The sequence below is a fragment of the Argopecten irradians genome, chromosome 10 (assembly GCF_041381155.1).
Source record: "Argopecten irradians isolate NY chromosome 10, Ai_NY, whole genome shotgun sequence".
Lineage (NCBI taxonomy): Eukaryota > Metazoa > Mollusca > Bivalvia > Pectinida > Pectinidae > Argopecten > Argopecten irradians.
The window spans coordinates 31,178,068-31,322,246 of record NC_091143.1 but is presented as its reverse complement, the minus strand read 5'-3'; the positions used below and the strand labels follow the sequence as shown (position 1 = coordinate 31,322,246).

General features: G+C 35.4%; 3 protein-coding genes and 1 pseudogene across 4 annotated transcripts; all 4 read right to left on the bottom strand.

The window, feature by feature from the left end:
- LOC138332655 (myb/SANT-like DNA-binding domain-containing protein 4) overlaps positions 1-2,838 on the bottom strand; it is a 7,133-nt pseudogene extending 4,295 nt beyond the window's left edge.
- A 19,756-nt stretch (positions 2,839-22,594) lies between these two features.
- LOC138332654 (dmX-like protein 2) lies at positions 22,595-112,546 on the bottom strand. The gene is made up of 51 exons (XM_069280650.1): positions 112,365-112,546; positions 94,055-94,180; positions 92,342-92,413; positions 91,780-91,806; positions 86,423-86,501; positions 83,079-83,316; positions 82,415-82,481; positions 82,093-82,132; positions 81,532-81,667; positions 80,898-81,083; positions 76,370-76,447; positions 73,473-73,657; positions 72,778-73,017; positions 68,211-68,386; positions 67,664-67,776; positions 66,440-67,168; positions 65,973-66,102; positions 65,303-65,458; positions 64,514-64,733; positions 63,839-63,978; positions 63,008-63,368; positions 62,473-62,610; positions 60,610-62,232; positions 60,085-60,281; positions 59,424-59,543; positions 58,982-59,079; positions 58,566-58,731; positions 52,390-53,442; positions 51,554-51,725; positions 50,212-50,492; positions 49,543-49,871; positions 48,852-49,216; positions 46,864-47,000; positions 46,253-46,365; positions 45,739-45,869; positions 45,125-45,320; positions 44,347-44,464; positions 43,929-44,036; positions 43,435-43,446; positions 41,486-41,500; positions 37,074-37,198; positions 36,367-36,535; positions 35,650-35,673; positions 31,358-31,441; positions 28,283-28,343; positions 27,893-28,023; positions 27,504-27,581; positions 26,045-26,189; positions 25,434-25,523; positions 24,721-24,848; positions 22,595-22,717 (listed from the first exon to the last, which is right to left on the bottom strand). Exons 1-51 carry the CDS (start codon positions 112,449-112,451, stop codon positions 22,595-22,597), a joined length of 10,116 nt encoding a protein of 3,371 aa, XP_069136751.1. The 5' UTR covers positions 112,452-112,546.
- Positions 112,547-114,328: 1,782 nt separating this feature from the next.
- Positions 114,329-115,453, bottom strand: LOC138332800 (uncharacterized). Its single transcript, XM_069280758.1, has 2 exons — positions 114,868-115,453; positions 114,329-114,750 (listed from the first exon to the last, which is right to left on the bottom strand). Exons 1-2 carry the CDS (start codon positions 115,303-115,305, stop codon positions 114,679-114,681), a joined length of 510 nt encoding a protein of 169 aa, XP_069136859.1. The 5' UTR covers positions 115,306-115,453; the 3' UTR covers positions 114,329-114,678.
- A 2,969-nt stretch (positions 115,454-118,422) lies between these two features.
- Positions 118,423-142,142, bottom strand: LOC138333656 (KH homology domain-containing protein 4-like). 2 transcript variants are annotated; one of them, XM_069282159.1, is made up of 18 exons: positions 141,847-142,142; positions 140,692-140,842; positions 140,131-140,229; positions 139,822-139,898; positions 139,582-139,634; positions 136,872-137,023; positions 136,440-136,526; positions 136,126-136,250; positions 133,832-133,892; positions 130,607-130,706; positions 127,939-128,022; positions 127,281-127,394; positions 125,877-126,118; positions 125,388-125,555; positions 124,725-124,915; positions 124,349-124,488; positions 123,100-123,183; positions 118,423-122,862 (listed from the first exon to the last, which is right to left on the bottom strand). In XM_069282159.1, coding segments are annotated over exons 1-18 (2,817 nt in total). In that variant the 5' UTR covers positions 141,849-142,142; the 3' UTR covers positions 118,423-121,975. The 2 variants fall into 2 exon arrangements, with proteins under 2 accessions (XP_069138260.1, XP_069138261.1); XM_069282160.1 differs by having other exon boundaries at positions 127,939-128,019.
- Between the last annotated feature and the right edge of the window lie 2,037 nt (positions 142,143-144,179).

Below are 144,179 nucleotides of genomic sequence, written 5' to 3'. Positions count from 1 at the left end.
TAAACGGTACCCATCATTTGAACAATAACTGGCGTTTAATCGTGTATATAAACACACACATACATGTATATAAAAAACCATTTATTTTGCTTGTGTACTTGATCTTGGGCCTTAACGTTCATCTGACTATTGGCACAATACAACACCTCTAAGAATATAGTAGTGGCAAACAATGAAGGCAATACAAAATAACTCTTTTAGTTTAGGTTCTGATTTATTTGATGAATTGGGCCATGAATGAAGGTCCCTTGATCCCCATCATGCTAGAATTCCAATATCTAGTCTCTAGGCCTCTTAGTTATTGACTAGAAATTGTTTAAAGATTTTAGCCTATTTGACCCCTATGACCTTCAATAAAGTTGAATGTAATTCAGTTGAACAACCTTGGCAGCCCTTTATCCCAGCATGTCACATGTTCAATATCTTATCTCTAGGCGTCTTAGTTATAGACTATTTGACCCCTGTGACCTTGAATGAACTTGGTAGCCCTTCATCCCAGAAAACCTTCCATGCGACCCTTGTAATTTGATAATTCCATATTTCAGGTAATACAGTTATTATCCCCCGCCCAACGAAGTTGGCGGGGATATACAAATGGGTTCCGTCCGTCTGTCCGTACGAATGGTTTCCGGAGCATTACTCTAAAAGAGATATTTCCACGAAACTTCAAACACACATTGGTCTTATGGTCTAGTAGTGCCTTTTGCTATTTTTAGGTTTTAATTTTTTGCACTTTTTCCGTTACCATGGAAACATTGCTGAAAATATCATGGTAAATGGTAAATGTTACTTTGCAAAACTCCACCTATCTTTGTGTATATAGTCTAATATAAATGTCAAGGCTGATACCTGATTCAACAATTGCAGCCCCGCTCTACTTGAATTATACTCCGTCTTTCTTTAGCTCAATTTCCTTTTTCCTGTTTTTTTAGCCCACCATCATCAGATGGTGGGCTATTCAAATTGCTTTTCGTCCGTGGTCCGTCCTTCCGTCCGTTAACAATTCTTGTTACGCTATTTCTCAGAAAGTACTGAAGGGATCTTTCTCAAATTTCATATGTAGGTTTCCCTAGGGGTCTAGTTTTGTATATTGCATTTTGGGACCAATCGGTCAACAAGATGGCCGACAGGCCGCCATCTTGGATTTTGATAGTTGAAGTTTGTTACCGCTATTTCGCAGAAAGTACTGAAGGGATCTCTCAAATTTCACATGTAGGTTCCCCTAGGGGTCTAGTTCTGTATATTGCATTTTGGGACCAATCGGTCAACAAGATGGACGACATGCCGCCATCTTGGATTTTGATAGTTGAAGTTTGTTACCTCTATTTCTCAAAAAGTACTGAAGGGATTCTTTTCAAATTTCACGTGTAGGTTTCCCTAGGGCCCTAGTTGTGCATATTGCATTTTGGGACCGATCGATAAACAAGATGGCCGACAGGCCGCAATGAACAAATGAACAAGATGGCCGACAGGCCTCCATCTTGAATTTGGTTAGTTGAAGCTTGTTACCACTATTTCTCAAAAAACACTGAAGGGATCTGTCTCCAATTTTTTTGCAGGTTCCGCTACTGGTCTAGTTGTGCATGTTGAATATTAGGACCAATCGGCCAACAAGATGGCCGACAGGCCACCATCTTGGAATTTGATAATTGATATTTGTTACCGTTATATATCTAAAATAGTTCTCAAAGGATCTTTCTCAAATTTCATATGTAGTAATATGTTGTAAAAGTTTGAATAGCAGAGAAAAGATCCCTCTTTCGTTTGTCAGACATAGATCATTCTTTGGTGGGATCTGGGATCTCTTGTTTTATACATAAGTCTCCACAATCAAACTTACTTCAGCTTTGATATCTCAATTGGCGGGGGATCTGAATGACATGTCCTTGTTATTTTATACAAAGGCTAATTGTAGATTAGCGTTCGAAAAAATGACATGCCACTAAGAAAGACCAGATGATTTTTGAAACTTTTTCTTAGATGGAGAAATAGTCATAGATCAGTCATGGCCGGATAAAATATAAAAGTAAAGTACTTAAATTTGTTGCTATAAGGTTATTATCAATTTCATTGGCGAAGTAATATTTTTATGTTTAAACTTATTTTTTGGTGTTAAAAGTTGTCTGCAGCATTATTAGTTTTACAACAAGTCAACAGAATTGAGTCAATGACACCACCCACTTTTAATCATGTTAATCCAGAATCAAATCCAATCACTATCATTTCAACAATTTTCATGGATTCATAAATCAATGTCCTTAATCATTCGCCCGAAGTGCACAACAGAGCTAATTGTATATGTATACTGGGGGCGAAAAGACATTTTCAATTGATGTTGTAAGGTGTAGAAACTGCATTTGCTAGGAAGTACACGTGGTATAAAGGTCATCTGGACGTGACCCCTTTTGGGATATTGTCAGATCCTCTATTGAACGGAGTGGTTATAAGGATCTGTGTTTTAATCAGATTGTTAATCGTTATACTTATCCTGGTCCAAGCTATTTTGGTACTTTGTAACAGAAAAAGAAACGGAAATTTATTTTTTGAAATCACAAATAGTTCAGATTGTCAACTGATTCCAATTATTCATGTGCCTTTATGTCCATCCTATTGGGATATTCAACATTCTGAAGGTATTGTTGACCTAAGTTTAGACTTATTTGCATCAAAACTTCATATTGACTGGCCAGGTTTCAAAATTAACCAATCACAGTATAATGGTCAGAAACACTGTAAAAAAAATACCATTTTAGCAATGGTTTGCTGTTAAGAAATTACTACAGCAACCATTTTGTGTCCATGTGTAAGTGTCTCATCAAAGAATCCACCAGCCTCCATTTTCTCAAATGTTAACTGAGAATGAAGACAAAGTTAAGAGAACAGTTTTTAATGCGTCATTTTAATATATTATAGTTCTCGCAAAGTTAGTTATCAAGTTTTTGTAGATAATTTAAAGGGAAATACATAAAGTAGGAACAACCATTGGAGAGTAAGAATGGTGATTACCTAACAGAAGATATGTAACAAAAAAGGATTTTATAAGCTTAAGCTATATTAGCGAGCCATTTTTAGATGTCAGGCTAGATAAATGCATGTTGTTTTTAATTCCAATTTTGACCATGACAAATTTACATAGAACCTAACCTCTGCCGTTTGTTTACTCTGCAGTCTTAAGCATATCTTCTACAAAAAGGGAATCTGAAAGAGAAATGCCAAATGCCGAGAATAAAATAACGGCGGCATCCCATGTATGCAGTATGTTTTGTGAGACTGCAGTATATTCGTGTTGTGTCTTCTTGTAGTAGAAAAGGTCCTCGTATAAAATAACAACCGGCAGCGAGATAATGTCATTTCAAGTATCATTGTGGTAAAATGATTTGAGGAAGACATGTGCTTTTCATCTGAATTTCAAAACTTCAAAATATAAAAGATGATTGATATAGCACTATAAAAAGGGCAACAGTTCCCCTATACAAGAAGACACAACATGAATATACCGAAGTCTCCCAAAACATGCACCTCGCACAACATACACGCAACACACAACATACATGGGATGCCGTCCTTACATGACCAAAGCTGTTAATAGGACGTTAATTAGCTGTATTTAGCATGTTAATTAATAAAAAAAACTTAAAATCTCATGTTATGCAGTTTATCTTTCCAACTGCCCGTCTTTAGAATAACCTGTACGTTTTGGTTATCGATGTTTATTTCCACCGTCTTACATGTCAATGCTGGTAAATTCCGCTTCTAGTTCTCTCCGAGTGGAGCTTGCGTACTTCTCTGCAAGGTCCCATGTCCCAAACATAACCCGGTTGTCAAAATGACAACCATCATCGTAAACTAAATAGCCACCGTAACCTTCAAATGAAGCATCTATGAACAACATCAAAACTGATGTTGTGGTAGTCGAATTACTTGTGTTTGAACCCTCTTCGTACATTGCTTGAACAATTTCCCGCCAAAACCCGATCTCTCTTTCAGCCTCTGTAGTCACTACTACTGCTGAGTTCCACGATAATCTTTCCATAACACACCAGTACATACTAGCGTACACTATCTACTAACACTGCATGTGTTGAAATCAACAGTCCGACAAAGGACGCCAAGAATCTGACACTAACAACACGCCTACCTGAATTCAGCTGAAACTCTAAATTATTTACGCATTGAATGACCTTTTGTATACGTTCTGGTGATACCTGTTCTCCTTTTATCCCATACAAATCCCAGCCACTGCATTTGTTGTACAGGTTCTCGAGTACATTTCTCTTCAGTTCATAATTGGCCTATTTGCTGATTTCTAGTGATGTCCCGACTGACTTACCTCCACCTATTCCGTCGTCCAAATACATAGGATGTTAACTTCTTTTGTACGGCAGTGTTTTACCACTTCTTTATTCACTTTAGTGAAAATGTGTCCTGCTGTACTGATAACAAATGGTAGTACATTAAATACATAAAACTTACCTGCCATGAAAATCCAAAAAAAAATTGCGATGTCAGGGATATTTCATGATATGATGATACGCAGAGTTAAGGTCGAAACTAAATAGAAAATCACCTTTACTAAATGTGTTTCTTGCCACATTAACGTCCTCGTACTTAAAACGAAATTGATATAAATGTGGATTGATGTGTCTACAATCTAGGACTAATCTTAGCTTGTCCTTTTTAATACAAGCTACTCTTATTTGATTACCCACCTCGGGCTTCTCTGTTACCATAGAAACACCCCCTTTTTTAACAAAATTTTGTATATATTGTGTAACAAAATCAACGTTATCTTTGGCAGATTTACTATTGTCCAAAACAGTACTTACCTGAGTAACTTTTTATCGCAATCTTATATCATTCTCTTATAACAGCTAAAATATGATCATTTTGTGCGATTTTCTCCCACTGATGTACATAGGAAAACAACCTACCGACCGGCGTTGTCACAGCAACGCTCCCGGCAATAGCGATGCCATTTGAATTACTCTGAATATTCAAATGAATAATAAAAGTGTACTTATCTTATCATTTGTAGGTCTTGGTCCTTGGGGCATTCTGATTTCCAATGGCCCTGATCTCCACAATTATAACATCTCCTAGGTCTCTTAAATGACGGCAAGGCCCTGGCGCACGTGCTGTGGTTGTTTTCTCCGTTTCCAGTCCTATGATGGTTATGTCGAAATGTCCGTTTGTATGGTTTTCTGTCGTTCTGCCGCTTTTGTCGTTCCGCCTTTATTTTCCTCTCTGCTCAAGACTGTGCCTTTATGATACGTTTTTCGTCGGCTAGAGGGTTAATCTTGTATTCGCAAACAGCGAGCCAGCCAGACGGCCTCAGACGAGTTTGATAAGTTTTTGGCGATGAGAAATCAACTGCATACCTTGTTTAATTTTGTCTGGTAGATTTCGTGAAAGTTAGTCGCTGTCCTTGTTTAATTCTTTCATCACTTTGACTTTGCGCTTGTGTTGTTCCTCATTTCCACTTTTTTTTTAAATTTGAAATTCCCACCAATAGTGTCGGTCAAAAGTGCGTTCTGCGTCGACATGCTGCTGAATAAAGTTTTCATTTCACTCATGATGGCGTTTTGCGACTTGGATATTGCTTCTGTGATTTGCGCCTGTATGCGCATGCAAGTATGTGGCTTCATTTTAAGTTGTTGCATTTACGAGTGGCAGCTAGATAATGATTACTCTACCCGATACTATACCCGACTCTACGTTTATCACGTGATCCGACTCACTTACGAAGAGAGTAGCATGAGCCATTTATACAACATTTTCCCAGCTTATACTAACGAAACGCGGGAAAATTCAATTATCGTGACCGTTAGTCTGTTTATCAATCCTCTATCAGTCTGTTTATCAATCTTTTGTGAGTAAATGTCCAAGTTACAGAAAAATAACTGACAACTGAAACTATCTATAGTCTGGCGTGCTGTCTAATCCATATCGAGGTATATTTTTTTAATTTAATGATAGTTTTTTTAAGATAAGAAAAAAACCGTTAACAAACAAATTATTATTTGCTATTCATAAGAAACTAAGGAATATACTTGCTTCCTGTTGATCTTAAAATGAAAATGTTTGGTTCACTTGTAATGCCAGTTGTATTATACCCACCAGAAGTATTTGAAAATAGAAATGTTATAGAAAAAGTCATTTGCAATTTCGAAAAAATATCCTTAAGTTCAAGATGCTCCACCGCCGACAGAGCATAAAATGATGTTAATCATTTGAACAATAATTGGTCTTTAATCCTGTTTTTTATAGTGAAAAAATACCATTTGTCAACGGTAGAGCATATTTAAGAATATGTACGAACAATTTTATGATCTATGGCGATTAAGGACGATACCCAATTGATATTGAAATGAAATATAAAATGATTAGTTTTTGGCACAACCTTATAACAACAATTATGGGTCCTGTTGCAGAACCGCCGACAGCAATTTCTTGAAATCGACGATATTTTCCAATAAAGCTATGAAAATGCACTTGACCAATTAGCGCGCCAAAAGATATTTCTTGAAATCGACTATATTTTTCAGTACAGATATGATAAATATATATGAAACAAGATGTTATTTTTTACCTGATCCATTAGTCCTATACTTCACTTTTTCGTTTACCAGCATACCTGTATTTTTCACTGACCCATAATTGGTATTTCTTCTTGTCACCGAGAGGATGTTTTATAGTTTAAAATATTATTTGACTTTCCCTCTATATATTGCATTTGAAATAGACAAAATGCTGTGTAAACGTGCTTTCAACTTTGAGAAAAATAATTTTTTATGTTTGATGTCAAATTTCAAAATATCTAACGAAAGGATTCGTACAATCGATATCCGATTGCGTTGCCAATCTGATTAAAATACATATCCTTATTATCACTACGATTATGTCATGGTGCGGCGTCCGTCATCCGTCCGTCAACATTTCCTTTAAATCGCTACTAGTCATAGAGTTCTGCATGGATTGTAACCAAATTTGGTCACAAACATCCTTGGGGGAAGGGAAACAGAACGTGTATAAATTTTGGCTCTGACACCTAGGGGGTAGGAGGGGCGGGGCTCAATAGGGAAAATAAAGGTAAATCCTATAAATCGCTACTTTTTCTAGACTTCTGAATGGATTGTAACCAAATTTGGCCATAAAGATCCTTGGGGAAGGGGAACAGAACTTGTATAAATTTTGGCTCTGACATCTAGGGGGCAGGGCCCAATAGGGGAAATAGAGGTAAATCCAATAAATTGCTACTTGTCCTAGAGTTCTGAATGGATTGTAACCAAATTTGGCAATAAAGATCCTTGGGGGAAGGGGAACAGAAATTGTATAAATTTTGGCTCTAACCCCTAGGGGGCAGGAGGGGCGGGGCCCAATAGGGGAAATAAAAGGAAATCCTATAAATCGCTACTTGTCCTGTAGTTCTGCATGGATTGTAACCACATATGGCCACAAACATCCTTTGGGTAAGGGGAACAGAAATTTTATAAATTTTGGCTCTAACCCCCAGGGGGCAGGAGGGGCGGGGCCCAATAGGGGAAATAGAGGTAAATCCTATAAATCGCTACTTGTCCAAGAATTCTGCATGTATTGTAACCAAATTTGGCCAGAACCATCCTTGGGGGAAGGGGAACAGAACTTGTATAAATTTTGGCTCTGGCCCCCGGGGGGGCAGGACGGGTGGGGCCCAATAGGGGAAATAGAGTTAAATCCTTTAAATCGCTACTACTCATAGAGTTCTACATGGATTGTAACCAAATTTGGCCAGAAACATCCTTGGGGGAAGGGGAACAGAACTTGTATAAATTTTGGCTCTGGTAAATATTCAAATTCCTTCAGAAAAGAAACCTGTATTCAGAACATTCCTAGGCATTACAAACCAGGTGAGCGATACAGGCCCTCTGGGCCTCTTGTTTAATGTGAAAATACTCCGCTACAGAACAGGCTAGATAATGATGCTGACTTTGTAAGATTTAGACAGATTCACGGGAAATGTATTGCTCTCTCTCTGTTTAGCCTACCAATTAATGTGTAACAGGCTAGAGATTTTGTCATTGTCTGCGAACTTTTACCATCAGTTCCGAGTAATACTCCGTCAAGTTGTCACCGATGCTTGCAGGAAAAGGGCGATACCATTTTACTCTTCATTACAATTTCTGTGTTTAGTTTTCAATCAATTTGAATCAGATGACTGTTAAGTCCTAAGGGTCTCTTGTTTATTTTTTTTAAACTTGTTGTAATACCTAATCTCTATAAGGGGGAATTAAAGAATTATGATAACTTTCGCCCAACCAAATATATATATTTATAATATATATAATCCGATAAACGGGGAAAAATGTCAAAAAACGTATCAAAAATACCTCAATTTAATTTCTTAATGCGTATGAGATTGATCAAATGCGTCTTGAATACAAATTTGAAGGAAATCCTTGATTTATTACGTTGTCAGGCTGACAGGATAGTATGAAAATGAAGTGTGATGGATTTTGTTGTCGATGTTTCAAGCATGCGCATTGTTACGCACTAAGAGTAAACAAAATGGCTGAACAAAAGCGTGTGAGGAAAAATATGCATCTGAATCGGCAACAAAGAGGAGAAAATTAGAATATAATCGGTACCACTCTAAACAGCCTAACCTGAAATTGACCAGAATTTCTGGTTAAAATTTTGACCTATAATTGACCTGAAAGGCGCAGAAAAGTCAAATTTCAGGTTAAAACAAACCTAATCAGAATTTTGCATGAAATTTTACCCGAATTTCTGGTCAAGAAATCTTCATCTGAAATTGACCAGAATTTCTCTTGAAATTCGACCTGAAATTCAGGTCAAAAAATCTAAACCTGAAATTGACCAGAATTTCAGGTCAAGAAATCTTAACCTGAATTTCACCTGAAATTAATCAAACTTTCTGGTCAATTTCAGGTGATTTTCAGGTCAAGATTTCTTGACCTAAATCTTGACCTGAAATTCAGGTTAGGAAATACTGGCTGTGTAGGATAATTGTTTGTTTGTTTGTTTGAGTTTTACGGCCCATCGACAACTAAGGTCATTTAGGGCCAAACTACAAGTCATGCATTATTATCAGGATAAAAGATCAGGGTAAGAAAAGGCAGGTAAGGACTAAAACACAGATTGTAAACGTTTATTTGATAAAAAAGAAAGGTTTGCATGGGATAAAATACATGAGAAAACTCTTGCACAAAGTTGATGAAACGATGAAATGTTGAGATGATACGATGATATGATATGATGAGAAAACGTTCATATTTTGTTTAAAATACCGATTTCTTTGAGATAATTAAAAATACGATTATGTCTCACGGCATGAAACAAAGTGTACATGTCGGAGACATCGTAGTACTTTATCTCGTATGTGCTTAAAATCAATACAGTGCACTAAAATATGTTCCACTGTGAGAGGAGAATCACATGCGTGGCATGTGGGAGGATCCTCCCCTCTCAATAGATAGGAATGTGTAAAATATGTGTGTCCAGTTCGGAGCCGAGAGAGAACAACTTCCTCTCTGCGGTATCTCCGACTGGACAGTTTAGGATTAAGTGTAGGTTGAATTTTAAACAGTTTATTGTTTGTTTCGGTAGACCACCTTTGTTGCCAATGGTGTTTGATGGCCGACTGAATTGAAGGTTTGATGTCGGTGTATGGTAGTTTCAAATCTGTTTGTGCTAGGCGAAGAGCAGTCTTAGCTGCTTTATCAGCCTGTTCATTCCCCTTTATACCCACATGACTGGGAATCCAGAGATAAGTAATTTGAGTTTTAGAAGATAATCGAAAGGTTCGGATTAAAAGATTTTGAATTAGAGTATTTCTTGGGTTTCTTGATTTCAAAGCCTGAAGAACCGAAAGAGAGTCTGAACAGATGATTGCCTTTTCAATGCGGTGTTCGTCGATGTGGTCAAGAGCCAGACCGATAGCACAAGCTTCCGCAGAGAAAATGGAGGCAGCATCTGGAAGTCGGATAGAGGAACAGTGATTAGATGTACAGCATGCTGCCGCAACTTTATTACCATCTTTTGAGCCGTCAGTGTAGATCTTGACATGATCAGGGAAAGTCCTGATGCACTCCCGAAATGAGGATTTATGTTCTTCGGGTAATGCACTGGACTTTGTCCTCTCATGCAAAGATAAATTGATATCAGGTGTTTGAATGAGCCATGGTGGTACATCCGATATGGTGTACTCGTCAATGGTGTCGAAATTTTATATTTAGTTCCTGCAAAAACTTTGAAATTCTGATGCCAAATGTTGGTATGAGCTTTTGATTTTGTCTGAATATGTCTTGGTGTTGTGGATTAAATACAAGATCGAATGCGGGGTTTTTGGGATTGGATTTCAGTTGAGCAGCATACTGTAAGGATAATTTCTTTCGTCGATCGTCTAGAGATGGCTCATTAGCTTCCACATGGAGACTCTTCACAGGTGTTGTTCGAAAAGCTCCAAGTGCCAGACGCAGTCCCTGATTCTGGATAGGGTCAAGCATCTGTAGATAGGAGCTGCGAGCCGATCCATAGACAATCGAGCCGTAGTCAAGTTTTGATCTAATAAGTGCATGGTAGATACGCAGAAGCATTTCACGGTCTGCACCCCAATCAGAATGGGACAGAACACGTAGAATGTTCAGCGCCTTCCAGCACTTATCCTTAAGGTGTTTTATGTGTGGAACGAAGGACAGTTTCGAATCAAATATTAATCCAAGAAATTTAGTTTGTTCAACTACTGGAATTTTAATTCCATTGAGTGTGAGGTCTGGATCGTTGTGTGGTTTTCGTTTTTGACAGAAATGCATGCAGACAGTTTTTGATCTTGAAAATCTAAAGCCATTTTCGTCAGCCCAATTTTGTAATTTGCCTAAACATTGTTGTAGTTGTCGTTCTATAGTGTGCATGTTCTTTGATATGCAACAGATCAAAAAAATCATCCACAAATAGAGACCCTTCCGTAGATTGGCCAAGACATTTAGTTATGCTGTTAATTTTTAATCCAAAAAGGTTGAGCGTTCGCCCCTGTGAGGAAGGCTCTGGGTTCTGTCCCCTGGCCGAGACACACCAAAGTCTATAAAAGTGGTAGTTTCTGCTCCTGCTTAGCGTTCAGCATACAGGGAGTGGGACGACTGGTTCGCCCGTTGTCAGTATAATGTGACCGGGTGGGGTGTGTTGCTTGGTGTCTCCGGCGGCATGCTTCAGTGATATAGCACTATAAAAAGGGCAACAGTTCCACTATACAAGAAGTCACAACACAAACATACCGCAGTCTCCCAGTACACTCACCTCGCACAACATACATGCAATACACCGCATACATGGGAGGCCGTCCTTACATGACCATAGCTGTTAATAGGACGTTAATAAATCAAACAAACAAAGTGACGGATAGGATACCACCCTGGGGGACGCCCATCTCCTGTGTTTCTGTTTCTGAATAAGTTGAACTCGTTCGAACTTTGAAATGCCTGTCAGATATGAAATTTGAAATAAATTTTGGCAAATTACCACGTATACCGATATCATGGAGATCGTTCATGATTCCATATTGCCAAGTTGTGTCGTATGCCTTTTCAAGATCAAAGAATACGGCCACAAGATGTTCTTTATTGGCAAATGCTTCTCGTATAAATGTTTCTAGTCTAACTAAGTGATATACCGTTCCCCTGCGGTTTCTAAAGCCGCTTTGCAAAGGACTTAAAATATTGTTTGATTCCAGGAACCAAACTAATCTAGTATTTATCATACGTTCTAGAGTTTTACAAATACAACTCGTCAATGAAATAGGACGATAGTTATTGGCATTAGTAGCATCTTTCCCGGCCTTCGGAAGGGGTATAATGGTAGATTCCTTCCAAGACTCGGGAATTTTGCCAGAAGAGTAAACTTGGTTAAATATAGTTAAAAGACATTTTAGTGAAGAGTCTGGTAATTGTTTTAAAAACATGTATGGAATTTCGTCTGGTCCAGCTGCCGAGTCCTTTGATTTCTCAAGGGACTCGAGCAATTCTGGTATCTCGAAAGGCCTATTGTAACTTTCACTATTGGAGGATTTAAAATTAAGACGTCTCTTTTCCTTTTCCTTTTTAAATTTTTGAATTTTTTTGAATGATTTTTGACGGATGAATTGTTAGCAAAATTTTTGGCAAAGGCGTCAGCTATTTCGGATTTTGAAGAAAATACTTTATTTTTGTTAATAAGGTGGGATGATTGTGTTGCTTTTCTTTTCCCGCTGATTTTACCAATCATTTCCCAAACTTTCTTAGAAGATGTATTGGAGTTAATTTTTGAGACGTACTCTTTCCAAGTACTTTTCTTGTCGGATTTGATAGACCTTCGAGCTTTTGCTCTCCAAATTTTAAAATTGTTATAGTTTGAGACGGTTGGCGAAGCCAAGTACCGCCTCAAAGCTGAATTTCTACCAGATCTATTGATAAATGAATCATTTGAGAGAAGAAACTTTGTAGGTTTTGGCACGGATTTTGGTATGGTTTTCGTAGCGATAGAAGTGAGCGCTTCTGTGAAAATTTTAATGGGGTCATCAAGGTTCAAAAATTTATCCTCGATGAGCTCCTCTGCGCACAAGGTTTTAAATTGAACCCAGTCCGCCTTATGTAAATTCCAACGAGGAATAGGCTCCTCAAGTTTTGGTGACCCTATGTTCTTTAGTATAATTGGAAAGTGATCGCTCCCACAAAGATCATCGTTGACCATCCAATCATAATCCAGAAGAATTGATGGATGGCACAACGATAGATCAATGTGGGTAAGCGAGCCAGAGGCAGGGTGTAAATACATAAGCTGTTTTATTAATAAACTCTTCGATACGTCTACCTCTATCGTCAGTGCCTGGGGAGCCCCAGATGCTATTATGACCGTTAAAGTCACCCATGATAATATATGGCACTGGTAGTTGTGATACGATATTACTCAGTTTATCACAACTAAATGGAGTATTTGGAGGTACATATATAGAACAGACTGTTATTTTACGGTGAAGAGTTGCGCTTATAGCAACAGCTTGTAAGGTGGTATTTAGCTGAATGTGTCTGTGAGGGACGTTTTTATGCACCGCCACCGCCACACCACCTGATGCGCGGCCACCTGTTGTTGGAGTTTTTGTGTAGAGTGTAAATTGTCTGAGATTGATGGTGTCTTTCAGCATTATTTCTTGAAGGCAGAATATGGATGGGTTTTTTGTGTGTATAAGATGTTTTAATTCTTCTATGTTCGCTTTAAATCCGCGTATGTTCCATTGTATGATAGTGTTTGTCTCTATGTTGGTCCCTGAGGATAGTTTGTCGGACCGACAGGACTACTTGAAGTAGGTTGTTTGGTGGCGATAAATGTGTTGTCACCAAACTCGCTGTCGTCCGATAGAACATCATAGATGTTCCGTCCAAGGATAGGGTCATCTGGTCCCTTACTGTGTTTGTTGTTTAGTGCAAGGAACCTCGCCAGCTTTACCTTGGTGGTTTTGGTCTGGCGTTGCTCCTGCGGTGGTGCATTAGCTGGTCGCTTGGCTTTATTAGGGAGATTTTAACGTCAATAGACGGTGAAGATAAAGCACGTCTATGACGAGCGGCAGTAACTTGTTTTCTAATGTTCTGTGTTTGAATTAGGTGTTGTGTAAGTCCTGGAGACGCCGGTGGAATTGGCGTTTTAGCTCCAGGTGGCCCAGCAGGTGGGTTTTGTTGTGGTTTAGATGGCCCTGACTTGAACCTGTTCGGGTCCCCCATGATTACTTTGCAGGCCTTAGCATCAGCCATATCTGGGACATCATTGTCCCAGTTAGGCTTGTCAACCAAGGCCTGGACCGACGCATGTTTGATGGTGACACTGTCAACAGGCGTCTTTGCGCGGGTGATCTGGGCATAGGTTGCCACATTCAGGTCTGAACACTCGACTATCCTCCTAGCTTCAGGGAAGGAGACACCTCGGGTATATTCGACCCGTAATATCTCCCTCTCCCGAGTCCAGGCAGGACAGGTGCGAGCAGACGCAGCATGGTCACCCCCGCAATTGACGCAGTGACGGTTGACAATGTCACATTCGTCTTTTTCGTCGTGACCTTCACGGCCACAGTACTGACATACCATTTTCCGTCTACAATTGCTCTCATGATGGCCGTACCTCTGGCAGTTACGGCACCTCAATGGATTAGGGATGTAGACAGTGACATTGTAACGTTGGTATCCAACAGTTACGCTCTGTGGTAATGTTGGTGTAGCGAATGTTAAGATAAAAGTGTGTGTTGGGACCAAGCTCCCACTTTTTCTCGTCATGATGCGTTTAACATGAGAGACCGGAATGTTCTCCTCTTGGAAGTATGACAGTATGTCAGCCTCATTGTCATTGCGCAAGGCTGGGCACCTGATTACCCCCTTGCTGCAATTCAATGATGAGTGTGGTTTTACACACACACTGAGGCCGGCAAAACTGTTGGTTCCAAGGAGGTTCTCCGCTTGTTGCTTGCGGAAAACCTCTATTAGGAGATCACCCGATCCCAAAGGCTTGACAGATTTGACATCTCCAGCAATGCCTTTGATGCCCTTTCGCAATATTAAGGGTGATAAACCTGCAGTGGTCTTGCCACTCTGTGTAGAGGACATGACCAGAAACTGTGGGAATGTGTTTGTTGTACCGCTTTTTGTTTGTTGATTTGTGGTTGATTCCTTTTGGGGAGATTTTGGTTGTAGTTCATTTTGTTTGTTTTTGGAAGCCATCTGTTAGAGTTAATTACAATTCGCTAGCTGTGCCCCCACCCACCTCGGAGCCCAACAGGGGGACACTCATGATGACATGGATATCCAATGTCAAAGTGTCAGGGTTACACAGATAGTATACTCGGAAGAATATTTCGAACAAACATAAATCAAATCAAGCTTGCGACAGCACGCTCGCAAGATTGTACACCCGCAAGATCGATCAGAATCAAGACAATCCAAATTAAACTCACGATTGACCCTAAGCCACCGCCTTCTTGGAGATCTACGAACCAAGGGCTTGGCATGACCAGCCGATTGATAGTACAGGGCCCATATTACCTCTCGTCTAACCGGAGTCTGAAGCCAAAGTAGTGTGTAGCAGTAAAAAAAGGAAGAAAAAAGAGCAAAACCTATTCAACCACCAGGACCTTCTTCCCCCGGATACGAGATGCAACCCACGGCAAACAGGTTGGTTCAAATTGGAGCTACTGTGAAAGCCTTCAGCTACACTGATATCACGCGGACGCACATCACACCCCCTAAAGTGGTGTGCATCCGCATGAGAGCAGTGCATCCAGTCTCGGGACGTGGACCCAGCTTTCATGGAGACCTTGTGTGGGATAATTCAGAGATGGCCTTTAGCAATAGAAGAAAAAGAACCCACATCTCAAGCAGAACTTGCCCGGATTCAGTTGGGACTCGTGTTGCACGTGGTGAGTTTAATTTCAACACATATGCCAGCGCACACACAGCGGCAGACTAACTACATATGTGTTTGATGTACAAAGTTAGCGAGCGTATTGTTTGCTGATACGGGTCGTCGCTCCTGATAATGTTGACCTAGCAGCCAATCTGATTAAAATACAGATCCTTATAACCACTCCGTTCAATAGAGGATCTGACAATATCCCATAAGGGGTCACGTCCAGATGACCTTTATACCACGTGTACTTCAGAGCAAATGCAGTTTCTACACCTAACAACATCAATTGAAAATGTCTTTTCGCCCCAGTATACATATACAATTAGCTTTGTTGTGCACTTCGGGCGAGATGGCTACATACACGAAAATAATTTGGACAGCTTTTTCAAACTATTTCGTCCCCAGTCAAGATTCTGGCAGTGCCAATTTGATTGGCCATTTCAAAAGGTCATCTTGACGTGACCCCTAATGGGATGTTCTCAGATTCTCTTATCTAACGTAGTGATAATAAGGATCTGTATTTTAATCAGATTGCCTAGCAGCTAAGTGGCGCTTTGAAAGTGAAACTTAAGTTAACTAATCAAAAAATTAATCTGGGATCTAATGATTTTACAGTACCAGCATTAAAAGCCATTCTTCACATGCGAGTAAAATAAACATCGTGGTCTCAGGCGTTTCATTATCATTGTAAAATTAAAACTGGTAAGAAAATCGCCGTATTCATGTTTTGACAAAACTCACAAAGTTACCTCTATTTTTTACTTACAAACACGATAACTTTCAAACGTTTGTATGTAATATTTTCGCCTGTTTAAAATTCATATGCAATTTGAATCAAGATGAGTACACCACGGAAATGAAACGACCTGCCACAGAAAAAGAAAGTTGAACTCGTTAACTGTAGCAATGACCATAGTCAACGTCATTTCGCCGAAAAGTTTGGCATCAGAAAACACAAATGCAGTCAATATTGAAGAGAAAGGCGGAAATTTTAGGATTCAGTGAAAACAAGGGAAATGACAGAAAAGATCTCCTTTAGATGACATTCGCGGTCAACAAATCCCAGTCTCTGTACCAATGATACAGGAAAGAGCCTAAGTGTACGCTAAGGAACTGAGTATTCCTGAAAGTGGCTTTAAGGCATCTAACGGTTGGCGTCAGAGATTTAGGGAGATGCACAACATTTCGTTCTCCTACAACTCCATCGGACCCTTCTAATAACAAACAACACAAACAAATCACTAAAGTGCAATCGGGGCGACCGACCCGTTACTGAAGACTGGAAGGAGAAGTTAAGATATGTTTATATGTGGATATGAGCCTCGTGATGTGTACAACATTGATGAAATTGTTTTTTGCAGTTTACCAGATAAATCGTTGCGTTCCCAGTGAGGATTGTAAGGATGGAAAGGAATCCAAGGACCGTATTATACTTGTTCTTTGTTGTAACATGGAAGGCCATTTTGAGAAACCGCTTGTGATCGGGAAGGCAGCCATGCCTAGGTGTTTTCGGAACATTAAAGTAGAACAACTTCCAGCGGTTTGGAGATCAAACAAGAAGGCACGGATAACAGGACAGCTATTCACAGACTTAGATTTAGACCGCCGGGCCAGACTGTCGAAACATTCTACTCTTCTCAGACAATGCACCATCCCATCCCAGTCTGAAGCTTGCCAATATGAAGCTTGCCTTCTTCCATGTAAACACGACACTTGTCCTTCATCCACTTGACCAGGGGATTATTCGGTCAGTAAACATAGCCTTAATTTGAATATTGATAAGACAAAAATAGTTGTGTTTAGGAATGGGGGCATTATTAGAAACAATGCAAAGTGGTTTTATAATGGAAGCGAATTACAAATTGTTGACCGATTCAGTTATCTTGGAATGCTTTTCAATTATAACGGAAAATTTTATGTAACTCAAAAACATGTTGCTGAACAAGGCAATAAGGCTTATTATGCAATCAATAATAAGTTCAAAAATCATCAATTTAATGTAAGTACACAATGTTCTGTATTTGACACATATGTAAATAGTATATTGAGTTATAGTGCGGAAGTTTTGGGTTTTCATAAAGCCTTAGATATAGAAAAGGTTCATTTAAATTTTTGTAAAAAAATACTAGGGGTAAAAAAGAGCACTTGTAATAATTTAGTATATTGTGAACTCGGAAGATTGCCATTGTCAACATTAAGAAAATTACGTATAATTAAACACTGGCTTAAAATTCGTAACTCAAATAACTGTGTATTAAGAGCTTGCTACGAAGACAGAATACGCTCTGATGACAGTTGGATTTTAAATATACGAGGGGAATTAAATAAATTAGGATTAACATATCTCTGGAATAATACGACAGTAGATGATAAAGTTATTTATAAAATTATTGAGAATAGATTTTACGATGTTTATAGACAAGAACTAATTTCAAATGTACAAACGATATCAAAGGGGTTTCTTTATAGACATATTGTAGATAAATTCACTCTTCAATTTTACTTAACAAAATCAATTAATAATTCACATATGAAGAATATAGCACGTATAAGACTTAGTTCACATAATTTAAATATTGAACAAGGGAGGTATAGGAATCGTCAGAGAATTCAAAGATTGTGTGAGGTATGTAATGCTAATGACATTGAAGATGAATTTCACTTTATACTTCTATGTAATTGTTACTCTGAATTAAGAAAAAAATTATATTAAATCATATTATTATAAACGTCCTAGTGTGTTTAAGTTGGTACTCTTATTATCAACCCAGAATATAGGGGAATTAAACAGGTTAGGAAAATATATAGATTTGGCTTTAAAGCTACGAGATAATTTAATTTCTAATTTAAGTTAATTAACATTTCAAGGTTTTGAAATGTGCATTATAAATCATTGATCTTATGTTTTATGAAATAGTATATATACATAACCAATCATACAATGTACATGTTTTGCCATGCAAAATGTAGTTATATGTTTGTCCAGCACTGTCTGCATTGTTATATTGTATATGTTTATGTCAACTCTCCGATGTTGTAAAAACAAGGAAATAAAAGAATCTGAATCTGAATCTGAAGATGGTGTACAGGAAGTGACTGCTTCGTGCTTCAATCGCTCGGCTAGGTGATGGGGATGTGCAGGCTGATGACGTTTACAAAGGAGTGACAGTTTTGGACGATATTCGATTTCTTAGTGGTGGTATGAGGGAAGTGCGCTGCAATGGTGTATTCCAGGATAGTGTAATTGGAAAGACCTCTGACGACTTTAAAATTAGCTTGATTTGATTGTATCTTATGGTTTCATTGCCCTTTTCTATTTTAATTATTTAATCTTGTGAACATGATAACTTATGTAAATATGATCCGAGCTTAATAAAACTTTGAAAATATACTAACATTGGAAATATATTGAACAAGTTTGAAAATAAGCTTGATTTGACTCTTAACTTATTAGCGGAGTTATTGCCCTATTATCGAAACATGTGGACACGGTAACGCGAGTAAATATGCATCAAGCTTAATGAAACTTTGTATGTAGGCCTATTAGATGTACATGTAGTTGTATGTTCCTATTTCGTGAACAAGACATCCGTTGGCCAGTAAATTACTAACTAATTTGTATCAAATATCAGGTGACCTTTAATGCCAATGTGCCCCTTGTAATACACAAATTACAACAAGTTTCATTACAATCACCCATATACAAAAATAAAATAAAACAAACTTTTATAGAGAAGTTAACTGATGTAGATTATTCCATGCTTGGAATTACCATTGGTACATATTTATCTTTAGCGTAAATAAATTACATTTAGTTTATGTACAGTAAATACATTCCGTTGTAATCATTAGAGAATAGACACAAACGTAATGATGTAGAAGTCTATAAAATACTAAACGATCTGACAAACTATATCAAACCAGCTATTTACACAGTCAGTCCCTAGAACCAATGGACAGAAAAGAGTGGGACTAAATACCACAGGGAATCTTTAGTTGTCGAGCGGTGGATTTGTGATAAATTCAAAAGTTGAAGCTTCAATTTGTAATATTAAGTAATGGTGCAAATTACCTTTTAAGTTTTACTCAATTTTTATTTGCACAACAGCGAGTGATAAACACAAAACGCAGTAGAATTTGGCGACATCAGGTAACCATTAACATCTTAGAAAAGGTATCGGGTAGGCTTTACGATGAATACCAGACTAATAAGTGCATGTACATGTAGATTAATGATGGACTTTACTGCATACCTCCAACCTCTCCCAAAGGAAAAGTGTGTCAGTTATTGAAGGATTTCTCGTTACTCGGGACTTGCTTCGCTCGGTGTTATAAATGCCCTATTACTCCAAAGTTATGTAATAAATTTTACTTACCGTATTCTGTAATAGCACTTGCTGTTGAGGGAATTTGCTTAATTCCAAATAAAGAGGGATATCAGAGTTAACTTACTTGTTTAACATGCTAATTAGAATAATATAAAGTAGTCAAATATTGCACCTTACGGGAAAAGCAGTGTATACACGTATATTAAAATGTTCGAACCTTTCTTAAAGGCGTCACATTTAATTGATTAACGGGTTTCTACAGGAAAAATTTTAAAATTTTGAATTTCTTTTTTGTTTGTTTGTTTGATTAATTAACGTCCTATGGTCATGTAAGGACGGCCTCCCATGTACGCGATGTGTTGCGTGTATGTTGTGCGAGGTGCGTGTTTCGGGAGACTGCGGTATATTCATGTTGTGTCTTCTTGTATAGTGGAACTTTAGCCCTTTTTGTAGTGCTATATCACTGGAACATGCCGCCGAAGACACCAAGCAACACACCCCACCCGGTCACATTATACTGACAACGGGCGAACCAGTCGTCCCACTCCCTTTTTGCTGAGCGCTAAGCATGAGCAGAGACTATCACTTTTATAGACTTTGATGCGTCTCGGCCAGGGGACATAACCCAGAGACTTCCTCACAGGGGCGAACGCTAAACTCAAGGCCAAAAGTGAGGCGGTGCCAAGGGAGGCATTAGGAAGGATAAAGTCAGTTAGGAAGAATAGAAAAGATAAGATCCTAAATTTAGTCGCCTTTTACGATCATGCAATAGAGGCAGCAAGTACAATTCTAACGCCCTACATGCAGGGCAGGAAAATATTTTAACACCATATATTTTGTTGATAGAAAGCCTACGAAGAGCACGCCAAGGTCTACAGTTTTCTGAGCGAGTTTTAGGCTCTCCACTTCCTGCCCAGGGAGCACATCTTCGAAGCTTTTGATACCCTCTGAGTGAGAGTGTCCTTTGGACCGCTTCTGAACTTGATGAAATACATTGTATATTGAGAGGACATGGATGCTGAAGTTACATATAATAAAAACAATAGTTGGAACGGGTCTTGATACTACAGCAAAATATGTGTAATATCAAATTTATAGTGACCTATGATAATAAGCAAAAATACTTAATTAAAACAAATACAATACAATTAATTATTTTATTATTGATTCATTTATTTTCATGTTTACTTTAAATAAATTGTTTTATTTTAACTTTCCCATCGCTGATTGGAGCGTATTTCAAACGGGAATTCAAACAAACAAGATGTCGAAGGTGTGCACCATCACCTCAACACCAGGGTCAACATTACAGGACCAGTGTCATTTTTTTATGTTAATCCAGGAGCTCTACCGCTACCGTGGGGCATCAGCGATCCCAGTTCAGCTCAGAATGATCACCGAAGGGAAACTACGCCGATACCAGAGGAAGCGTGCAGAGAAGACTCAGAATCTTCAAGCCGTGGAAGGAGTAGAAACGAAAGAACATTACAATTTGAAAGCTTCTAAGAAAGACGGAATGATGCTGACTTTGTAAGTTTTAGACAGATTTACGGGAAAGTATATTGCTCCTTCTCTTTTTAGCCTACCAATTAATGTGTAACAGACTAGTGATGTTGTCAATGTCTGCAAACTTTTAACATTAGTTCCTAGTTATTCTCCGTCACATTATCACCGATACTGTCAGGAAATGGGCGATATCATTTTATATAATTAGATAGCATTGCTCATGGGAGCGTCCTGTCCGTGTAAAATAGATTTTTCTGCGTTTTGTTCTCAATCAATTTGTTTCAGAATGTTTCCTTTTGATGCAGAGTTTGAAGGATGATTCTTTTCTGAGAGTCGATCCCGATGGGAAGATGATCACCATATGTTTGTTTGATTGATTATTTAACTCCTATCAACAGCTAGGGTCATGTAATAACGGCCTCCATTGTATGAAGTGTGTAGCGTATGACGGAACCAATCTAAACCTACTGTGCTGACTACATCAGAAATGCGTTGAGTGTTTGTTTTAACTAATGAAACGCATCTATTGGACTCATTTCTATGAGCTTGGAGCTAAATGTGAATAATATTGTATACCTATTTACCTTTTTTTCTATACAATGACAATTTTTTAAATGACAATTTTTTTTTATCTAAGATGAGGTTTGTTTTTTTCTAATCTATAATACCTTATCTCTGCAAGGGGGGGGCATAAAGAATGATGGTCAAAGTTGAAATTATGTTTACATTTTACTGTATAGCGAATTTTGTATTTGGTGATGTCATTCTCCGCTGTCTAAACTGCATTGTAAATGTTCACATTTTTGTACCTATAAGCCTATGGGTTTGATAAAATATTACTTAAATTAAAGGGTATGAGATCACTGGGAAAGTACTGGTTCAGGAGTGTATTAAAAACTTTCTGAGATTCAGGCAATTTGTAGTCAAACAGGGCGACATATTTAGTCTAGTGAATTTATAACTAATGGTGAGCCCCAGGATAGTGTACTTGGTCCTGGCCCGTTCTATTCTTCATATTGAACGATTACCTAGATAGATATTGTCAATCATAGCGTTGTGAAAATCTTTGCTGATGACTCTAAACTTTTCAGAAACAACAGCGATACAACAGCAGAGATGTCAACAGCTCCGATTTGGGCGGAGCCGCTCCGAATTTAACACTCAAAATCCGCTCTCCGATTTTGTCTTTAAAATCCCCGATTTATTAAGTCAACAACCAAAAATTTTATTTTATCGTATTTTCACAGCTGTCCAGTTATCAAATCGGAAGTCAATGATCGTAATCACTTACGCGCTCTTCCGAAGTGATGTAATTTAAGCGTCTCCAACAAGCGGACCTGTGATCATGACATTGCGCTTCGGCATCTACCTCGTGTTCCATTAAATAGGAGCTTGAGTTCCGATGTGTTCTTGCTGTGCTCTCCAGGGAAATTTACAACCATCTGGTGGACGTCCAGGCCCCAGACCTAACATATAAAAAATGTTCATTACACCCAAATACAGTAACAGCTAGCATATACATGATGTATAGTTTAATGTCATAATGTCGTATTTGACCCAATAACACCCACCCCCATCCCTATTAGCGCCCCTCCCATTTTATAAGGCTTCAATTTCACTTACTTTGACTGGTTTTGGTTTTACCAATTTCTTTAGGAAATTGATTTATGGCTTACTTTGTAGAATAATTTTATGAAAGGTAAGTCCAAATTTGTTTATATTTAGCGCCCCCTGAGTTGCGTCAATTTTTCAAGCGCCCTAGGCGCTTATTGGGTCAAATACGGTGAGTGAAAGGAACAATTTTTCTAAAAACATTTAAACAGTTGAACAATGACAACAGTTTTTGCCAAGGAAAATTTAAAATGAATTTTATTACTTTAGGCTTAAATAGAAAATCAACGTCTTACTGTAAACATATTTATTTTATCTGAATAGGGCAATAAAGATTTAAAGATGCTTCACCACCGACAGAGCATAAATGATATTAATCATTTGAACAATAATTGGTGTTTAATCGTGTATATATATGCCTAATTAACACAAAAAAAAATTATATAAAGATAATTTATCACACTTTTGTCTTTGATAATGAACGTTTTGCCCATGCGATACTAGTGCTGTCCGTGCCGTCATATCAGCGCCCGGGCTGATATCACATTATGACGTCATAATTTGATATCAGCCCGGGCTGATATCAGTTGATATCAGTTATCGGCCCGGGCTGATATCAGTTATCGGCCCGGGCTGATATCACGTCATCCGGGGTTTTCACTCCGGATTTTAGAGTTGCCGCTTCGATTCTGTTTCCTATAAGTTGAATAACGGATACAATTTTTAATTTCAAAATAGTTCTCGGATAAGCGTATTGAGAAAGATATCAGAAATCAGAAATAGTCTGTTTCATGATGATTTTACTGGAGATAAATGTCTTAACTAAGATCAAGTTAAAATGAGTTATGTCCACAGTGCCGAAAACAAAGCATCGCAATTCACATAATTATAACACAAAAAGAATGTATTCGGTATAAATAAAATCAACGACATGCGTTTGTCAACAAGAAGAGACACAGGAATAAATTTGACAGCTTAATACGCGTAGTTTAATTTTCCCGTCGAATTCATAATTCCTGTCCATTGTAAAACTGATCATTCTGAAACGAACCCGCTTGGCCGGGATTTGTTGAACATTATCATTTTTTAAGTGATAGTTAACATTCACTAGGATCTTGTTAATTTTGCTTAAAATTTATGTTTCAACTCGTTCATTGAACCGGGGATTATGTATTTGTAAAAAACCAAAAAACCTATACAATGTACATGTACATATAATGAAGTTTTTCCACTGTTTCAACATTAAATTGGCCTACAATATGACCAGTGGAATATCGGTCATTGATCAATACGTTTTAATACATGTTTTTAAATTGTTGAAATTTCTTTCTCCTTTTTTTCAAAATGTGTGATAAAAAGGTTATGATATGTCAATTTTGATATCGCACCCTTTATCAGCCCTTGACCTGATATCAGCCCTCGGGCCTGCGGCCCTTGGGCTGATATGGCGGTCTTGGGCTGATAAAGGGTGCGATATCAAAATTGTCATATAATAACCTCTAATTATTTCACCTTTGGTGCATGCGCAATCAGTACTTTTTTCCATATAGGATATAGTGCCATAGAATTTTTTCAGGATTCAATTAATTATTTTTCATATGTTTAACTTTAAGTAAAATTACCCTCAAACTTTTCAATGGTGGTAATGGTGTAAAGTAAGTAACTTTTATAACTGAAGAAAAATACTAAATCGTCTGCTCCTGTTTTTATAGTGAAAAAATACAATTTGTCAACGGTGGACCATCTTTAAGTTCAAAGTTTCTAGTGAGAAATGTGTTAAAAATGTGATTACTGTTAAAATAATGAGCATAAATAGCCCAGTGAAGGGTCTAGATCAGACAGTGAATATGATTCTTACCTTGATATCTCCCTCAGATGATCCCGTTACAAAGTACTCCTCCTCTGGGTCCATGGCCAGACAACGGATTGCTGAGTCATGTGCCTGGAAGGTGTGGCGAATCTGTCGCTGTCTAATGTCAAATATACCTATCCTTCAGTCAAGGATTACATAGTGCAAGAACTTTGCTTTGACATTTCTGGTTTCGTAGATCACATTAATTTCATGAACATTTTAGTTTTATATTTATTCCCTCATCAACATAATTTCTAGATTTTTTTTTGCAAAATAATGTCTTTGATAAGCAGCATAACCATATGAATCCCTGTACTTGTCACATATGGTATGCTATAAAGAGAATCTTAACAGAAACAGCTGTGATGGCTGAAATGTCTCAATATTTTACCGTAAGCCCTCCAAATGTCTCTACATTTTGCCATAAGCCCTCCAACTCTAGGTTGCGAGTTCAAATCCAATGTGGGGCAGCTAACTGCTAGATAATAACTACTAGTCAGTGTTTTTTATCTGGTTACTACATCTTTCCTCCAAAAACAAACCTAGCATATCTTTAAATGGCCTTAACAGCACATTACAATAACCAAATCAAATTAAAAAGTATGGCTAGCACAATGTTTTTTATTGCTGCCTTGATTAAAGAGTTTAATATTTCCATCTAGACCAAATGACCCTGAAAATCAAGAAATTATATGAAGTTATAAAATTTCAAAGGATACATATTTCGCCCTTGCGTCCCCCACTGATCAGGAGTTGGTGATGTGGAGCATACACTACAGCTGGACAGCCATGCTCATGGCAGGTAAAGGCTGCAAGGAAAAGTGAATAAAAGAAACTATAGAAACATTGGTGAAACACAGATACCCCTGCATCCATATGGAATTAGGTGACGCAACAGGATGGGACTGGATGGACAGTATATATACAAAGGATCCTTAATAATCTAGTCACTTACATCCCAAGCCTAAATATTGTTTATTCTATGTACGAAGTCAATAATCATTCCCAGAGCAAGTTTTCCAGACTAGTGGTGTCCAGCTTATCGTGGGCCCACTGTACTCCCATCATTTCAGGTAGACAAGGGCATAAAAGAACTTTACCATGCACCCAAATTTATTGATTAAATCTGTATGTTATATTTAATAGATTTTAATTTTTTGGCTTTTCGTATCCTCAATCAAAATGAAACAATGTTATAAGAACATGGGCAGATATACCTGTACAATAAATCAAAGAAACTTGTCATATTGAGGAATATGGCTAGTTATATGTCAGAAACCTTAATCCTAGAAGGAATTTACCAAATGATGAGACAGAGAGAAGTACTTACCATGTACACATGCACTACGCTGGGGAAGTAGCGTATCCCACAAACACACGTTACGACTTTCCGAGGAGTGACCCGCTGTAGCGATCAGACTAGACGATCCAACAAACGCAAAGTCACTGGTCGTCTTGTTATGACATTTTAGTTTCTGTAAGTTAAAAGAGAAGGTATAGTGAAAACAGAAGCATGATTCAAAAACTTTGTAATCTACATTACAGTTGAAAACTTATGGATATATCATCATTCTGTGTTTTTATGGATGCCTAACAACATTGTCTCCGAGATTAAATTTTCCAGTTTAAATTTTAAACTTGCCTCGGTCTTTATTAGCCTCACAATAATATATGCTGTTACCACAGTTACTATAAAACACTTTATTTTTGTAAAATATAAATTTTCACGTAATTTCACAAGTAACCTCCAATGCACATTCAAATATTTTAAACTATTGTATGCACGAAAATGATTTAAAGTGGTTTGTAATACCATCGCAGAATATGCCATTTTTGTGCCAATTGTGAAGACATGACAATTGTAAAGCGTTTGTGTCCATTGTGAAGCCTCTGTGTCAATTGTGAAGGCTTTATGTCCATTGTGAAGCTTCTGTGTCAATTGTGAAGGCTTTATGTCCATTGTGAAGCCTCTGTGTCCATAAATGTGAAGCCTCTGTGTCAATTGTGAAGGCTTTATGTCCATTGTGAAGCCTCTGAGTCAATTGTGAAGCATCTCTGTCAATTGTGAAGCCTTTGTGTCAATTGTAAAGCCTCTTTCTCAATTGTGAAGTCTCTATGTCTATTGTAAAGCCTTTATGTCAATTGTGAAGCCTCTTTGTCAATTGTGAAGCCTCTGTCAATTGTGGAGCCTGTATGTCAATTGTGAAGCCTCTGTGTCAATTGTGAAGCCTCTATGTCATTTATGAAGCCTCTATGTCAATTGTGAAGCCACTGTGTCATTTGTGAAGCATCTGTGTCAATTGTGAAACCTCAGTGACAAGTGTGAAAAATGTAGGTCGATTGTGAAGCCTATATGTCAATTGTGAAGCATTTGTTTCAATTGTGAAACTGTGAAGCCTCTTTGTCAATACGTCGGTTTCAAGATCCCAAAATGACGTGGGTAAAGTACTATTTACTGTCAATCAGTCCAACCATCCGGTAATTATGACATAATCATATGACGTGAGTTTTGTGACGTCATAATCACCGGAAGGTGGGACTAATCGACGGTAAACTGTACTTTACCCACGGCGTTGTCTGATCTCGAAACTCCCGTATTGTGAAGCCTCTGTGTCAATTTTGAAGCCTATGTGTCAATTGTGAAACTATGAAGCCTCTGTGTCAATTGTGAAACTGTGAAGCCTCTGTGTCAATTGTGAAGCCTCTTTATCAATTATTAAGCCTCTGTGTCAAAATGCAGTAAACAGAAATATTTCCATATAACCAGGTATGCAGTAAACTATTCTTACCATGATGGGTTTGTTGAAGTTGCTACCCAGTCCAACTTGCCACAGACAGATATCACCCTCTGTATCACTGACACAGCACTGCAACATAAACCATATAACCATAGGCTCACAACAAGTCGGAGTAAGTGTAAGAATTATCAACCTTGCTCAATGATCTCTCGGACAAGGTAGTTATTTTTGCTATCTATTACATTTACTTTTTTTTTAAATATTCTAAACTAAATCTCAATACTTGAATTATTTCAGGTCCTTTCATGTAATGTACTTTAACCAATTCATGATCATCCATTAGTGTCAATTTAATCTAACATTATACTAGTATAACACTAGTTACACCTCACATAAAACTTTGCATTTGCTGAGCATCATCTGAATTTACATTTTTTTACCTTGTTTCCTTGGGAGCTGAACAGAACTTTGGTGACTTTAGGAAACACCCCTGGTTGTCGGAGCATCGCCAGCGGCTGGATATGACCCCATTCATACAGTCTCACACTTCCATCGGAACCTCCTGTCAGGTCTGACAAATCAAAAGCAAGCAAGTCAACAGTTAGGCAACAATGATGGATGGCAAGACAAACATTCAACAGGTAGGCATACAGCTAATGTATGGTAGGCAAAAAAACTTACAGAATGGTACAAAACTTTACACATTAATATTTTAAAGTATTGAAACTCATATCAGTCAATATTCTAAGTAAAAAGTCAATAGTTCATGACTAATTATGCAATACTTAAATGACATTTAGTGAAGTAATACCTGTATGATTAAGACTTACAGTGGGGAAGATTTGGATGGGATCCTATTCGCCTAACTCCGGATACCGGTCGTCGTAGCAACTGTAAGTAGAGCAAACCATACTTCAAATGTATTGACATTTTTGGGAGAAGAGAACAGGCATATTTATGAAGAAAATTGTTATTTACAACAAATTTAATTGTTATTTACAAAAAATTCAATAAATACCCATAAAGTGTCAAAAAATATGGATTGAGACAAGAGAATAACTTAAAATATTTTGTCTGATTGTATATTAGAATTATCTCTGAAACATTTCTTTACAATCACACCATTTATCAACAAAAGAAAATAAAACATGTACATTTATTTAGTAAAATTCCATTTCGTTGAATAGCAGATCCTAATGTTATTTTGATTTAGTTATAGAAAGGGTAACCAGAATCTGTTGTTATTTTGATTAAGTTATAGACAGAGTAACCAAAAAATGCTATGGTACGTATACACTAATACAAGAACAAAGATATCTATTTAATCAGAATGTGACAAAGGAACAGGTCCCGATTTCTCAACACAAAAGTGCAGATGTTAAAACTCAAACTTTTTTTCTTATGTATCTGATATGATTTTTTTTAACTTCAGTCAGTTTTGACTTAAGTTTGTTTCGAAAAATCGGGGCCAGAATTTTTTAATCCAAATCATCCAAAAATTGATAGCAAAAATAAGATGGGCACATTCACTGTACTGTACTGTAACTAAAACAATAGCAATCATCAAAGATTATTAGCTGGTGAGTGTATATATATACGACAATTTAAAATACTGAACAGTACAGATAAACACATATGTAATTTTATATAGTTTATCATCAGGTATGAGTATACTTTTCCAAATTAAACATTTATCAGAAAAGAATTATATTCAGAAGCAAATCAGACAAAATGTCTACAGGTAATTCCATCAGTGGGACAAAATATTGTGAATTTTCAAGATCTGCTCTCAATTGAGACACAAAAAGAACAAACAAAATAACATATGAAGGATGTTCACAAAAACAATACACACATATGGAACATATAAATAAACTATAGGGACAAGATCAATGTGTATTATTTAAACGATCCCTTCAGTACTTTTTACAAGTGTATGTACCCAGTGGTTTACTTGCTATAATCATGTCACTTAACTACAGTTCTGGAAAAAAGCAGTAAAAATAAAATTGACAGCCAGTAAATAAAATTAAAGTACCATGCATCATCACAAAATCAGCATAAATCTTCAAACTTTCAAAATAAATCTATCAAAAGTATTCCAATAGCACAAAGATACATGTTCCAATGAAAGGAATATGCCTATAAATTATGTAATGTCGCAAAAGGAGTAAAAAGTGTACACACAATCATATTTCTGTCACACAATCTCAGACAATAGAATTACCAAATAATCATCAAATCATCAAATAATGATGATTTAAACAAAAAATTGATTTAAACAAAAGGTTTTTTTTTTTTTTTTTAGAAAAATCACTATATTGGTAAATGCTCATCGTTGAAACAAAAATGTAGTGTAAAGCTACCATGATGGATATTCATAAAAACTAAAAATCATAAAATATACAGCCATTTGTACACAAAATATAGCGCCAGCAAATTCATCAAATATAAAAAGAAATAAAATCAGTACACAATAACAATAGTTTGTCTAAGGTGACAGAATATAGGGAACAGTCGGGATCCTCACTTATAATACGGTACTACTACAAGTTGATAGTTCTTCTTTTGTTATTTGAGAAAGCTATTCTAAGATATGGTGCCATATCAAGTGCCTACCTGGAAGTATTGTCAAATTGATCCTGAAATATTGAACTATCATATTTGTGCATTCTTCTGCAATTTATACTTTTGGTCAGGATAATTATTGAATAGTTATGACCTGAATCATAAGTCAGAACTTTGATAATATAAAGTGACTTATTTAATGAATTTTCTTGAAACATTAAATAAAAACAACATAGTGAGCAAGGAATTGATAATACCATATATGACCCTATATGCACCCCTCCCCCTTTTGCAGCCATAATTTCACTACTTAAACGCAGACTGAAACTACGAAAACTGTGTATGTTTATATGTTTGATTTCTGTTGTAAATTGAGTATTGACTTACCCTATGCAATATATTTTGTGAAATGTTAGCCAAAATTTGGTCCTGTTAAGCCCCATTCTTATTTGCAGCTGCCTTGGGTGTTTATTGGGTGGACTACAGTATTTGCTTGAATTGATTAATCTTATTAATAATCTATTCTGTCACCTCAAACATGCCGACAAAAATCATAATATTGCATTCTAAAATCATGAAAAGATATACAAGCACAATAACAACATACATTTATGCATAAAACATAAACAAAAAGACAATAGCTAGGTCATAAACAATAAGATACTGAGGAAGGTCATTCACAATAAAGTAACTGAGGAAGGTCATTCACAATAAAGTAACTGAGGAAGGTACTTCACAGTGATAAAGGTCTACACAAGTCTATAACAACATACAACATTTAGCCCTGGTCATCCACACAACTGTATGTCTAATATCACACCTGATCTTCAAACTCCTAAATATTACAATCATTACATAGACATTGATGAAGCAGTTCTATCTCTGTTAAGCTAGACAGAAGAACTTTTGTTGATTTCTTTTTTAAACTTTTAATCCTTTAATAATTGGTCTCACAAAAAAATCTCTTGTTTCATTACACTTTGTAAATAATGAGGATCAACTTATCAGGAAATCTTTTAAAATTTACCAGGTACTTGTTCTTGAGGCTTGTTTGTTCAACTAATCAAAATTTTATTGAAGTTGACCTCTAACCAGTAAGGTAATTCCCATTGATTCAAATCTTAAGTTATCTAATGAGATCACATCATCTTACTATGAATTTCTGGTAAATTTTCTTAATTTGTTTCTTCCTTCAATTCGCAAAGGTGATTGAAAATAATTAAAAGTTAAATTTCTTCTACCTAAAATGTGTGTAATCATATGGAAAAAAATCCTATCAAACAGCATGTGTAGATGTGTTGTTGCATGACCAGGGCCGATCTTTTGGATAAACATACCAATCTGAGAAGACGCCGACTCCGGTCCAGAACGTGCTGAGAAAATTGGGGATTTGTGATACCAGGGATATGTATCCCCTTACCCTGACACACACCAGAGAAAAATAAACACATCAGTATAGGCAGTTAACAATCAGCATAGGATCAGCATAGGATCAGCATAGTCAGGGACAGTAAACAATCAATCAATAATCAGCATAGGATCAGCGTAGTCAGGGACAGTAAACAATCAGCATAGGATTGGCTTAGTCAGGGACAGTAAACAATCAGCATAGGATCAGCGTAGTCAGGGACAGTAAACAATCAGCATAGGATCAGCGTAGTCAGGGACAGTAAACAATCAGCATAGGATCAGCTTAGTCAGGGACAGTAAACAATCAGCATAGGATCATTGTAGTCAGAAGTCACAGTAGTACAACAATGACCAAAGTCAGCTCTGCCAGAGGCAATTAGAATAATCAGCATTATGTCAAAGGCAGTGTAACAATCGTCATAGGATCAGCATAGTCAGGGATAGTTAAAAATAATCAGCATTGTCCACCTAGTCATACACCAACAATCAGCTCCATGTCAGAAGAGCCATAGCATTTCATCTAGGCATAATGCAATTATTCAGAATAGCTGTACTACATGCAGTATACAATCAGCATTGAATCAGGTCAATTTAATGGGCAGTATGCTGTCATAATTGTCAACTTAGTCAGATGCAGCATGCAATCAGCATAGGATCAATGTAGTTGGAGACAGTACACAATCAGCATTTTTGAATCCGTGTATTCAGAGGAAATATATAATAAGCATAAAGTCAGCATAATCAGACATAATATACAATCAACATTGGGGCTTTATTGTTATCACAATACAGGCAGTAAATGTCAATATAGAGGTGTGATTTCATATGGAAACAGTGTCTGTATAGGTATAGTAAATACAGCATAGTCAGTACAGAATCAGTATAATATCAGTTGTTAGACAACTACAGTCCAGCATAGTCAGTACAGAATCAATATAATATCAGTTGTCTGATAACTACAATCCAGAATATAGTCCAGTATAAGCAGTATAAGAATCAGTATAATATCAGTTGTCTGATAACTACAATCCAGAATATAGTCCAGTATAAGCAGTATAAGAATCAGTATAATATCAGTTGTCAAAAAACTACAGTGCAGTACAGAATCAGTATGATATCATTTGTCAGATAACTACAGTCCAGTATATATAGGGAGTAAAGAATCAGCGTAATATCATTTGCAAGATAACTATACACAGTCCAGTATATATACAAGCAGTACAAAAACAGTATACAGAGGATTCCACTAATTTGAATAAGTCATTTTCCATAAGAAAATATTCGAATAACTGGAGTATTCAAAAAGACGGAGTTGTCAGATAAATATAGTCCAGAATAGAATCAGTAGCTGCAAGTTTACTATTTCCCAGTATAGAAGTATAGAATCAGCACATCATCCATGCAGCAGTCAGCCAAACATAATATCATATATAAGATAGTGAGAAAACTAAACCAGTGCATCAGTCAGTCAAACATAATATCATAGATAAGATAGTGAGAAAACCTAAACCAGTGCATCAGTCAGTCAAACCAAAAGCACAGGTTGGCGCAAGCCGGACATTTTCATGGTTGATATAGAAATAACAGAGACCAAAAATCAAAAAAGAAAATTCTATTCTTTCAAAGCATGAAAATCAAATAACCTTGATTCATACACTTAATGTAAGCTTCACTTTAGCCCACATCACTTTGAATTTCAAATCTCCCTAGAAAAGAAGGGATTTCTAGGGTTGGTTCTTAAAGACCCATGCTTAATCATACAAGTCATAAATTATCACTCCAAAAAAACAATTCCAGTAATATAGTATCTTCTTCTAGAGATTGGTCAACATGTCAAAGCCTAATGAGGTAGTAATACTTGCTGTTTAAAGTATATCATCCATCCTTTAAAAATCCACAGTATCTTAATTTATTAAAGTTGATGAAAAAGTCAGTTTTTATGCACACGATATGAATAATCACAGCGCTCATGCTCTTGTAGCAATACTGAACTGTTACATGTCTAATGGTACAGTGTTCATTTTTTCAAACATACAAAATCACCATTCAGAAAAAATTCTCAGTTCAATATAAAATGCAATTAATTATGTAAGATATTGTCCTAGAAATCATATAAAGGTAAATTTCATATGGGATATTCAAGATACAAAAACAATATGAACAAAGCATGATTATTGTCGATTACAATCATGGTAAAATACAAAGGTGGGACAAATTGATGGTGGTTGTACCTCACCCATGTTTTATTTTATATCTGAAACTGACATATTAAAATGCTTCATCGAGCAAATAAAAACAAACAACAGAAAAATTAGAGAGAAAATTAGTTTTTAAAAAGATTTCAGTCTACAAAGTAGCAACAATTATATTGAATAAATGAAATTTTATCATAAGACAGTCAGAAACATGTACATCGTAAGAATAAAGAAATAAAATAAATAAAAAGAAAAGGATAATACCAACAAACAAAACAAAGAAAATGAAAAATGATAATCACAAAAATGGAGATTTTTTTTTATTAATTTACTAATTAATTTAACTTATTTATAAATTTATTTATATATATTTTCTTATTTTATTGGTTTATTTCTAATTTTATCTTTATTTTTTTTACTTTTGGCTTTTGTTTCTAGATATTAATTACAAAGTATGGTTACCAGGTAGGTTTAGCTTCAAGTTGATACAAGTGAAGCAGCACAGCACACCAAACTGTGAAACCATTACTAATTATCAGAGTTAATATACCAGTGAACCTGCAATCATCAGTTATATCCTGAACACCATGGTGTCAATAATAATATAACCCAAGAGGCAACCATGGTCAGATTAGAAAGATTGACTATCATCAACATCATGACTGATGCCTGATCTCTTTGATCAATGATGCATTCAATTTTCTTCTACATAGATGCTAATGGTTGATTAATCTGTATTTAAATATATTACAGATTTATCTGCCCTTGCAGGTAGGTATTTAATGTGACATCATGTGTTTACAAGCATGCTGTTTTTTACCCAGAGAAAACAACACAAATTTTCCTCACAAAATAATGACGTCACAATTTATACCTGTCCACAAGGGCAGATAACTATGTAATATGTAAAGATATAGAATAAGATTTCTAAATACCTGAAAGAGTACTAAAAGTGATTGAATAAGTATGTAGAGAAAATTCTGTTATATATATTGTTAAAATATTACACACTAATTGTAGTCACTCTATGTGTTGACTTACCTCTTTTGTTATAATGTTTTGGAGTTTCTAGAAAACGCATCCCAAAATCACATATACAGTTTAAACAAAATCGCAAAAGAGAAAATATCACAAATCTAAATAACTTGAATTGTTTTTCGTTTTATGACTTTAAAGATGTAAAGAAAAAAAACATATCAAAAAGATTTGAAAATTCCATGCCTACTTTTTTATGTCATTTACTACATGTAGTTTCAGATTCAATAAACAAAAGAAAATAACAGAAAACACAAAAAAAACTTTCAATAAAAAAAAAGAGAGGATACATATCTGAAGTTTTTCAGAGGAGCGAGAAATTGAGATTAAAGATTTATGTCAATTCTAACAGTAAAAAGTCCTTTATCTTCTTAGAATAGAATGTGAAAATCTCCCAACAAAACTTGGAAAAGTCAATGTCGCTCCCTAAGGTCCTAATGCCATATGCACAAAACATTAAAAGATAGAATGAGTTTTTATGCTTTTTAAATTATTACTTCCAAAAATAGACGACAAACCAGCATATGATATGTGAATATGGTAAGATGGTCATCATTAGAATTTTGGTATTTGAATAAAACATTATCAAAAGTGGCCTCTATGACCTTAAACAATATTTATCATAATTTAATTTCACTAATATTACTGACTTTTTTCCTAAAATCTTCTGAAATATCATAGCCAGACCATGAGCATAAGTCATGTATTTCTTCTTTTTGCACTTTTGAAAGAGATTGAATACACCTAATGTGAGGCCGTTATCCTATCTATAATATAACATCTGTCCTAGTGACCTCGACATACTGCAGGTTATGATGACCTTGAAAGGTCAAGGTCAAGAAAAAGTTTTTCCATGATACTAATACCAGGTATCTAAACAGAAATATGAAATATTTTAGAAACATATAATACAGAGATAACAAAGTTACAAAGTTTGATAATACAGTACCACACTGAAAATCACACTAAAATACTGTGCTGTCATTTACCTCAAGTTTAAGATGACGTTTCATCTAGAAAAACAGATTTACACGACGGGTATGATTTAAGAATTAATAGCCATGGCTTTAAGAATTTAATTATATATTAATTACAGTTTTTTGAGAATATTTCTTATTTGTTGTTAGTTTTGTTTTGTCATCATTGTAATTGATATTGTTCTTTTCTAAATTTTTCTTTTTTTTTTCAGTGTTCAACCATTTAGAAACATGGGCATATTTTGATATTTATTATACTTAAGCATTTAGATAGCAAGGGAATCTAAAACCTATTTACAGCAAGAATACATGAAAGTTTAATTAAGTCTTTTAGTGGGTATTAAAGGATAATCACTGATTCACCATCAATTTAATAAATTGTGTAGGTTGTAAAATTGAGCAAAACATTCAAACAGAAAGTAAATATATACACCATGTACAACCATATCAAATGTTATTTCATAAAACACATATACATCTCAAAGTAAAATGACAACAAACCATCAGTAATCAAAAATACAAATAATAAATGATTATTCTTAAAATGAAAAACTAAGGAACATCATTGCACAAATTATCTCCCTTGAATTATAATCATTTGCTACCCTAACCCTTATAGCTAATAACAAAGTCACATAGGCTACAGTGGAATATCCTTTACAATGAAACAAGTATAAAGTAGTTAGTAAATTTTAGTCCATAAAAAGTTTTCTATGTCGTCAGACTTACCACGTTTGTGCCCCTGCCAGTCTGTGAGTAGACCCCAGATCCAGGGTGTGTCGGGGTAGAGGCACCCGTCTGTGGACTTGACATTCCTGATGTTAACCCACTCTGTTGATTGTCTGACGGGGCCTGTACCACAAAGAAGTCCGTGGTGCTTCCCTCGGTGGGGTTGGGACTGAAACCAGGTTATAACTAAGGTAACTTTACCCAGCTTACAATGCTGTCATATTACAGAAATCAACATTCTAATTAATTGATTATAAACTACTGATCAGAAGTGTATGTGGTTTGAAAAATATTGAAGCCTGGAGATAGCATATAGTTACAACCAATTACAACATATTTTCATATCAAACTATGATGTTTTCTGTTATGGATTCAACTACTATAAAAAAGTTTATACACTCACTAATATAAGATGCTCATTTTTACACAGTTGTACATAGTTAACACTATTAATATGTAACGAGTGACTGAATTATTCAGAGCATAATCATTATTTTGACAAGCAAAATATTCTTTGAAACAATAACCTGTTTTTGAGATATATCAAGCAGTATCCTAACTATCTGATAAACTTGGTGTCCTACTTTCTGATTACCTTATTAACAACAACCTACTTTCTAACATATTTACTTATCAGAATGACCTAGTTTCATATATACTTGGCACTGATGACCTACTTTCTGATAAATTTGGCAACAGTGACCTACTTTCTTATATACTCTATGTCCATCTCGTTATCATCCTCCATCCAGGACGGTGGGTTCAACAGATGACCGATGTCCAGTTCTATAACATCTTTTTGTGTGGACAGCACCAAGAAGCTGGAATTGGCCTGAAAATATAGTAAATTTATGGGCCGAGGTCATCTATAAATAAATCTGACTACAACCATGACATAGCCACCTAATAGTGAAGAGGTCCTGAAGAAAAGATCTGTCAAATTAGAAATAAACAATATATTAATTACTTTTTAGTATAAGAGACTTTTCAAAAGAGGATAGACTATTAGGTCAAGAAATCCTAGTAATGAGATCAAAGTGAGTATAAAGGTTACAGCTAGACATTTGAGGTCAGTAAAGGTCAAACCAATGTTTAGTAGTAAAGGTCATCACAGGTCAATACCAAAATCGTCATGTATGCTGACCCAAATCAAGCCACTTTCATTGTTATGGTAATATTTTGTGTCATTATAATTAATTAGGCTCAAATGAGGTCAAACAACACTATACAGAGGTCAGAGGTCATCAAATTACAAGTTACCACTTCCAGAATGGTATAAAGTCACAGGCTAAAACCATAACAATCATTATGATGAATTAAAATGAATACAAGACTTCCTTACTAATTGTGTTACATTAAAACAAATGAATCAATGAATGAAAATATGAAATTATTCAGATAAAAGAAAAAATATATTCAAACTCAAACCGTTAATTTTACATAATAATTTATATATAATCAAAATTAAAATCATTGAATTTAAATTGTCTCATACAAATCCTAATTAGTAATTCCATTAATTAATGATCTTCTAACTAAAGGATAAAATCTGTTTAAACAAATCACCATAGAAATCCAGACATGGTGCATTAGGATCTTTGATACCTTGCTACATTACAAGTGATATGATGATGGCCAATCAACAGATATATCACCTCTGTCAAGTATTATATGTGATTCTGTATTTTGAAATGTTCATATACCCAAACATTTTATTGATATTGATGTGTACTTGTGCCTGTGTGGACAGATTCAACTAAACATTTGGATGTATAATGTGTACCGATTGGTTAAGATGTCTAAACATATTACCAAAAGCCTTCCACCTATGGTTTGAAGTTTTAATCTCATGTGGGGCCATTGTCAGGTACTGACTGCTGGTCGGTGGGTTTTTTTCTGAGTACTCCAGCTTTCCTTCACCAGCAAACCTGGCATATCCTTAAATGACCTTGGCTGTACAGGACATAACTAATAAAAGTGTAAGACCATCTCCCCTACACTATTGTATCATACTGGTTAAAGTGCTAAAAGGATTTACAGATGAAATATGAAACATAAAGAAACAAAAAAAATATATGCAAAAAAAAATATCAATTGTTGAATTCCTGTAAGGTCATGAATTAAAGAATGCATCGTTGAATGAATGAATAAATAAATAAATAAATAAATAAGAATGTATTTAGAAATGAATAAATGGATAGAAACTATGTGAAAAATGTGCATAATTATATAAAATAATTCATGCAAGCATGCAGAAAAGAAACCAAATATGAATGAGTTCTAAAAAAGTCCAGCAAATTAAAACATTCACTGTATTGGGACGTTCGTTAAAGCCACAAATGACTCAAGTTGCCTGTTGAAGTAGAAAGTGAAATGAACACACAGTCAGAGAGTTAGGATAGACTGTCTCACATCCATAACATGCATGCTGGAATAAACATGTTAAGTAAACAATAAAAAGAAATATCAAGATTATAAATCTCGAATTCAAACCACCTCCAGGAACACCAACATCAAAATATTTTTAAGGGCTTTAAGCACTTTCAGTTGATATTTTGTTTGGATCACTAGATGGTACATACACCTCTAGATCCTGTATCTCAGAGATATACTGAAATGGAGTACTAAAACACAAAGATATTAAAACTCCCAATACTGTGAGTGGAGAAATCCACCTACCAAGTGTAACCTTGACCTTCAACCAAATCCACCTACCAAATGTAACCTTGACCTTCAAACAAATCCACCTTCAGTGTTTCTCACCCTCAGTCAGGTACTCAAATCACATCACTCATTTTTATTTTTAAAATGAGCTGTGTTAAGTAAATGTACTTAAGAAAATATTTGCATGAATTTTAAAATTTAAGTATTAGATCTTAAAATGTATTTTTATTGACCAAAACTGACAACAAAAGAATACATTTTTGAAACACCACAGCTTAAACTTTTTCATTTCATTCTTACTAATTAAAAGAAATCTTTTCGCTATTTTTATTTTTTCTTTCAACAAATTTTTGTAAAAATGTTATTATCAGACTTTAATTGCCAAACAAATAGACAAGAAATGATGTGATTTTGTACAATAACCTTCCATTTGGTATGATAACATAGTCAAGGATAAGAAAAAGAATATTATAATAGTAAAAAAAAATCTCCTTTGAAATTGCAGTCACTTACATCTATAACAGGATATATATTCTGTAAAATGAAAGTCTGTGATCATTAGTAATTGTCATTGCTGGATAGCAGTATTCCAAATCTTCTCATCATGTAAATGCACCATTACAACACTCACTGTAATCTTAAAATAATTCACATATGATGCAAGGGGGGTGTTTGGTTTAAACTTCTTTTGTAATACATGTGTATGATTTAAAAAGAAAAGAAATAACATGGAAGTATGTGACTGTTCTGATTTTGTTTTTTTGTTGTTTTTTTTCGAATTTTTGGTCTCATCCAGTGATTGTTTGTACAAACTTCATTAATTATGGGTATTTATGTACAAATTTGAAAATATGTTACTTTAATGGGGAGACAACTCTGTTAATGCTACTTTAATGTGGAGACAACTCTGTCTAGATGATAATGTACCCCCGAAAAGCTGATCATGATCGATATCGTTTTCATTATAACAGGACTTTAAATGCTTTCTGGATCTGATATCTCAAGACAAATCCATTTTCCTGTCATGCATTAAAACAATTTTCAATAAGACTGGAACAATTTTCAATAAGACTGGAGACAACATCCCACATGACCCTCCACATATCTGATATCACCATGGCAATGCCATGACCTTCAGGCACATATATGTTACACAGTGAGATGTTTAGACACTCGGACTTACAGTACATGTCTAATAAATACTCATATAATACCTGATTAGAAGACAATAATATTGATATAAAGATTAAGCTTTGTTTAGAATTAAAATGTGATTGTAAAATTATGCATTATTTTTTGGTTAATTATACATTTAACTAAGTCATTAATTTGTTAGGATAATTCTTATTATTTTTTTTTTCTTCAATTAAGGGTATAATGAAGATATCTATTGCCTAAATTAAGTTCTCTAATAGCACTATATGTATTAAATATAACTTACTCTATATGGTATGCTAAGTATAATAACAGCTCGAATGAATGTCTTGTTAAATAAATAAAACAACTCTAAATGAGATAAAATGCATGTACATGTACACCCCAATAACATTTTTTTCTCTGATATAGAGAACCACAGACCACTGGTGAAACAAGCTATCATTTCTCTCTCATCATGGTAAAAGAGAGGGCACAGTAGAGTTTTGATCCTCAGAGTCAATAGAAAAACAAATGAAAATTATAATATATGTATTACAAAAATTTAAATCTCAGTATCATTTTAATCAGAGAGATATGTAGTCTAACAGTTTCACCTGTGGACAGATATTGCGTTACAGTCTGTAAATATATACTTAGTATTTATACCATATTACTTAAGTCATGAGATTTGTACTTCAATATTATCCTCTCTGTTAATTAACTAAAGGGAGACCATCCATGCGTTCCTTTTCCGGCTTCATGCCAGTTGTACACAAAGAGGTACAACCGACACGACCCCTACACATGGAACACATGATAAGGCTTCCCAGAGACAATCTTTTTTTTTATTTCCAGTGACAAATCCAAATATGAATCAATGTTTCATTTTCATAAAATACAACTTTGTATCAAATTTGGTCCCGCCTTGTCTTCAATCAATCACATTTCACAACAAATAAATCAATTTGGCATATATTATGATAATATTTGAGAAGATATTTGTAGTGGTATTAATTTCAGAATGAAAACTTTAACAATTAGTTGAACAGTAGCAGTGAAAATTCAAACCACAAACATTTCAAGTGAAATAGTGTAACATAAAAATGTGGATTTTTATTCAAAGCTTCAAGCACACATGGATTTGCATCACAACTGGCAACAGTACGACAATGGTTTGGGTAATTAGTAGTGTAAAGATCTGAACAGACCAAAATAGATTTGGCAGAGGAAATAAGCAGACATTTACTATAAGTACAACTCTCATGAAGTATATATGTAGACCACACGTTAAGAGTACAGAGTTGTGAATCAAACTCACCTCCAAATAGTCGACCTAGTTAGAACATCATAACACATGCAATCAGGCATAAGTAATGGTGTAATTTTATCTTCATACATACTTTCAAAGTTATGTGCAAATATGGGGGTTTCGAGATTCCAAAACGACGTGGGCAAAGTACAATTTACCGTCGATTAGTCCCACCTTCTGGCGTCAGAGATTATGACGTCACGAAACTCACGTTAAATGGTCATAATCACTGGATGGTGGGACTAATCGTCGGTAAATTGTACTTTGCCCACGTCGTTTTGGGATCTCGAAACCCCTGCGTATTCAAACAGAATGTGTTTCTTAGAATCAACTACTTTTCATGCTTAATTAATCACAATTAAGTTTTTATCACTATATTAATGAAATTACATTGTAAGTGTTGTGTAAGTTAAAATTGTAATTAATATCAATTAGAACTTTATAAAATTATGTTTAATCACTTTTTTAGCATCAAATATCAATATGAATTGTTTTGAAAAATTTCCAAGAATCAAGTTGTTTCATTATGATGGTACTGATGGCATATCAATATGAATATCAAATTATCATAATTATTCGAAAATAAAAGGCCAAAACAAATTCAAAGTAAAATCAAAGATTATTTATGGGATATATATTCAGCCACTATAGGACCTTCTTCAGTTTTAATATTTGATTATATGTAAAAAGGTTTTTTTTGTGTTATCTTTATATAATATATGAATATTAGTATTATAAATGCATATTTTACATTACTTGAAAATACCAATACATGTACATATTTTTGTTACTTGCCTGTTACATGTTATGTATATTTACATGTCTGTTGCGTTTTTAGTGGTAAGTTTTTCACAAAATACAAAATATATATAAACAAATTTATAAATTATGAATTCAGATATCAGAAATATTTTGTTAATTTGCTATTACTGATTTAAACAATCACAATGCCAAATATCAAAATTTAGTTAAAAATAAGAACTATAATATTAAATCAAAATGTTGAAGATGGGTAAGTTAATTTAACAGATCTTTGACACAACTAAATTCCTGAAATAAATTCTGGAAAAACTACAAAATGTTTGTCTAATATATGAAAGGATGTATCAACTGAAGGTACAGGATGACAAAACTTATCAATGAAAAAATAAACCTCAGAAAACTAAACACCCTAGATGGAAACCATGGTTACAGATGACAGTCCTATCTGAAAGTGTAAGACAATTGGACAAACTTCCTAACAGCAAGATTTAGTGTTTAGTACTCTTCACTTGAAATATATCAACATTCAAATACAAAGCAAAGAAAAACAAAATTTCTGCATGTGGAGAAATTACAGCTATTAAGTATGAATGTTCCCACGAACGTGATAGTATAATGATGATATGCTTAAAACAAGTTATTGAATCTCAGGCTGATACTTAGAGACGCAAGACAAAGCATTAATACTGTATGTTGCTGTAATATCACTATCAAAAGGGAATTGATAATGCTCAGGAGAGAAACCATTCAAATTCTGGTAAAACGAGAAGGCTATGATAGGTAAGAAAGATGACTCAATTGAGTACTTCAGTGATATAAGGGTAGTTTTCCTGTAAGAAATTAGCAATTCAAGTTCAATATAACATCAGTTATAGGATAGAAACACACACTGACAGCAACAAGACCAAACCAAAGGTTATTTTAGAGAACAGTACAGTCTAAAATTCATCTCAGGGTAGAAGGTTTTAATCCATGTAAAACAAACTGTTGATAAAGTTTAAGGTAAAAAGTTAGAGGCATGATACATATTCCCTTCACCTGTACTCTTACTTTATAACATACATACAGTAGAATACACTTTATAATACACAATACATACAAATAAGGCACAAAGTATAACATGTAAGCTAAGGTATTCTGGCTGTAGTTCTGTTTAACATGTTTATATTCTCTTTAAATCATAAATATACACCAACCTTTACATTATCCTGAAAAGTTAAATCATAATCTTACATAAAATTAATGTTTAAATCTAAATGTAGTTAAAGGTGTCCAGAAGCCCTTACATGTGGCAAAGGGTTCATTATCTCTCCGATCACAACATGCAGTTTTTTTTTCAAAAAATTATCAATTCACGGTCCCAAATGATCACTTTCAACACAATTTGACCTGTGTATAAAGACCACTTGGCTATATAGACTATTGGTCGATGGGTGGTCTTCATGGACAGGTTTGACTGTATTTTGCTATCCTTAAAGTATTATAATATCATCTTGTTAAAGACTTTCCTTCATAGACATACCTGTCCCGAAACCTTAAATAGAGAATTTCATAGCTATTTAAGTATATTAAGTTGCCAATATGTGGCATGGTTTCGGATCAAGGAAGGTTTGGTCCAGTATCTGTAACCAACAGGAGGACATTTCAGAGTATTCTACTACACTAGCAATACATAAACAGCGATTATTACCTGATTTAGGGCGAAAGCAGTGATGATATCTTGCTCCTTGTGGATGATCTTCATTGGATCTTTTATCTTAACACTCCCATCTGGCCCGTCCGACTGACTTACAGACTCCTGAAATACAATATGGTAAAGGATCTTGTATGTTATTTCAATGTGTTCATCTCCCATTCCAATTTACTTCTCATCAAATAGAGAATTTTCTGTTATATTGTGTTCCATAGCTATCATCATGTACTCAGCTTCCATTGGTACACAATGCTATCGATAACCACCAAATTCTGTACAATAACCTAGAATTTGATCAAATGATTAAATACTCACAAACTTATAGAGAATTTGTTTTGTTAAAGCAAAGTTTGATGCATAAAATCTATAATGCCAAAATCTGCCAATAGAAATCTAAATCTAAAAGCAGTGTTACCTCCATCTGTGGTATCTTCTTTTTCCTGTATATGTAACGGAGGAAGACGTCTTTCAGAGAGCTTTGTTTCAGCAGGTGGAACCATAATCTCTTGATTGGCAGACACACATGGCTGTCACTGTAAGGACATCAAACCATAAGATTAAGAGATAGAAATGATTGGTGATACTGCAATAAAAATTCCTGTCTCTTAGTTAAACAAGAAACTAGACAAAAATTGTCTTTAAGATAGAAATACTGATCAAAGATATGAAATATGAATGAGACAGGATTGAGGGGCCGCGTTGGCCGAGTGGTTTAGATGTCTAGACATACGGCCACAAGCCCTCTACCTCTGGGTCGCGAGATCAAATCCCAAGTGAGGCAGTTGCTAGGTACTAACCGCTGGTCAGTGGTTTTTTCTCCAGGTACTCTGGCTTTCCTCCACCAATAAACCTGGCACATCCTTACACATGACCCTGGCTGTTGATAGGACGTTAAACTAACTACCGGTAAACCCTTAACCCAAAGAATGAGACAGGAAAGGAAACAAGGGGACATTACAAGACAGGGTATAACAGGACAGGCATGGGTAACAATACTCACTATTGATATGTATGTCTTCACTTCATTTCATTACAGAGTCACTAGTCATGCTATTCAATATCCCAAACATACATCTTCTGACTTGTACAAAACCTCCAACATAAATTAACTATCCACTCATCAGTTCATATGTCAAGACTATCTAGGTACAGTAAGGTGAAAACTGTCAACCCAGTGACTATTAGATACGTACGTGAAGGGTGAATTCTGTGGCTGTAACAACACTTGGTATTTGGACTGTGGGACACCAGTTATTACATCAAGCTGGAGTCCGGCAATGAAATCTTCTGGAGGTCCAGCAAACAGCTCCAGTTTTCCTTTTAGGACTTCCATCCACTGTTCTAAAGTCTTCAGCACCGTATGCATCAGTGTGGAACAGATTGGCAGCTCTGGAAGGATGTAAACATTCATAAGACCTAAGACTTTTTAACTAATTATGACACACTCATGAACACCGTTTCACTATTTAACCTCATGATAATGGAGATCTTGAGCTTGATCCTTTCTCCCAAGTTTTTTTATGTGATTGGATCTCTATACCTGTACTGTTAACCAGCTTTATTTCATGGCTACCAAATCTCATAATTTCCATTTCAATACAAGTTAGCAAAGATTAACCTTCGTGAATTTAAACATTTAATGGAAATACCTATTGATTAAGTGACGCTTTTATTAATTAGTGGAGATAAACTTTCACAAAAGTAAATCACACGCGAAAGTAAGTTGTTTTTTTTTGTATTGCGTTTGAATCTTTCTTCTAGTTGTTTGAATTTATCATCATTTGGCAGCTGTTTTGCTAACACTTACCTTGGAGCTCAATGCCGATCTGAGGTAGGAAGACTTGTAAATTATGTAGGATAACTTTGACCACACAGAACCGTATGAGGGCCCAGGAATAGGATGTAGGGTCTGTAGACTGTTGGGTGGACGCTAGAGGCCTGTTAACATAACGTCACCATTATAATTCTTGTTTTCATCTCATGATATGAATATACACAAAGTATCAAGTTTATAAGTATTTCATTTCTGATCAACAAATTTAATTATACATCAAAACACATCTAAATGAATGAGATACCATATCATTTCATTCCAACAATATTACACTTCACGTAACCCTAACTCTAATACTACATTCAAATCAAATATTAACACAAAACATTAATTATTATTACATATATCAAAAGCTATATGCTCTTATAGAAGATTAATAATTGTATAAAATATAATCATAAATATCTACATTATATATTAATAAATTTACTCATTTCACACAATTTTTTCAATCAGATTCCAAATTCTAATACTGAATTACACTTACAAGGTTTTCGGTCTAAGATAGTCATCTTCATCATCATCAAATGGCTCATCTTCATCTGACAGCGATTCCTCCGAGTCATAGTGGAACTCCTTCTCAGATGCGGTGTTGAATGGCTGATTAATCAAACACAAGAAGAAATAAGTTTTAGAGGACTGCATATTTTTTAACAGTAAAAGACCTGTATTGCTGCCTTTAATGGAATTAAAATACAGTCAAACTATAAAAGACTATCCAAAGGTCCAAAAAAAATTTCTTTATAGCCAAAAGGTCTTTATAAAGGGGTCAAACTGTATTGAACTTGACCTTTTTGGACCCTATGAAAGTCATCTTATCAAGCAGATGGTCTTTATACAGAGTGGTCGCTAAGACAGGTTTGCCACAGTCATTATTTCATGGAAGGTAAAACAAAATGAACAATTTTGTTCACTGAATTTATTGAATGGAAAATAAGTTCAACAGGCTCCAAACTTCAGCATATGACTTTGAAATCATAAACTACTTCTAATTTATGTATAAATTACGATATTTCATATTATAAGACATTTGAGGTCATCTATAGACTTATCAATTGGAGAAAGTTATAAGTTATATAACAACCTAGTATTACATACCTTGGTCATGAAGAAAGAGATCATACTCAGTTCTGGAGGAACAAACGTTTCCCTGAAGGTCGTCTTCTCCTTGGTACCAGCAGGTCCACCTCCCATCACCTTCATGGTCAGTTTGATCCTGCTTTCATCACCAGGCCCTAAAACCATCAATGTTAAGGACCTTTGGTCAGTCAGTAGTCAATATACATGATACAGAGAAAAGCATTAACAGTCGTTAACCTTCTTTTTGTGTGTGATTATTTTATCATATTTTGCCATACAAATCACAAAAAATTAATTGCCACAACAATGCTTCGAACACTAGTACGGTAAAACTAGTTGTGCTAAAATCATAAAATTCACTCATCAAGAAAAAGTCATAAAGCAAAAAAAAGGAAATTAAATTGTCGAAAAAATTTGTTAGTTTACATTCTATATCACACAGGAACAGGATTCCAATATCAACTCAAACAACTCGTATCAGTTAAATAATCTGCCTTATGAACTATTAACTTATAACAAGTGGCCAATGGGCCTTAACGGTCACCTGAGTTCGTTTAAAATGAAACAAAGACATATAAACACTAATATACTGGCCCTTCAAGTCTGTAAGTGATTTAATAAATTTAACTTTTTAATCTATGAAGAGTATTTGTTTCCATCAAACCTATGAACTCAAAAGATTTTCTGAAATTTTAAGTCATTTTGACCCTGCTTGGCCCCACCCCTCTGGTCCCCAAGGGGGTCAGCGAAGACTGATATGGATGTTAAAATATTATATCTCAGGCCAATAATTCTTATCAAGTTTGACTCATTTTCTATGAAAATTAAGCAAATAATATTCATAAATGTGTTTTTCATATATAAACTAAAGTAAACTTGGGGAAAACGTGAGACCCCAGGGTCATATAATTCACAACTTTTGTAAAAAACCATAAGACCTTTCCATCTATGAAAAGTATTGAATCTACCATTTCCAGAATTTTAGAAAAAGGTTTTTGAAATTTTAGCCTATTTGACCCCTTTCGGTTGGTTGGCCAGGACCAATTGGATATGATATTATAATGCTATCTCAGACTAATAATTATAAACAAGTTTGACTTATTTCCTATGAAAAATGAGCAAAAAATGTTCATAAATATGTTTTTTCGACATAACTATTATAGTAAACTTGACCATCTCCCCAGGGGGAAATGTGAGACCCAGAGTCATATATTCACAATTTTTGTAAAGGGCCTTAAGACCTTTCCATTTCCAGAATTTCAGAGAAGATTTTGAAGTTTTAGCCTATTTGACCCCTTTTGACCCCACCCCTAAGGCACCTTGGGTTCAGTCATGGAAAATTTGTTAATAGGATTCAATGGCCATCTTATATTGATAATTCTGACAATATTTGACTCATATCCTATTACAAAAGACCAAATAATGCTCAAAAATGTGTTTTCCCTATATAAACTGTAGTAGTAAAAACTTAACCCCCTCCCCAGGGGGAAACGAGAGGCCCGAGGGTTATATACTTCACAATTTTTATAAAGGGCTTAAGACCTTTCTATCTATGAAGAGTATATGATTCCACTATATCTGAGAGTAGAAGAAGATTTTTGAAAATTTTAGTCAATTTTACCCCTTTTGGCCCCTCCCACAGCCCCCTGGGGGGTGGGGACCATTTAATTATGCCTTATGCCTTAGAAGGTTTGTGCAAAATTTCACTGAAATTGCTTCAGCAGTTTTGGAGAAGAAGTTGAAAATGTAAATTGTTTACGGACATACAACGGACGACGACGGACAAAAGGCAATTAGAATAGGTCACTTGAGACTTTGTCTCAGGTGACCTGAAAAAAAAGAATAGAAAGAAATGAGACCCAACACTCCACGCTCCTTTGATATTGAGTTTCCTTAATTACATTATATATGTTATGGAGATAAGCCGAACACTGTACAATATGTTGGAGAGAGAATTGAATAAAGGCCCGTCGGTATTTTAAAATTTGATGAAACCTGGTACATACTCATAGACACTGGGTGTGGGTTGTTAGCCACTTTCAGTGCTGTCTTCACTCCACCCCCGAACAACGCTCCCCACATCTGGTGTTCAAAGCGATGCGATACGAGACGATACAGCATGTTACAGTCGTACATGGCCATGGCATTCACGAGCAGACTCACATACACAGCGATCAAACTCTCACAACATAGAATGTTCAGTTTTGGCGCAGCGTCGTCTTTCTCCTGTGCCAGTAAGACTCTAAGGGAGGTCACTCCTGGCCACTTTGATGGTGGTGTGTTGATGAAGTTGTCCCCTGTACTAGATTTACGACGATATCGCTGTACACCCGCCATCAGGTGTCCGGCCTGACTACTGTTGAAGTTATGTCTGCAATCAGAAGTGATGTTGTAGAAGTATCTACGAATCCGTTTTTGAGTTTGTCCTATCCGAGACATTAACCCAGGATCACATTCGTGTGGAAGTGTTGTATTTTTAGTACAATTAACACATTATTCATACACTACCTGGTACTCAATAAGACATATAGACAATTAATTTAATTGGTTTTCAAATGCAATGTTTTAGACAAAACATAATATAGCCAAGGTAAACATTTTCAATTGAAACAGTAAAAGAAATTCTTTTCAACAAGAATGCAATATATACTCAATCTGAACACAAGAGCAAAAATCATACTATATTTGAATACTTACGCCATGAAGCCATCCATGGTTGTTCCCTGGGTTTCATTTAGCGACACCACAAAACTATCGCAGTCACAAAGACACTGGTAGATACACGAGGATAACGCCACGCTCAGGTTCTGCATGACTAGGACGGTGTTCATGTTGATACCGAGGCTGGGAGGAACAGTCAGCTCCACGATGGAATGTAGGAGATCCTGAGTCATACACTGGATGTGCTGGATTGGGTCGGCGACAACGGTCTTGGAACTGGCTATACTGGCTGATAGGAGAGGTAGTGTGGTAGGGAAGGGTAGGGGAGATAACAACTGCTGTTGGGGTTTGTCCTGCTGTAACTCCTGGGGACAGATACAGCAACGGTTAGTTCATGTAATGACACTGTATAGCGATTGATATGGCAATAACAAAACAGAAATAATATTGCAATAATCCAACTTAATTTTGCCATTTTGAATCTTTTGTATATGAAGTATTACACAGATTTAGGGGGGAAACAAACTCAAGGAACCTCTCTTTATTTACATTTCATCATTTCTAAATTGAATAATTTAAAGTTCAGATATTTCCTTTGAATTAGTTAATAAAGAATTATGAAGTTGGGGCCTGTTATATGTTTTAAAACATTCAAAACTCGTGCATCTTAATAAATTAAATCCATCCAAATATTTTATCACTGACCTGTAGGAGAAGCAGTAGTTCCATCTCCACGGAGGCCAACCCCCCTCCCCCTGATCCCTGTAGTACACAGTAACTGGCTAGTGTCCGCAGTAGTTGTTGATTAGATCTCAACCACTGTTTACGGCGAGCCATCCTCTCAAGCTTTGCCTCAAAATCCATCTTCTCCGCCAGAATGACTTCATGTAGTGTTGGTTTATATGAGGAGTCAGACCTTTGGGACATTGATCGTGTAAAGCCAGAGTTTACGTCCAGTAACGTGTCGTCATCATAACCATTAAGGGCTAAAAATATAGGTAGACATTATACAACAACAATATACATAACTCCATCCTATGTAAATACTTTATCAACATATATTTACATTTTGCCACTGCGACTCCCATTACTCTAATGATAATCGTGATCTGCATTATGAGCCTATAAATGCAGCCCAGACTTGGTGTAGTGATATCTATATAAACGGATGTGAGTCTTGTTTACTGACACCATGTTAGTCGGCGCGGGAAAATTGACATTGGAATTAAATGAACCAGTTTGGTTATGAAACTATAAAAAAAATCTTGTAAGTGTCTGGATAATTGAAAGTAAACTGATAAGTTATTGAAAAACATTGAAATTTCAATATTTTATAGGGAGTATTTTTATCACATTGAACTTGGCTGTTGAGGTTAAATAGCTGAAGCGGGAAATTCAAATGTTCACTCGCATCTAAATTATGTGTTACTTTGAACTAGAAAGTAAAATGTAAATATAACAATTAAAGGATTGTTAGATTGAATTTATTGGATATATAAATGCAATATGGATGGCAGATAAATATTCATAGCGCCCTCATGGGCGCTATTCTATTTATCTGCCACCCAGATTGCATTTATATCTCCAATAAATGCAATCTAACAATCCTTTAATTGTTAAATATAGCTCAGAACCAAAAATATACTCTGTTTAAGGCCGAAAGTAACGTGTAATACAATGTAAATAAATGGCGCAGGGCCAAAATATATTTATTAAAATATAACAGAGCATAATTAATTCAATAAAAGATGTTACATATATTGTAAAGCGTTACACAGAACCACTGTTTACACTGTCCATGGCCAAAAAACAATTAATATGTATACGCACATGGTACAGGGCCAAACTGAAACACTGTCCATGTTTAAGACCAGGCCAGTAAGGCTTTAAGTTTTACGTATTAATCATAAACAGTTAATTTATCTTATCTTGCACTATAAGTCCATGTTTAGGGCCAGGCCAGTGAGGCTTTAAGTTTTACTTATCAATCATTAACAATTACTTTATCTTATCTTATTTATAACGAGGCCGGAACATCAGAATTTACCATCAGTGTTTGTATGGATGTCCTCTTGGCCTTCAGGATCGTTATCGCCATAGTTACAGAGGTACTGGAGAACCTCGACCTCTCGCTCCAGCCAGATGTACAGCTGGAAACGTAACTGTCCCCCGTCGACTTCAAACCCTGTGGCTAAGGTCTGCATCTCCTCCATCAGTACCTGGACAAAAATCATTTCAACATTTAATATCCATAAAATCATTGTCTCTTTGATATACCATATAGCTGGGTTTTTTGTGAGACAAAATATACACAATTTGAACTTTAAATGAAGAAATCAAATTTAAGCTGTTTCAATTTTTTGTGATCTAACTTTATGAGTACACATTTATCAACCATCATTCAATTCTTTGCAGATCAAATTTTCGGGAACACAGCAATCCCGCAAAATAATGAAAATGTCATCCTTGCAAAAATAACAGGCTTAAATTCTGTAGGTTTTGTATAGAATATTACAAAGATAATGTACAGCGTGCTAAAAATTATATCAGTCCCTACTTGGTACATATTCATTATGATTTGATAGGTAAATTTGAAGTAGGATAGTACAACATATGTATATTTATCAGTATTTTTAGACAGCAGAATCTGTTAATTACAAAGTCTGAAAAAAAAATATTTACATTTCAAGGGGAAAAAAAATCTAATTATCTCAAATTTTCATTTACCTACAATATATTCTATTCAATTTCAACTAATTTAATTTCAAATATTTTTTGAAAAGGGATTGAACAACAGGTATAGCCTATATAAGTTCTCTCCCTTAATCTATTCTATTCTGTATTCCAAAGTATAAAGAAGTGTACTTCATATGAGAAACCTACCTTGAGACAGGCGATGAACTTGTACTGTTGGGCAAAGATGTCTACTTGGTGACCTTTGTCCTTGACCTTGTCCGGCGGTTTATCCGGTGACATCCCCTCACTACTCTGAAGGACGGGGCTAGGTTCCTCTACGACAATCGTTGGTAACTTTTCTAACTTTCCTTTAGTACTAGATATCACATTCTTACTATCATCATCATCCTCATCATCTCCGTCATCTTCCGAGGAAGAAATATTGAAACTTGGGGCATCGTCCACATCAAAGTTTGTGACAGGTGCCCCCCAGTCCATACTGTCAGACGCATTTTTTGTCGACGGCATCGGAGTACTCCAATCAAAGTCACTAGACGTGTCCTTGAACCCGTTGACGACCGGTTTACTCCAGTCAGTTACAGCAGCATTGTCCTCCAGCGTACCTGTGTTTATACAATCATCTTTCGAGGATGTCTCACTTTCGAAGTCCACATCCTGAGTTTTCTTATCTTCAATGACAGGAGGTAGTTTAGATAGGACTTCCAGGGCTAGTAATGGACACCCATTCATGTAATGTGAGTGTGCCGTCGTGAAGAACAGTTTTCTCTCTACGGGCGTCACTTTGTCAACAAACACTGAACTATCGTCTAAAACAACAGTCTGTTGTCTCGTAAATCCCGGAATAATGTTTTTATTTCGCTTAGACTGACCTGTAGCAGCTATTCGCTGTCGGACAAGCAGAGGGTGTGTACGTAAAAAGTTGTAGAAATTAAACACACTGGGCATAGCATTGTGTCCCTCAAGTTCCACACTATCCATCACCTTGTGATGGCGACTGTCATTGGAATGTAGCAGGGTGTTTAGTGAACCGCGGTAATCTTTGAGTGACCACATTGCCATACTACGTAGGAATGGGTCCGGGTGAGCCTTACAACTGTCGTAATTGTCTCCCTTTTCATCACAACCTAGAATACTCGTGTAGAGAATCTTTTTGACACTGTCCGGCATCATGTCCTCGCCATCGTACAGACGACACACGACCAGTGCCAACTGGATGTCATTGAGTTTATCCAGACACACCTGTAAATACAATACATAATGCTATCTTAGGGGATGGATTTCAGAACAAAAATATTTGAGAATTCTTACAATTTTTTTTACAGATACATGCACCATATAATTGAAGTCGATCTGGCAACCAGGTTGTTAGTATTTTACCTTTTTAACAATTCTACCCTAAAACTGTAGGTTGATAAAAAGATGTCATGTTTTTGCGAAAATTTTTCTTAGATATATAAAGAAACTTTCAGCTTTAACTGAAACATCAACGTATGATTTATGTATCTAATCTAGACCTTCAATGCAAATGACCTTGATCTTTGAACTCCTGACCAGATTTTACACTTGAATTTTTTGTATATGAATGGACTAAACGTCAATGCCATGAATATTTTTACGAGTCAATTTAACATATATCAAATATCTTCGTGGCAGACAGAGACAGTCATAGATGGTTAACAACATTGAACCATTACCATAAAGTTGACTTAAGGGACAGAATAAAAGCAGTCATTACAGCTAAGTAGTATGTATACAGATTGAATTTTCTCCCATACTTCACAAGGATATCCTGTGATTGCTAGGGAAAAGATATCTCTATCTTACACAGGGGGGTGTAAGACAGCTCATACACCCTTCACAATAACATGATGTCATCAATAGATGCGGCCAAGCCGCGACGTTCATTGCCAATAACGTCATCAATTATGACGCATAACGATGTTCCTTTGATCATGACGCAATGACAAGAGGCCCATGGGCCTTAACGGTCACCTGAGTAGAATACAAGAGGCCCAGAGGGCCTGTATCGCTCACCTGGTTTGTAATGCCAAGTAATATTCTGGATACAGGTTCATTGTTTATTTTCTAAAGAAATTTGAATATTTACCTCTAATTCCCCTATTGGGCCCCACCATTCCTGCCCCCTGGGGGTCAGAGCCAAAATTTATACAAGCTCTGTTCCCCTTCCCCCAAGGATGTTTGTGGCCAAATTTGGTTATAATCCATGCAGAACTCTATGACTAGTAGCGATTTATAGGATTTACCTTTATTTCCCCTATTGGGCCCCGCCCCTCCTGCCCCCAGGGGGTCAGAGCCAAAATTTATACAAGTTCTGTTCCCCTTCTCCCAAGGATGTTTGTGACCAAATTTGGTCACAATCCATGCAGAACTCTAGGACAAGTAGCGATTTATAGGATTTACCTTTATTTCCCCTATTGGGCCCCGCCCCTCCTGCCCCCGGGGGCTCAGAGCCAAAATTTATACAAGTTCTGTTTCCCTTCCCCAAGGATGCTTGTGGCCAAATTTGGTTACAATCCATGCAGAACTCTATGACAAGTAGCGATTTATAGGATTTACCTTTATTTCCCCTATTGGGCCCCGCCCCTCCTGCCCCCGGGGGGTCAGAGCCAAATTTTATACAAGTTCTGTTCCCCTTCCCCAAAGGATGTTTGTGGCCAAATTTGGTTACAATCCATGAAGAACTCTATGACTAGTAGCGATTTATAGGATTTACCTTTATTTCCTATATTGGGCCCCGCCCCTCCTGCCCCCAGGGGGTCAGAGCCAAAATTTATACAAGTTCTGTTCCCCTTCTCCTAAGGATGTTTGTGGCCAAATTTGGTCACAATCCATGCAGAACTCTAGGACAAGTAGCGATTTATAGGATTTACCTTTATTTCCCCTATTGGGCCCCGCCCCTCCTGCCCCTGGGGGCTCAGAGCCAAAATTTATACAAGTTCTGTTCCCCTTCCCCCAAGGATGCTTGTGGCCAAATTTGGTTACAATCCATGCAGAACTCTATGACTAGTAGCGATTTATAGGATTTACCTTTATTTCCCCTATTGGGCCCCGCCCCTCCTGCCCCCAGGGGCTCAGAGCCAAAATTTATACAAGTTCTGTTCCCCTTCCCCCAAGGATGTTTGTGGCCAAATTTGGTCACAATCCATGCAGAACTCTATGACTAGTAGCGATTTAAAGGAAATGTTGACGGACAGACAGACGGACGGACGGACGGACGGACGACGGACGACGGACGCCGCGCCATGGCATAAGCTCACCGGCCCTTCGGGCCAGGTGAGCTAATAAAATGAAACAAATAATGAAACAAATTAAAGACATATAAACGCTATATGCTGGGCCTTGAAGTTGGTCAGTGATTTATAAATTTGACTTTTTAGACTATGAAGAGCATTTGCTTCCATCAACCTGTGAACTTAGAGGTATTTTTTGAAATTTTAATCATTTTGACCCTGTTTGGTCCTGCCCCTCTGGTCCCCCAGGACGTCATCGAGGACGGATATGGATGTTAAAATGCTATATCTTAGGCTAATAATTTTAATCAAGTTTGACTAATTTCCTAGGAAAATTGGGCAAATAATGTTCACAAATATGTTTTTCCTATATAAACTAAAGTAAACTTAACCCCTCCCCAGGGGGTAACGTGAGACCCCAAGGTCATATAATTCACAATTTTTATAAAACACCATAAGACCTTTCCATCTATAATTATTTGATTCTACTATATCCAGAATCTCAGAAGAAGATTTTTGAAGTTTTAGCATATTTGACCCTTTTTTAGCCCAGCCACTCTGCCCCCAGGAGGTCGGCCAGGACCAATGTGGATATGATATTAAAATGCTATCTCAGGCTAATAATTCTAACCAAGTTTGACTCATTTCCTATGAAAATTGAGCAAAAAATTGTTCATTAATGTGTTTTTCCTATATAAACTATAGTAAACTTGACCCCCTCCCTAAGGGGAAACAGGAGACCCCAGGGTCATATAATTTACAATTTTTATAAACAAACTTTAAGACCTTTTCATCTTTAAAGTGTATTTGATTATACCATTTCCAGAATTTTAAAAGAATATTTTTTAAGTTTTAGCATATTTGACCTTTTTTGGCCCCACCCCTCTGCCCCCAGGGGTCGGCCAGAACCAATGTGTATATGATATTAAAATGCTATATCAGGCTAATAATTCTAACCAAGTTTGACTCGTTTCCAATGAAAATTGAGCAAAACATACTGACTCATAAATGTGTTTTCCCTATGTAAACTATAGTAAACTTGACCCCCTCCCCAGGGGGGAAACGTGAGACCCCAGGGTCATATTATTCACAATTTTTGTAAAGGAACTTAAGGTAGGTCCATACTTTTGAAAATCGCGCCAATTCATATGACGCTATACCGGAAGTTGCGGAGGTTGGTTAAATTCTAGAATGGTTTCCGATACGCCACGACATCACACTTGGATATTTTTTCAATAGGTGAAAATTTTCTACATAGATTATTTAAATGTTTAAAATCATTAAACAAATCAAATAAAAGCAGTGAAGTGAAAATTATATGGTATCTCTGAGGTTTTTGTGGTCCCTGTCGTAAATGGGAATGGATTTTTAAACACCGGAAGTGCCGTTCGTCGCTATAAATCATAAGAGGGGACCCGGCCGGACCGAAATTCCGGAATTCTAAAAAAATCGCATACGTATTTCCTTTAAACACACAATTTGGAGAAAATCATAAAAACAAACAGACATAAACCAGATATAATATCACAAAAACGTATGAACTGATGTGGAATGTTTTTTTGCGGCCATGATTTTCAAAAAATAGTCAAATATAACCCATCTTAGCACTGGATGAATGGGGGTAGGGTTGCGAGTTTCAAACATCAAGCTTACAAAATTGTGAAATTTTTATCGAGGACCCCGTGTTTTTATATGATATTTGAAAAACATATTACCTTGGGCATATCATATACAAATATTGTGAAATTGACATGGGTTTTCATTTCCTTTTTGGCCTATTCATTGATTTTTTACGGGCGAAAATATGGCAAAACATGATAATTACGTATAGAAACGGTCCTGGGAAATAACAAAAATTAGTTAGCATTTGTAAAAATAAAATAGTTTTGTATATTGTTCTATCATAAGAAATTTAGGACAAAAAATCAACAGGATCGAGACTACATTCACCCTAATATTATAGAAAACATAATTTTATGAATTTTTCTATTTTCGGTCAGCAAATCTGCATGAATGGTATATTTCAAGCTCAAATATCTCAAAAAGTAGTTCGAGAACACCCATTTATCTTTACAGATTTGAAATCTACATGATAAATGCAAGAAAATAAGACCTGTTAGAAAAAAATGACATGGGTTTTCCCAAAAGTATGGAGCTACCTTAAGACCTTTCTATTTATGAAAAGTATTTGATTCTACCATTTCCAGAATTTCAGAAGAAGATTTTTGAAGTTTTAGCCTATTTGACCCCTTTTGACCCCACCCCTAAGGCCCCTGGGGGTCAGTCATAGAAAATTTGTTAATAGGATTAAATGGCCTTCTAATACTGATAATTCTGACAACATTTGACTCATTTCCTATTACAAATGACCAAATAATGTACAAAAATGTGTTTTCCCAATATAAACTATAGTAAACTTAACCCCCTCCCCAGGGGGAAAATAGAGACCCCAGGGTCATATAATTCACATTTTTTGTAAAGGACCTTAAGACCTTTCTATCTATGAAGAGTATTTGATTCTACCACATCTGTGAGTAGAGAAGAAGATTTTTGAAATGTTACTCAATTTTACCCCTTTTGGCCCCTCCCACAGCCCTCTGGGGGGTGGGGACCATATAATTCACAATTTTGATTGGCCTTATGCCTTAAAAGGTTTGTGCAAAATTTCATTGAAATTTCTTCATCAGTTTTGGAGAAGAAGTCGAAAATGTAAATTGTTTACGGACAGACGACGCACGACGCACGACGACGGACAAAAGGCGATTAGAATAGGTCACTTGAGACTTCGTCTCCGGTGACCTAAAAATGCTGGAAAGCATGGGAATTTCATTTTTTTTTTCAAATAAGTATTGGAGAATAAGAATCAAACATGGGTCTGTGAAATGGACATGGATATCTCAACCTGAGTGAAAGAATTGTTTGCTGTCGGGTTGACATACCAAAATCTTTCACTCGGGTTGAGATATCCTTGTCCACTTGACTGACCCATGTAAGTTTCTATTAGTCTTGATATTGGTCATTTGGGAGTCTAGAAAAGTAGTCTTATTAAGCAGGTGTATATATACAGAAGTGGTTGGTAAGACAGGTTTTACTGTATACAAAGGAACTGACCTCCACAGCATCGTTAAGAGCACCAGCCAATAAGAAGAAGGCTGCTGCATGTGTAAACCTTTGACGTCCAAGCAGAGCAAAGGCATTCTTTAATGCAGCCTTTCTCCATCTGTCTTGGCTAAAGTCATTTTTGAAAAACTGCATCATTTTCTTATCTTCAATAGACCTGTGAATCAGACAAATCACTTGGTTGTGTAAAGAATACATTGCACATCAGTTTTTTCAGTAAAACAGATACAGCGAATTCACATCTTTAGCTTAAGAGACGCTATTTCTCATTGTTATAATTGGTATGAGTAAGGATACATTCAGCTAATTTAGGACTAAGACAGGCTATGTGAATCAGATACATTCTGCTATAAGAGAATTCAGTCAAATGGTCTTCTACTTCAGACAGCATTTGGTAACTTAATTACCTGTAAAGTCCCCACAGGACGTTTTTCTTCTTCATGGCGAGGTAAAATATTGCAGAATCCATTGGGTCTTTTCTTCTCTGGAATGCAGCTTTAGCAATCTATAATGAAATATGTTAGCATGAAGAAGCAAATCAAACTTTTACAAGATAAGTACAATAACTACAATAGTAAACAAATTATTTAATATCTATCCTGATAATGTGACAATATTTTGACTTCTATTTAATTAACTTCTTGAACATTAAAAGATTCACACCTAACACTGTCAATCAATAAATGCCCTAAAATACCATATGATTTGGAGCTAATTATGGTACAACAGGACAACAACCACCTGTAGCAGGAGACATTGCTAATCCTGCATGCATGCTGCATATTTCATCAAAGATAATGATAAATATTCTATTGTGTAATAATACGTCAAAACTGACGTATATCTGACCTTCTCTATACACCGCCTTAGTATATTGATGTTGTTGATCCACCAGCCAGCACCAAACTGTTTGAGTTCCTCCCAGGTTGGATCATCCCGTTGTACCCCAGGAATGTAGGACAGCAACTCCTGAAACAGTCAGAAAGTCAGAACTTAAATATAGATCAATGTGACCTAATTAGACTTCAGTGTGACCTAATTAGACATCAATGTGACCTATTTAGACATCAATGTGACCAAATAAGACATCAATGTGACTTAATTAGACATCCATGTGACCTATTTAGACATCAATGTGACCTAATTAGACATCAATGTGACCTATTTAGACATCGATGTGACCTAATTAGGCATCAGTGTGACCTAATTAGACATCAATGTGACCTAATTTGTTAAGTTACATGGTACAGTAAAATCAATCTATAATGACCACCTAAGAGACCAAGAGAAATGCTCTTAAGAGCTAAGTGGCCTTCATCTGTTATTCACAGGTCATGTTGTATAAAATGATCATTTAGGTGGGACTTCAAGAAAGTGGCCTTAATAAGCAAGTGGTCTTTATACAGTAGGGGTTGCTAATGCACATTAGGGGTGGAGGGCTAGTAATTATATATTAGAACATCTTGACCACTTGGCCACTGCTAATCCCCAGATATGTTTGATATTTTACCTCGGTAGCTTCTGAGTGGTAGCCCCACACCAGGTTAAAGGATTTGAGGCCTTGCTGTTGTAAAATAATCCTTTGTCTAATTTGTAGGGTACGTAAAAGGTAGGTGTGATGTCTCATAGCTAGAATAAATCTCAGTCCACAGTCATCCATAGACTCTGCTGCATTTCCCTCATTTAAGTTCTCATGCATACTTAAGTCTGAAAAACAAAAAATTTAAATCAGTTCCTGGCAATAACACTGAATATATTGGTTCATGCATTCAAGGAGAAATGAAACGTTGAGGAACTTGTGGGATCTTGAGTCCTGTCTATCTGGTAGAATGACAAAGCACAATATATTTCAAAGTAAATTCAGTTTTTAACCTTGAAACCAATTTTTCAATATCCTTTTTACTGATAGAAACAATTTCTTTAATATCTAAAAATTTTCTTACTCAAGGAAGATGTCAGTTTTGAAGAATTTTCGCAAACCAATCACTTTCCAGATATCAAGTTTCAACTGTAACTAAAATAAACAATTTTATACCTGGTTTGTCCGTTTCCATGCGGTCAGCGAAGTCCATTTTAGTGTTGGCAACAGTATCGGCCAGAGCTAACAGGTACATCTGGTCCAGACTGGACAGTCCAGGTAGTTGGGTGTGTGTTAGATGACTGGTCAGTGCAAGTGAGTACTCGGGGCCAAAGTAGTATGGATTCTGCCGTGACGATGTTGCTGTGGACTGTAGCCTGGTCCGTGACGTACGGCTGTCTACGGACGATGCTCCTATAGTTATATCCAGTTCATCGTCTAAGTTTGGACCAGTATCAAACAGATCCCCGTAGTCTTTTTCTGTCGTCGTGGTAACCTGACCCCCAGAGGTAATAGTGTCAGCCTTGGCGACAGTGTTATCCTCGTCAGCTGCTAACAGAGCATACATTGGTAGCGGGGGAATGGAACTGATCTCTTTGTAATCAAGTTTTACTTCTTCCTGTAGACGTGGCATATCACAAGGACTTGCCCCGCTGACAGAAATACCACGAGGACGATTCTGATTCCATTTCCCATCATCCTTATCATATTCCTCCATATCCTCGGCTTGGTTAATGTCGCCCCCGGCAACGTACCGCACCAGGTGGGCAAGAATGGCCTTAACCCTCCGTATTTTGCCAAAATTGAGCAGCTCCATTAGTTTTTTAGGATGATACTGTGGGAGTACTGGGTTGGCTTGACGAGCTGCCTCAAAAAGTCCAAACTCATGAATAGCTGACAAGCTGGTTAAACTTTCACTCTTATCTTTTGACAAACTAAATCTTAAAAGATTAGATTCAGACCCCTGCAATTTCTCCTTTTTCAGACTAAGAGTGTTCAGATGCTTGAAACTTGGCATGGAATATGAAGGTTTAAAAGACTGAGGTTTTAGATTGGGTAAGTTCATAGAAAGTCCAGCATCCTCAAAGCTCCGGTGATCGTTTTCCTCCACCGGCAAAACATCATTGGTACCAGACCCGCGCCACTGACTATACACATGCATTTCATTGTCCATTCCAACGACCAAGATCCCTCCCCGCACCCATGACAGATGCATGGGCAAGGGAGGTAACCCATCAGCCGTTGATAGATCTATTGAGCGAAGTTTCATCCACTTTATTTCCTCCTGTCTGTCGTCGACCACCATTGATTTAGATTTCTGGAACATACTACGCCTGTGACCAACATCCTTTATGGACTGACTGAAAGATTGGTTCATGTTTTTGTCCGACGTCTGCCCGCTACGTTTTGATGACTGTACAATGTCATTTGAAACTTGTGAGTACATGAGTATTCGTGACCCTACCCCAACTGTTAAGATATGATTACCGTCCTCGGTGGACACCCAGTCAAGCTGGACCAAGTGTTTCTGTTGTAACATCCCGGTCTTGTTCCCGTGCTCAGCTATACACTTCCTCACCGTGAAGATGGTACTGAGACTTGGGACGGACTTGGTCCGCGTCATGTTTACCAGGGACGAGGACGGGGACAGCGTCCCAGGACTGTCATCATCGTAATGGGATGATCTTGGTGAAGGATTATCCGATGTAAAAATAAAGTTGAGGTCTATTTCTGCTTTAGGGTCCGGTATACTGATGTTTTTTAGTTCTATAGTATCCTCTAATGTCCATTCAGATCCTCCTAAAAACAACAAGATAACTGCAATAATTTCTTGATCTTTTCTTCAGGTTATGGAAGACAGAAAAATTATACAACCATCAAGGAGTTTGTTCTTTCCAATATATTTGCTTTCGAAATACCAATACGATGTGGGTAATCTGCACTAATCAGTTAAACCGTAATTATCAAAGACCTCAACTTTGAAGTATTGACCATGATTTTCAATTTATTCCAAGCATGACTCTTATAGCTGAACCTTACCTGTAGATTCACATTCATACACAGCCACATACAGGTTGACATATTTATTATCATTGTCGGGAGCGGACCTTACACCTCCCAGACGATACGCCACAGCCACTCGTCCACTGTAGGCACAGCTCACAGAGATAGGCTGACCTATCATAGAATACAAAGTTATTACACAGGTGGTCAGAAAAATTTATGGTGGGCTACAACAAAATTAATGTTTCAATATGCAATATGGTTGTCACTTTTCACAGTTTTTCTTCATATGGTTGAATTTGTAGGTTTTTTTTTTTTTTTTTTTTTACATTTTTAATAGCAAATAGTTCTTTATAGCAAGTTTCTTTTTAATATTTAAGTTTTCAACATATATTGCAACTGTGAAAAGTAAAATTTTTAAGTACTAACCTATACGATACTTCAATTATATTGATATCCATATCTTAGCAATAAAGCAATTTAATATAACACAACGTACGGCAAACCAATTTTCTATGTACTTTGGTACATCTCAGTGCATTGGATCTTTTACATCTAAAATCATATTTACCTCGAACATGTAACAAACTAGCCTCAGACTGTCCCATCATATGCCATTCCTCCCAAGAGAAAGATGTATCCATGACATCACTGCGTGTTACCGTAGAAACAGTGGGTTTTCGTACACCGTCCTCTTCCTCTACGGCCAGTTCAAAACTCATAGTGCTACAGGTCATCTCACAATGGTCAATAGCACACATGGCTTTCAAGTCACATCTCCAGAAACGAGTTTTACCGTCAGAACATGCTGTTGCCAGTAGATACGGAGCAAGGCATGCTGGGTAGATAGAGGCGGAGCTTAGATGACCAGCCGAGACAGACGCACTGACAACACTTACTCCGTCGGGAAGATTAAGAGCTTGTGAACAAACCTGTTAGATAAACAGATAATTTTATCTCTAATCTAATTTCAATAAATTTTATTGCAAAAAGGATTTGGCATCAGGCAAAGCCTACTTTAAAATCTCAAAAAAAATCTCTAAGAAAGAGTTACTGAAAATTTCATTCACTCTAGGTTCTGTTTTAGTAGAATAGATTCCTTTTGATTTGAAAGATTGCCAGAGAACACTCTGTATTTCTTATTCTAATGATCATATTTAAAAAGATATACCTTTTTTTTTGTACCAAGTATTTTATTTTTCTCAAACTGCAAATGAAATTTTTGTCATGAATGTGACTTTTTTTTTTACCACTGATCAGTGAATTCCACTTTAAAAGGCAGAAATTGATAAACCTTTTGAGTGTTTTTGAGATTAGATATAACTGTTATAATACAATTATACATCATTAAAATAAATTATGTAGCTTAATAATTTTGTGTTTGTGATTTATTTGTGTTTACCTTTGTTGTTGAGAAGGTGAGACAGACTACAGCCGTCGGTTTTGTCGGACCATGGACAGGGGACCCTATGAAGGAATCGTTGTCAGACTCATCCTCCTGAATAAAATTATTATCTGGGACGTAGTGCCGGCTGTGGTTACCTAGTATTCAAATAAATGACAAATATTGATACACAATCTGATAGCATAAAAAAGTATCAATATGACGTGAACAGCCATTGGACTTCAAAAGCACGGCACATTACTATCATTTCTATATGATCTCTCACTACTAGTCTTTGAATATTTCCTCTTTACTCTAGCCTAAACTGTAAACATGGGATTTATGTAAAGTGTAAATTTACACTAGGTAATAAGCAAAGGACGTATTAGAGAGCAAAAATTTACCCTGCACGTAACATTTGGTATAAGTGTGAAACTATTTTGCAAAAAGTTTAATTTCAATTCAATTTCAACAAATTTTATTTCAAAATATTATTTGAAAAAGGATTGATTAACAACAGGCATAGCCTATATGAGTTCTCTCTTGCAAAAATTTGATAAGTGTAATATCGCAAAACTGAAAACATAGCAAAATATTTACCCATGCTAATCACCAAACACAATTTGCGAAAAATATCAACATTTACAATACTGTATCTCAATAATCAACCAGAGACAGCCCCGTGACACTCACCGTCATGGAGACCCGTTTGTGAGGCGATATTGATTTTCCACATGTGTATAGTAGAGCCCTTATCCTTATTTCGCTCTAATACCACAAGATAAAAATTCTCAGAGAATGACCCAGACTCGCGGAGGTCGACGATGGCCTCCATTCCGTTGGGGTTATTACTGGGACGTCCCGTCACTAACTGTTCCTGGAAGACGTGGAGTAACTGGGTCTGCTGCCAATCCTGGTAAATAGTAGAACATTACAGATTATATCTTATACAGTAATGTCCTAATGTATAATCCCCTCTATATTAGAATGGGAAAGAGATCTATAGAATGAGGCAGGTAAATAGCAATATCACATCACAGGTAAAAGATTTTTGTTAACCCGAGTGCTGTCTTCTAATGTATAAAATCTTCCATGTAAGAATAAAGAAGAGACTTAAAGAATCGTAACACAGGCCCGTCATTCAAACAGGAATATCTCATTACAAGTGAAAGAATTGTTTGGGCTAAAACGAGTGCTGTCCTCCGATGTATAAATCTCCCTACTCTTATAGAGAAGAGACTAATCGAATCTTGACACAAGTCTGTCACATATATATCTCATTACAAGTGAAAGATTTAGGCTACAGCACAAGCTTTAGGTAGAAGGGAGAGAGACCAATAAAATCTTACTTATATAGATTGGTCACATAATTAGTAGAGCAATCTCTAACCAACTGAAAGTGACTAGCCAGCATGCGACTTGCCAAGTTACAACAAAACAGAATCTTCCTTGTTCAATGCTGACGAGTACTTATAGTATTACCTGTTTGGCATCAGCGATGGCTTCCATCTCGATGATACAGCCAGGCCGAGCGGAAGACTGAAGACTGACAATGTTAAATAGCTCTCCCGGCGCTCTAGGTGTCTCAACACTATAGCCAGAACTGGTATTGCTGGAAAAACTCATCCCCTTCTGTAGCTGAAACACCAATATTTATAAACATTTCTATATTGTTTACTGGAGACACTCATCCCCTTCTGTAGCTGAAACATCATCAGCAATACAAACATTTCAATAGTGAATAATGATAGCTATTTATTGTTTACTTGAGAAGCTAATTCACTGGGACTAATACATATACCACATGATACCCGATAACACTTGTGCGGGATTAGTATCTCCAGTGGTGATGGAATGTCACTCTTTGTAATCTTCCTGCAGAAATGACGTTAGTGCATATCATCTTTTGACATCATTCCATCATCAATAGAAACAATAGTCCCGCACAAACGTTAAAATTTAATCATTTACAGCTTACTATATTTTTTTGATGAGACAGCAAGGGTCAAAAATATCAATACACATCACCTGTAAAGACCTTGGGCAAATAAGCCTTATACCAATTTCAGCTGCATAATTAGTATTTCAGAGCAATAGGTCATTTTGCATGATTTTACAAACCATAAATAAATGACAGTATGTAGAACCTTACATCTTTCTTGTGGCCCATCTCCAGTAGCAGAGTGCGAGCGTCGATCACAGCCTGATACATCATCAAACTGTTCCCATTAGAGGCCACAAACAGGGCACTCGGGGAATTACTGTAGGATCCTAGGGTAGAACTACAACAGACGCAACAAATTAATGAATCGTAGTCCCCGTACAGAGCCCCAGTAAATGTTTTAAATACAAGACAGGTGTTTAGAAAAAATAAATTTCATTTCTTTCTTTCTCTCTCAAATCTATATTTGTATAGAGTAAAAAATGATGTAAGAAGATGACTTCTCGATAATATACTTTTTGACATTTTTATGAAAGTTACACCAATATATCATTTCATGTATGAAAGTTATGACAATATCATAACATGAACCATTAAAACTTTCAGAGCTTCCTTCATAAAAAATGAAAATGATGTAAGCCTTTAATGAAAATAATTTCACAATGAAAATTACAAACCTTGGTAAAAGTGTAGGTACCCAAGCCACATTGTCAAACGCGGACAGCTGGGGTGAATTGATGCGAGCCAGCTCTATGATACCTCCGGACTTGGACAGAGGTCCGACAGGATCAACCCTCCACAGGATGAGCTCGCTACAGAACTCCACGCCCCCTACCAGACTTTCCTGACCTGGTAACCCTCCGTGACCCTCATCCTGGTTATGGTCACCGTTACCATGACAATCCCCATTTTTACAAGGTGTTAACGGTTTGGGGACATTGTGATGTGATGTTGTGAGCAACAACGGTAATACTGGATGACATGCAGCAGAATTTGTCCTGAATCGATGACCACAAGCCCTGGACGCATGAGCAACACTGACCACTGTGGAGAACTTGGAACTGTCTGCAAAGCTGATCTGCCATTGATTCAGAGAGCCATTAAAATGTTTGGTGATTAGTAAAACATTTGGTATTAGCATGTTATCATTCTGTCCTGGGAAACATTTGCCCGTGGCCGGGGCTGGCTGGGTCTGTATTTTTGTTGGAGCAGCAGGATTACTAGGGGATTCACTGATACGCATGGCTGATTTTATGTCCATTTTACTGTAGTTACAGTACATAAGTAGATTAGTGGCCATTGTCCGGGCGTCCGGAACTGGGAATGCATGTGGTAGGCGTGATGAAAAACTGACCTGGGCCTGACGAAAACAGTACGGGTTGTATTCATCCATCCAATCAACTAACCTGTATAAAAAATCACAATGTTACCATTATGTAGTATAAAATAACATTACATCTTACTCAAATACCCAGCTTATCAAAAAATAGCTATTTAACAAAACTATATGAAAAATAATATTTTTATTACATAGCATGGATCAAAGATGTAACAAAATTGTAGTTTGAAAAATAACACCGGATTCTTGAAAGTATCCTGCTATTTGTAAAAAGGCAACTTTTTAAATTATCACAGATCCAGATATTCTCAAAGATTTAAAGTTTTCTGTAACATTGATAACATTATGATATAAATATTGGTCAAACCAAAATAAAGTCATAATCTTAAATCGGGTGGCAAAAAAACCAACTTCTGGATATCAGTGAAAAAGTCACAACAAAACGGTTAAGAAAATTTAGAAATGAAATAATGTTAATGATCGGTATGTTTTCTTGCAAGTCTTAATAAATGAATAAATGTTCAAAGTGACATATTGTAGCTCCCAACTTTGTCCTACTAACCAGACTAGATAACTGCCGTCCACCGGGTGTATACTGAACAACATATCTGCACTTTGGTGCCAGTCCTTTAGCAGAGCCTCAATCTTTCTGTCTAGAGCATCGATCATTGAACCCTGTCAAAACAAATAGGGAATGAATATAATTATAAACGACATCTTTGCCTGAAAAAATCCTCCCAAAAGCAATGGTTTGAGTATAAATGAAACTATTTTGATAAATGTTCATAAAGTTTGAAAGGATTGCTTAAACCTATTCAACCATCATAAAATTAAATAATAAATGTCAACATACAAAATTTTGCAGTTTCCTCTTCGATAATCATTGGTGGAAAGAAATTTTGTACATTTGTCAAATTGAAACTTTAATTAGATATAATACTTGTCATTATTTTCATTTCATTTGTCAGTGAATGTAGCGAAATCTAATCCGCCAAAAACAAAAACAACTATACACTACCTCAATTCTTAACTCTTAAAGTACTAATTCTACCTGTTTCCATTAATGTCTTACTACATATATTTTTTTCTTTAATTTCTGTGAAACATACCGGAACTTCAGGAGACGTGCCCCCACTTGACGTTCCTTCAGATACATGGTCCCCCTGATCAGAGGCAATGCTGGACTGACTCCCAGCAAAATTCCCAAGTTCCTTGTTTTCTTTAGGACTTCTATGACGCTTGTGCTTCTTCTTGAATAGTCCTGATTTCTTCTTTTTTGGATGACCTATTGGGAACAAATCTTTTGTTTATTTCATATCAATTAAATAATATTTTGTTTTATTTGTTCTTTTCATCTCCATATCCCTTAACCCGAACCCACCCACATTCCACACTCCATATTACTGAACATCATTCAATCATCTTATATCCACTTTCTACATCTACTATCCCTGACCATATCCAGCCTTCCTCCTTCCACCATCCAAATCCCTAATACCCAACCATATCCAACAATCCACCATGCTCATCCTCTAGCATAACAACCAACCCATCCCACCATTCTCTACCTACCATCCCCTACCATCATATCTACCCATCCCACCATTCGCTACCTACCATCCCCTACCACCATAACTGCACACAGTTGCCCTATCAAATGAGACACCTTAAGTTTCAAGCATTAGATGAATAATTTGGGTCTCTGACATATTAACTTGACATCTATCTATATTTCTCCATATAAGATAGTTTTAATGTCCTAAACATCTGACATTCTACCTTCTCCCTGACATCATCTATACACTATTACCTTCTGTTCTCCACATTAGATAGTGTTAATGTCCTAGACATCTGACATTCTACCTTCTCCCTGACATCATCTTTACACTATTACCTTCTGTTCTCCACATTAGATAGTTTTAATGTCCTAGACATCTGACATTCTACCTTCTCCCTGACATCATCTATACACTATTACCTTCTGTTCTCCACATTAGATAGTGTTAATGTCCTAGACATCTGACATTCTACCTTCTCCCTGACATCATCTATACACTAATACCTTCTGTTCTCCACATTAGATAGTTTTAATGTCCTAGACATCTGACATTCTACCTTCTCCCTGACATCATCTATACACTATTACCTTCTGTTCTCCATATTAGATAGTTTTAATGTCCTAGACATCTGACATTCTACCTTCTCCCTGACATCATCTTTACACTAATACCTTCTGTTCTCCACATTAGATAGTTTTAATGTCCTAGACATCTGACATTCTACCTTCTCCCTGACATCATCTATACACTAATACTCCTTCTGTTCTCCACATTAGATAGTTTTAATGTCCTAGACATCTGACATTCTACCTTCTCCCTGACATCATCTATACACATTACCTTCTGTTCTCCATATTAGATAGTTTTAATGTCCTAGACATCTGACATTCTACCTTCTCCCTGACATCATCTATACACTATTACCTTCTGTTCTCCATATTAGATAGTGTTAATGTCCTAGACATCTGACATTCTACCTTCTCCCTGACATCATCTATACACTATTACCTTCTGTTCTCCATATTAGATAGTTTTAATGTCCTAGACATCTGACAATCTACCTTCTCCCTGACATCATCTATACACTATTATCTTCTGTTTTACATATTAGATAGTTTTAATGTCCTAGACATCTGACAATCTACCTTCTTCCCTGACATCATCTTTACACTATTACCTTCTGTTCTCCACATTTGATAGTTTTAATGTCCTAGACATCTGACAATCTACCTTCTCCCTGACATCATCTATACACTATTACCTTCTGTTCTCCATATTAGATAGTTTTAATGTCCTAGACATCTGACATTCTACCTTCTCCCTGACATCATCTATACACTATTACCTTCTGTTTTACATATTAGATAGTTTTAATGTCCTAGACATCTGACATTCTACCTTCTCCCTGACATCATCTATACACTAATACCTTCTGTTCTCCACATTAGATAGTTTTAATGTCCTAGACATCTGACATTCTACCTTCTCCCTGACATCATCTATACACTATTACCTTCTGTTCTCCACATTAGATAGTTTTAATGTCCTAGACATCTGACATTCTACCTTCTCCCTGACATCATCTATACACTATTACCTTCTGTTCTCCACATTAGATAGTTTTAATGTCCTAGACATCTGACATTCTACCTTCTCCCTGACATCATCTATACACTATTATCTTCTGTTCTCCACATTAGATAGTTTTAATGTCCTAGACATCTGACATTCTACCTTCTCCCTGACATCATCTATACACTATTATCTTCTGTTCTCCACATTAGATAGTTTTAATGTCCTAGACATCTGACATTCTACCTTCTCCCTGACATCATCTATACACTATTACCTTCTGTTCTCCACATTAGATAGTTTTAATGTCCTAGACATCTGACATTCTACCTTCTCCCTGACATCATCTATACACTATTACCTTCTGTTCTCCACATTAGATAGTTTTAATGTCCTAGACATCTGACATTCTACCTTCTCCCTGACATCATCTATACACTATTATCTTCTGTTTTACATATTAGATAGTTTTAATGTCCTAGACATCTGACATTCTACCTTCTCCCTGACATCATCTATACACTATTACCTTCTGTTCTCCACATTAGATAGTTTTAATGTCCTAGACACCTGACATTCTACCTTCTCCCTGACATCATCTTTACACTATTACCTTCTGTTCTCCATATTAGATAGTTTTAATGTCCTAGACATCTGACATTCTACCTTCTCCCTGACATCATCTATACACTATTACCTTCTGTTCTCCACATTAGATAGTGTTAATGTCCTAGACATCTGACAATCTACCTTCTCCCTGACATCATCTATACACTATTACCTTCTGTTCTCCATATTAGATAGTGTTAATGTCCTAGACATCTGACATTCTACCTTCTCCCTGACATCATCTATACACTATTACCTTCTGTTCTCCACATAAGATAGTGTTATTGTCCTAGACACCTGACATTCTACCTTCTCCCTGACATCATCTATACACTATTATCTTCTGTTCTCCATATTAGATAGTTTTAATGTCCTAGACATCTGACATTCTACCTTCTCCCTGACATCATCTATACACTAATACCTTCTGTTCTCCACATTAGATAGTGTTAATGTCCTAGACATCTGACAATCTACCTTCTCCCTGACATCATCTATACACTATTACCTTCTGTTCTCCATATTAGATAGTGTTAATGTCCTAGACATCTGACAATCTACCTTCTCCCTGACATCATCTATACACTATTACCTTCTGTTCTCCATATTAGATAGTGTTAATGTCCTAGACATCTGACATTCTACCTTCTCCCTGACATCATCTATACACTAATACCTTCTGTTCTCCACATTAGATAGTGTTAATGTCCTAGACATCTGACAATCTACCTTCTCCCTGACATCATCTATACACTATTACCTTCTGTTCTCCATATTAGATAGTGTTAATGTCCTAGACACCTGACATTCTACCTTCTCCCTGACATCATCTATACACTATTATCTTCTGTTCTCCACATTAGATAGTTTTAATGTCCTAGACATCTGACATTCTACCTTCTCCCTGACATCATCTATACACTATTACCTTCTGTTCTCCACATTAGATAGTTTTAATGTCCTAGACATCTGACATTCTACCTTCTCCCTGACATCATCTATACACTATTATCTTCTGTTCTCCACATTAGATAGTTTTAATGTCCTAGACATCTGACATTCTACCTTCTCCCTGACATCATCTATACACTATTACCTTCTGTTCTCCACATTAGATAGTTTTAATGTCCTAGACATCTGACATTCTACCTTCTCCCTGACATCATCTATACACTATTATCTTCTGTTTTACATATTAGATAGTTTTAATGTCCTAGACATCTGACATTCTACCTTCTCCCTGACATCATCTATACACTATTACCTTCTGTTCTCCACATTAGATAGTTTTAATGTCCTAGACATCTGACATTCTACCTTCTCCCTGACATCATCTATACACTATTACCTTCTGTTCTCCACATTAGATAGTTTTAATGTCCTAGACATCTGACAATCTACCTTCTCCCTGACATCATCTATACACTATTACCTTCTGTTCTCCATATTAGATAGTGTTAATGTCCTAGACATCTGACAATCTACCTTCTCCCTGACATCATCTATACACTATTACCTTCTGTTCTCCATATTAGATAGTGTTAATGTCCTAGACATCTGACATTCTACCTTCTCCCTGACATCATCTATACACTATTACCTTCTGTTTTACATATTAGATAGTGTTAATGTCCTAGACATCTGACATTCTACCTTCTCCCTGACATCATCTATACACTATTACCTTCTGTTCTCCATATTAGATAGTTTTAATGTCCTAGACATCTGACATTCTACCTTCTCCCTGACATCATCTATACACTATTACCTTCTGTTCTCCATATTAGATAGTTTTAATGTCCTAGACATCTGACATTCTACCTTCTCCCTGACATCATCTTTACACTAATACCTTCTGTTCTCCACATTAGATAGTTTTAATGTCCTAGACATCTGACAATCTACCTTCTCCCTGACATCATCTATACACTATTACCTTCTGTCTCATGGTCGTCCCCATTATGTACTTGGTGTGAGGAATGGTCCTGGAAACTGTCGCTGTCTGACCCTACGTCCAGGTCGTGATGGTGGTGATGACTGATGCTGGACTTGTGTAGATCCTGAAGGATGACCTCAGCCTCCATTGTAAACTGTAACTCCTTGTTATTAAGCCAGTGCAGCTGGAAGTTGTGTTGGGCCTCACTCTTAGACCCGACCACAGGCAGGAGAGGGATGTCTGTAAATGGTAACCAAGGTTTACATTGATCAACACTTAAAAGATCTGTAACACATTGTAATTACTTTACCCTATGTAAAAACAAATATGACAAAATTTGAAACAGAACATGGATTATTATGCTCATTCCGTGGATGTGCATCAAATCAAAGTCAAATTTATTCATTATTATTTTTGTCATTTTTGTCATTATATGAGTCAATATTCAAGACTAGAAATTTCTGTAAGATTAAATACTACTGCAAGAAGGAATCAGATTGGAACATCACAGAAAACAACATGACAGAAATGGATAACCCTGTATGACCCCCATCCCTCCCACACCCACAGAGCCCTCCCCTACCCCCACAAATTCTATGGCTTTGACATAAAATTAAATGACAAGGCCAATACTTCAGTTTTTACATCTATTCAGCTTAAAGAGTTTGAATAAAAGTAATGAAGACTTTGCTTACCTGTTTCTGGATTGATGCTGGCCGCTAGGTGGAAGTGGAGAGGTGGTGCTACTCCATTATTGTGGAGAGCAAACTTGTGGAAGTCGTGTATACTGCCTGCACTGTTAATACTGGACAGGTTAGCCATACTCATCAGTGTATCAGGCCCAAACTTGTGGTGTTTTCTCCTCTTATGTATGGCATGTCTGTAACACATAGAACACACAGTCAGAGTACACACTTATTACGTGGCCAAATGTATGTTACCACTTACAGTGGATATTTCTTCAGTGATAAGCTGAGATAAGCTGATGAAGATTTGAGACAATAGATGTGTTAGTCAAGAAAATCTATTTAATTAACAGGTTAGTAAAATAACAGAAAATTACAATTATTTTCCTTTTATACTCAAAAAGCTAAGAGATGAAGCTTTACTTTTTTTTCTACACTTCAATAGAATGCTATGATAAGTGACTCTATACGAAGTAACATTATATAGTTTATACATACATTTATGATTAATCTAACTAACTGAAAAATACACAGAACCAGATTAAGATAATTTCAAGAACAGATCAACTAAAAGCATTTATTTCAGAGTTCTTTTCCGTAAAAAACACATATTTTCCTAAATTGGCAAGTGAAAATGGGAAAAAATGTGCACAATATACACAGACTGCATAAACACGTCTTATTCAGTATTTGCATATTAAAGAGTTATCTACCCTTGCGGGTAGGTATTGATTGTGACGTCATGTGTTTGCGAGCTTGACGTCAATATTTTTCGGAGTTAACGACGTGAATTGTGGTCACAAAATAATGACGTTACAATCGATACCTACCCACAAGGGAGCTAACTCTGTAATATGCAAAGACGGAATAAAGTAGTGTACAATCAATATTGGAGGTCTGATGATCAAATTGAGTATGACATGTGATCAGGATAGAAATACAATAAAGTACTTTTACATACAGATTAATAGGTGAATTTCAAATGCTTATAATCAATAAAGAAACCATTTCAAGATTTAAATATCAAATTCCTTGAAATATCAGTAATAAATATAAAATGATTCTTGAAATATCTCTTAATACTGGCATACATTATGAAATATAACAATTAATACATATAAATGTATATGTATTACTACTTGTTTCACTTTTATTTATGCATAAGAAATTTACTTCTTTCATATACCAGCAATAGAAATAAAACCTTAAGCTTTATAGAAAGAAAGGCAGCAACATATAAAAGCATTCAACATGCAAATAAGGTTAAAATATCTGAAAATATAATAATTCAATTACATTTTAAGTTATGTAAACCCCTAAACCATTACCACAAACCAGAACCTAGACTTCTAAATCTGCATCATTTCATGCTTCATTTCTACATCACCATAAATAACATACTATTCATTTTCAATGGCAGACAAAGCAATTTCAATTCATTCCCATTTGAATTGGACCGAGTTCAGACTTTTGAAATCAGAATAATACTAATGGTAATTAGTTTTAGATAATTTAAATGTCCAGTGGTATTAGATGTCCAAGATGCAGAATTGGGATGAAGGAAGACTGGGGAGATTTGGATGAGAAGTTGTACTGTACGCTGGTGTTACAAGAGGTAGGAACAGAATGAAGCAGAGGTTGATATAGATGAGAACTTATTCATGTAAATGTAATTACTACTCAGTAATACGAATGCAGTAGGGTCCATGTAAAGGGATACTTAGTTACTTTCAGATGAAATTCTGAAGTAGGAGATATTTTTGTCAATTATGAATGGATGTACAGCGGAAAAGGAATAACTCCTTGGCACCAGATAATTATCCTGATGAAGACCCTGTAATGGGGTTAGAACTGTTAGTCTAAGACCTATGAAGTTGACACTTATAGGAAACAATACGGCAATTTCAGGATCCAAAAACCACGCAAGTACAGTACAATTTATAATTGGTTAGTCCCTACATCCAGTGATAATTATGTCATATTTTTATGTGATTTTTGTAATGTCATAATCATCAGAAGGTAAGACTAATAAACAGTAAATCACACTTTACTGATGTCATTTTGGTATTTTGATATTGGCGTATTTATTATGTTGTTGCTATTATCCCCAGAACAAGTTAAATATTTCCAGTGATATGATCACATATAACAATGCATTCTATTCCTAATTGTTCATGTAAAGGGTAGTCACATGACATAAAATCACATCCCCAGTTCGCTATAATAACAGTGTGATTTGGAAAATAGAACGGAAATATTAAAAGCGAAAGTAAAGCGAAACTCATGAATTCCTTACGTAACTATTCATACATTTGTTACTGTAGTGTTTTATTATCAATACATTTGTTAGGGAATGGTATGTGTAAAGTACATATTTTATATGATAAATACAATGTTGTTAAAATTACATGAATTCTGTCTTTGCATATTACAGAGTTATCTATCCTTGACATGAGGGTTAACTGTGACATCATTCATTTGTGAGCGTTAATTCCACTGAAACATATGATGATATGCTCACAAATGCATGGTGTAACAATCAGTACCTATTCCCAAGGGCAGATAACTCTAACATACAAATAGAAAATATTAAATAAAGTGATGAGTGATATAAAAGTCATAATAGTTATTGTACCGTGTATTCATTTTATATTCCCAATTACAACTGTTCTAAGAAACATACAAGGTTTAAAATGGGTATAAAGGATAAAATGACGTTAATAGTTATAAGTAAATACTGTGATTATCCAAAAGCAAATTAAAGTACAACCCAGAAGCACCTGTCTGTTTACTCCTGTTTCCCACTGTCACCCTTAGATACAAGCCCCACCCTACATGGCATGCTATTATAATACGATCAGCGCGAAAATGAAAATGGCGGTGAAAGTGCTGAAATAATGTGTGACCTTTCCTCCTCCGGGCTTGAATCCTCAAGGTCGTTGTCTGGAGAGTCGGAGTGAGAATTTGGGGTTGCGTCTTGATTTCTAAGATACAGACAGAACACAACAGTGACATACAGGAAAGAGAGAAAGTAGGAGAAAGATGGACGAAAGCTTGGAAAAATACAAACATTCTGAAATTTATACTACAGTATCAATAAAATGTTAGAATATCGTTTCACAAAACAAACAGGCAATATCAAGTGAAAGATTAGAATGATGAGTGAGTGTAGAATTCATTAATTAATGATTTAAAATTATACTTCAATGATTTACTATTTCTGATCTTTACAATACATCAGTATTGAACGGTAATAATTCCACCACAATATTGCTTTAAGCTTCTGTGGTTCTCCTTGTTTGTTATTTGTTTTCCATTGAAGCTTACTCCCTCAGCTGATAAAGTTACACAATGTACTTCATGCTAGTCACACACAGACAAACCATAGAAAAGCTTAGCCACTCAGCTTTGCAAATTCAGAGCAAAACTTCACAACTCAAGGACTGATTGGCTAAAAAGTCTAGATAATCATGGACAATTAGCCAATAAGGACATTCAATTTATCAAGTGTTTACAGATTAGAATGTAGAAAATATATTGGTCAAAAACCTAAATGTTTTTTAAACTAACAAAATATCAACTTTATTTTAAAATTAACTTAAAAGTCAGCAGTAAAATCTAAAAAGAATCTTTGACAATCAACAAATTAAATTAACTGATGATTATTTATCCAATCACTTATACAGAATATTAATCTGATTATTTTCTTATCACCAGCTGAAAAGTCTCGGTATAACAGTAGAAAGCTCAAAAGCTCAGTCTTTATAAAGAGCAACTTGGCTTGCATACATTTTCAACAAAAAAACAAATTCATCAAAAGCTTTTAACAAACAAGCAGATGCTGAAAGCAAATTTCTTTACCAATTAGTTGTCATTCACAGGAGAAATCATGATTTCAAAATATTCTGAATTATAACATTACTTTATCAAATTTCAAAATCCAAAGTAAAACTAGATAGAAATCACATTTTTGAAAATGAAATAATTTTTTTTTTAAATTAATTTTCAATGGATAACTTCAGACAGTAATTAAGTCTTGTATACTAAGAAAAGGCAAAGTCCTGAAAACCATTTGTTAAGATCTAAAAATAGCATGCAGTAAAATAGACCATTTCTAATATTGCATATTCCCTAGCGTGGCATCAATGCACTCTCGACTTACAAATTACAAAACATGCTAAACAAAGGAAAATAAACTTTTATGTCATATTTCATTGTATCCACTTAAATCTCATTTTGCTTTTTATAATGGCAAGTAAAACACCCACCCAAAATCTCTACTGATAGTAGATAAATCCCCAAAACCATAAAAATTGTTTTGGTAGACTTTACAGCAAAATGTAACTTTTTTTTTACCTTGAACTAAACTGGTCAATTTATACAAAAGCCAAGCGTTCTCAAAAGAGGTGATGCATGCATTTTGACCTGTTGTATGACTTCATTGCATAATCCTGTCACTTATATTTTCAATGTTTGTGCTTCACAATCCAAGATATCAAAAATCATAAATAAAACTTTGTTCATAACACCCCTCACTTAGCCCAACCCAACCTAAACCACACTGGTTTACACAAAATACTGCAAATTGAGAATCGGTTCTTAAAACAAAAATAACTTAAAATGTCTCTAAAATGTAAATGCTCCCACCGCAATATATCAAAGGGGGATAAGATGGTTCGACAAGGCAAGAATGGGCGATATCATACATCCCAAACCTCCATCCCCCCAACCAAAATATAATGTCAGAGGCATAATTCACACCAAAAAGGAAAGCATACTGACTTTACTATACAGAGAGTACCGTAAATGACTAAAGATCGATAGTCTGATCATTGTACAGTGTACACACAATTTATACAATACATAGGACATAATAAAGGACCATCACACTGAACTATCACGAACTGAAGAAGGCAGCAATACAAATAACAGCATACCTTTCAAAGAAGTGAGTGTGGAGCCTTGTAGTGAAGAAAATAAAATCAAATATCAAAATTAACACATTCAATATCCAAGTTTAATGCTAATTAACTGCCAAAGAAATATATCAATGACAACTTTAATACAAAACCTGCGAACTTTAAAGACTTTTTCTTAGTTTACATTTTCTCATTTTCGTATAATTCTAGTTCAAGCTTAGTTTAAAACTGCAGACTTATATATTTTAATGCAGTTATAATTTTAGCAAAAAACTTTATTCTGATAGCCCAGTACTTTGACGACTTTGTCCATATACTGTATTCAGTCCGTCACTACTCCCCCTTTTTTGAAGCCTTAATTTTGGTTACGTTGACTTACAGACTGAAAATATGAAAAACGTAATAATTTCTTTTGTAAATTGATTATTGGCTTACTCAGTGCATTTTTTTTGTAAAACATTAGCCCAAATTTGGTCCTATTAAACGTCCCTTCATTTTTGATTATTTTTTTAAACTGCTATGGGCGCTTTTAGGGTCAAATATGGTAAATGCTTCATGCTGTTAACATCCCCAAAACTAATATTAACATACAGAAATAATTTAGTAAAAGACTTCAAAAATATAAATCACCACACAAACCCTTTGGGAATGGAATAACAGTCTTAAATTGTAATAAACATCCCAGAACCATGGATAATTCTACAATTTTTTTTTTCTATATATATTTCTGAAGGTAAACAATAAAACACCAAAACCTGATGGACGTTAGGGGAGATAAAAGTCACTTGCCTACTGTTGATAAAGGTGAACTCCTCACCTATGATACTGGTAAAGTTAATATGAAAATATGGCAAGGTCAAAAATAGGTCAAACCAATTTGTAACACGGAAGAAATTGTAGCCAGATAGATGAGCTTTGCCCAATTTTAAATCTCAAGAATAGAACAGGAAATAAAATAAATGTGCTCTTATTTTTTACATGTCATATTCTGAATTAACAGTTAGTTTAAAGTGTAGTCAAAAACGAAATATCCCATGGAAAACAACATTCAGAAATGTTAGTATGGTATTTTTTTTAAAGTTGCATTCCTAAAGCTATCAAACAACTACAAATGTTTTAAAATCAGTTTTCCATAGGCTAAGCTTTGTGGTCAATAAAACTATTCCTAAAAAGCTGCAAAACTAAAATATCTCAAGTTTGATGAACATTTTAGTACACGCATTTTTAGTACAAATACACGCAACATCAACACAAATAATACTGGTAAAAATATACAAGAGGCCCAGAGGGCCTGTATCGCTCACATGGTTTTTTGTTTGTAATTATCACAAGACTCTGACAATTAGAAAAAACAAGCCCCGTCAAGTTTGCACTCCCAAGTTAATTTTGAATCACAACCATACAATGATGCTATTGATACCATTGCAAATTAATGCTATACCAATACATAGGTTCAGAGACAAAGTAATTTATATGAAAGTAGTAGCCTAATTGACCTTTTTGACCCCTCTATTGCCCCCCCTCAGGCCCTCGGGGGGTCAGCCCTATCATTTGTACAATTTCAAATCCCAACCCTATAAAGGATGCTACCATTGTATTATGGGTGCTATTCCATTCTTAGTTGCAGAGAAGAAGTCGTTTATATGGAAATAGCCAAATTGCCCCTTTTGACCCCACCCCCGGGGGGGGGTCAGCCCCATCATTTGCACAATTTTGGAATCCCCACCCTATAAGGATGCTACCATTGCATTATGGGTGCTATACCATGCTTAGTTGCAGAGAAGAAGTCATTTATATGGAAAAAGCCAAATTGACCCCTTTTGACCCCGCCCCTCAGGCCCCCGGGAGGTCAGCCCCATCATTTGTACAATTTTCAATCCCCACCCTATAAGGATGCTACCATTGCATTATGGGTGCTTATCTCTTGCTTAGTTTCAGAGAAGAAGTCGTTTTATGGAAATAGCCAAATTGACCCCATTTGACCCCGCCCCTCAGGCCCCCGGGGGGTCAACCCCATCATTTGTACAATTTTGAATCCCTACCCTATAAGGATGCTACCATTGCATTATGGGTGCTATCCCATGCTTGGTTTCAGAGAAGAAGTTGTTTATATGGAAATAGCCAAATTGACCCCTTTTGGCCCCGTCCCTCAGGCCCCCAGGGGATCAGCCCAATCATTTGTACAATTTTAAGTTAGTAGCCCATAAGGATGCTTCCAGTCAAATTTTGTTGAAATCCGACCAGCGGTTATGGAGAAGAAGTCGATTGTTGACGGACGACGGATGCCGGACGACAGACGCCGGACAACCGACGCCGGACGCTGCGGTATCCCATAAGCTCACCTCGGTCCTTCGGACCAGGTGAGCTAATAATTTATGACTTTTTTGCAGCCAATACTAAAGGTTCTCCAAATTAATTTTTCAAATCCTTATTTTGTTTCATAAGTGATGTGCTAGATTTAATCTTAGTTTATCAAAAATACCTAAAATTAATTTTTCTCATTATATATACTCACCTTATGGTTTTTAGGCGTTGCATGAAGCGTTTTTTGTGCCGGTGAGTATGAAACTTTCTCTCTGAGGATGAGGCTGGGTCAAATTGTTCAAGGTCAACAAGCCCGTCATCAGGTAAAATGGTTTCACACCAGAGTCGACACACGTTGTCTGCACATGACGTCACCAACATGTTGGCTACCGAACCCCTATAAAGAGACACATGTCATTGGCTATGTGATTACAGATCCTACGCACAGAGTTACAGTTTTCATCCACAACAAGAATTTGCAATGCATATTTCATATTGTGATATTTATAACTGACATCCATGAAACTTTATTATGAAACTTAAAATGTCTAATTTAATAATGTAATCAATGTTTGAAACACAAGAATGAAAAGACATTTTCTAATTATGTGATTATTTCATATATCATACTTTAAATAAATCTTTGTTTCATATTGTATGTTCATGTACTATAATTAGTGGTCACTTTTCAAATAAATTTACATATCGTAATTACATTTTGTAAAATGATTTGTAAAACATTTGAGCTATCTTCCTAAATCACACAAAAGTTTGAATCTCATGAAAACACAGGCATTTTACAGTATCGAATGGTACAAACATTTATATGTAACACATTACGTTACCTGGGCATGTACTTGCTGGTTTTCCTCCAGGAGAATCCCGTGACGGCCCGTGGGTGGGCGATGTACACAAATGAGTAGTGGTGAACCTCCTTTTTAGGACTAACAGAACTATCCGCTCGCATCAGGGGTAGTTGTACTGTCATAGGAAATATAGACAATGGTAAAAAAATATCTTCTTGTTCAGAGTGTTTCATTAGTTTAATGTCTTATTAACAGCTAGGGTCATTTAAGGAAGTGCGAGGTTTAAAAAGCGGAGGAAAGTCAGAGTACCTGGAGAAAAACCCACAACCAGTGGTCAGTGGCAATTGCTCCACACTCGGACCCAATGAAGGTTTTGTGGTAATATTGGGAATTCTTAAACCATCCCAGAGTGTTATTTTTTTTCTTAAAGTTTTTAGGATATTGTTAATTTCATTTTTGTTTAACATTTCAAATTTTTCCTGACAAAATTTTCACTTGACTACAAGCAGGTAGTAAAGTGTGAAAAATTGCATTACATTTATATTACATCTTCAGCACATAAAATTTTATAAAGGATTCTTGCTTGAGATCAACACTTACATTTTCTATCTTCATGCCAAATTTTCACAAGCCGGTCAGCCTAGAAGACAAAATACATAATAAATATACAAAATTGACAAACACCCCTTCAGACTAGAAATGCTTCTAATATATAAATGAGCTTAACTTCTCATGAAATTGGGAAATAACTGGATATAACATACTGAAAAGTGTCACTTATTACATTTTTAGATAGTCTCTATAAAATTGAATTATGACATTACCATGCAGGTATTTTCGTATCCCATGTTTTTCATGTGGATAAATTTCACAAATTCTTATGGGCCTTGATATTTCAAGGAATAAGATATTAAACCTTTACCTTTCCAGCTGAAGCAAACAGCAAGCCATCCGGAGAAAACTTGACATGATAGATTGGTGTTGCTGGTCTGTATGTACAGGTAAAAATTTAGTTTTACATACGATAAGGTTTTCAATTTATTTTGGTTACATTTTATAAACAGATGGGGTCATGCCACACTAATACACACAGATATTAAAAAGTGCAGATTAAGATGTATAGAATTAACGAACATTTCAAAAACCGTTCAATTTGCATGTCTTTGTTCAAAAGCAAATATTATATAGAGTAAAGCCTGTTACATAAAGCTCTTTATAAAGAATTCCGTCGAGTTAGCCCTTGTGCAGGTAGATATCCATTGTAACGTCATTATTTTATGGGCTCAATTAATGTTGTTTACTCTCAAACATAAGATGTTACGCTTGCAAACACATGACGTCACAATCAATAGCTACCCACAAGGGCAGATAACTCTGTAATAAGCAGATACAGAATACTGGTCTACAAAGGAGTCTCATCAACCCATTAGAGTCAGGTTTTACTTTAATCAAAAACAATTTTGTTCTTTTTTTTTTCTTAATTTTAAAACAGACATTTTCAACAAAGTTTCATGTCAAAATTTATGCTAAACAAACTTCAGATTTTTGTTTCTGAGTATCAACTTCAGTCCTGTACAGCAACATACTTTTGACTCCAGATACATTCCCACGTGCTCTCATCATGGACCTCCGGGGATAGGTGGTTAGTGTCCATTGGATGACCACTCGAGTGGACGTCAGGGCCTAAGTGGTTACTGTCATGACTGTTGATGTCATTGGTATCGTCCCCACCCATGGAGAATTGGACCTGATGACTCCCGGGGCTACTGTCTTGGTGATGAACCCAGATCTGCATGGTGTCACCGGCTGTCAACAGCTTGGAGCCTATAAAGGCAAAAAACATGAAATCTTTATCATCACAATTATACCAATATCACAATTATACCAATATCATAATAATTATACCAATATCATCAAATAATTATACCAATATCATAATAATTATACCAATATCATCATACAATTATACCAATATCATCCTAATTATACCAATTATCATATCATATAAATATACCAATATCATAATAATTATACCAATATCATCAATAATTATACCAATATCATAATAATTATACCAATATCATCAATAATTATACCAATATCATCATAATTATACCAATATCATCATAATTATACCAATATCATCATATAATTATACCAATATCATTAATAATTATATGATATACCAATATCATCATAAATATACCAATATCATCATAATTATACATATATACCAATATCATCATATAATATACCAATATCATCATAATTATACCAATATCACAATAATACCAATATCACAATTATACCAATATCATAATAATTATACCAATATCATCATATATTATACCAATATCACAATTATACCAATATCACAATGATACCAATATCATCATATAATTATACCAATATCATCCTAATTATATAATATATAATATACCAATATCATCATAATTATACCAACATCATCATAATAATACCAATATCATTATATAATTATACCAATATCATAATAATTATACCATTATCATCATAAATATACCAATATCATCATATGATTATACCAATATCATCATAATTATACCGATATCATAATAATTATACCAATATCATCACAATTATACCAATATTATCATACTGGTACCAGATATTGTATTGATGGAGATGTAGATACAGAACACGACATATTTACTTCAATTAAGGTATAGTAGGTTGTGTTTGCTAACTACTGCTAGTTACTGATTACGGCCGAAGCCATATAGAGAAATTAATGTATGATTAAGCTATAAGTTTGTTTCCGAATGGATTATCCTAGCTTCAACGTATTTGCATGTGTACGAGAGTTTACCTGAATAAAATATTATAAACAAATTACTGTAAACCAACTTATTTTCGTGGCAGCATAATTTTTCATTTTCATATCTATAGTGACTTATTCACGTCGGCTTATTTTTGTGATTTATAGTTCAAAGTTTTGTTTGACCTGTAGTTGAAACTTTTTTGTCTCAACTTATTTTCTAGAAATTATAAATTCACTGTGAAATACACAACATTCATGCGCATTCAAAAATTAGTTGGTCATATAAAGAATGCTCGCAATTGGTAGCTAACAGCCTACTATGACTTTGCCTATTGCTAAATGGAAGTCCTGTATTCATGGTCTTTTGTACAAATCATGCAGTATGTGGATTAAAAATATCATTTCACATGAAAATCAACTCAAAGGGATTTCCAGAACAATTAAATGTTCTTCAATCAAAATCTCCTGAACAGTACTGTCAGTAGGCTTTCTAAATACCTATTTTTTTGAGAAAAATCTTAATCAGCTGTTCATGAAAGCCTCATTTTAGATACTGTACATTAAGTCACGCGGAGAAGATGTAGGGTATTTAGATCTAGAACATTTCTTATCAACATGTATAATTTTGTGAAATTAATTTGCATCTATACACTCAAGGTAACATTTCCATAAAATGACTTGCGTTTTAGACAGGTTTATTGCTGACATAACTCTGCCTATTACTAGGCTTTGTCTCATCGACTGAAGTCTGTGTTCTGTCGACAGGTTAAGGTTAAGATTAAAAGTAAGATCACTTTATAAGTCATTCATGATAAGTTTGTATATCAGTAAATATAAGTACATGTACTGTATTCGACCCAATAAGCGCTAGGGTGTTTAAAAAATTGAAAAAGTGCTAATAAGACGAAATTATTGCAAATCTATACAGTTTTTAAGTCTTTATTTATGCCTGGGCAATTGAAATGAAGGCCACAAAAAATGGGGAGGGGCGCTTATAGGGACATGGGCACTTATTGGGTCGAATACGGTATATAATAAGGCCTGTACATAATGCACTAAGTAGAACACAATGTTGAGTCCACTGGACCATATATATACAGCCAGGCTCCCTACAGTACATTGAAGTCAGGAGAGTAAAAAATGGCTTGTTTTATGATAGACAGACATATTAGGGCTCAAAGTAAAGCATATAATAAAAGATGGCATCCACGATAAGTCAATATAAGTAAACGTCATTTACATAAGGCTGGTATCTATGAGAACACATACTGGAGACCATCCGACCATTAAATTATCCATTCACCCCTGAACACATATTTGAACTCTTCTAATTCAAAGAATCGAACATTTCATTACAGATTTTCAGGGGTGAATGACTTATTATCACCAGGCTCTCTATAGAGGTATATTGTACATGTAGTCTGGATATTTTTGCTTACTATCACTGGACCATTTCAATATCAGACTCTCAGATGTAAATTATAGCCCGACAATGTGGCTTTTATATTCTATTTGAAATGTTATACCTATAAATAATGCATGAGATTATGTTCTTGGTTGGAACAACAGAAGCTTATATTTATTTAATAATTGCCGAGGGATAAATGTGAATCTTTTGAAGTCTGAGTAAAGTGTAGAGATAAAAACTCATATATTAGGTGATATAATGTAAGTCTGTACTACTGAAGCTGAGCGTGAAGAGTGAAGCATGGCTTATGAACCATGGCAGAATTCTACATAACGATTCCAACAATCGGGTAGACCACATACTCAAGACTAATCATATCAAATCAGACTATAGACGAAATCAAATCCTCGGCTACAGTATATTGTTCAATTCCCACTGGAGATATTTATGCTCTGTCTCAAAGCTGTCAGGTTTTGTGTTTACTCATATGAAAAATGTACTCTGAGATAAGATGATCTCAGTAATGTGCCTTGCATTAGCAAGCAGTTTAATTTGCTTCTTCAATATGAACTTTCACATATTTTTAAGTACCGTATTCTCAGCATAACTACATTATTATTTAATTTGTATTGATGATTCTTGCTGTACCTTTCCTCCTAAACAATACTTACCTGTTTGTAATACCCCTTTTTTGTAAACTTTTACCTGGCTGTTTCACTTACCTTCCATATTCCAAGTGATACAGTTGATAAAGCAGGTCGTCTCAAACATGGCCGTCTGGTACCACTGGTAGTCCAGTTTCTGTTAACGAAGCAGACACTTTTACGTTAATATGCAGCTTTATATTTGGATGAACTAGACCAAGAATCAACACAGTATCGGAAGTCCACTTTCTATCAACAAATCTGAGTGTTCATTTGCATTAGAAATCCTGGTATACAATAATCAATTTAATTCGAACATATTCTTTATTTGGATATTACAGAGTTATCTACCCCTACCGGTAGATATTGAATGTGATCATGGTCATGTGTTTCAGAGAAAACAATGTGAATTTCGCTCACAAAATAATAACATCACCATTACATAATAATGGATATCTTCCCACAAGGGAGGCTACTCTGTAAAATGCAATTACAGGATAAAAGTTCACCATTGCAGGGATCAATATTTCAATGAAGCAGAGTTCAAAATGTCATTTGACAAGGGGTCGGTCAATGCAGAATGTCAAAAGTTATACAGGGTCAACATGTCTTTGTTAAGCTGAATGGTGTCTACATAGAAATGGACACTCTGAGCTCAGAGTTTAACATGCCTAAAGTTAACACTGTAGATTCGTGAATACAAAGTGTCAATTAACATCAAAACTTATACAACTTATTTGTTACCATAAACTCTTTTTATCTATAATCATAGACCAAAAAGTAATGCACGAGTGTATGAAAATCATTCAATAACAATAAAACTGAACATTCATTTTCATAATGATCTCTTTATCCAATTCACCCAAGTGCAGAAAACATTTGTACTTTAAAGCTGGTCTCCAAAATTAGAAGCAAAGTATACTGCATTCTGACTTACTGGAACCAATATCACCATGATGGTTTTAATTTGGACAAAAAACTGGAAACAAATACTTGTCTAGTATGTGTTTATGCGTGAAATTAATCATAATATTGAATAAATCTTTAACATTCAATACACTACTATATAATTTCATATAATGAACATGAGCATAAATGGGTACTGGTATGGGTATGTATAATATCAATGTTACATATTATATAACATGTGAAAATAAGATGTACCAGAGTTTATTATCAAATGCACTTTATCGGCATGGGGCCCTTTAACCTCATTTTGTTAAGAAATTAGCATAGTTTAATTCAAAGGGAATTTCTAGGATCAATGTGTATTTTTTCTATGAATTTGGCTAAAATTTGAAATATATTTTATTGGAAATGTGGCCCATTATTATAGGGCCTATAATTGGTACCAAAAAGCTATGATTGCAATACTGTATTCTTATCATATATGGTCAATACAGTACTTAAAGACACTTTGGTATGTGCGATCACTTGATTGACTGACATTGGCATCCTTTGCCACATCAATAATACAACAGAACAGCACTTATAGAACACTTAAGAACCAAGTACCCATGGTAACTACAGCCTCCGTATCCCGTTTGAACATGCACACACATTTAAAGCCTTGTACTTTGTCATAACTAAAAGGCAATGTGAAAATAGCCACAGGTTAGTCTTCAAGGAGCCTATAGAACAATTACTTACCGTTATTTTTTTTTCAACAAGAGGCCCATGGGGTCTGTATAACATGCTCACCTAATTTAGAAAATGTTCAAAACAAAGTGTCTATTTTCACCCCGACTTATCAGTCTCATTAATTAGGTCATTCAACATGTGAACAATTCTAACTAATTTCATCCGCCATTTGAGCCTCTTGGTTATAAGAAGTAATATTTTTAAAATATTTCAACATATTTGATTTCTGTGACCTTGAAAAAAGCTCAAGGTTATTCATTTTATAAGACTAGTTATAATGTATCTCCACATGCATGATTTATAAGTATGAACATTTTAATGCTGTATGTTTTGTAATAAGACAGCCTAATAACAAGAGGGAAAAATATGACCAGTCATATAACATGATACCAAAACACCTGTTGTAAATTTTAAAACATTTGATTAATATTCTAACAAACAAGGTGTGTTGTTGAAATTAATATTTTTTTATAAAGAATGACTCACAGCCATTAGTTTGAATCGCAAGTTCATCTGAACTGAAAGTTTTCATAAATATGTAGAAAGTGACATGAACATGTCCTGCTTGGAAAGGTTCTGCAGGTTTCATTAAGTAAAAATACCACATATGAAGCAATTATTTAAAGTTTACAACATATATCAATTTGACCAAATGAGACTTGTGATACTTGCTAACCACTAGATTACATGTATTACTTTTCCTGTACTTGTTGTTTCCAATGCTAAAGTGGCTGACTATCAATCGGCATATGCAACAATAACAAATATCTTCATTGCAAATTGAAGAAGTCCTCCCCCCTCTCATAACACCAATTCAATCCCTACCACCCCCCACCCCCCCACTTGATCTCCCACCTTCCTAACACCAATTACAACAAAATTTTCCCATAAGCCCACTCCCTTATAACACAGAAGTTAAGCATCAAAGTTTGATGTGGCCATATCATATTTGTGAGCCATATTTAGAGTTACATTAAAATTAATGGTTTTGCGATAATTAATGAAAAAGACAATTAGTTCTTGGCCCGAGGCATATTTACAAATGAAAACTACAGAGACGGCAAATGCCTGAAGCAGAGTCCAAAAGCTCTTCTTGGATTAAAAGTTTCTCAAGTAACTAATGGTTGATAACTAAAAGGTGACAGAACTATGGAGATATGGTTCTTTCAAACTTTGTTAATAAAGATGTCACAGAAGAGAACCCCTCAACCTCCACCATTATTGTATCAGCTTGGTATCCGAGAGATTGGCCAAAGTTTACACACCAGACGGCCGACACATGCAAAAATAATACTCCTGTCAAATTCTGTCTGGCTACTAGAATAAATATAAAGCTAAATTGGTTTTTTTCTCAGTGAAAAACAGGAATCCTTCCATAAAGTCTGGAGAATAAAATATAGTTTGATTTACAGGCCTACAAGACAAGGATTCATACCTGAATATTGTTTTGTTTTGTTATTTTGGGTTTTTTTTAGGATATTCACTATGACACCCTTTAAAGGCTGAAATATATAAATAAAATACTGAAATAAACTACAAATGTCTAACATATTAATTAACATGCCTTCATGTATCATATCAGGATAAAATCACATAGATGCGCAGTTAAAAATACACATAAAACAATTTTCAGGATCTCTTACCACACTCCAGGGCCTCTTTATGGAATCAAGGCTTTTTATACTTTTTTATCATTTGAACAGGTGAAGGGCTTCTCCAAATCTTAGAACAAATTCAGAAAATACTCACAATACATTATTATGGTTATACTTAAACTAAGGTCTGTTTCTAATTACTAATACATGCCATGCACTTTAGTTTGATTGGCCGCAAGTCTCTTCAATAACAATATCATCTCAGAAATTTGGCTTATAATATGTACAAATTAAATTTCAAAGTAGGGGAGATAATTCAGTTGTGTTTTTTTTTTTTAAATAAAAACATCAAATTTTTTCGCATGTTATTATAACCATGTGTACATATCTGATTTAATATAGTAACAAGGGGAGATAATTCAGTTGTGATTTTTTTTTTTTTTTTGATTCAAAACTTGATGACTGTATATATGTAGAAACTAATACCCATGCTATTGGACCACACAAATAACACTGAATACTTTGTCATGCATCATTCATACCACCCTATTAGAGCCCTAGCTGTTGGCATGCACCATAGTTACAATAAACCAAATATCCCGACGTATGAATCTGTCTGGTACCGAACCTGATTTAAATCTCCAATATAATCCCAAGCTGAGTAACACGATGATGAACACGACGATGAAGAACACGAGTCATCGTCTGAACTGCTGTCACATTCCTGAGTGAATAAATATCAACAAAATGGTGGCTGGAGTGTCAAATAAAATTGTTTTTAACTAAGTAACCTTAGATAATGGGTTGTGATAATGATCAAAGATTTTCTGAGCACATGTATCTGAAATATAAAACACTAAAAATAGCACCTTGTTAATTATTAAAGGTGAAACTGGACAACTTAATACTTATATTTGTAAAAACTTGTATTATGTGTGTGGTTTGTTAACTAGTGTATTATTTTATTTTCAGAATTAACTGTATGGTGTACCAGCAAACCTTTTATGCAAGCACATCACTTTCTGAAATCCTTAAACCATTGTTATAATTTTGACAAACTTTAAGACTAAGATGGTAAAAGATACAGTACTACAGCATTAAAAGTTATTTATATCAAAAGAACCTCTGGTTTTAAGTAAACTCGTAAACTTATTTATACTGTATATTTGTTACCTTATAAAGTTGAGAAGAGAACTTCGTACTTTGTATACATGTACTATATTTGACCAAAATAAGTGTCTGCCACTAATGAGGTAAGGTGGAATATCATTTAAAGGGATACTGGAGCTTAATTGGTCAAATATGGAATATCTGGTGCTTAATTGGTCAAATATGGAATATCTGGTGCTTAATTGGTCAAATATGGAATATCTGGTGCTTAATTGGTCAAATATGGAATATCTGGTGCTTAATTGGTCAAATTTGGAATATCTGGTGCTTAATTGGTCAAATATGGAATATCTGGTCCGGGAAATCAAAACCGACAGACCTACAAATTATCTGAGGAAAATAAATACAAAATGTATGTAAATCAAAACCAGAAAATAAAATCTGTTTTCAGATATTACTGTCATTAATGATAATCACACAGATTACTACAATAGCATAGTTTAAGTGTTCACACAGAGTTTGGATAGTTCCTAATACCCTTAACCTAGCGATAGGGTACACTAGCTGACTAGCAGATTACTACACCACTACACAGGAGAGAGAGAGAAAATGTGTGAAAATTCCATCTACCAGGTAAGCTGACATCTTCATTTCTGGACATTACAGAAAACATTTTGGTGTTCATGAAAACACAAAATAACTATAAACTAAGCAAGGTATATAATGAATTCTAGCCTTGGTTTTTTTTTGTTTTTTTTTTAATTTTTGAATGACATTTATCTATTTTTATAAAGCAGTAATGCTTCAATGAAGCAAGTAAAATATTGCCAAATTAAAGAAAATATCTAACCATCTGAATCCAACTATCCACACAGGCTCTGATTTCTCAATACAAAAGTGTAGACTTCAGTCAAAACTTCTGTGAACATTTTTGACTTAGGACAGTTTTTGACTTAAGTTTGTTTCGAGAAATCGGGGCCAGGTCTAGAATTTAAGATATTATCCCGGTGAAGATGTCAGTATTTGAAGAAGTCGTATTTTAAAGTGCCAGTGCTGAGTAAACACAGGATTTTATATTATACTACAGACCTTATGATCAATATCAAAATCAGTCATCTACATAGCAAAACAAATAAAAAAAAACATTTAACCAATATCATACCAGGTACTACTGAAATGAAAGTTGTGATTTCAAAATGCTGAATTCAGCTTAATAAATTATTAATCAATAATCCACATTTGTAAATAATCAATGAAATGAGCATTTCTTTTCATCAGTAAATTTTTGAAGAAAAATATATGTTAAGGAATAAATAAATATTTAAAACAATTGATATTCTTGTCTCAAAAATATCAATATTGTCTTAATATACTGAATCATGATCAATTTTATTCAAAAAAGTCAAATAAGTACTAACACATGTTCAGCATTATTGAATTAATTAACAAAATATTTGTAAATACACTAATTGAGACCAAATCATTATTTCAATAAGTACATGTATAGCAAGATAACGTTAAATGTGGTTCAGTCAACAAATACGAGTAAGACAAAATGTATTGAGTGAAATTCACAACAGCATGCGACAACAAGTTCAACACAACAAGTTCACCACAACAACAAGTGTAAGAGATATGTTGAATGACTTACGTGGGTACTCTCATGATGTAAGAGAGGTGTTGGCTCAAACACATACACTTTGTTCTGGTACGAGGCTGCAATCTGTAGGAAAAACACAACAATGTCATTTTCTAAATACATATGACATATTGGGCAACCATCATGATCACTTCAGCATTGTAACAAGTTACATTCTTTTTTTTTTAGATAAACACACCCGAGTCATTCTAATATAAATACGTAGGACATATTGGGCAACCATCACTTCGCCATTGAAACATTCTTTTTCGGGTATGTAGATGTGGCACAGTCATGTAAGCCGTAGGTATGTTTCAAAAGCTAGGTGATGGAGCAGGAATCATAAAAAACGTCTTCCTCCATCACTTGTGTTTCTGAGATATCATATTTATGTGTAATGTTTATCTACTTTTTTACAACAGTTCAGAAATAAGTCATCAAACCTGTGTTATCTTCCTTATTAGACCTAAATGAAATGTGTAACCATAAGATTGTGAAACAGGTAATTTCTAGCGTTTATTTCGATAATGGATGACTTAAAATAATTTACATCTTTGCATTGTGTGGTTTAACAAGAGATCTAGATCCCAGAGGGATCTTGGCGCCCACCAAAGAATGATCTATGTCTGACAACAGAAAGAGGGATCTTTTCTCTGCTTTTCAAACATTTACTACACTCAATATATATCTTGTTCACCACTAAAGCCCTAGGGGAACCTGCACATGAAATTTCAGACAGATCTCTTTTAAATTAGTACTTTCTGAGAAATAGCAGTTACAAACTTCAACTATCAAAATCCAAGATGGCGGCCATCTTGTTCACTGATCGGTTCTGAAATGCAATATGCACAACTAGGACCCTTGGGGAACCTAAAAATACAATTTGAGACAGATTGCTTCAGTACTTTCTGAAAAATAGCAGTAACAAACATCAATTGTCAAAATCCTAGAGTGCATCCTGTCGGCCATCTTGTTCACCGATCGGTCCTAAAATGCAATATGCACAACTAGGACCCTAGGGGAACCTACATATACAATTTCAGACAGATTGCTTCAGTACTTTTGGAGAAATAGCAGAAACAAACTTCAACTATCAAAATCGAAGATTGCAGCATGTGGGCCATCTTGTTCATGGACAGGTCCGAAAGTGCAATATGCACCACTAAAGCCCTTGGGGAACCTGCACATGAAATTTGATACAGATCCCTTCAGTTCTTTCTGAGAAATAAAGGTAACAAACATCAATTGTTAAAATCCAAGATGGCGTCCTGTCGGCAATCTTGTTCACCGATCGGTCTGAAAATGCAATATGCACAACTAGGGCCTTAGGCAAACCTGCACATGAAATTTGAGACAGATCCCTTCAGTACTTTCTGAGAAATAGTGGTAACAAACTTCAACTATCAAAATCCAATATGGCGGCCTGGTAGACCACGAACCATAGACGAAAGTCGATTTGAATAGCCCACCATCTGATGATTGTGGGCTAAAAAGTCCTGAGAAAAAATAATGTGACTACCCAATGATATCAATATAATTCTATCATTGTCAAAGTTTTGATAATCTCTCGTTATTAAGTTTCCTTGTATGTGAAATAAGCAATTTTTTTTATAAGAAATATATTATTCATAAACATTTCTTTTTTACTCTGTGATGAAAATGGAAACCTTACTACATTGAATCTGAGTTGCTTCCCCTTTTAATGGTCTAATGCTTGCACATTACCTTGCCTGTATCCGTGGAACAATCGATACAGTTGACCTTGACATTGCCATGTGTGACCCCTGGGATGATTTGGACCCGCTGGAAGTCACTGGCTAGTATCACAATGTCACATCCTGCAGCATAGGCCTGCAAATAGAAATTAGGCATATAAATACCACTTTATATACAACACAAGAATAAGAAATGCAGTTAAACAATTTATTGCATCAAGCAACACAAAAGGAAACTATATACAGCATTATAAACCTTACACTACAATTTGGCGTATCAGGGGCTACTCACTCAAACTTAAACTATTTAACTAATACGTATACACTTACACAAAAAACAAACTTACATGTATACTTTTCCTACAGAAGGAGGAAAAAATCTTAATATAGCTAGCTTGACTACTGAGCGATTCAGTTTGAAGATTAGAATTAACCAAGTACTCTTAAGCGATTTAAGAGATTCTTGAGCGATTCAAGATTGGCTAAAAGTGTAAATGAAAGAGCAGCTAGACTTCTGAGCGATTCAGAAGTTACTTCTGAGCGATTCAGAAGAAGCAACTGCAAATCTTCAAGTCAAGATAGAAACCTCAGAAATCTTGAGCGATTCAAGAAATAAAGAGGATGAGGAAATAAAGACCCCTAAGCGATTTAGGGGGCTATATTCAGTAACAAATAGTAAAAGCTGGTCATCTTTAATATCCATAACACAGCCTTAAAAGATTAGAGCCTAAAATATTGGGGGTAAAATTCTGATAAGAATTAAAACCCAATTAAGCCTAAATATTATATATATATACCGTAAACACTGGGTGAGTAGCCCAAAAAAAGAAAAAACACAAAATACAGAAAGAATTAGTTCGAAAATAGTTTCAAGTTAACAAAAATAGAAATGCAGGAGATACATAATTCCAACGAGTACAAAGGGGGAATGACTGGGGTGGTGGGTGGGTAGACGAAACGTAAACACAGCACACCAACCGCCATCAAAACAAAGACTGAAGAGGGGCTGCTATAAATAGCAATACTATTACCCCTCTAAGGGAAAATGCTGATTGGTCAACGCCCGAGGCTAATTACCATATAATAACATGACTATAACAAAAGTAAAATAACGTACAAACAAGATCGGTAATAAACAAACCTACAAACAACATAAATTTGACATACCTAAACAAATAACAGAGAAAGAGAATATAGGAAAAAATTGTTGTATATAAACTATAATTTAACAAGTTAAATTATCATTTTATATACAACACAAGAATAAGAAATGCAGTTAAACAATTTATTGCATCAAGCAACACAAAAGGAAACTATATACAGCATTATAAACCTTACACTACAATTTGGCGTATCAGGGGCTACTCACTCAAACTTAAACTATTTAACTAATACGTATACACTTACACAAAAAACAAACTTACATGTATACTTTTCCTACAGAAGGAGGAAAAAATCTTAATATAGCTAGCTTGACTACTGAGCGATTCAGTTTGAAGATTAGAATTAACCAAGTACTCTTAAGCGATTTAAGAGATTCTTGAGCGATTCAAGATTGGCTAAAAGTGTAAATGAAAGAGCAGCTAGACTTCTGAGCGATTCAGAAGTTACTTCTGAGCGATTCAGAAGAAGCAACTGCAAATCTTCAAGTCAAGATAGAAACCTCAGAAATCTTGAGCGATTCAAGAAATAAAGAGGATGAGGAAATAAAGACCCCTAAGCGATTTAGGGGGCTATATTCAGTAACAAATAGTAAAAGCTGGTCATCTTTAATATCCATAACACAGCCTTAAAAGATTAGAGCCTAAAATATTGGGGGTAAAATTCTGATAAGAATTAAAACCCAAAAGGAACGAACGAGTAAGTATTATATAATACGCAAAAAGAGTGAGTGAGAGCCCCCAATACAAAAAAAAAAGGTGGTAAAATAAGTAAAATCAAGTAATCTTATCGATAGATATAAAGTAGGTGTCAACCGGGTATGTAGTGAAACAATAAGACAAATTCAGGACAACAATGACATGTTATGTTGAGCAATCGAAATGATTGAAGGGTCAGTACGAATATAACGAACATAACAAGTTGAGGACCATCTACCTAAAGTTTGAATAAGGTGATCTTCAACACCGGCAGCAGCAGCAGAAGTGGCCGCACCAATGCGAAAGGAGTGGCCGTTATAAGACGTATGGTCTATACCTGCTAGGGTAAGAGTTTCTTTCAAGTAAGTGATAAAAGAGGAGCGCATTAAAGGTTTGACTTCTCCTTCTTTAGAGCAAAAACTATCAATAAAAAGAGGAGAAGCTGGACTGGCACCTTGCGCTAAACGTGATAATACATAAGTATGCATAGTAGACACAGGATTTAAAACACAATTCTCAAAAATCTTAATTGTAACGCCTTTCCCAAAGGGATCAGTTTTTGAAGAACGCAAATACAATAAGAACATAGAATTATCTGGTACCAAAGTAATGTCTTGTATGCGAATGAATAACGAGTCAGTAAGAGATAAGCATGTGAACTCGCCACAACGTAAAAACCCATAAAAGGCAGTCTTAAAAACACATTGTAGCATGACCCTCATAAATGGGTCAAACAACCTGCATTCACTTTTTAACACATTACACATTTTAAACAAAATGTCACAAGTGATAGGGAATCGCGAGTTGGTAGTAGAGTTGTCTGTCCTCTGAATGGCTCGTAAAATATATGGAAGTCTCAAAGTATTAGCTAAAAAATACCACTTAATGGATACACATGTAAAATTCTCTGGAGCATTCTAAGTTATAATCATGGCATAATCAATTATTATACCACTGTCAAAGGGATATGTGACGAGGTAAAATATTGTTTATTTGGGGGGTACCATTTTTTTTAAAATACACGTATCGAAAATGGTGGTGTGCGACCCTGGAACTTAGTGCAGTAACCAAGGGGAGGTAAGACAGTACCCGGATGCTGACCTCATTCCTGAACCCGAAATAAACGAGTTAAGTCACACAAGTTTTCGTCTCCGTGTTTCAGGTAAGTTTTAGTATTGTAATCGAAACATCGGTCAGTTATATTGGTCCCCAGTATTGATAATATGTCGTTCTAGGAAATGGAAGAGGTTTTGGAAGTTGTCAGACCATATATTAGTGTTTATTGTTAATATTCTAAACCGCGTGGTCCAGCGGGGCTTTGTCCAGCATCCCGCCATTGTCCAGTGTAGCGTGGGTAAAGTGATGATATCGTTTTGTAATTGTACGGTGCCAAAAATTGTTATAAGTTGTAATGTAAGACAAGATTATTGTTGATATTAGTATTTTATGTTTATATTTCCGGATTACTGATTCTGTAACTTGAGATTTCGCTCGATTAAAACTTTTCCTTTGCTCGGTCGTCAACAACGCGAGTCTCGCAAATCACGAGTTGCCTCCCGTGGACCATCAGAAATAAGACCAATGTGTATTTTAATGTGATCGAATTACGAAATCACAAACGGGGAGAAATGCTAATACTCAGGAAAATATTTGTGTTTATCATGTTGTTACAAATTGTGAATATTATTATAAATTCATAATGTCATTGTCAGATGTTATAAAATGTGGATTGTTGGCATATTAATGAATGATGGGAAAATAAGGCAATGAGTTAAAACCTGTGTTTCATAGTTATTTTGCTTCATTCTAAATTGATATAACAAACTTTATTTTTCTTAAATTAATATTGTATAAATAATTTCCTCGATCATAAATTATTCCTTTGATTTCATTTGAATTTTTATAAATTTGCTATCGCTCATTAAACCTGGTTAAATAAAAGATTTTATTATTATTATTATTTTGTAAAGTCCTAAATATTCAAATGTACCAAATTAATTTTAATTGGAACAAAACTAGTCATTATTGTACAATCTAGTCATTTGATGTGCACCCAGTGGTGTGTTGTCATGTTGCAATTTCTCTAGTCTAGTCAATTCATGATTTTACTTCAACATTGTTGCAATATTTTAGTCCAGTCAAGCTATGCTATTTCAACTTAGTCAAATTGTAATTATTTTAGAATAATCAATACATCAGAATTGTTTCCACTTTTTGAACTTCTGAAAAGTTATGCATTGCCAAGTCGTTTGATCTTTGACAGTTTACAAAATAGAAATAAATGTAACCGTATTTCACGATGTCAATGTACTCTAGACAGTAACGAGCCATGTACTTGTATTTGTCAACTATGTACTATTGTTTAACTGTTTTATTGTTATGGAATTGTAGGGATTCCTGAACCCGAAATAAACGAGTTAAGTCACACAAGTTTTCGTCTCCGTGTTTCAGGTGTGTCCGTCTCTCCGACAAAACTCAACCGTAATAGATACATCTTAATTATCTTTATCATTCTAATATATTAAACAAGGCAGAAAGCATATCAAAGTCATAAATATGATAGTAAGCCTCAATATATTCATTGTTTATAGTCCTAAATCCTAACTAGAAAACTGGCATCCGTAAGAAAGTGCCCTGCACTGCTTCCCAATAACCTGACCTATACAGTCGAGACTGTCTGAGCGACCCCCTGTATGTAGCGACTCCCTGTCTTATGTGACCTTACTTGAGACCCCCCAAACGTATTTTGCTATAAAATGGGTCTGTTTTCAGCGACTCCCTGTCTTAAATGACAAGCGACCATGTTTTTACAACCCAAACATCATACAAAGTCTGTCTTGAGCGACTTTTCATTCGCCTGAGGCCATGCATAATTATGATAGATAAAGAGGTGTGAACATCGAACTAAACATCGACTGTTGACTACAATAAGAGTACATTACTGTGTAACCAATTTTGACGGATCATGAAAGATTGTTTTTTTCGACAAAATTTTGCTTTAAAATATTAAAGAGGCTAGATATCATTCAGATATTTCTCAATACTAAACAATGGTAAACATTGACAATTAATAACGGAACACGTTAAGTAAATTGTAATTGAAAAGTGGCGCATTAGCTCTTTTCAGACCTCTTCAAATCTATTACGGTATCATGATATCCACAGTGGCCATAAAAAAACCTTTACAGTATATCATTTTCAATGGAATTGGATTTATATCTTATTATAATCCATTTAGGAGTAATGGCGACCATCTTGAATTCTCATGGAGATTACTTTACTATATGGCTCCTGCATCTCTGATATTAGGCCCTATAATAATAGAAGTATTAGATATAAAATATATATGTAAATGTTGTTTCTAGGGGGAGGGGGAATAGAGTATAATATCATAATGATATACTATCCACATCTCAAATCAACACGTACAAATACAGTAAAACATGTTTGTTACAAATATGCTTAGAACAAATTCATGCTTAAACATATCGTACTTTTCATTCCCCATCAAGCTGGTTTCTATAAGAGTGTTGTATATATATGTGTGAGATATAACAAACTTATAACGCTATAATAACTTTAATACATTACTATATAATTTAATATATATATACATGCTTATAACGAAATAATTTTGTTGGTCCCCAGAGGTTCATTATTAATTTATACATGTACATTTTTTTTTATTATATCCTTGTTTTTATAATGTTTTAAAGCACCAAAAACAATGCAACAGCAATTTTTTTCCAATTTGATATCTAAAACATAAGAAAGAATGCAATTTCCTGTCACAAACTGTGAACTATCAGTTACAACGTGCAGAAACATCAAATTGAAAATCTTATTAACATTTTACATATGAAATGCAAATTTCTTCAGTATGACTCTTTTACTATAGCACAAAGACATTTACTGAAACCATCTTGAAACTATAAACATAATTTACAGTCGCGTCAAAGACACGATATCATTCTTGGTAATGTGTGTGTGATTCCATGGAGACTACAGAAACTTGGGTTAATAAGATCTCTTCTCACATTCATCTAAAAAAATCAAAACTTCCATCAATATCAATTTTACTTGAAATCCAAAACCAATGCAATCAATTAGGATTTAATGCAAATTTTGTAATGATTTCTGGCCTTTTGTTCTAGTTTTGTTCCCTATTTTTTTCCTCTTCATAGTGACATGAATAAAAATCTGCCATTAATTCTTCTCAAAAGAAAATACATTACTCATCATTTTCTCTGAGACTATTAATCATGCCAACATCTTCTCTATGAACGAGTATAATTGCCATCAAAAGGAAACCGTCAGAGGCATCTGTCTTCGTTGTCGTAAAGTTCAACCTGATTATTGACAATCTTTATACTTACATGCAGCCCTAAGAAGCTAGATAGGTTCTCTACAGACAAGACATAAATGTCATATGTCTGCGGAAAATTCCAAAATCCTCATATAATTGTCCAAGATGTCTTTGACTGCTATGATACTGATATGTACACATATTCAGAATATTTGATTTTTTTTTCATTTTTCCTTAAGTCCCCAATCACAAAATTAAATAAACCGCAGCTATTTCTGTAGGAATTCAAATTGTCTAAGGTTAGCACAAATTTTCCAATTTTGATGAGTTCCAATAATTTGTTGAGTATGTAGTCTGATCACTGGAAATTATTACTCACAGAGGAGTTTTCCAGATTTGCTACACATACCCTTAACTGCTTTAGCGAATACCTCTGTAAAAACACCCCCTGCTTAATAAGTACACATTTGCAGGGTCCCAATTGACCAACTTCAACAAATTTAACCTGTGTATAAAGACCACCTGGCTATAAAGACTATTTTGTTCTGTCCCATGTGTGGTTGTTTTAGACAGGTTTGACAGTATATAAGCAATAAGCAATAATGTACATTGGACAATTGTCACAATTTAAGCAAAAACAAAGACACAGTTTTCTGTGATACAAAAAACATCAATGCTTAGCGGTTTTTCGTTTTTTATTCCGATGTCTCTCAGCGAAGGCTATAAATGGATCTAAGGATAACAGGAGGGTATGGCCATTTTATGTCGCCTGTAATTCTAACATTATGGAATGCATTGCACCATAAAACTTCCAAGTAAAAGACTTGGCAGGCTATTTGAGAGTGTGAGAGAGAATAACTTGGCTGGCAAAATCAATACTATGTAAAATTCATTACATTATTCTCGAACTGCAATCTCAGCAGATCATCACCCGGGACATGTCCATATGACAATGGTCCATAGGATAGTTTAGAGAGGCTGGGGAACTACAGACACAGAATTCTCAGGTGTATTTGGGGGTCTTTGCATGGAAGTTTGAAGGGCAAAGATTTAACTGTCATAGGCAGAAAAATATTTGATTGTGATAGACTTAAAAGGCAAACATGGGACTGATGTGAAGGGCAAATATTTTACAATTACATGTGTATATACTAAAAAAGATTTGATGGTTATACATGTATATAGATTCTGAAGGGCAAATATTTGATTGTTATAGACTCTGAAGGGCAAAGATTTGATTGTTATAGACTCTGAAGGGCAAAGATTTGATTGTTGTATATTCTGGAGGACAAATATTTGACTGTTGTAGACTCTGAAGGGCAAAGATTTGATTGTTGTAGATTCTGAAGGGCAAAGATTTGATAGTTGTAGATTCTGAAAGGCAAAGATTTGATTGTTATAGATTCTGAACGGCAAAGATTTGATTATCAAAGGTCAACTAAATGTTTATAATCCCCCATCATGATCAGATTTAAATGACTGGTGACTGTTGATAGGACCACAAACAATTACAAACCCTGAACAATATTTTTTCATATAAGTCATAAGTCAAAATATAGGTTAGAGTACACATCTTGTCTAGGTGAACCCATGGTCATGACCTTATATAATTAGCAAGAATGAAATACAAGAAATAATCTTAATGCATAAATGTAGAAGATTCAGACCAGAAAGCCTCTTTTGAAATAGAACAAGGTCAAAGTGCAAAGGTCAAAGTGACATAATGTATATCAGCTTACATAGTAAATCAATGATTCATAATAAAGGCTTCTGATAAAGTGAATGTGTGGAAAGACAGAGGAATTCTTTAGAAATCAAAGGCCCAGGTATGCCAGTAGAAGTCTTAAGGTCATTCTGTGATTATTTCTAATCATAAATTGTCAAATGTTAGGAGTTAAAATCACAATTTAACCGATGTGGTCAAGTCTGACTTACAGCTAACAGAGCTATTATAAGCCCCTTCATATCTAACCATAAGAAATCTGGGGTCACTAATACTGGACCTGGTAACCGAGAGGACAGACTCTGTACAACATAATGCCAACATTTTACAATATAGCATTGCTCCTGTAGCACATAAGGTTCAAAACAGTTGTATAGATTCCCAGTAAGGCAGTTAGAAATAAATGGCTTACACAAACAAAGGAGAAATTCAAGAATTATTTGTCTGCTTTTTTTATGCCCCAAAACATCAATAACAACATCCATGTGTTTTCGCTGCTTGCCTTGATTGCGGAGGCTCTCTCGGGCATTGGTAAACATTGGCGTGTGGGTGTTGCGTGGGTGAGCATAACAGAAATATTCCATCAATATTCCTACTCAAGTCACCTTCAGAAACTGGTAATTAATTCTAAACCGGACTATAAACAATGATAAACCTGTGCCTGAACCACATAAACTTTGATATTTTCAACAATAACGAATTGTATCGAATTCAAAATCTGGGGGAGACAATGGAGATGAAATGACACACCAGCGAAGAGCAATATCAGCATTCTGCTTGGAATGACTAGAACATTACTGCATTAGTGCTGAGAAAGACCACATACTTTTATGTTTGTCTGTTGATTGAAAGGGAGGAATTAGTCCCCCAAATTATAGTAATTTGATTACATAGTATCCTCACGTTTATTATGTTCTACAGTGATTCAATGAAGATTGAACTGGAAAAATGCATGTTATATTAATGTAAAAGTACAATAATACTGGAATATAAATTGATTTAGTTTTTTATTTCATGTAACCATTATTGGATCAATTATTTATTTGTTTGTCACATATGTTTAAATTTGATAAAACAGATCCAGCTTGCGTATATAAGTTTATAACTTTGATCTGGCCATGGCATCAATTACATGTCTAACATATACTATATTTTTCATTAAGCTGACAGGGAGTATAGTTGGACTAACCTTTCAAAAAATTATTGCAAAAAAAGTAAGCTATCAATCAATTTGCAAAAGAATTTAATAGAGACACCTACACAGCTTTCATTAGTTTCATTCCGCAAATAATTTGAGGTACCTTATTTGAACCAAATAAGCGCCCAAAGCTTAAAAAATTGAAGCAACTCAGGTGGTGCTTAATAGAAACAAATTTTGGACATGTCTTCCATAAAATTATTCTACGAAATAAGCCATAAATTATTTTGCAAAAATAATTGCTCAGAAAACCACCAACGTTTCCATATTTTCAGTGTGCATCTAATTCAACGTAAATGAAATTGAAGCCTAAAAAAGGGGGAGGGCGGTGATAGGGATGGGGGCACTTATTTTATTGGGTCGAAAACGGTAAGTGAAATTGTGGTCTAAAAAAATGAAATGGGACGTTTGTAGCCATAAGGGCGCTTACTGAGTCGAAAATTGCCATGGTATATACTTGAAATGTTAATGAAATCTCTCTCTATATATTTGAGTGTGTTAATATCAGTGTAAGCATAAACCTGGTATAATATATATATCTTATAATTAGTTGTAAGCATTTTTATGCTTTTTCTAACCAGAAAGTACTAATTAAAATCTGAATGGCCTGATCATGATTGTGTTTCCTTTTGTTGTTAGTAAATCAATTATTATATACGTGTACTGGCCTGGCCACGGTATAGAACATGCGTACAAATTCACCACATGACTAATTAGCTATTCATCAAAATCAATTTGCCAATAAAATTATATTAAATAAAATAAGTAGGTTTACTGCTACTGTAATAAGTGATCACCATAAACAACCCAATAAGCATCCAGGGCGATTAACGTTGGGCATCAGAGGTCCTGAGCTTGATCCCCAGCAGAGGCAGTGATGTAATTTATACAAGGACATAGTCATTCAGATCCCCCGCCAAAGTAGATATCAAAGCTGAAGTAAGTTTGTTTGTGGAGACTTATGTGTATGAAAAAAACAGGAAAAAGGAAGTTGAGCTAAAGAAAGATGGAGTATAATTCAAGTACAGCGGGGCTGCAATTGTTGAATCAGGTATACAGCCTTGACATCTATGTTAGACTATATACACAAAGATAGGTGGAGTTTTGCAAAGTAACATTTACCATTTACCATGATATTTTCAGCACTGTTTCCATGGTAACGGAAAAAGTGCAAAAAATGAAAACCTAAAAATAGCAAAAGGTACTACTAGACCATAAAAAGAAATGTGTCTATGAAGTTTTCGTGGAAATATCTCTGCTGGTTTTAGAGTTATGCTCCGGAAATGAACCTGCTACAAAAATATGATATTTTCAGCAATGTTTCTATGGTTACAGAAAAAAGCACAAAAAGTGAAAACCTAAAAATAGCAAAAGGCACTACTACACCATAAGAACAATGTGTCTATGAAGTTTCATGGAAATATCTCTGCTGGTTTTAGAGTTGTGCTCCGGAAACGATTCTTACACAAAAATCTGCCATTTTCAGCAATGTTTCCATGGTTACAGAAAAAAGTACAAAAAGTGAAAACCTTAAAATAGCAAAAGGCACTACTAGACCATAAGACTAATGTGCCTATGGAGTTCCTTGCATATATCTCAACCAGTTTTCCAGTTATGCTGCGGAAACAAACCTGGTACAAAAATATGATATTTTCAGCAATGGTTCCATGGTTACGGAAAAAGTGCAAAAAATGAAAACCTGAAAATAGCAAAAGGCACTACTAGACCATAAGAACAATGTGTCTATGAAGTTTCATGGAAATATCTCTGCTGGTTTTAGAGTTGCTCCGGAAACCATTCGGACGGACGGACGGACGACGGAACCCATTTGTATATCCCCCGCCAACTTTGTTGGGCGCGGGATAATAAAAGGGTACCCCGGTGTTCTCTGTTGCATTAGTTTTACTGTCTAAAATTGCCATGCTACTTGATAATACAGAACACACACTGTGCACACAGACTGCCAATTCCAGTTGTACAGAAGTAAATAAATCCTTCTATACCAGGTAACTATAACTCCATAGGGACACCATAGTACCTCTATCCCTAATTAATGTTCTCCAATTCTATTGTGCCGCCATCTGGGGAACAATGAAACCATCTTAACTGCTGTACATATGACAGTGATGTTGTACAAGAAGATGAGGATCACTAAGGTTAATTAATTAGGGTCATGATCATTGGGCCAACACTGACAAATCACTCCGTAGAAACAGGATAAAATTATTAGACATGCACAAATGGTATCATATCTATATACTTTAAACATTTTATAGAGTGATATATTGAACCAGAGAGAAAATGCATCATACAAGCTTAAGACTACGTTGATTTTATGGTATTACATATTCTACTAGTATAGGCACTACATACATGTGCTAATCCTGCTATGCACTTTTTTGTGTGTCAGTCTATTTCCTATATTTTATTTATTATATTTCTCAATCATACTTTAGTCTTTAAATCATATCAAAAGTGATAAAGGTGTATTCCTGCAACATTTTTGATACAATTAGATGAAAAACTGACATTGGCATCTATTTAAACCAAACATGTTAGAATTTAAAGAAACACAGAAATCAACAGACGTAAAATATTTAAAACCACAAATTGTTACAAATACCAATGTTTTTCTTTTCTGGATTTAAACAACTGTGTCAATAAAATAACTTAATCCATGTTAATGTATACATTATGATTATACATTTCAAAAACCCAATACAGTATTAGCTTTTAATAAGGCCTTCAAAAGTAATTGGCCCTCAAGAGATTTAATCAATAATCAAATGGAAATTTTATGTAGTAATTGGGAAGAAAATTAGGTTATTTGACATTTGGGTACATGTATATGATATTCGACCCCACCTATATAGGTATGAAAAATACTGTATACATGTAAATACATTTAATTGTCATGTGTACCTAATTAGCACATATCCATTATCAATCATCCTACATATATACATGTATCAGTACAATTTAAACAAATTGAAAAACTCTATAAAATGAATGACATGTGTTTAGAATAGATGGATTACCTGGTATGGGTAGTAACTCATGTAAGCTTTTATTCCAGATAAACATATGCATTACCTGGTAAATACAAATACATGTAAAGATGAGGGACAAAAAAAAACAAATATGTTGCATTTTTATAACACAGAAATTTCCTTCTATTAAGTGTATATTTAGGTCTGAAAGTGGTAAAATAATTAAAGCAATAATAGGCTGGTCGAACAGTCACCTGTCTATAATGATTATTCAAGGAATACATAAAGTTGAGCTACGGCAAGCCAAGGTGTCTGGCATTTTTGGACACCAATTAATGTAAGTGGTCTTATTAAGCAGGTGGTCGTAATGTATAGGTACTCAATAGGACAAGTTTTACTGTATACATTTTACTGTATACAAGCAAGTTGAACTTGAACAAATTGAAAAACTCTATAAAATGAATTACATGTGTTTAGAATAGATGGATTACCTGGTGTGGGCAGCAACTCTTGTAAGGATTTTTTTACAGATAAACATATGCATTACCTGTGCTGTTAAGTACTAATGAAATGAAAAGATGAGAGACAAAAAAAAAACCAAATACATGTATGTTGTATACAGAAATTTCCTTCTTTTAAGTGTATACCTGTCTGAAAGTGGTAAAATAATTACACCCCATGTTATAAAGCAACAATAGGCTGGTCGAACATTAGAACGAATATACGTACCCAGCCAACTGTACCTTTCGGTCGACACCGTTATCTGTCTTAAAGTCTTTTGAGCTACAATATTGCAGCTAGTCGAACAGTCACCTGTCTATAATGACCATTCAAGGAATATATATATACATAAAGATGAGCTAAGGCAAGTCAAGCTTAAGGTGTCTGGTCTATTTGGACACCAATTAATGTAAGTGGTCTTATAAAGCAGGTGCTCGATCTTAATGTATAGGTACTCAATAGGACAGGTTTTACTGTATACATGCGCATATTTGGGTCTTTCCCAAAAAGGGAGTTGGATTTGGAGACAATCTTGAGAAAAATGTGATCAGCATCCCTTGACAGGGGCAGCAGCATGACAAGATACACAAGAGTTATGTTGTGTCATGACCAAAAAGAAATCTCCCCTTGGTATATTCATCAGTATTACATGATCCGAAGTTTTATTTCTTGTCTTATAAACAGCTGTACACATGGAACAGTGCAATTTAGGATAACTTGAAATTGAGACTACATATATTGGATATAGATCAATCATGGAAATTACTTGTATAATATAGAATATAGAAAACCTGCACCTCCATTGACTGGCATGAGATAGAACCTTCTAACAAATGGAAAGTGCACATTGCTACATGAGATTTACGGACAAACTATTCAATCTGATTAACAAACATATCACCATTTTCATGTATAACGTAGCGTATAAAGGTGATCTGTACTTTAATCAGATTGCAAACAATTGAAATGGAAATTAAAGCTCACTAACTCTTAAATGTAGAGATCTGTCATAACAAAATGTACCTTTGGCTGATGTAATTGACATGTACAGAAAATTTATGGGACAGATGGTCATCTGCAAACTAGAAAATCAATGAATTGAGGCAATTAAGGGATGAGGATTCATTTTATGTAACTCCATATAGGAGACACTCACTTTCACAGAGTGAGTCTAGTCAATGGCAATGGGAGTTATGTTTCTCCTTAACCTTGCATTTTTGTTTTCCTTAAGAAATCTAGGGTAAAGTTTTCATGTTGGTTTATTTAACATTACATAACACATTCCATGTGTACACCATAAAAATGTTACCTTTTCGCTAATTCTATAAATATGTTATGTAACATTAGCACCTGTCCTAGCTATATAATAATAGGTCCTTATAAGTACTAATCCTTTTCACTGGTAATTCCATGTAAATATGTAAGCTTAAGTTTTTTTACACTTGCATCTTTGATCAATACTATTTTGGTCATTTGTTTTCAGAAGGAGTAGGTGAATCTCTCCAATGTCATAGAGTGTTAGGTGTATTAGTACATAATGTAAATAAACAGCTTTCAACAGATAACCTGTTACATTCCGAAATCGTCTGCTAGCATTATCACATGACCTGTAGTGTACATGTATAGATCCTGTTTGGAATTTATTCTGTCGGCTTTAAACTAAAACCTGATTTTATTGGCATCTCAGCATTCATTATCTTGAAAAAAAAAACAAATTGTTGAGTTATAAAGGAGAAAATATAAAATCTGAATGTACAACATTCACTCACACTTCCACACATGAGCTGCATCGAATTAAAGTGCTATGATAGTCATGAAATAAGTAATTTTAAGTGTTCCCACCTTTTATTGAAAACATTTAGAGTTAGATTTTTTTTATTGGTATACTCATCTAACCTGAAATAATATTCAAGATCTCTTTTAAAACTTATGACAGATGGGGGATCATTAGTATATTTGAGCTTATTATATATGAAATTTGGCTAAAAGAACTAAAAAATTTACATTTGTAAATTTGTGACTTTGAAAACCCAATATTATTCCGATATTGGTAAGTCCTAAAGCAATTCTGTCTTGGTCTCAACCCACAAGGAAAAGTCTTCCCAAAAGTTTGAGACAATACGGCATTCACAAAAAAGATGCATTAAAGTTTCAGAAATTCCTTTGCAGAAGGAACAAAGAGGAGAGTTTATTATTTTTATTGTATATAAATATTTATTTGTAGATATTATTCTATGTACAATTCGGTATTGAAACCACCGAAGTTTAGAATCAGAGGAAGATTTAAGTAAAATGGAGCATGCCTTCTTCCAACCAGGAATGATCCGCCATGAAGATCAAGATCATATGACCATTTTTCTTGATAATTCTTTTTAACAGCTAACTTTTTAATAAAAATGTCCATACACTGAAATACCATGTGTTTTATTTTGTTAAAACCTTATGCATATGAGGGGGACAGTGTGGAAGAAGTTATATCAGTTCTATGATTCTAAGAAAAAACCATTTTGACAAAATAGCATTTCTTACACCATAGAAATTGGTGATCATTGGTTTGAAAAGAGAAAGATATCACAAAATACCTCTCGTAATTTTGTATCAACTCTCCTTGCACATTACACATGTCATAAACAAAATTTATTCCATTTTTTGACCATTGATCGAAAAAAACCTGACTTTGTTTCTGAATTTTTATATTAGGATTGAACCACAATGGGCCTCATAAAAAGGATTTTCTTCTCTATTTAGATTATAGAATGAAAGAAGGTGCAGCCAATACTTCTTTCCAAAACAAATTACTTATATTATTTGATTTAATTTTTAGAAAATCAGAACCAAATATGAATAGTGATGTTTAAACTTTTATCCAGAATTGTTTTCAAAAATAATTATTGCAAGTGTTTATTGTTGGTTATCAATCTCTTTATCCAGGCTATTTGTCATAGACTTTTATATATATATTCAACATTTTATCATCTTAAGGACCACCTTCACTAAGTAGTTTTTGAACAATTTGGTTTCTAGAGACTCTGTCTCCTTTTACCATTTCCATATAAAATTGGTACAAAAGCTGTGTCTACAGGACTTTAAAAACCCCAATTTTTTTTTATTTTTTTCATTGTTTGTTTAGGAAGGCTTGATAAGATAAATGAGTAGCTATTGAATGAGTATAGATTGTTTTGGACAACAGTAAAATGTTCTACCAATTAAGTAACTAAAATGTCTTCTTGACGCCAACAATGAATAATTTGCTTTGATTTCTTTCATTTTACTCTGTCCAAAGTTTAATTTTAAGTAATATCACTTATGTTTGTAGACTGAAATTTAACTCCCAGGAAAGGTAAAAGGTGTTATCATCCCAATTAAGTGACCTCTGCAATGCACAACCTCTCAACACTATGCCTCTTACTACCAAACCATATACATTAGTTTTTTCGATATTGGGTTTTAGTCCAGAGTACTTGGCATATTGATCAAGAAGATCAAGCGTCTTCTTTAAACTCTTTTCTGAACCATCAAGGTAAGACTTGTATCATCTGCATATTGAGATAATTTTAATTCCTTCGACCCGATTAGAAAAGCCCTTTATCTCATTATTATTTCTAATCAGTAATCCCCAAAATTTCAAACACAGATTATGAAAAGATAGGGGTCGATATTGGATCTCCCTGTCTGCAGCCTCGGCCGATATTGGAAAAATTCAGAAAAAAAAAGCCATGTTGAGTAACAGTCAGAGAGGCATTGTTTTTGTTAGTGTAAATATTGCTTTTTTTGATAAAATCACCAAAATTAAAAAAAGTAAGGACCTTGTCAAGGAAGCTCCAAGATATGATAGAATCGAAGGCCTTTTCAAAGTGCAACCAGCAGAAGAAGACCATGAGTAATTTTTCTTCCTCTGCAAATTGCAACAAGTCAATACAGCTGTCTGATATTTTCGCCGATAAAACGGCCTTTTAAAAAACCCTTTTGATTTTTCGTGAATTATGTTTTCAAGAACAGATTTAATACGTTGTCGCAAGCACAATTAGATAATATTTTATAACAGACATTCAAAAGTGAAATTAGGTCTCCAGTTTTTGATAAATTCTCTAGGTCTGTCACTTAGGAAGAATGGATATGACACCTTGTTTCTGAGTGTGGAGACAATTCACCTCTTTGTATTCCTAATAATAAGGATTTTGAATATAAAAAAGCGAAGGTCTGGCCAGAAAAATTTGAAGAATTCAACACCTGTAGCCGTCAGGACCTGGACTTTTTCATTTTTTTTTTAAAGACTTTTAACAGATTTCTGCAATCTCATCAAGTGTAATTTCCTGAGGATGATATATGGAAATTACTTGTATATAGAATAGAAACCTGCACCTCCATTGACTGGCATGAGATAGAACCTTCTAACAAATGGAAAGTGCACATTGCTACATGAGATTTACGGACAAACTACACAATTGGATTTATTCAGATTCAATCTGATTAACAAACAGATCACCATTTTCATGTATAACGTAGTGTATAAAGGTGATCTGTACTTTAATCAGATTGCAAACAATTGAAATGGAAATTAAAGCTCACTAACTCTTAAATGTAGAGATCTGTCATAACAAAATGTACCTTTGGCTGATGTAATTGACATGTACAGAAAATTTATGGGACAGATGGTCATCTGCAAACTAGAAAATCAATGAATTGAGGCAATTAAGGGATGAGGATTCGTTTTATGTAACTCCATATAGGAGACACTCACTTTCACAGAGTGAGTCTAGTCAATGGCAATGGGAGTTATGTTTCTCCTTAACCTTGCATTTTTGTTTTCCTTAAGAAATCTAGGGTAAAGTTTTCATGTTGGTTTATTTAACATTACATAACACATTCCATGTGTACACAATAAAAATGTCGCTAATTCTATAAATATGTTATGTAACATTAGCACCTGTCCTATATAATAGGTCCTTATAAGTACTAATCCTTTTCACTGGTAATTCCATGTAAATATGTAAGCTTAAGTTTTTTTACACTTGCATCTTTGATCAATACTATTTTGGTCATTTGTTTTCAGAAGGAGTAGGTGAATCTCTCCAATGTCATAGAGTGTTAGGTGTATTAGTACATAATGTAAATAAACAGCTTTCAATTAACAGATAACCTGTTACATTCCGAAATCGTCTGCTAGCATTATCACATGACCTGTAGTGTACATGTATAGATCCTGTTTGGAATTTATTCTGTCGGCTTTAAACTAAAACCTGATTTTATTGGCATCTCAGCAATTATCTTATTCAAATGAAATGCACATGATTTATTCTGTTTTACTGTTAAGAGTGTTTACCGTTATTGAAATCAAGACCTCTACTCAGTAGACACATTTCTCAGAAATGAGTTCAGGAAATTAAACCAATACACAAAAATTACGACGACATAACAGTAAAATTTCTGTCAATACGGAAATGTCCAGGATCTGTGCTAAACATAGATATGCATCAAGCCCATACCAAGGAAGTGTCGCTTGTTTAATTTGACAGACACATGAACAACATCCTACCATAATGAGAAGTCCGTATTTAGAAATTGAAATATTCAATGCAAAATATATACTATTTGATTATAAACGACGTTAACTAATGCATTAAATGCTGCGTTTACTTTCTGGCAACGACACGGTTAAATCGATCGTCTGCCCTTAAAAGATTCCCAATCAATCAATAAAAACATAAAATATCGATACCGTAAACATATTGCCGTGACTTACCGTGAAATGAATTCCTTCAACGCTTCCAACAGAATAGCACTGATCTCCAGAATTGCAAGCACCCGTAAGTACTTGATGCCGATTCATTGTTACGTGTGAAGTCGGCTTATTTACTCCACCAGGCTGACAGAATACATAGAAAATATCCAGCTACACAGAACCTCCTCCTCTGTCTCAGCCATCTTGGATCAATTTATCTGCAAGGGGGACAACTCTACACTTCCTGTTTGGCTAAACAGCCTCAGGATACTTTTGACAGTTTTTATGTCGGACTTAAACATTGAAACAATAATAAACAATCACAGTTCAACGGTCATATATGATAAGGCTTAAAATGTAAAAAAAGATATTGATTTATTTGTTAATGAAAAAATGTTTTTGGACAATTTTGAAACAAAGGAGAATATCTAGTAGCAAATGACTGTACACGTGACAAAAACGCCTCTGGATATTTTGTCACTTTGCTTGCCATCAACGTATCCGTTTGATGTCTCGTTTTGTGTCTCCTTGATCCCCATTCAGATAATTCATCACTTGAGTAAACATTTCTGTGTGTACCAATGACACTACACGAGTGCAGAGTTTTTAATTAGTTTCAAGCTGACATAGACAATCTACATTTGAGTATAAAAACAAATTTTAGAACAAGAAGTCCCTACAAACTGACAATGAAAAAAAATACAAGTAAAAGGAATTGATTTCAACTAGACTAGACCTACATACAGACAACCAAATTGAATTTGCAGAAAAATCATGACAATATATTTACATACAGTTTGTATTGAAGTAAAGGTAAAATATATAGTCTAGATTTACATGCAATTTACATAAAACTTTTTTTACAGCAACTTCAATTCAATATTTCCATTGTGTATCAAAATATTACCAGCAAACATGTAACTTTGTCGATATAGTATATATAGCTTTTAAATAATGTTTTCAACAGCAGCGTTTACAAATAATGGTTATAAAGATAAGGAAAATGGTTTAATTCTAGACGGCCGTGATACAGCCGTTACCGCAGACAGGGAAGTTTTACAGACAAGGTCCACGTGATCAGATAGATCGCGATTTCGAATCGCATGTGGGGCAGTTGCCAAGTACAATGCACTGACCGCTGGTCGCGGTTTTTTTCTGCAGGTACCGCGGCTTTCCTCCGCCAACAAACCTGGCACGTCCTTATATGATCATGGATCGCGTCAAAAAACCCGTCATAGTATTTTGGACTTGTGTTTCGCTCAGCCATTTTCGTTATTCCATGTGCACCTTGCTGCAGATCAGTTACTTTTTGAGAGTTTCGTTGTCGTTATGGGTGTTTGTTATGTGTGTTGTTGTTCCAAAAACATAATAATTCTGCGACTTTTGCAATTTTTGTGCCTGTTTTTTTTTTTTTTTTTTTTTTTTTTCTTGTTTCGTGAGGTTGTTGCTGACGGTCATGAGGGTAAATGTAGTTCTATACACATGATGAGCGAGATTGTTGCTGTTTCGTGTCTTATTGCTATTGCAGACTGTTTAGGGAGCTAGTTGCCGTTTCAGAGGTTATTGCTGTTCTGCGAGTCTATTTTGGTTTCACAGAATTGTTAATAATTGTTTCGCAAGGTTGTTACTACATGTATTTTGAGTCAAAAATATGGGTACAACAAGAGAGTGTCCTCGGACCCATTTTATTTTTATGTGAAGAACACCTCAGACTCTGATTTTTAACGCTGTTTTGCAAGGTTGCTCATGGTTTGTTAGTTTTTAGCTGATCTGTTCTTCATTATGTTTAGAGGGTAGTATTTTATATCCCCGCGTTTCCACGTGCGTTCCTGTTCCAACTGTTTGATGCGGTTTCACGATCTGTTGCTTTTCTAAAATTAAAGTTTTTGCTGTTTCGCTAACTAAAGCGTTTTTAGTAAATATTAAATTGTCGTTTAATGAGTTTGTAGATATGTGTGTATGTTTTTATATGCATATACCGTTCATTATTTTTTTTTGTTTTGTTTCGTGTAGCCTTGTTTCATATTCATAGTTAGCTCCGCATCAAGCTCAAGTTTGGTTTGAAGGTAACACTGGATCACTGTTCCTTATGAGAAGTGATCAAAATATCCAATCCCATAGAAATAAAGCATAATAGTATTCGTCTGTCATAGCGTGTATTTATTTACTAGTATTCCAAGCATACGTTTAGTTATTTCACAAGCGTTTGCTTTAGGTTTGACAAAAATATCATACCCCTGTGTTTTTCCAAAACCAGAAGCAGACGTCTGTGGTTATTTCATAAGAGCGTTATTGCAGTCTTTAAAATGTGTACTTCCAACTTCTTGATATAGGTTTATGATGGCATTTCCCTCGTCACCTCTTCCTCGTAAGTCGAATCCAAACTTTTACTGGTGGTGGCTGCATTCTGCAGATAAAAGAAATCACTATATGATAATGCGCACGATCGAAATATTATATCGTAATCTAAAATTACATCGATAGAGGTAAATGCGTCGTTGCTTTGAAAGACAATTTCACCAACCTCATTAGTTACTGATGTAAGAGTTCGAAGTTCCAGTCTTGGTTCGGCCTTTCCTCCATAAACCTCGAGCTCTTCGTCATCTGAGTGGGTATAGTTTTTATGAAGACAACGACCAAAGTTGGAAAGTGACAGCTTCGCCCGACGTCCAAAAGCGAGAACTCTCTCCAAGCTAGGTTTAACAGTCAATGTTTTTTCGGACTCAATGTTTCGCTCCAGTGTACTAATCGGACTGGAATCATTATTCAAAACAGTATGCCCGTGAGAACTCTGACTCTTCCTTCCCATGAATGGTACAGAAGGCCAATAATCTCGGCTGAAATCTAGGCGTGGAAATCGATGTCGCCGTCTCACGTTTTGTTTCGGTTGCTGGTCTGCTGTGAATTCTTCGTTAGACTCGGATGTTGTTATGTCTTCTCCGCATGATTTAGAGATATTCATACCGACAGATTTTGTTGACGATCCAATAAAGAAATAGGTTTTGGAACTACATTACTGTATATACTTTGGATTTGAAATATCCCGCCTACCATGTGCTTTCCATACGAATGTACGCCATTTTGAAAATTACGTCACAATCTATTGTAAACCGTCACGTCACTTTACGCGCCAAATATTGTTCTCATGCTAATTTTCCCGTTGAAAAGTTGGTTGGTTTAGCTGAAACGTTTATATTCACTCTTTGGTCAAAATTTTCGAGCAGCTTACAGTAAGTTGAACACCTACTCTGGATTTCCAGTGGCGCAGTTGCCAGATACTGACTCTTATTGCTCTTCTAAATTCGATAACTGGCCTTACATCAAAGAAATCAGAAGACCAACCGATTGGTGATTTTTCTAAGACAAATCAAGTAATTGAACGTTTTATTCTTGAAATAGAAAAGGGCAAATCGAGTTAGACTCTGGAGAAACATTTTCAGTTATCTGTCGGTTTTACTGTGATATGCCAGAAAAGCCCATCGTGGTGAAATGCGTGTGAAATGTTCAAACTCGCTCGCTGTCCGCCATTCTCATTGTGGTCAAACATCTTGTATGCCGAACCCTGTCCCTTGCTCGTAGAGTAATGCTACTTTTGTCTAGAACTGCTCAAATCGCTCTGAAAGTAGTGTGTTTACCTTATTAGGTGGATTGTCATTTTATCACCTCAACAGTGGCTATGTATTTCGTTTGTTTAACGTGCGTGACTTTGGCTCAGATATGGGTATAGCGTACATACTAGTACTGTACCTGCTTTATCGTATTGATCAACGATTTATAATAACAACGGTATAAATTAAAATATTAAACATTGAAATGGAATTTGTCAATATTTTATGTTATATGGTTCATAATAAATGTAGAACAATACATTTATGTCATAGTTTGCTTCTTGGTTATGTAAAAGAATTAACCTGAGGTAATTGTCTCTTTAAATTTTGCATGGTGACGATATCAAGATGACAGTATGACCTTGAAGGAATACTTTGGTAGTATATTTTCTCAGGAAGACATATTCAGTATCCGGTCTCTCAGCCATTGAGAAATCTCTCATATGTGTAAGCATATTAAGACTACATTTGTGGGGCTGCAGTGGTCAAGTGGTCACGATGTCCTGACATACTACCAATAGCCCCAGAACTCTGGCCAATTTAAAACCCACATGGACCACTTGCCACCAGGTGCTGATCAAAGTTGGTTGTTTTTCTCGCAGTTCTCTGGTTTTATCCATCTCCCAAAACATGGCACAAATCATTAAATTACCTTTGACTGTAAATTTATTCAAGGATTGACCAACACGAACTGTTTGTATAGCAATTATTCATTACACTTGTTCACTGTTTTTCAAGGTCTTCTGACCCAAATTTGATTAAGGGTCATCCTTAGTGCTTCGTCTGTGGTCTTGTGTCATTCAAACAATTTCTTCTCAATAAGTGAAGGGCACAGGATACTCGTATTGGGTCTGTAGCATGTAGCATTAAGTATCAACTTGACTTTGACTTTCATTCAAAGGGACAGGGATTTAATAGGCTAAAATCTTTAAACAACATCAAGGCAGTTACTAAATGGCCTAGAACTTGATATTTGGCCTATAGCATGCTGGAATGAAAGACTACAAAGTTTGTTCATGTGAACACAGGGATCTGAGAATTAATTACAGATTATATAATCATGTACCCACCCAACTTCGCTAGCCAAGGGTATTAGTCCAATTCTCTTTCTACTACGAAGAGAATCGGACTTAATACCCTTGGCTAGCGAACTTGGGACCCACCAGGGTGCCCTAAGACCATTTTTAGACAGACGTTTCAGAGGTCTAGATCAAAAAACGATAAAAATCATCCTATAGTACCATGTAGAGTATGATTTTTAGCGTTTCTTTTATCTAGACCTTTAAAACGTCTAAAATGGTCTTAGGACACTCTGGTGGGTCCATAATTATATAATCTGTAACTAATTCTCAGATCCCTGTGCATGTGAATAGCCTTGACACCTTCATTCAAGGTCACAAGGATCATGAAAATTAAAATCGTCAAATAACTTCAATAACAAAGAGGCCTAGAGACCTGATATTGGGATTGAAGCATGCTTGGATGAAGAGCTATCATATTTTTAAAGTCACAGAGATCAAATATATAAGAAGCTAACAACTTTGAGTTCTTAGACTGTCTTGATAGTCGAAGAAGAGGTGAGCACTTGCAACCCATTTGGTCTTTTGTATTTATCCAAAGATTTCTGTCCATTACTGAATACATTTTCAGTGTTGTGATGTGTCAATAGTCAGATGATCATTGAGGCCCATGGGCCAAACATACAAATGTATCAACATTGCTTTATTAACCATGTGACTGGATGCAAGTCATGGTAGTTCATGTCAGAAGACTATCTTAGCAACAGTCATATAGGAAATTAATTAGATATGGTATCATGGTGCCATCTTCAATTTGGGATCAACCCCAGATATAACACACTTTTTTGGAACATGTCAGGCAAGTTTTAGCCTAATCACATAAGTAAAACTTGAGAAGAAGTTAAAAATGTGTTGTCAAGATTGCGGGTGTATTGGCCCTCTTGGATTTCGGATCAACCCGAAAAATAACAACATTTTTTTGGACCATGTCAGGCAAGTTTAAGCCAAATCTCACAAGTAAAACTTGAGAAGAAGTTAAAAATGTGTTGTCAAGATTGCTGGCTGTGGCGGCCATCTTGGATTTAGTGAACATTGGCCGGGATTATGTCGGGATTATTTCTGGCAAGTATCAACCAAATTACATTAGTAAACTGGAGATAAGTTCAAAATGTGAAAAGATTACCCACAGTGCATGTCATGGAAGAAACATGATGACTACGAGTCATCCTGACCCTTTGGGTCAAGTCACCTAAAAATACCAAGTAATAATTCAGGCTCTGATTTTTCAAAAAACAAAAATACACACTTGAGTCAATAATTATGATTTGTGTACATGCTGCATGTGTAACTAATGCAAAAATTTTTGACTTAAGTCAGTTTTTGTGTTTCAAGAAATTGGGGCCATATCAGTTTATTAGTAAATAGTAATCAAAGGAAAAGAGAAAACATGGCTTTCTTTTGTTTAGATCTTTTTGTATTTATAAATCTATAGGAGCACCACCACATTCACAATCCATACATCACAAAATGATACATACTTCTGGTAGATTATATGCATACAATTATACACAAGGCAGACATTTCATATAAAATAAATACCGAGGGATCTTTCTAGAGGTAACAGAGTAATTAAAGTTGTTAAAGGGACTCCTTTATTTAATATGAACTTTTAGTTATATTGACTAAAATTGGAGTGGAAATACAACCATTATACATGATAGTTTAAGTTTTTGTCGATAGAATAAATTAAAACAACAATATATTGTTTGACTGTGTAGCTTATAAAGTGTTCCATCAAATGCCAATACTACATATATACCATTCTACAGTTATTTCATGAATCAAATACCCTTTTTCACAATTAGTATATATCAGGTAATTCTTTGTATAAAATATCCAGTAGCAGCACAGTCTGGTACATTTCTCCCCATATGAAACATACTCATTTAAAATAATTTGATATATATTCTGCACATATGTCATTCACTTCAATACTTTATACATACATGTATATTAAAAGTATACAAAGCTTTTTTACTCATCAAAGTCTTCCATATCCAATCCACTTTCAGTTTCATACTCAAGTATCCATCCACAGCACTATTGCATATCAGTCTTTGTACATATTCAAACTGAAGCTACAAATTCTCAGCTCCTACAAACATTTACTTAATGATTCTCCTATAGATTATATAATTACATACAATAAACTCTCACAATCTCACCTCATACTGTCCTCTAGTTATGCCCTCAATCATTAGCACAAATACAAAAATAGGTTTAGGGTATACAGCTCATTGGGTTCCTCTCCAATTACCGCACACAATATCAATCCTTCACAAATAAAATGAAAAGCACAATATGGATGAGACAATCAAACACATCTATAGCTCTTTTATGATGTAAACATGCTTATATTAAGCTCTTTGCATATTGACACTCAATATTATCTTACACATTATATACTGACAGTAAGGCCAATTCAATATGAAAGTATTCATCTGCATATATGCATTGCTGTCATATCAATTGGCATAAAAAGCACAAAAATTAAGCAAGACTCTATTTAATAAAAGCCTGTCTTCAATCAACCTGACATGGAAGTTATAAATAGTTTGATTTTCTTACAGTTCTGTGGCAACAGGTGACTTTGTGGCACTATATATATATGTACAAATTTGTATTAGATGATCTCGAGTATGAATTGAATTATAACCAGTTACATGATTTTCAAGATATTGCACTTATATCAATCAAAGTACAAAAGATCTAAATTGATAACAAGATATTGAAATAAAATGTTTTTAGAAAATAAAATAGATTCCTTAAAAACGTATCGGTAGTTATCCAATATTATTTCTCGTCTTTGTTCTCCTATCCATGAACAACTGTTGAACATGTTTATTTTTTTTTTCTAATCCAGTATATGGCATTTAATTACAACTTGCAAAATAGTCCTAGAATATTATAGAAGCTTGGCACTATATATATCAAGCAGAATACATGACAGTGACCACTTCTTTATCTGATATAAAATTATTGGTACATCCCGACAGATTTTAGTATAATAGGTGAAAGATAAAATGCTCATAATTCATATTTATATTATAATATTCTTTGAGTGCCAATTAAAACTCCTAATGTGCATGGATACATAACTTAAATATACATATCATTATTAAAGCTAAAACAAGAACTGGTGTGTACCACTTGACTTCCACTGTACAATGTATATATAACATATATACGGTAGAAAGTTACAAATTCTGTCTTAAATTAATGATACCCAGTACTATATGCACAAATAAAATTAAATCAATGCAAGAATTCAACTTAACTTTACAGGTACTTTTTACAACAGTTAGTCTAATCCAATTATTAAATCTATGATTATTTTTTGGTAATATATGTATTTTCAATTTATATTTAATGCAGTAAAATTTTTCAACTGAGACTGCAAGATCAAGAGAAAATGAAGCAATTAAATGATATATTACAAGTTTAAAATATCATGTTACAAACTTGTAAAACAATAGAGTAAAATGGGGAATACCTTGTTCAAATCAATATCAAACATGCCTTAAAATTTATTACAAACTTTGCACAGAAAGCTACAAACATCACAAGAAAGTCATGAATGTGACATCATAACTTGAAGCAGATATTTTATATATTTTACAGATATAGTCACTGATAGACATGTACACTGTAAAGTTAGAACTTAAGGAGATGAGAACATGAATTCTTGATTCAAAGCATCATCTTCTATTGTCAAATTGTGGAAATGATCATTGAAGAAGCAAAATCAATCTTGGAATAAAATAAAGTAATTTTATATACACAAAGTAGCATGTCTGTAAATGTAACTAATAACCGATCACAATTAAACTTATAATTAGGAAACTCAAAATATTTCATGCAAATATTTTAAATTTGAAAAGTTAAACCAGAAGAACTATTTACAGCAAAGGAAATTTCTATCTGACATTCAGAATTAGCAGATGAATTTGATAATTTATAATAATAACAATAAACATTTCAGAACGCCAGAAATAGATGTCCATAGTTCAATGTTCAGTACCACTGACAGCATAGAATTTGGGATATTAGCTATCTAGGACCATGGTGAATTCCTGCACGTTACCAGCTTTCTCCAACCGTCGATACATATGGCAATTAAGTATATACATTCTACTGTCAGTTTCAGTCTTTAGCACTAGCTCAGCAAGTCATATTAGTCAGTAAACAGTATAATGTGTACCATATTGTACACTTGGTATTGAGACAGTCACAGTAAACCAGGCTGAATGGCTGACCAGTAAAGACACAATTTTCTACTGTATCAGCAATGAAAGTAATGACATCAGATCAAATCTGACACACTGTAAATATGTCTTCACTGGGGTGTCACTGACATGTTAAATACTGTTATGATAAAATTGATACATTGTCCACAATTTTACCAACATATGTCATGACACCTAGCAGTACCAAATACACAGGTATGACATGGTTACTTTGTCCACACTAAGTATCAGCACTCCATGGCACTTTGGATTTGGTGACACTTTGGTCACTGTTATATCACAGTTCCTTCATGGTCTCTATAAGTCTACACATGTCATTCTATGTTTCAGTACATCTGACCTCATGGGAACTCATCTTCACTTCTCCCACACCAACTTTCCTTGGATACTCTCTCCATCTTCAGCCAAAGATTGACTTCAATTTCACAGTAGTTCACTGTATTGTAGGTTATATATTATAGCCTACCTCAAACTTTCTCAAAGAATCACAATCCTGCCAGCTGTCATTGTCCTCTAACGTCTCCACAATAACATCCTTGTGGCACTGAGCTGTTCCCAGATTCCAGTTCTAGCCCAATCACCACTAAGGACCTGGAATCTTGCTTCCTTTAAGGTTCCCCAGGAATGACACACTTTCTGGTAGGTGTCCTTCTCCCTCTAGAAGAGAGTCTTTTCCTCAAAGCAAGTATTTCCCCCCATCAATTAGGCACCCAGAATTGTAGCGGGGGTTGTGGCTGCATATTACTGTTTGGTGGGGGTGGAGGGGGCAGAGGTTGCTGGGGTGGGAATGGCTGTCCAGGGGCAAACTGATGGGGGTTTTGAGGGGCATACTGGGGTGCGAATTGAGACTGATTGGGTGGGGGTGGAGGCATGTTTGGGAAGTTTGGGGGTGGAGGCTGGAGCTGTTCTTGTGGTATCCTGTGGGCCATACCTGGGTGTGGGGGAGGGGGAATCTCCTCTGGGGTGGGCAGATGCTGACCTGGAGGGAGGGGCAGTAACTGCTCACCAGGTATCCTCTGCATAGGGGGAGGGGGGCCAGTCACAGCAATAGCTTGGGAAGCATTTACAAACTGTGGGGAGGGGCTCGGGGAGGAATGTTGGGGGTATGGATGAGGCTGTTCCTGGGGTGGATTACCTGCCATCTGTGGTTGTGGGAAAGGCTGATTGGGGGGAGGTTGGTTGGGGAAGGGCACTTGGTGCTGGATTTGGTTAATCTGTACAATTTCCTGTTGTTGCTGAGCATTGGGAGACTCTGAAAGAGGAGGGTACTGTCCCTGGGGGAACTGCTCCTGGGGAGGGGGAGGGGGAGGCATTCCTTGCTGTTGTGGTGGTGGAGGTAGTCCCTGTTGTTGGGGTGGGGGCGGCATTCCTTGTTGTTGAGGGGGTAGCATATGCTGCTCCATGACTGGGGGTAGCCCCTGTTGTTGTGGGGGTAACATGTGAGCTTCACCAACAATAACTGGAGCAGCCTGCTGGTAGATCTGGGGAGCGTTGGAGTACTGGTTGTACTGGTACTTCTGGGCTTCCTTTTGTTGTTGTTTCATTGACGAGTTGATGTCGTCATCATCCTCATCTGACCCATAGGCTGCAAAAGTAAAGGTCATCTAAAGGTCAAATACTTGTTCATTGAATTTGCATCAGTAACAAAACTTTGTTAATTTATATTGGTAAGATTTATTAAAGAACTCAAAATGTTAATCACTGAGTTAAAATTGAACATTTGCTAACAGTATATGGTATTAATTGCGGATTCCTTGACACCATTAGCTCAAAATTCCTTTTATTGATATTTGTTGAATGCATCATGACACCAACAACTTACCAGAAACACTGCCTAGAGCCCCTTTAGACTTTTTCCTATCCATCCCACCTTGTCTTTCACCTCCTTGCCTCTTCAGAGTCATTCCTAAAGAGAAAATTATAAATGCACAGATCTATATTGTTTAGTTTAAATAATAATTTCCTAATTACTGACTTGACATGGCCTGGAATTATCTGTGCAAGATTAATTTCGGACAATGTATGCATTTAATATTTTGTACCTGGAATCATCTGTGCAAGATTAATTTCGGACAATGTATGCATTTGATATTTTGTACAACACTTTCTCGCTGACAAGTCGTATGTAATGTTGCCATGTAACCAGCTTTGACGGATTAATCTCAGGACATGAAAGATCAATTTGGAGGCGTTTTCTCACAGTATATAGCTTCAAAACTAATAAAATCACAATGCAGGTACACATATTAACTTTCAGTATCATTTCTACCAAGAAATAGGACCATATATCAGGCATTTTCTTAGTAGTATTGCAATGCTAAATATCGACAATGAATAACGAAACACATTAAATAAATCGGCATATTTTATTTTGCCTACCGAATCATCCCAGTTATGGCTTCAAAATCACGCTTCAAGCTTTTTTCATGCACATGGCATTCACAACCAAACATAATTTCAGTCTTTGATAGGCATAAACGGTGGTTTAAACTTCCATCTTCAAGTCGGCCAACATATTTGTACCTCAAATGTTACGACCGCTTCGTTATAAACTATACAATCCTGTATAAACAATTCATAGCTTGGGCTTCAGTAATGGCTGCCATTTGCAATTGCTTACTAAGGTAGTTAATTACGGGAAGTAGGTCAAAGGGTCGCTTCTATACACACACTGTACTCGAAACTCAAAAAGTCATTTCAGCGACCAGTCGTTCTACAACTTTGATGTGGCTAAAATGACTAGTCCTTAGCCACATTAGAGAGGAGGTAGTTATGCACAATGCCATTATATAGTAAAAATTCACGGGGAGTCTAAAAACCAGTCAATATAGACAGGCGGTCGTTATAGACAGGCGGTCGTTAGAGCAGGTTTGACTGTAATTGCAAAATGTTCAGTTATAGCCAATTCGCAAAATTTTTAAACAGATTAAATTCTACTTCCTCGTTTTAAGTCAAAAATGTGAAAAATTATTTGTCAGATTGGATACCATTCTATTATTCATTGTTTACATATTCACAAATGAGATACAACGACTATTTTCAACTTGTTATACCCAAGAGGATCAACTCACCAGGGAGTGGGGGAGGTGGCATGAGTTTCTTATCCTGGTCTGGTATCTCCTGCCCCGGGGGGTGGGGTGAACTAGGAGGGTGTGGTGATGGCTGTTGTTGTATACCATTGCTATTGACCTGACCCCCTCCAATCAGATTCCTGATGGTAAATCATAATCATTAAGCATTCAATATACTTTAATACATACAATCGGATATTCTAGAACAATCAGTATACTTACTGTACACAAAGGGATATTTTAGAAATTTAAGTTGAACATCTTAATTAAATCTAGCTTTGACATTAATCTCATAATCATTTATCAGTAAAAGAACAGATGAACTTAAAAAAATCAGTTTCTTTTAATAGGAAACAATGATAAAGGCCAGACTTACCTGTTTTCTTCACCAGGCAATGCAGGTGGTGCCATAGAGGCTATAGGTACACCTGGGGGAACAGCGTGCATTCCCATGGGTGGGACGTCTCCACTCTGAGGGGGAGAGATCTGCAGCTGTTGTTGGGGCATGGAAGTGTTTGGGGGCGGGGGGCCTTGTACTACTAAATTAGTTAGATGAGGAGGTCCATGCTACAAAGATAAAATTTGCATTTAACTATTAAAAAGGACAAGTACTTACTACTTTGTATATGATCTCTGTAATAGCTAAACTGAAATCATAACAATCTGTCAACATCACGTAAAACCCTTCTAATAAAGATTAACATCGCACAAAACCCTTCTAATAAAGATTAATATAACATAAAACCCTTCTAATAAAGATTAACATCGCACAAAACCCTTCTCATAAATGAAGATCTGTATCAACAGCTTTGATTTTAAGGTTTTTCTGTTTCTTCTCTAAAGTAGTCTGTTGACTGCACATTTTCCACATGGTTTTTTTTGTTACAGATTCATAAATCTCTGATTGTGAACCCAACTGGTTTCTTAAATTTATACACAATCTGCTTCTCTTTCCGGAATATTCAAGAAAATTTCAATGATTAGTGAAACTCTCATGTAAAATATTAATATACTCTGAAACTTGGCACAAGAGACTTACTTCATATCCTAATAAATTTTCGGGTACTTTTTCTTCCTGTTTTTCCTCAGTAAATCTTCTCTTTGGCTCTTCACGAGGTATAGGTGAATATGTGTAAGTTGATGAAGTAGTCACGAGCATTGGTGCTGAAGTAGCAAAGGACATTGCCGGACTTGACTGCCCATTTACCTGTATAAGTTAAATTGTCACTTTATAATTCCCATCAAACAAATTCCAGTGTAATTCAATGTCATTATATATATTCCTAAATGTCTCAGTGAAACAATAATGTAATTATTTGTTTAGTGGTGATGTGTGAAAATTTTCTACACTGAAATGTCTCTTTAATTTTTTTTAATTCATTCCTAATTCCCTTGATACCAGAAAACACACCAAATATTAAAACTCCAAAGTATTTGAAAGAAAGTCCACAAATGAAGGTCTTTAGGTCTTTAAAACATATAAGTTAATTATGTTTTATTAGTATATTAGAACTGTATACTGTCTTACCTGGGCATACATAGAGCTGGGCGGCAGTGGTTGTGGCGGAGCGGCCCAGATAGGGACAGGTTGGGAATGAGGCACAAGCTGTAACTCTGGCTGTACTGTCGTGACCAGGGTCGTTGTAGGTACCGGGGACTCCATCTGTGGGGGACCCATTGGGGCCAGGGTAGTGAGCTGGTGGGGTGGCGGAGGACAGGTAGTCTGAACCAACATCTGTGGAGGGGGATGTGCCCCTGTCACCGCAGTGCCTGTTTAATTCAAATCCTTATAGTTGTAACAGTAGTTAATCAAATTGGATATTTTACTACAAGCAAATCTACATGTCTGGATTCTGACCTGGGGGTATCATTCCCAGATTAAATCTATACAGATTAAATAAATAATTTGACCATTATACATTTTATTTCAGTGTTGTTTTACGTTAATAACTTAGGGAGTGAAAAGTTAGTCAATAAAATGGGAGAAGTGTTGTAATACCATTTGTAAGGCCTGAAGAAAATTACCGATATCACCACTTCCTAAATCAAGGCAGCTATAAAGGAGACAATGAACACCTAGTCTTGACAACACATTTCATTGACCTACCTGGTGTCACGGTGAACACTGAAGTGGGTGTAGTGTTTACCACACATTCCATTGACCTACCTGGCGTCACGGTGAACACTGAAGTGGGTGAAGTGTTTACCACACATTCCATTGACCTACCTGGTGCTGCAGTGAACACTGAAGTGGGTGTAGTGTTTACCACACATTCCATTGACCTACCTGGTGCTGCAGTGAACACTGAAGTGGGTGTAGTGTTTACCACACATTCCATTGACTTACCTGGTGCTGCAGTGAACACTGAAGTGGGTGTAGTGTTTACCACACATTCCATTGACTTACCTGGTGCTGCAGTGAACACTGAAGTGGGTGTAGTGTTTACCACACATTCCATTGACTTACCTGGTGCTGCAGTGAACACTAAAGTGGGTGTAGTGTTTACCACACATTCCATTGACTTACCTGGTGCTGCAGTGAACACTAAAGTGGGTGTAGTGTTTACCACACATTCCATTGACCTACCTGGTGCTGCAGTGAATACTAGAGTGGGTGTAGTGTTTACCACACATATTCCATTGACTTACCTGTGCTGCAGTGAACACTAGTGGGTAGTGTTACCATCTTGACACTGTGCTGCAGTGAACACTAAAGTGGGTGTAGTGTTTACCACACATTCCATTGACTTACCTGGTGCTGCAGTGAACACTGAAGTGGGTGAAGTGTTTACCACACATTCCATTGACTTACCTGTTGCTGCAGTGAACACTGAAGTGGGTGTAGTGTTTACCACACATCCCATTGACTTACCTGGTGCTGCAGTGAACACTAAAGTGGGTGTAGTGTTTACCACACATTCCATTGACCTACCTGGTGCTGCAGTGAACACTGAAGTGGGTGTGGCTAAGGCCGAACTGGAAGGCATCACCACTGAGGAGGCTACTTGGTTGACCAGTCCTGGGAAGGAGGTGACAGGTTGTAGACCTACAGGATTAACAAATCTTATATCAGTAATATACAAGGACAACTGGTCATAATCATCATATACTTATATTGTCAATTTTCCTATAACAGAGTGATCTGCCCATGTGTCTAATTAGTGAATGTTATGCCATGTGTTAATAAGCGGAATATGACATTTCTTAAGTGAATGGTGTGATCTTAGCTTTTCAAACAACATTACTAACATAAACAACTTGCAATGGCAGATAACTCTGTAATATGCAAATATGGGAAACAAATGCACTTTGTGATTAATTCATTTAAACATGATTAAAACACATTATGATTAACAGATGAAGCAATACAACACAGTCCCTATATACAAAAGAAAAAGATCAAATTGTGTTTTTCTTATTCACCAAAGATTGAATAGTCCTACTAAAGAATCATATTTTCAAATTCTCTTTCGATTCTTTATTCTTCAATAATTTCATAAGTAATAGAATATAGATATAACACATCTAAAACGATTTAACATGAATTTTTAGAGTAAATTGAATACAGAGACGCTACATGCAGTACTTACCTGGGTGGTTTTGAATAGGCGGTTGTGCCACAGACGTCAGTGTTGCTATCCCTGGTTGTTGGCCAATCATACCGGGAGGAGCTGCTGTTGTACAGAAATACACACAATTAATAAGTGACCACCTGACTCCCTAGGACATCAATAACAAAGGGAAATCAAATTCATACAAACACATTAACAACTTCTTTTTTATAACTCCTGTAAACAAAGGTAAGTTATTGCATTAACAGTGAGTGGTATGAAAAGTTGATTTTAAGGAAGTTATGATTTTGATTTGCAATAATATACATGTACGTTGTATGAATCACAACCTAATATGTATGCAATGACAGCTTCTACTTATATCTGAAATAATATACAAAGATATTTTATTCCAAATGGGAAGACTGAATTCTGAAGGTAAAAGCTGAAACAAGGAGTTTGTTAATATTTTCAACTGGTATTACCCTAGGTAGGAAATGAAGAACCTGGATTAATACAATTATTATTAACGATGAGCCACATTATAATACAACTATTATACATGATGAGCAGGTATTACATGTGTACATTATATAACGATGAGCCACATTATAATACAACTATTATACATGATGAGCAGGTATTACATGTGTACATTATATATTGTTATATATGTTTGTTTATCAATGATACAAAGTTTATCAGATCCAATAAACCAGTTCATGATGAATATCACAATAAATACAAATGTACCTCAAAAATATGTTACATGTATAAATCAGCTCAAATAAAGCAATTTCTCTCTCTTTTTTTTTCCTTTTTTTTGTAAATATGTATAAGATAATCCAAATTAGATATCATTCATAGTCTCAAAGATAAAACATCACTTCTCATTAAATGATTTATAAAAGGCTCTTACAAAAGTTACAAAATCAATTACATAATAGGCTTGAATACATGTAAAATATCAAAAGGTATAGCATTTCACAGTAATACACAATTAATATCAATTTCAATGACCAACGAAATCATCATATTATGATTTTAAATTCAACCCAGTGATAGTCAGTTAATAAATTCATTGATTTCAGATAGCAAGTTCAATCACATAAATTACAAAAAATCAACATAAGAATGGTTCTAGTCTTTTCAATGCTGGAAATTTCATCAAATGGTTTCAGATTCTCAGCTCCATTGAAAAACAATCAGTTTCAGCTTGAAATATTCCATACATAACATCTAATTTGCGTCTTGAAGCGTGGTGCATGTAAACTTCAATAAAAGCAAACTATGGGTTCCAGGCAAACAATATTCACACTAGTCTCTGGACTCAAATACATGGAACCAAGAAGTCAACAGTTGTTAGTACATTGGCTGTATGTCAACAAGTAGTCTCCAGTTACTACTCGACGTCCTGGAGAATGTTCTGTAGACAGAGATTGATATAGGAGAGGAGTATAAGTAGAGTGACATCACTTTAGTACACACACCTTCTTACTCTCCATAAATAAACAGCCAACACACACTACTCTAAAACAAAAGAAACATATCCATCTTCTTTGGCTCTGAAAAAAAGAAGATTTATGTCTGAAATACAGATATTGATAATTACAGCCACGGCAAAGTTATTTTCTAAAATAAAAGAATTATTACAGCCATTTCTTAGATTCTGAAAAAAAAATATTAAAATTTTTGGGATTTCCTTCAATATTTTTCTGAGTAATCTGCTGAAAGTGAATGTTAATTATATAAAAACAAAACAACTATTACAGCACACCTTCATTCTGAAAATAATAGATTACAGCATTTCTGGACATTCTTTCTCAGAACTTAAAAATTCTTTAAAAACTATTACTTTCTTAAGACAATCTCCCTAATCTGCAAATGGAAAATATTCTGCTCAAATATTCAACAAAGCATTTCCTGATAAAAACAAATAATCAAAATATCTCTTCTTTTACTTCTCCTGAATGACATATGAAAATGGAAAAAGAAATTGCTATTTGTATCTTGAGCAACAAAGACAGAATACAATCCAGCTTGTCAGAAAACTGATAGTAGAACAAAGTTTATAGAGAGAGAGAACATAATTGGAAGAGGAAATCACCGCCAGACTGAATAAATAGAAGCCCCATGTCTAGAGTACAAGTCTGAAGAATGGATGTTACCAGTATTAGAACTATATCTCCCAAATTGCACTATTTTTCATGGAAAGTCTAAGGCCGACTGATTTAAAAACAAAACTAGTCAATGAAAACTAGAAGAAAATGTGACAATTATGAAAATTTTGAAGTCAAATCTAAATTTGATAATGGTTAAGAACATTCAACAACTGTTGGTCAATTGGTTTTTTTTCTGTCTGTATCTATTAGAATCAAAATGAAAATAAGACTCAACAATCGTTAAAAGCCTTCTACCACCCCCTGTAGTGTGTAACTACCATGGACAGCATGTTTATGTCTACTGATTTTATCTTGTACTCAAGAACATACAGAACATTAAATGTAGAAAAGAATGAATGTTTTCAGTTTCCCAAAAGTCTTTTTTTTTTGCCTTGGTCCATCGATAGTCAAGTCACCATCATTGATCGTCTGGAACAGCCATCACCTACAAGTAAAACATACCATAGCAACAGTTGCTGCCCTGCCACCATGCCACATGTGGCAGATGGAAACGTAATACCTGAGCTGCTGGGGGAGGCACTTACACTGATGTGGTATGCCGGCGAGAATGGTGGCCGGTCCGGGGGCTATGGTTGGCGGCAAGGCAACCAATGCCTGCTGAAACTGGGCATAATCGTGTTGTACCTAGAAGAGAATAAGTTTTCTGGCATGATTACTGCTCCATTCGACTACAATGAAGAAGTTGTTATTCATTTCATTTCCACATCAGTGGATGTAGGTCTTTAAATATACAGGTTTATATGATAGATTCAGTAACAGGCTCATCAATGGGACAAACTGTCAAGCAATGGATAATCCAATCATTTTTGAAGACAGAAGATTTCAGTTTTTCAATTTAACTTTAAATTTACATTTTGAAAATTGTTTGTACAGTTGCCCAAAGTTGTATGCCTGGATAAGTTATCATGCAGATGCCTTTTCTCTTAATAAAATGTCTTTCACAAAATGAATCAGTTTGAAATTCAGAGTTTTAATACAGGGAAAGGTGAATCAATTCATATTTTGTCAATAAACAGTAAAAGACATTTACTATTTTTAACAAGATTTGAGATGACTCACAAAATCTGTGTTTTTCAAAAATCCTAAGATGTGAGGAAAGGCACCTGATCTGATAATATATATAACCAAAATTCACAACTGTTTCACAAAAGATACAAAATGTGAGCGAAACGAAGCAGGTGCTATTAAAGAACAAAACAAGACAAACACAAAGAACAATGTTAAATTTGGATTTAAAAAAAATGTTATAAATATCAGAATAATTTCAAAGAAAACAATTTTTCTGTACTAACCTTTTGCCATTAACATGCAAAAAAATCAAAGCCTGGATAACAATATATAGTTACATTGCTCTAAATTCACATCCTTGGATTATAGATTCAACATGAAGGCCAGCAAAAGCTATGTTATGCATAAATAGAAATCATAGGTGGCTAAATGATGTATGTATATACCCATTTGCTACAAGCTTAACACAAGGATACACATGTAGTTTATAAATAATTACTATACACATATCCATTCACAAGCTTATTCAGGTACAGGTATATATATATATATATATTTGCAACAGATCAAATTGAACTTATCTTTAATTGTTATCTCATTTCTAGTTTAGGTGATCATTTGAATCATTCATATATACAGCTAGTTAAACAGAACAGTATTACACTTATTGAACTGACGACACACAAACAATTCTATCATAATATCACATGTCATTGGATAAACCTCTATCATAATATCACATGTCATTGGATAAACCTATTCACGAAACTAGAAAACAAACTTCTGCAAGTTCTTTGAATTATTTCTTTTATGTATTTCTGCTCAGCTCTTAATCAATCATTAAGAACATCAGTTGCACATTAAAAACTCAGAAGCAGTGATAGGTAAAGCAGGCTAAGGATATATGGAAAATAGTCTAGATAACAGAAAGAAAGCGTAACAAAATTCCTGCTTATGTATTTTCTAGCTAAATGCATGCCTGCATTATGAGATTTATACAACATTAAAATTCTGAGTATGTAAAATACAGCAATTTCATTCATGCAAAAGGCATTTGATTTGCTTTGGATGTAAACAAAAATAGTATACGGTATTAAAAATCCACAAACAAAAAATCTTGACTCCATATTTAAAGATGTTTGCATTGTCTTGATGAACTCCATATCTAATACATGGTCACATTGGGCATTGGTCAAGGGGTCAATGTCATCTCAAGACTCATCTGGGTTTTCTCCGTGCACTCTGGTTTTCTTGCACATACATACATCTCACAACTTACATCTACATCAAAACTTGTATAATTTGCATGAATTGTTTTACATACAATAAAAAAATCCAGTTCTAATGGACATTAACTATGTATATAACATCTCTCAAAGTACCCATACCGTTTACCATGCTACCAGATATCAGTATCTGATTTTGATTATTTAATGTATTCAAGCAATATTCTAATTACTGTAGGAAAACAATGAACATTATTTTCCGACTATAATAAAATGCATTTTAACATTTAAGAAGAAAAGCATAATCCAAACCACCAAACTGAAGCGTATATAACTACAAAGCTGTAAGTGTTCTGTAGCCTTCCAAACATCTATTATGGCGACCGTGTCAGAGATTTCTGTCAAGTCCTAGATTCTATTTGAATTACAGTTAAACAGATTAAAAATAGAACTCTGGAAACAAAGAAAGCTGCACTAGTTGATTAAAGATATCAATTGTAATACATACAATGTATACGCAAAATGATAGGGCTTGTTGGAAACCAAATATTGTACATCCACACCCATGAGTTCATTGTTAGCATGGTGATTGTTAATATCAACTTGATTGACAGCAGTGGCAGTTTTCCTTAATATACAGAAATCTCTGAGAGTCAGGTGACTATATGTACAGGTTACAAGAAAATAAATCTTGTAAAACAGTTGTGAATTTAGCATGAGGTACAAGTTACATGATATAACCATTCCTTGCCTGTTTTAAATGGTAAAATATAGATCGTTTTCAGGCAAGTCTTCTCGATGATGAAGTACGAGAAAAAAAATATATAATACCATATTGAAGCTTTAGACAAGCAATAAAATTTACCTGCTATAATATATATGTCAGTAATAATACAATGTAACATAGGAAATGAAGGCGTTATTGTTCTAAATTCTAAGTAACTTTTCTGCATCATGAAATAGAGAGTTAATCATATTCTGAAATAAAGTTGTCAAAAAAGCTAGAAAAATAAGGTGTTTTTAATGTCTGGATTCCCGGCATTACTCCTGAACTTCTAAATACTAAACATCAGTTTAATTTATACTGGAAATTGGAAAGGAAATTCTATCAGCTATCACATGATAAAAACTGAAAGGAATAAATATAGAAAACCACAAGCTCTTACCCTACAATACTGAAAGATGAATTATCTTATTAATTTCTTTTATGCAAGAAGAATATAAATTACTAAAATTACAAAATATATGCTAAAATGCCTGAAGCCAATCTAAACTTGCAGTTCTTGATGGGAGTAAACAGCACATTTCATCTTTTTTAACAATTTAAGAATATCAATATGCTTTCAATGACAATGGGAAAATGTGCATTACATGCATTCTTCATTCACAGCTCCAGATGATTCTAGCTCTGCAAGTGTAAATTGGCAAATGTTGGAAATGTTCTGAAATAAATCTACAGGCCAATTAGAGAATGCATACATCTTTATATAGTATAACTTCCTCAAATGTACTTACCGTTTGAATTAGGTTTTCAGCTAACTGCTTAGCTTGCTGGAGTCCAACAACATTTTGATGCCTGTAAAAAAAGAACAGTGAGAATGACCATTAAATTCAAAGCAATCAGGAAATATATAAATATGGAAAGTTTTTTATAATGCAACAATAAATTTTGACAATTTCTAACATAAAACATGAAAAAATAATAGCAGCATACTTGTATCTTTATTACAAATTTCCTGTTTCTTTGCCATCTTTAGCCAAAAATAGTCTGGATATCCCGCCAATGTGCAAAGTATGAATCGACACAAAAACTATTGTGTGCATTACTTTTTTCTTAGAAATAAATCCAAACTGCTTAAGAATTCTCACTTTTGAATATCATCTGCTTGATAAAACCTTGAATATTAGTGAACAATATTTTTAAAATTGTAGACACATGAACAATTGTTCCCTATATTGATATCAATTTCATAATTTGTTTTAAAACAGTAAATAAATTAAGGTTTCGTTCACTTTTTTCTTGGAAATAAAACCCAATTGCTTAAGACTTCTCACTTTCGAATTTCATTTATTTTCAAACAAGAGGCCCAGAGGGCCTGTATCGCTCACCTGGTTTGTAATGCCAAGTAATGTTCTGAATACAGGTTCATTGTTTCTTTTCTGAAGGAATTTTAATATTAACCTCTAAATCCCCTATTGGGCCCCACCCCTCCTGCGCCCAGGGGGTCAGAGCCAAAATTTATACAAGTTCTGTTCCACTTCCACCAAGGGTGTTTATGGCCAAATTTGGTCACAATCCAAGCAAAACTCTAGGACAAGTAGCGATTTATAGGATTTACCTCTATTTCCCCTATTGGGCCCCACCCGTCCTGCCCCCGGGGGACAGAGCCAAAATTTATACAAGTTCTGTTCCCCTTCCAAAAAGGATATTTGTGGCCAAATTTGGTTACATTCCATGCAGAACTCTATGACTAGTAGCGATTTATACAATTTGCCTCTATTTCCTCTATTGGGCCCCACCTCTCCTGCCCCCGGGGTGTCAGAGCCAAAATTTATACAAGTTCTGTTCCCCCTCCCCTTAGGATGTTTGTGGCAAAAATTGGTTACAATCCATGTAGAACTCTATGACTAGTAGCGATTTAAAGGATTTACCTCTATTTCCCCTATTGGGCCCCGCCTCTCCTGCCCCCGGGGAACCAGAGCCAAAACTTATACAAGTTCTGTTCCCCTTCCCCCAAGGATGTTTGTGGCCAAATTTGGTTATATTCCATTCAGAACTCTATGACTAGTAGAGATTTAAAGGATTTACCTCTATTTCCTCTATTTGGCCCCGCCCCTCCTGCCCCTAGGGGGTCAGAGCCAAAATTTATACAAGTTCTGTTCCCCCTCCCCCAAGGATGTTTGTGGCCAAATTTGGTTACAATCCATGCAGAACTCTATGACTAGTAGCGATTTAAAGGATTTACCTCTATTTCCCCTATTGGGCCCCGCCTCTCCTGCCCCCTGGGGACCAGAGCCAAAATTTATACAAGTTCTGTTCCCCTTCCCCCAAGGATGTTTGTGGCCAAATTTGGTTACATTCCATTCAGAACTCTATGACTAGTAGCGATTTAAAGGATTTACCTCTATTTCCCCTATTGGGCCCCGCCCCTCCTGCCCCCGGGGGGTCAGAGCCAAAATTTATAAAAGTTCTGTTCCCCCTCCCCCAAGGATGTTTGTGGCCAAATTTGGTTACAATCCATGCAGAACTCTATGACTAGTAGCGATTTAAAGGATTTACCTCTATTTCCCCTATTGGGCCCTGCCTCTCCTGCCCCCTGGGGAACAGAGCCAAAATTTATACAAGTTCTGTTCCCCCTCCCCCAAGGATGTTTGTGGCCAAATTTGGTTACAATCCATGCAGAACTCTATGACTAGTAGCGATTTAAAGGATTTACCTCTATTTCCCCTATTGGGCCCCGCCCCTCCTGCCCCCGGGGGGTCAGAGCCAAAATTTATACAAGTTCTGTTCCCCCTCCCCCATGGATATTTGTGGCCAAATTTGGTTACAATCCATGCTGAACTCTAAGACTAGTAGCGATTTAAAGGAAATGTTGACGGACAGAAGGACGCCGACGGACGACGGACGCCGCGCCATGACATAAGCTCACCGGCCCTTCGGGCCAGGTGAGCTAAAAAAAAACTTAAATAAAAATGACTGTTAGTTTTAAAATGAACAACCATTCCTCATTTACTGGCATTAATCTTATAATTTGACCATATCTTATTTCAAGACCTTGATTGTTTTGATATCAAATCAAGATACTAACTGGATATGAATTTGCATTGGTTCAAAGGCTTCCCGGCCTGACAGTGGTTCTATAAATCCTGACCCTTTGCCACGGAGAGTCACCCTGGCTCCAGTCTCAGCCTGTATATGTTGAAGGTAGGATCCCTGGAAATACAAAAGCTAACGTTTGATATCCCCTAAAATAATCTTTACTCAATAAAATATCTTCTATGTTCAATTCAAATGACATGTTTTTATGCCATTTTTGCCAATAATTTTCTTTGTGCCACCAGAAGTTCATATTTATTAGAGTGTATAATATTTAGTGATTTCTATATTTTAAATTCAACTTACTCCTGGCCCCATTGTCTTGCCCTTAACATCAAAGTTTGGAGGGGCATGTTCTAGTCCAATAAATAGCTTCTCCTGAAGAAACATCATCTGAAATAGAAGAGAACAATCAACTTTTAATTAAGGATTATTTTTTATCAATTTTGATATGTTCAATGCTCTTAAATATTTTTGTAACATTATTCTGGGTAAGTTTTTGACTTCACATCTTACAGATCAATCTTCTTTTCTTTCCTCATAACAACTCAATTCCTTTAAAAGATTCACATAAAGTTTTTTGCTCCAAGATAGTCTGTAAAATTGTCTCGACATTCATTTTCTTACTCAAGTGCACTAGATTTAGTGCAAGTGTCCATTTCCTTTTTCAAGTTTACTTGAAAGATTTATGTAGCCATCGTGATTGTTCTACACATTTTTTTTTAACAATCTACCTACCCCGGCCGGTAAGCTAGGAATAGACATCAAAGGTGGTGGCTGGTTAAAAGCTGGTCGCTGCATTGGCGGAGGTGGCCGTATTGCTGGGGAGAATCGTGTCCCTTTTGTTTTCATTCCATTTGTAATTATTTCATTGATTCTTCCAACAGCCACTGAAAACAGACAATATAAATTTGTATAATATCATGGATTTTCATCTTGTAGCAAAAATAAAGTAAATATCTACATCATATTTTGAATTGAACAAAAGATAGGCTAGACAAATGGTGAGTGCCCATGCGTTTGTGCCTTTCAGTTTAACATTAAAGATTTCTTGGTGAAAATTGAAGGAAAACGTAAAAATTTTCTATCAAAAGTCAATTTTTTTATGCTGTTTAATTATTAAACAGATTAATGACAGCATGGTGACTTTAACCTGCACACAGTCAAACAGTAAAGCTTCCAATAATCATTCAATAATCCAGTATAATACCGTATTTTCCAGACAATAAACCGCACCTGTGTATAAGCCGCAGAGGCCCTTTTTACGATTTTTTCAGGTTTTGTACACGTATAAGACGCACCGTTATATAAGCCGCACCCAAAAAATTAGGCCCATGTACCCACGTAACCATCTGTGTACATATGATCGATCTCTATTGAAGTAGGGGTAATGCTTAACGATCGTTTAGAATCACGAAAATTGTCTGTAAACTTGTACTGTAAATATATAACAAATTAAACTCACTATGATGTAAACATCTTAGCAAAATGGACTTGGTCATGTTTCTGTTCCATGTTTATTCTGCTATTACGTAAGCCTACTTTGTGTAAACAAACATGGCGGCCGTACGATTTCACGCTTACTCTCTCTCATATTTCAGCTTGCCGGTTAAAATACTTCTTTTCAGTATGCATATGATTTTATTTTATCTCTATTTTGATATATTTCGCGTATTTATTATATTGATGTGTAAAGGATTTACTGTATTATCAAGGCTTGCATCATTAACCTAAATCTGACTTCGATTAGAGTGTTCTCTGTCAACTTGCCATCCCATGATGCAATTCACCAAAGCCTTATTTTTGTAAACTTCCGGATATTATTTTCGCTACAGAGATCGATTAAATGATTTTAATATGACTGTGCGATGTTTTACACTCGGTATAATGTTCTAAATTACATGTGATTTACGTTTATAAACTTGATTGCTGATTATTTCATTATAATCATGGCGACAGGATTCCAGGAAATTCCCCTGTTGACCGACATATGTGTAACACGTACGTGTGCAAGCTTACTCTCGTTCATATTTCAGTACGCCGGTAAAATACTTTCTTCAGTAACGTTATGCATAGGAATAGATTATATTTCTTTTTTAATATATTTTGTGTATTAAATATATCTTAGTGTAAAGAGTTACTGTATCAATCGACTTCGTTTAGAGTGTTCTTCCACTGTTTGTTAACTAGGTATCCCATGATGCAATTCACCGAAGCCTTATTTTTGTAACCTTCCGCATTAAGACCTCGTGGTGTTTGCCGCTGCAGAGATCGATAAAATGATGTTTTATAGACTGTTCAATGCTTATAACATCGCTAGAATGGTCTAAATAACATGCAAAACACGCGAATAAACTTGATTACTGATTATTTCATTGAAATCACAGCGACAGGATTCTGAGAAATACACATGTTGACCGAGTGTAACACGTGTGCAAGTTAGCAGTCATTCATGATCAGAAGTAGAGATCGTTTTCTTGCTGTCTGCGGACATTTCTTGCACACACATAATATTTAAATCATATATTTAACTTATTGTTTGATATTTGATGATTTTTGACGTTTTAGTTATTATTTTCTTGGTAACAATCCTGCAGCAAATCGATAGCGAAATCAGTCCGCCATTGTGTTGTGACTGTAAACAACCACGCTTCAGTCGGCCGATTTTCCGTGAACTAACCAATTTTACGATTGAACATGTACCTGGTACGTTATTATTTTTTATCTTTATTATATTTTCATCACATGTTATATTGTTTAAACACTTTTACAGTGATTTTTTTTCAGTGTATAACTTTACTAAACCGCCATTGTGTTGTGAACACGTTTCTGTCAGCGGATTTCCTTGAATTAAACAATTTTACGAGTGAACATGCATCTGATACATAATTATTTTCAGCTTTAATATATTTTCATTGCATATTTGATCTTTTATACACTTTTACAGTGATTTGTTTGATGCATAACTTTACAAAACTGGCGAGTAAATTTACGATTTTCACATGTGAATCACGAAGTAATGGTGCAAAAACATGGTCAGATTTTGGTTTTCGTCCACGGATAAGCCGCACTGGTGTATTAGCCGCACTCCCGATTTTCAGGGAAAAAAGTCGCAGCTTATACTCCGGAAAATACGGTAACCCTATATTAAAGCATTCAAGGTAAACTGCTGAAAGAGGAACATATTTAATTTTGATCTTTTGTATGAGAAATAAAACAAATAAATGACATGGTATACATATTTTCTGTTTAATGAATAAAGAATTCATTTCATGGTTAGTGAACAAGAGGCTTTGAAATAGAGGGAAGAACACTTAAAGGTACGGGCACTCATTGGCCAAAATACTGTATGTAAAACTTTGAAGATATATTAAGATCAATGTATGGACTTTTCGAAACAACTTGCCCAAAATAAATTTTAATACAGATTCCTAACAATAAAACTTACTATCAACAGATTCCTGGACCGGACCCTGAACACAGAGATATAATGGACGATCTCTGAAATAGACAAAAACAATTACAAATTGTACTAAAACATTTCTTATTCACTGATACATACATACCTTTGATAGTAAAAAGTCAAAACAAAATAGTAATAGAATTAGTTATTGCTGAAAAAAGCAAATATTTAAATAAAATGGTTTACTATGGCTAGCAGTATACATTAAGATAAATGAATACCTACCCCATGTTTCTAGCTCGATCCTCAGGATTGAGGTATCTCCCTCGGGTAGATACTGCTGCACCACTGAATTTTGAAATCTAAAAAAGACATAAAGGATTTGGCTGAAGGAAATACAAGTAGAACAAAACTAATGCTGTTCAAAAATTGAACTTAGAATATACACTACAGCTTAAAATTTGAGATAACCGATAATCTTCTACTGGACTTTTACCATTGTAAAGTCAACTTTGTTTGTTTGTACGTGTTGTTTCACCGTGAGCTTCAAATGTTGTTCGAAATCCAAGAAAATTGTACTCCACAGAGACTTACCTCCTCTTGTGTTGATCCTCGCGTAAGCATGTTTCTACATCCAATAGGAACATCGTTGATTTCCACCTCGGCTACCACCAAGTTATTTATAGCTCCGACCTAAAGAACACAAAACAGACATGGTATAAACTTTATCTCAATTCAAGATAAAACACACTAGTTTAATTACTGTTACATCAGTTTTTGGGGTTTTTTTTAAACAAAAAGTAGTCTGTCCATATTTCCAATATGTTCATATAACATTCAATGGTTTTGAATAAGATTTAGCTAACTTTTATCATAATAAATAATTGTATGCGGATTATACCTGGGTATTCTGTGTTTGTATATTACAGAGTTACTGCCCTTGCAGGTAGCTATCGATTGTGTCATCATTATTTTGTGAGCCAAACTCATGTTGTTTTCCCCTAAATATTTAAGTATGATGTTACACATGTGTAAGCAAACATGCGAGGTTACAATCCATACCTTCCCACAAGGGCAGATAACTCTATAATATACAAATACCAGAAAGAGACCTTTAATTATTAGTTTATTTGTTGACATTTATATATGGTTTACCTTCATCTGTTTGTTGCTGTGCTGCTGAGATAATTGTGAAGGTTTCAGTTTGCCTTTGGCAATGAGCATAGTATTCACTTTTGCTGCGGCTTCTTTTGCTGCATCTAGACTACTTTTGTTGTCATCACTCCATCTACTGACTCTGTTCAACCTGTAATACACATTCAACATATTGAATAAGTTTAAACAAATCAACCATTGTTTACCCTTTAATTCTGTATATACATATAGTTATCTGCCATTGTGTGTAGGTATTGATTGCAATGTTATGTGTTTGCGCTTACAAAAGTATGATGTAACAATCAATCTCTACCCACAAGGGAGCTATGACTATGTGACATGCACGTGTAGGAGTAGTTAAGCTACATGCCTCTTAATTAATGGTATATAATTGGTTCAATATGCAGAACTGAGATTTGTTTAGATAACGCAGACAATATTACACTTTTTACTTTAATTAGTACACACAAGTTTAATGTTCTGTCCAGCTGGTTCGGTCAATAATATATAAAAAAAAATACCCCTATATTTATACTTTATACAATACTACATATTACTGACAGAACGTCAAACTCATGTGATTAGTATAAGGCCACAATAAAAAGGCAATATTTATTATTATTACCAATACTTGAAAACATAAAATGAGCTTAATTTTAAGTTTATAATTTTTAATGTACATGTGTAGGCCTATAGAGTCTAGGTAAATCACACACCATCCTCTATACTCCAGGGGTTGAAGTTCTGATCATTTGCGATCTCTGGAGATAGCTATAAGTGATCGGAATACCAGTTGGGGTATCGAAGGTGATTGCATACACAAGCCCAGTTTCTTCCACTATATGTATTTTTTATTATTTACATCTTAAAAGGCTTAGTCTTAGTGTTGTGTGTGTCAGAAATGTGGAAGAATGAACTGTCAGACGGAATTTATCGATCTCTGACCCTCGAATAGCCTCTCTTCTTCCCAAATCCAACTAACACAACACAGTGAGTTTGTGTGACTGGTGCCTTGATTGCTTTAGTTTAACCCACTAGCCTAACACGCACTTTCCATTTTATTTATCCAATAACGTGTTGTAAATGCTATACATGTGTTCGCTTTGATAAAGAGCAAGCTGCAATCGATAATCGTATATTTAACTTCAAACTGACATGTTATGTGACCAAACACCATCAGCTTCCTTCGTCGTGTGTGAAGCGCTACGGGCCTGGGCCTTCTGCAGTGTAAAATCCAAAACAAAGTCATGTGCGTTCACAGGGCCGATATCCGTCCTGGCAACTACTCGAAACCGTGGTCCAAATATTGCGTTTCTGTTGACAGTTAATGCAAAACAAATTCCAACCAAACGATTTCACCGTTAAATTCACATGAAGTAAGCCAACAAGTTCATGGGAACAAGAATGATCTGCATACCCCTCCGTGGTAGCCATCTTGTCATATTGAAGCTGTGACGTCACAGCACTATAGTCTATTTCATATAATAAGGTCGTCTAAATATAGTTCATTTCAAAATAGCCTACGGACATTTTTTCGCGCGAGACAAGAAGGTGTTGTCTTGATAAATCACCTCATCAATTTGTAAAGAGAACTTTTTACATGTATACATTTGAATACATGAGGGATCTGAGAATTAGTTACAGTTTACAAAATCATGGACCCACCAGGATGCCCATTTATGTCAACAATTGGTAAAAACCATACTTTTTTCAAAGGCATTCGATCGGGTAAGGCACAGTGACTATATGTAAAACTAGCAAATTATGGTACTGTTGGAAAACTATACATTTGGTTTAAAAATATTTCAGCAATCGCAGACAACAAGTATTCGTAGGAAATTGTAGAACTTCCGTTAAAGCTACAAATGCTGGTGTTCCGCAAGGGTCAGTATTGGGTCCATAATTATTCATCTTCTACATTAATGATATATCTGACAATCTAGAAAGTCTATCGAAACTATTTGCTGATGCTAGTACTAAATTTTATGTTCTGAACCTTCATTGTTAGAAACTGAAACGAAAATAAATAACGATTTATAAAAAAATAACAATTGGGATGGCAAATGGTTGATAAAATTCAATCCATTTAAAACAGAAGCCCTGCTTATATCAACTATTGAACATGAACATATTATTGAACTAAAGTTTAACGACGTTAGTATTAAATTTGTTGATAGCCATAAGCATCTAGGAGTTACTATTGACTCAAATTGTAAATGGAGCCACCACATTGACCAAATTTGTAAAAAAACATAAATTATCTAGGCAATTTGGTGTTTGCATTAAAATAAATATTAGACAGGAAAACACTAATTAAAATTTACGAGTTATAAATGTTGCCTTTATTTGAATACTGTTGTGAAGTTTTGGATGGCGACGCAGATATATTAAAAAAAACTTCAATTAGAAATTGCTAGAATAACAAAAAGTTTGCCATCATTTGCTACATGTAGTAGATTATCTCAATATTCTGAAAATGAATAAGAACCCCTTGCAAATTGTCGCTCCAAGAGAAAATCACATTTTTTTATGAAATTGATAAAAACCTTGCTCTAAGAATATTTGACCAATTTTTTGCCTCCATTACTGTCTGAAAACTCCGATTATAACCTACGCAACCCAAATAGCTACTCTTTGCCTAATTTCCGGTTACAGCTTTACAATTCATTTTTTCCGGCTACTATTCGACTATGGAATCAACTTGGTCTACAGATCCGACGAAGCATTTCGTATTCATCAAAAATTAAAAATCAATAAACACTTTCAAACCTTCCATTCAAAAGTACGATCTTATTGGAAATTGAATCATATTTTACATGTTAGACTTAGGAACAATACTTCGGATACTAAATTGAAAATGTATCTCACTTCTTCTTCCACTGTAATAACTATGTTCAATAACGAATAGATTTATATCGCGTTTTAAACAATTTCATACCTCTCGATTTGCAAGTATCTAATTATCAGATGACGAAAATACACTCATACACCAGAACACACCAAAATACGTTATCGATACAAATAGATTTTGAAAATACCACCCAAATGTCTTTTCCCTCTCTTCATACTATACAAGATAGTATAATGTAAAAATTTTATTCCCCGATGCTGATGGTAAAAGAGAAAAAGAGGACAAAGACGAGCAACATGGGATTTCAGCACGTGCTCACAAATGACGAGAGAAAAAGAAAGGAGATCTCAACCCTCGGGATGAGATTCAAAGCTTCGTGTTTGACGATTTAAGAACCTTACCTCTCGGGTTAAGATTCTTCTGTCTCACTCCAAATTGGATGGAAAATTCTATTAATCTTTTTTTTTTCAACAAGCTATTGCATAGTAACGCAATACTAATGCGTGTGATAGCTTTGTGTTTTATTTTTCACGGCCTTTCAAAGCCTTTAGTGAATAGATTCAGACACTGAGAGAGAAAAATAAGGGTAACTTTCTTCCCATTATTGAAAAAAAACCATAAAGAAATCAGCTATACC

Coding starts and splice junctions, on each gene's coding strand:
- LOC138332800 (XM_069280758.1), bottom strand. CDS start 115,305: ATGAATATCTCTAAATCATGCGGAGAAGACATAACAACATCCGAGTCT. Junction 114,751..114,867: donor TTACATCAGTAACTAATGAG/GTTGGTGAAATT, acceptor TTTTATCTGCAG/AATGCAGCCACCACCAGTAA.
- LOC138333656 (XM_069282159.1), bottom strand. Junction 136,527..136,871: donor TTCCTAGCTTACCGGCCGGG/GTAGGTAGATTG, acceptor CTTCTATTTCAG/ATGATGTTTCTTCAGGAGAA. Junction 124,916..125,387: donor AAAATTTATTAGGATATGAA/GTAAGTCTCTTG, acceptor TTATCTTTGTAG/CATGGACCTCCTCATCTAAC.
- LOC138332654 (XM_069280650.1), bottom strand. CDS start 112,451: ATGAATCGGCATCAAGTACTTACGGGTGCTTGCAATTCTGGAGATCAG. Junction 62,611..63,007: donor TAGTTTGTTACATGTTCGAG/GTAAATATGATT, acceptor ATTCTATGATAG/GTCAGCCTATCTCTGTGAGC. Junction 60,282..60,609: donor CATGGAAACGGACAAACCAG/GTATAAAATTGT, acceptor TTTGTTTTTCAG/ACTTAAGTATGCATGAGAAC.